We start from the raw sequence: 144,179 nt of genomic DNA, 5'->3' as shown, positions 1-144,179 counted from the left end.
CATCCTTTAAATTTTTGAATGCCATTCTTATCCATATCAAATCAAGCCAATATACCTCTGGCTGTAAAAAAACAGAGATAAAATGATCCAACAATTTAAAAAAAATCAACCAACTCTCATTATCTTGTTTCACCTTCTTATAAGGCTAATTTCCAATTTCTATATCCAAAAGGGGTAAGCCAATATTCCGCTTCCAGTCAATAACAATGTCATATCAGTCAAACAATTAGAGTCATCCAAGTCTTATTATCTCGCATCCCTTCTTATCCAAGGTAATCCTTAATTTTTAATATCCAAAAGGGGTGGATCAGTAATCCAGGTCATCAACACTGTCAAAATTAAGTTAGTATGCCTTTAAATGACCAGGCCTGAATCGAGCCTTCTTGCTAGGAAAGCGAAAATAAAAGTTATTTCAGCTGTTAAAGGTTAGTTAGTTATTTCTTTTCTATGCATACCATTTCAGCAGGGTGATCTTTAATCTTCCCTTATTTATCTTGTCTTATCTCTCACCTTTTCTTCCAGTCACCCTTATTACAAAAAAGAAAAAAATACTCCAGCAAGGGTTTCTTTAAATCCAGGTTCACTCTTTTCCCCTCTGGATGGCTACCAGCAAACGTAAATAATCGTAAAGTTATCTTTCCCTCCTTCCAACCTCTTGATTGCAGTTCTTTTTATAGCCTTTTAATGAACTGGTTACTCACAGTTTAAAGCTTTTTTTGCTGTCATGTTGTCGTATCTAGGCCGTGGGGGGGGGGGGGACCCAGCTATCCAAATCTGTCTTCTCCGAATCTTTTCCGAAGATGGTGTCCGGTATACGATATGATCCAGCATAGAGCAAAATCTGGGGGTTTCCTCTGCGACTGCCATCCCTAGAGATCCCCCAAGTTCAAGCTCTCAGCCTTCGTGTCTTCTTCTTAGACAATGAAGAGTCCCTCATTGCTGAGGTCCTCTGGAAACACATCTATTTAGCAGTTCCCCCCGGAGTCCTCCGAGGTTCCCTGCTACTGCACTGAGTGTTAACTCCACCCCCCCGGGTATGTGCTGATTTCAATATGTAAACTGGTTTAAAAGTGTGATCTAGGATCACTGAATAAATCTTATCCTATAGTTTTTTTCTCAGAATAAATAATACCCGTAATGACAAGTACTAGCCCCACAACTCCCAAATAAAACCCAAACAAGAAAGCAAGAAAGAGGTCTCTTTTAAAGTCTAACTAAAGCTTATTTAAATACCAGAACTCCAGAATGACAGTGTTTCAGATGTCGTAAGTCAGTTTAAAAACTCAAAGCACTGGAGAGAAAGCAAAGCACATGGCCAAACAGGTACACTTAGTCAGTGTCTCTTCGTGGGGATCACACTGCCAAGGGTAGCCATGTTTAACATTCAGTGGACTATGTGAGGCACAAACATGTTAGTCTGCAGCAGCAGGAAGAGGGCAGTACTGTATTGCTGTCATACCTTCAAGATCTAAACGTAAGATTGGTCTGAGTTGGCCTTCAAAAGGGATCACTTTATTCGCTCAATCTCTTGTTCTGATAGACAGATGTATTTCTCAAAACTGTAGTTCTAGGTAACAATCCTAGGGTACAGTCCTAACCGGATCTGTCAGAAGTAAGTCCTATTTTGTTCAATGGGGCTTACACTCAGGAAAGTGTGAATAGGATTGCAGCCCTAGTCATATCACTAATGCTAGAAGTAGCAGGATTGACAGGGGAATGTTTTCTGCTCCACTGGTCCTGAAACATTGGTCAAAATTGGTCACCTGAAATACATGGTGTCCAATGGATCAATTATGGCAACCACAGCTAGCCAGGTTAGTCATGCTACTCAAGTACCATCTTCAACACAAGACTAGTAAGGAATAAAACTAGATTTAAATGGATTACACACATGCATGCACACACTCTAAGCACCCCAAAATAGGCAAGACACCTTACAGAGTTAAGAGCAGTCCCTCACTGAATTCGGACCAGATGTTACCAGCATGCTCTACAATACAAGTAAAATGAGCACATGAGGGAAATAAAGTGTGTATGGGCCAGGCCAGGTGCAGTGGCTCATGGCAGAACTCAACACATGGCATGAAATTAGGAGGGAGGCACAGATACAGACATAGCAATAATTAGATTTAATTTTGGAGATAACAATAAGGTAACTTGGAAGGTGCATCAACAGATACGTACATAGAACCTTGTATCTTGGCACCCTAGCCTTACAATCCCTGGTACAACACAAGCTTTATACCAAGGACAGGTAACTTTAACCTTTGACAAACCTGACCCATTAGCCTACAATCCTAGTTTATCATCTGTATTTTCTAGCGCTATGCATGCTACATAATCTGGGGAACCACAGCCATCCCTCATATACAGTTCAAATTAGATAAGGACATGTACCTGACACTAAGCCTACTCTTGTTTACAAATTAAAATAGTGCCAACATATCTAAAACTATTTTTTCCAAGCATTTGTCTTGTATTCCTGTTATAACCATATACTGACCACCAGGGCTAGAAAAAAATATTCCAGATTCCTACTCTCTAGAATCAGATATTCAGGTATTGGTCCTGGGTAGAACTGACAGAATACCAACATGTTCAAGCACCTGCAATAGACTCATAATAAGCAACCAAATACTAGGGACTCCTGTCCTGCCAATGGTCATTGACATAATGGGGTTGGACAGCAATAACTGGTTATTTTATATGAAAAATAAAGCTGCTATGTGTGTCCTGGGGCTAATGAGACGAGCTGAATTTCAATATGAGGAAACTGGTTTAGATCAAGAGAGTACTGCAAACCTTTTGCATTATGTCATAATGTACATATGTTGAAACTTGCAAAGAAAAGTTTTGGGAATGTTACTGAGGGACCATGACAAATATCTAAGCTTGTATTTATTATCCCTCATTAGACTTGAAAGATGAAATGCTAATTAGGCCTTTTGGCTGCAGGAGAGCCAAGACGATGAAAAAATGATTCACAATGAAGTAATCCTCCAGTTTAAACAGAGGATATTATTTTAATTATGAATTAAAATTTGATTCACATGAGTCATTTTAAATGTTTTAAATGTTTTTGCATCAACCAAAAAAAAAAAAAAATGAAAGATTACAGGAAGCAATTTTACCTTTCTTAATGCTTCTCTGGATGGCAAAATTTCCATGAAAGCAGGCAGGGCAGAAGTTCAATAATGCAACACAGCATAATAAATAGAATTTTATTTTTTTTAAAATATATTAAAATAGATGCAAATGAAAATTTGAAATATAAATATTGTGGAAATTAAGTGGTATTAAGATAAATATTTTATTAATTAGATTAAATTAAAGTGGATGAAAAGGGAATTTGGAATATAATTATAGTGAAAATTAAAGTGGTAAATATATGAAATAAATTAGATGGAACTGCAATTTTGGAATATAAGTATTGTGTAAACTATAGTGGTATTAAGACAAATAAAAGGGTTATTTTATAAAAAAAGAAGGTAAATAAAATAAATTATAGATGTCAATTCATTTTGGAGAATTAAATCTGTATTTTGGGTTAATAAATATGTGGTGGATAAGCGAAGTATAATATTATTGTAATTGGAGATATTTGTTTTAAGATGTGATATTAGAAATTAAGAATCAGATATGAGATTGTATTTTAGAGTTTAGTTTAGTGGTAAGAAGAGTCTATAAGTAAAAATTTGAAGCCTTTTTTGATTGGATAGTTATGGAAAATGATGTATAACATGTTATAAGAGATATTGAAGGCAGTAATACCATTGTAATCGGATACTTCTTTTTTAGATGTCATATTAGAAATTAAGAATTAGATAAGAAAGATTTTATTTTAGAGACTAGTTTAGTGGTAAGAAGAGTGTATAAGTAAAAGTCTGAAGTGTTTTTTTATGATGGGATAGATAAGGTTAGAGGAAAAATATGGAATGTTAAAGTATTAACCAGTTGGGTTAAAGAATATGATAATTTTTGTATTGATTATTAATTTCGTTTGGATTAATGTTTGTTGTAATCGATGGCCACCACCCTCGTGTGTAACCTATGTAGTCCTAGCCCTAAGTCTATCCAATTTTCCTTACCTGTATCTGTAATAAATAAATAAAGCATTATAAAATAATAATAATAATAATAATAATAATAATAATGCAACACAGCAAGGACTTCACCAACACACCAAAGTTTGGAATACAAGGAGAGGAATCAGTTGTAGTGATCTGCATAGGTTATTTAGAGTGGGGGGGGGGGAATCCTCTAAGCCAGCAGTTCTCAAACATTTTAACACCACGACCCACCATCTGCTGCAGTGGTTGCATCGTGCCTCAAAATGCAAGTCTGCAAGACATTCTGGAGTGCGACATGGGCAATGATGTGGGTTATGCACTGGCACTACACAGAAGCCACAAGGCATTCTGGGGCATGATGTGGCCCACAGTACTCTGCAGCTTCCAGATCATGCCAGCCCTATGACCCACCAAAAATCAGGTTGTGACCCATTTGTGGGTTGCAACCCAGAGTTTGAGAACCGCAGTTCTAAACTCTGAGTCAACACAGAATTTGGGGGGTGGGGGTTAGAAATGTTCAAAAATAAAGAAAAGGGGGGGGCAATTCATCATACACCCATTTGCTGGGGTTTGGTCCATGGACTGTTTTGAGCCAGGGAAAGATAATCAGATGAAATATGGGGAAAGGGTGGATGTCATTAACATGTCAAAAAAAGCTTCATTACTGCAAAGTTTTCCAACCCCTAAGGAGGGGCTAACATCTGAATAAAGTTGGTGGAGGATTTTGGAGGCCTGAATCTATTGTCCCTTTGTTGGCCTAAACAGCCTTGTTTTGCCTCTAGTAGCAGGATGTCTAATTGCCTGTGCTATGCCTTACCTTACAGGTTCAGATAAGATCACTAAGGCCTCCTCAGTGGCCTTATTAAGGGAGTGCAGATCTCATTGGGTGACAACATGGTGGATGACACCAAAATGACTGTTCACCCCATGCAAGGCCCCCAGAGTCACCCACTCAGCTCTGTGCCACCTTCACGCCTTGTGTTATGCTGGCTGGGGCAGCGGCTGGCACAGGAAGCTGACCAGCATAGCACAAGGCATGCTGGGGTACTACCCAGCAAGGCAGCCAGCTGTGTTGCAACCCCTGATGTTTGGTGGCACAAAACCAAGCAGGCAGTTCTGGGGGCCTTTGTGGGAGGAGGGGCCGGAAGTGATGGAGCCAGCTGCCATGTGCACTGGGCAACACCAGACCGAGTGACACCACTGAGTAGTCTGGCAAAGTTTAGGAAATTTCCTGGGGATAGTTTCACAGGGTTTGTCATGCCAAGGTAGGAGAATGGCAGAAAGCAACAAAATGGGGTGGGGGAGATGATATGTCTGTTTGGGCTCTATGCATTCCTGGTACTAACTCCCATTTGTCTTGGGACAAAGTACAACTAGGATGCAAGGTAACAATCATAATGCAGGATACGTGCTCTACTACATATTACCACTGTTTTCACTACACATCAGTAATGGGATGTAAGTGGAGCAATCTGCTGTTTGCAAGCTTTTTTATCACTCCTACATACAAACACATACTTAAAGCAAACCATAGGATCCTACTGCTGTACAGCATTTGCCTTTGATTCAATTGCTCCCTCAGGGAGGAAAGCAAGCCCTACCACACAAAACATCAGTCTTACTTTGTTTTCTTGACTGAGGTAGAGTTACTACGATCCATTTCACCACTTCTAAGCATATAGCCAGCAGCTGTTTCTTCCCCTTGAATTATATTATTATGATGAATGGATCATTAATCTCACATACACAGTATCACAGACTCTGCTTGAGGTGAACAAATCTAGGGTCACAAATTATTCTGCTTGGCCCTGCTAGATATAGCATGCTTTTATTTGGAGCTGTGCATGCCCAGCTCAGGCAGCATGTATCAATTCCCAGACACACACTTATATATGTGGTTAAAATTTACATCACCCGCACTGTACGCATGACAAGATATATTTTCTTCAACATGGAGATAAATGACTATGTTGGGAAAAGTAACACTGAAGTGGCCCTCCGCTGACATGTTCACCACAAACATGGTACATTTGGGGCGGGTGCTTGGCTGTGTACAAAGTGGTACTATTAACTGGCTTGATGAAGTTTGATAATCTTGAGACTGATGATAAATGATTAATCTTCAGTGTGGCCAACAGAACTCTGCAGCTTTAAAAAAAAAATCTGTGTTTTCCTCTCTCTCGCGTCTGTTCTTACTGCAGGCTGGGAATGCTCTGCAGCAGCCTTCTCGCCCTATCGATAAGATTCACTTAGCCAAGGTGGAGGATGGGAGCAGCATGGAACTGTCCCAGCTCCTCAATGAGATCAGGGCAAACTATGAAACGCTCATCACCAGAAGTCAGATAGAGACCATCCTCGCAGCAGGGACCCAGGTAATGATTGCATATAGACAGACACCTACCTGAATAAGGAGACAATCCAATGTGTACTCAGTTCCTCTCTCAGCCTCTGTGAGGTACAGTATTTCCTTTTCAATGCAGCATTCTGTTGGGGAAGGGAATCAGGTTTTGTGTGTTTTTTTCCCCTCCTTCTCTGATACTGCAGTATATCTAGACTGATAAGCTAAAGGAAATTCTGTTGAGGTGTCTCAAAGACAGAACACTAAAGAAGTGCTGTGTCACCTTGCTTTCGATATTTGTCTGTTTCTAAACATAATGACAGATGTGATTTTTTTTTTTCTTCCAAATGCAATACTGCTCAGACTTCATTTTGAGCTAATTCTCTCAGGAGGGGAAACAAATTAGGCATAATTTATTGGTTGTGTAAAGAATCTATTTTTAAAACTGGGGATGACAGAACATATAAAACAATAGAATTTTGTAACATTTATGGTGTCCTCAGGAGTCGAAAATGGGTGTCCTAGTGTTCTGTTATGCTTTGCTTACCCGTTTCATATTTCATAAAGGTTACCTGGTCACCATGACATCATTACAAATACACACAGAAATAAATATTTCTGAATCATGACTAGATGACCGGTCTGACTATGATAATCAGCATAGATTCAAGCTGGATGGAAGCTGAGTTTATCATCCTGCTGTGCTTTGACAGTCTCTTTTCTGAATTAATTATCCTTTTATTCTCCTATGGCAGGATTGCCTCTACAATAAATGGATTCTATGATTGTTAAGCAATCTTGCAAATCACATCCAAATTTCTTGGGACAGGTTACAATGTCTCAATCACATCTTATGCTCATTTTTAGGCCTAAAGTAGTGCCTTGCTTAAATTGCAGGTGTCTTTCTTCACTGGATATCTTAGACATAAACATCATGGAGAGTTCAAAACTTAAAAGTTCCAAAATATGTTCAGGCCATTTCACAAGATCCAAGGTAACACTCACTTTTCTTCCACACCCAAACTGAAGCAATTCCAGCTAGGCATTTGCTTGAGATTGATCTTTTTTAAACTTAAAACACCCACCTTCATGACAATATGATATGCATTCTAGGACCCTGTGCCCATTTTGTGTTGAACAAGTAATGAATGACATCATGCTCCTGAACAGAGTAGCCACACATCCATTTGATAATAAAATCAATTTATTTTAAAATTAAAAATTACAGGAGAGAAAAACCTGTCAAAATACAAAATTCTTAGGGCTTTGAATACAGTCAAGGAATTTTGTGTAACAGACTACTCGCTCAGGACAGACAGAATTAAACGAAGAAAAAACAATATACATGCATATCTAGTTAAGGCTAAGCCCCAATTCTGACATAGTGCAAAGAGGGAATTTGCATATGCTGCCACCCCCCTTTCCTTCATGCAGAAGGATTTAAAACTTCCTTTTGCAGTTTGGTAAAACTGCAGTTTTCCATTACATTCAAATACAGGTAACTATGGTTTGCACAAACTGCAGTTAGTTAAGGAATCAAGATATCAAACAACAGTTTGTATAATGGAATTTGAGCATTGTAAAATAGTTATGACCATGTGACAAGTACAGGAGGGTTACAGATTAGCGGAGGAGCTGGCCTGTTATTTTAACATAATTGGCCAACAGGGTAGCAATGCAGACTCATTATATGCAAGCAAGCAAGAAAATGTTAAATCCCCTTTTCATACCAATTGGGATAAGAGCTGCATCTCCTCTGTTCCAAAGGATGGGCAATGTAACAATGAGAAGTACTAAATTCAATACAGGAGGTGCTTTCTTTCAGAAACCTAGGGTTTGTTCACATAACCCTAGGTTAAATTTTCAGTGACTCATTCATGTTCAACGGGGGCCAGCTTGCCCATGATGTTTACTTCAAGGCTCATGTGGAATGGCAACTTTGGGGAGAACAGGGAACTGATGAAAGGTGATCTGCAACCCGCATCTGCCCAACATTCCCCTCCAGACTGCAACCCACCAAGCTGCTTTGCTCAACTCTCCGAATCTCTTCCTTTGAGTTGAGAGCATGTGGGAAGAGGACTGGAATAGCCGCAGCCCATTTCTTCCTCCAGTGCTGCTGGGAAAAGTAGAGGGGCAAAGAGCTACCACTGCTGCCTCCACACCCACACTGAGCTACTTAGGAAAATAGCTGAATATAGGCAAGGAGAGGGAGGAGTGGAGCTCTGGAGTGGAGCTCTGGCACCACCTACTTCCTCTATCCCTACCCTATTGTGAATAGGAAAAGTGGAGCATGCTGGGAGCTCCAGGTAAGGGGGATGGGATTGCCACACCTCACCTTCTTCACCCAAGCAGGTCAGGAGGAGGAAGGCAAGGGGGGCAGCAGTGTGCATGGGGGCAACAGAATTGAGCAGCATCTGGCAGCACCCGGGTTTCAACGAGGCCTCTGTTCAGCTGACCTTCTCAATACTTTCTTGCAGCTAGAAGCAGCTACTAGTGAAAAAATGAACAAAGATGAAGAAGCACTAAAAGCAGCCAGAGCTGAGCTAAAAGAAGCTAGACGCCAATGGCATCACATGCAGATAGAAATTGACTCTCTCCATGCTGTGGTAAGTGCCATCAAGCAGATATGTCTATGCTGAAAATATACAGATGGTTAGCCAGGTCAGAGGGCCCAGCCAGCCATGTCAGCCCCTAACCCCTCAATACTGGTGGGCAGTGGTAGCGTCTTGTGTGCCAACAGGGGGCAGATGTGAGTGCCATGCAAGACCCAGTGCGGTGCTTTGCCCCAGGAGTCCCAGCAGAAGTCACACAAGGAGGAAAGACAACTGCTGACAAAGGGATACAGGCGCATCATAATATATTTCACATGGGGAAACATCCAGATCATCTGCCTATAACTGGGACAAATACTGCTTTCTTTTGCCCAGCCTTTAGTTTACAGGGGCATTGATTTCCTTGGAATACTTGTAGGATGCATGCTCCTATGCACATTTGACCATAATTTGTACATTTTTTAAGAAATTGCAATTAAAGCGCAGGCTGTCAGATACGTGAACAAGCATCTGAAAATGGCGCTCAAAGACAGACCTAGAACCAGTGGCATAGCTAGGATATTGAACACTTGGTGCAGGCAGCTCAAACTGAAGGATAGACTTGGCCTCTGCTTTGAGGTTCCCTGCCCCCAGTGGAAGCCAGGTCTACAATCTGCTTTGAGAGGCTCGTAAACCTGGCCTCCACCGGTCTACCAGTGGCTTTGAGTGAACAGTAGACCTGGTCTCCAACAGAGGATCTCAAGGTGGAAGCTAGGTCTACCTTTAGCTTCAAACAGCTGCTCAAAGTGAGCTGGCCTCTACCTCGAGATCCCCTGGTAGAGGCCAGATCTCAGTGGTGCATTTAACCCCGGGCAGACCAAGTGCACTTGTCCAGAGACATAACTTGGATGGAGCCTGAGGACCAGGTCCTCTGGGCACTATGCCATCGGAGCACATGACTTCCCCAGGCACTGGCCAGTCACTTCCACCCAGGTTATCCTGAAGGGCAAAGTACTGCTGTGGCTTTGCATGCACCCCATCTCTTTCCCTTTGAGCCTCCAAAGGGAAAAGGATGGTGTGCGCTTGAAGCCACAGCTGCGCCCCGCCCTCCAGGGAGAACCTGGCCAGAAGTTACTGCCTTGAGTGCAAGGCAGTTACCTCCAAGTTCACCCAGAGGCTGGGATGCCGCTACAGCTCTATGCGCATGACCTTGCCCTTTCCCTTCAAAGGCTGGGTGTTTCCAAAGGGAAAGGGACAAGCACAAGAGGCTGCAGCAGCAACTGCTCTGCCCTGGAATGTCTGGTGACAAGGGAAAACATTGACATAGTGGGCATAACGGAAACCTGGTGGAATGCAGAGAATCAGTGGAATACCGCAATCCCAGGCTATAAACTCTACAGGAGGGACAGGGGGAGCGGGTTGGAGGTGGGGTGTTAAGGAAGGGATAGAATGCAGCAAAGTAGAGATTGAAGGTGGGTCCGACTCCATAGAATCTCTATGAGTTAAATTACCAGGCCTGAGGAGCGATGTAATACTAGGGGCGTACAATTGTCCTCCAGACCAGAAACCAGAAGGGGATCCTGAAATGAGGAAACAGATCAGGGAGGTGACAAGGAGGGACAGGGTTGTAATCGTGGGGTACTTCAATTATCCTCGTATTGACTGGGTCAAATTGTGTTCTGGTCACAAAAAGGAGACCAGATTCCTTGACATGCTGTGCCTTAGAGCAGCTAGTCATGGAGCCTACCAGAGGACAGGTGACTCTGGATTTAATATTGTGCGGTACTCAGGACCTGGTTAGAGATGTCAATGTTACTGAGCCGTTAGGGAACAGCGATCATGCTGCGATTCGTTTCAACATGCACGTTGGGGGAAGAATACCGGGCAAATCTCTCACAAAAACCCTTGACTTCCGACGAGCGGACTTCCCTCAAATGAGGAGGCTGGTTAGAAGGAGGTTGAAAGGGAAGGTTAAAAGAGTCCAGTCTCTACAGAGAGCATGGAGGTTGCTCAAATCAACAGTGATAGAGGCCCAGCGGAAGTGTATACCGCAAAGGAAGAAGGGCTCCACTAAGTCCAGGAGGGTGCCCGCATGGCTAACCAGCCAAGTTAGAGAGGCCGTAAAGGGCAAGGAAGCTTCTTTCTGTAAATGGAAGTCTTGCCCTAACGAGGAGAACAAAAAGGAACATAAACTGTGGTAAGAAGGTGATACGGGAGACCAAGAGAGACTATGAGGAACACATGGCCAGCAGCATGAAGGGGAATAATAAAAGCTTCTTCAAATATGTTAGAAGCAGGAAACTCGCCAAGGAAGCAGTTGGCCCTCTGGATGGTGAGGGAGGGAAAGGGGAAATAAAAGGAGACTTAGAGATGGCAGAGAAATTGAATGAGTTCTTTGCATCTGTCTTCACAGCAGAAGACCTTAGGCAGATACCGCTGCCCGAACGGCCCCTCCTGACCAAGGAATTAAGTCAGATAGAGGTTAAAAGAGAAGACTGTGAGGGGTGCCCTGAAAAGGGGGGATCTCAGGGCGTCACCTGGCGGGGTGCCAAGGGTCGGCTGGATGGTCTCATGGGACCCCTGGGTGGGGTGTCCACCTCCCTGGGGTTCCTTGCAGGGGAAGCCTCAGACCAAACCGGGGGGGGGGTTCACGACACCCTTGTCCTCCTCCCTGGAGGCAGGACCTGAGGCCCTTGGTCTTCAGGCAGGGGCTCTAGCTCCAGCCTTCCCTCTCCAGAACTGCCTGTCATCACAGGCCTCCCTGCTTTTATCCTCCCCAGCCACACCCTCGGCTCCTCCCCTTCCTCCCTCTCTAGGCTTAAAGGGATCCTGACCCTGGCCTGCTTCCCTCCTCTTTGGTGGTTAATGGTGACCCGGCTGTGCTCACTGCTCAGGTCAGGTGAGCCCTGGGGGGACGGTCTCTCCCACCCAGCTGCCCTACGTCTTACCTGGTCAGCTGGAGAGGTGGTGGTGGCTCTATGGCCAGACATTTCTGCCCCTGGCCTGCAGCCAGGTAAGGCAAGGGTCGGACAAGGTCTTGACCGCTGACAAGACGTTTCAGATCTCATTGATAAATTAAAGATCAATAAGTCACCGGGCCCTGATGGCATCCACCCTAGATGCCAGAAGATTGCCAGAAGATTGGAGGATAGCAAATGTCACGCCTATCTTTAAAAAGGGAAACGGGGGACCTGGGAAACTATAGGCCGGTCAGCCTAACATCCATACCGGGTAAGATGGTGGAATGCCTCATCAAAGATAGGATCTCAAAACACACAGACGAACAGGCCTTGCTGAGGGAGAATCAGCATGGCTTCTGTAAGGGTAAGTCTTGCCTCACAAACCTTATAGAATTCTTTGAAAAGGTCAACAGGCATGTGGATGTGGGAGAACCCGTGGACATTATATATCTGGACTTTCAGAAGGCGTTCGACACGGTCCCTCACCAAAGACTACTGAAAAAACTCCACAGTCAGGGAATTAGAGGACAGGTCCTCTCATGGATTGAGAACCGGTTGGAGGCCAGGAAGCAGAGAGTGGGTGTCAATGGGCAATTTTCACAATGGAGAGAGGTGAAAAGCGGTGCGCCCCAAGGATCTGTCCTGGGACCGGTGCTTTTCAACCTCTTCATAAATGACCTGGAGACAGGGTTGAGCAGTGAGGTGGCAAAGTTTGCAGACGACACCAAACGTTTCCGAGTGGTGAAGACCAGAAGTGATTGTGAGGAGCTCCAGAAGGATCTCTCCAGACTGGCAGAATGGGCAGCAAAATGGCAGATGCGCTTCAATGTCAGTAAGTGTAAAGTCAAGCACATTGGGGCAAAAAATCAAAACTTTAGATTTAGGCTGATGGGTTCTGAGCTGTCTGTGACAGATCAGGAGAGAGATCTTGGGGTGGTGGTGGACAGGTCGATGAAAGTGTCGACCCAATGTGCGGCGGCAGTGAAGAAGGCCAATTCTATGCTTGGGATCATTAGGAAGGGTATTGAGAACAAAACGGCTAATATTATAATACCGTTGTACAAATCTATGGTAAGGCCACACCTGGAGTATTGTGTCCAGTTCTGGTCGCTGCATCTCAAAAAAGACATAGTGGAAATGGAAAAGGTGCAAAAGAGAGCGACTAAGATTATTACGGGGCTGGGGCACCTTCCTTATGAGGAAAGGCTGCGGCTTTTGGGCCTCTTCAGCCTAGAAAAGAGACGCCTGAGGGGGGACATGATTGAGACATACAAAATTATGCAGGGGGTGGACAGAGTGGATAGGGAGATGCTCTTTACACTCTCACTTAATACCAGAACCAGGGGACATCCACTAAAATTGAGTGTTGGGCGGGTTAGGACAGACAAAAGGAAATATTTCTTTACTCAGCGTGTGGTCGGTCTTTGGAACTCCTTGCCACAGGATGTGGTGCTAGCGTCTAGCCTAGACGCGTTTAAAAGGGGATTGGACAAGTTTCTGGAGGAAAAATCCATTATGGGGTACAAGCCATGATGTGTATGCGCAACCTCCAGATTTTAGAAATGGGTTATGTCAGAATGCCAGATGCAAGGGAAGGCACCAGGATGAGGTCTCTTGTTATCTGGTGTGCCCCCTGGGCATTTGGTGGGCCGCTGTGAGATACAGGAAGCTGGACTAGATGGGCCTATGGCCTGATCCAGTGGGGCTGTTCTTATGTTCTAGAGTTATTAAGGAATTGAAGAATGAAGTTGCTGATCTCTTGATTAAATATGCAACTTGTCCCTCAAAACGGCCACAGTGCCAGAGGATTGGAGGATAGCAAATATCACGCCAATCTTTAAAAAGGGAAAGATGGGTGACCCGGGAAACTATAGGCCAGCCAGCCTAACATCTATACAGGGTAAGATGGTGGAATGCTTCATCAAAGATAGAATCTCAAAACACATAGACGAACAGGCCTTGCTGAGGGAGAATCAGCATGGCTTCTGTAAGGGTAAGTCTTGCCTCACAAACCTTTTAGAATTCTTTGAAAAGGTCAACAGGGATGTGGATGCGGGAGAACCCGTGGACATCATATATCTGGACTTTCAGAAGGTGTTCGACATGGTCCCTCACCAAAGGCTACTGAAAAAACTCCACAGTCAGGGAATTAGAGGGCAGGTCCTCTCCTGGATTGAGACCTGGCTGAGGACCAGGAAACAAAGAGTGGGTGTCAATGGGCAATTTTCACAGTGGAGAGAGGTGAAAAGTGGTGTGCCCCAAGGTTCTGTCCAGGGACCGGTGTGCTTCAACCTCTTCATAAATGATCTGGAGACAGGGTTGAGCAGTGAGGTGGCAAAGTTTGCAGATGACATCAAACTTTTCCAAGTGGTGAAGACCAGAAGTGATTGTGAGGAGCTCCAGAAAGATCTCTCCAAACTGGCAAAATGGGCAGCAAAATGGGAGAGTTAGGACAGACAAAAGAAAATATTTCTTTACTCAGCGTGTGGTTGGTCTGTGGAACTCCTTGCCACAGGATGTGGTGACGGCATCTGGCCTGGATACCTTTAAAAGGGGACTAGACAAGTTTCTGGAGGAAAAATCCATTATGGGTTACAAGCCATGATGTGTATGTTCAACCTCCTGATTTTAGAAATGGGCTAAGTCAGATGCAAGGGAGGGCACCAGGATGCAGGTCTCTTGTTATCAGGTGTGCTCCCTGGGGCATTTGGTGGGGCCGCTGTGAGATACAGGAAGCTGGATTAGATGGGCCTATGGCCTGATCCAGTGGGGCTGTTCTTATTCCCTCTAGGAAAACCTTGTGTGTCACTGCCCCAGGCACCAGGGGAGTACTTTACAGCCCTGTACTTGACACACCCAGGGCGGAGTAATCCCCCAGGCTTGCTACACTACTGCCTACAAGTTGCCAAGAAACAAGGAATGGAATGTAGAGGTAGTGATGGAATTGGGGAAAGCATCTGGGAGGTCTTATGTAGACAAGTGATGTGAAGGAGAAAGTGGAGGTGGGCAGATAAAAACATGGCTGACTCCTTTTCAGGTGAAAAGGGAATTTCTATGGAAGGTTGTGCTGCTACAGTGAACTGTATGCCTGTTACGGTGGGGCCCTGGTATCCACGGGGGGTCTGTTCTTGGACCCCCTGCAGATACTGAAAATTGCGGATAAGGAAATTCATGATTTTTGGCCCCTTAGGCCCTCCAAAGGAGATGTGCCCAGTAGAGCAAAAAAAAAAAAAAAAAAAAACTACTTTCAGTTTTGGGTGAAAACCAGAAGTGACATTTTTATACCCTTAAGAGGCATAAAAGAGCTTTGCTGTGTGTCCTCCCCCCTTGGGTATCCTCTCCCTTTTAAGGATGGTCTCTATTCAAATCGGAAGCAGGTAACTTGCATTCCAGTTTTAATATTTAGAAGAACAAAGTAAAGTGGGGGCCCGTATCTGCAGATTATTATTAACAGATCGGGTTCATGTACCATCCATGCACACTACCCACTAGCAACCCCGCCATAGGCTCCACTCCCTTCGCCTCCGGCGGCGGCTCCAGCGGGTCCTCTGAGCTTAGCAGAGGCCGTGGATGTCTGTCCACAGCTTCTGCTGGATTCAGACTAAGTTTTAGAGTTCAAAACATGTGACTTTGGTTTCACAGAGAAACCAGAAGTGACTTTTTAATGCCTTTTAAGGCATTCTGCTGAATTCAGAGGACCCTGCTCCCCTTACCTCCAGAGGGGGCGTGCACAAGTGGCATGTGCAGTTGGTGGCCCACAGACCCGACACACAGATAACTGAATCTGTGGATACGGGCTCCGTGGATATGGGTGCTCCCCTGTACTTTGTTCTTCTAAATCAGGGGTGTCCAAACTTTTTTGGCAAGAGGGCCACATCATCTCTCTGACACTGTGTTAGGAGCTGGGGAAAAAATAATTAATTTACATTTAAAATTTAAATAAATTTACATAAATATAGTAGAGATGGAACTTATATGAATAATGGTCTCGTGATAGCTCAAGGCCTACAAAGGACCTTGTACAAAGCTAGGCCAGCCTTTTCTTTGCTGCCACTGCTGCTTCACAGATGTGAAACAGCAAGAGGCGGAGGGAGTCCTCAGCCCGCACAAGAAGTCATTCGGCCCTTGCACTGAGAGTAGTTGTACTGGCGCTGCACAGGCTCCAGAGGGCCAGAGGCTCATTGGAGACTGGGAGGGTCCCTGTGGGCAGGATTGGGGGTCCCCAAGGGCTGTAAATGGCCTCCAGGCCGGGGTTTGGGCACCCCTGTTCTAAATATTAAAGCTGGATTGCAAGTTATCTGCTCCTAATTTGAATAGGATCCACCATAAAGTATGTGACACATCAAAGGGAAGGGGACACAGTGTTGTTGGCAACCTTCAGTCTCGAAAGACTATGGTATCACGCTCTGAGTGGTGGTTCTGGAACAGTGTCTAGTATGGCTGAAAAGGCCAATTCGGGAGTGACAATCCCTTCCACACTGGGAGCAAGTGCAGTCTGTCCCTGGTCTGTCTCCCTGGCTATGGGCCTTCCTTCTTTGCCTCTTTGCCTCAGACTGTTGGCCAAGTGTCTCTTCAAACTGGGAAAGGCCATGCTGCACAGCCTGCCTCCAAGCGGGCCGCTCAGAGGCCAGGGTTTCCCACCTGTTGAGGTCCACTCCTACGGCCTTCAGATCCCTCTTGCAGATGTCCTTGTATCGCAGCTGTGGTCTACCTGTAGGGTGCTTTCCTTGCACGAGTTCTCCATAGAGGAGATCCTTTGGGATCCAGCCATCATCCATTCTCTCGACATGACCGAGCCAATGCAGGCGTCTTTGTTTCAGCAGTGCATACATGCTAGGGATTCCAGCACGTTCCAGGACTGTGTTGTTTGGAACTTTGTCCTGCCAGGTGATGCCGAGAATGCGTCAGAGGCAGCGCATGTGGAAAGCGTTCAGTTTCCTCTCCTGTTGTGAGCGAAGAGTCCATGACTCGCTACAATACAGAAGTGTACTCAGGATGCAAGCTCTGTAGACTTGCTGTGTACTGCAATGTAGACAAAGCTGTGATAAAGGAAGGAAAGAATGGGTATTGGTTATAATATGGTAATGCAGTGGTTCTCAAACGTTTCAGGCTCTATAGCCCTTTATACAGTGATGCCTCGCAAGACGAATGCCTTGCGCAACGAAAAACTCGCAAGACGAAAGCGTTTTGCTAATTTTTGGTGACTCGCAAGATGAATTTCTATGGCCATGCTTCGCAAGACGAATTCTTTTGCATTTTTTTTTGTTTTGGTTTGTTTTAAATCGCACAACCGTTAATACCCAGGATGCATTGAAGTTTTCTGCTTGAAATTTTTGAAATCCTCTGTACAGTATGTATGCCTTTAAAGAGCACTTAATAAACACTTTGTAAACCAAATCTGACTTTGTTCTGACTTTTTTTGCCCATAGGAACGCATTAATTAAATTTCAATGCATTCCTATGGGAAACCGCGCTTCGCAAGATGAAATTTTCGCAATACGAAACGACTTGCGGAACGAATTAATTTCATCTTGCGAGGCATCACTGTACTCCTAAATGGAGTCTAAGGGAGCCCCAGAACAAACAAGCAGATGACAACCACCTATGGTGTGGGTGCCACCCAGGGCTCCTAGGAGCACACTTTAAGAGATGTGGTAAAGTACCACAACTGGAAAAACTGGACTTTTAAAAGCTCTTAAAATGTGTGAGTGAAACTTATTACAGACAGTCAAATTATAATTCTTTCCCCTGCTGAATTTGTTTCCTCACTATAACAAGTTACTTGTCTTGTGGAAATTCCTGACTGAAGAGTTTCTCTGCCAACAAGGAAAGTTGGAACTTACAGTGTTGGACTGGAAGTCTGCACATCACTGGGAGTTCCCATGTAAGAACAGGTAGTATGTGTACTTCATTCTGGGGGGACGAGTGAAAGTAATCACAGAAATGATTATCATACAGATTGGGTAACATGAAGACAGACTATGTCATAAACCAAGGCAATTCATAAACCAAGGCAACCTAGGAAGAAATGGAAGTGAGGCCCTTAATCTGAATGTATCTGTAATAGAATTCTGCTGGATCTACAAGGAATGTATTCCTACCACTGCTTTGTTTGTCCTTGTCTTCAGGTAGTCTGTGAATGATAACAGTAGGAGGAATCAGACCACACCACAAAGCAGTGACCTCCCTCATGAACTATGCAGCAACCCTGTCTAAACCATATTTTATTATATCAAGAATTCAACCAACCAGGTCCAGTCACGCTCCCTGTGCTTTTGTATCTTTCCTCTGGCAATTATTCCTACCTTCTTCCTAGATGCCTGTTTCTTAGCTACCAGGTGTCTACCTGTGACTTACAGCTGCTTCCTTGTCCCTTAGGTTTTATGAGGAAAGGAAGTGAGAATGGTGGTCATGAAGAAATTGCAGTGGAAAAAGTAATGTAGATTGGAGAGAAGGTATTCAGGTATAGACTAAGTGCATGTATAGCATGCAGGGATAGACTAAGTGCAGACACTAAAATGCCTATAAATCTTCATTAATGTAACCATGTTTTACATTCTGAGCCCCAAATTGGGAAGTCCAAAATTTTACTATGCTTAGCAGAGGCTGTCAATTTAAAAGCCAACTGAGTTTTTTTGAATGTTTAATTTTTTTAAAGTTGGATATCCCTTGGGATTTTTAAGGGGGACTTAAAAACTTTGGGACTTTAACAATAACTTACTTTAACAGGAAAGGGGCCTAGAAAGTTCTCTGTGTACCACAGAACAGCGATACCAGACACAGCTAAAGCATTTGGAAACAGAGATTGAGGGTCTGGAAAAAGAATTACAGGAAGTGCGGCATGGCATTGAAAAACAGCTCCAGCAACACGAAGCATTAATTAACACTAAGGTTAGGCTTGAGCAAGAGATAGCGACGTACCGCAGTCTACTGGAGAAAGAAGAGAAAAGGTATGTGCATTAATTCTAAGTATTCACTACAGAACCAGTGTTCTTTGATTAATATTTATTATTATTAGGTTTATATACCAATTCTTAACTATATGCCTAATAAAGGTGTGTTGAATGTTGTACCAATTCTTAACCAAAGCTCTCATTGGCTACAATTGCAGCTAATCCAAGTGTTTGGACTTAGAAGTGAAGCAACATCTATCTACTTAATGATTACCTAGTTCATGTACTGACAACACAATCATATCATGTTATATTAAAGAAGGAAGGTATACTTTCTCTAACACAGAGATTGTCTTCATGGAGGAAAAGAAACCAATGTATGAAATGGCCCTGAACTGACTTTGTATGGATGGAAGATTCCTCTAAGCTCACATGGTCGCATTTCTATATGCTGGCATAGAGATTCCTCTACACCTGCATGAGCACATGCATGTGCTCACCACTGAACAGATGGACACGAGCTGTAGAAGTACAGACCCAACAATTTCATTATTATAGTTAGCATCAATCTGCACTTCCAAATAGATATGACCTTCCCACTATGTTCGTTTTGATCCTTTCAGAAGGATATATCCATCAATAGTTCCCTTTTGCATTCTTATGTCTTCTTTTTTCTTTCTAGGTTTTATTATTCTTCACACAAGGAAAGAGAAGATGAAAAGCCTACCACCAGCAGAATAGCCTTTTTTTTGCCTTCACGTGAGTTTTCCTAAGAGGTAGTAAAAGGATAGTGCACAATTTGATAAAGGAATCACAGAGGTTTTGGATAATCCACCACTAGAACTAAACACAAACTCTGCAGCATTGCCATTGGTGCCAATTACAGCTTCCCTGCCAGGGAAAAGGGTTAAATCCAATCACCTTCCCACCACTATTCTGATTCTTCTCTGTGGCTGCTTTTTAGGAAACAAAAGCCAAGCACACTAATGACTTACTTAAAGTAATGTGTTTGGCTCTTTCAACCACTTATATTTTCATAGGATGGCAAATGGTACTTGGTTCCACTGCTGTGGCAACCACATTGCACTGTCCCACCTGGAAAGGCCTCCTGAATGGTGGAGATGATTGATACAGTGCCCTACCAACAGGCAAGATGTGGCTGTACAGGTGCCTGACCCTTCAAAAGAGTCACAACTGGAGAAGGAAAGTGCAGAGCAATCAGGAGGCAGCAGCAACTGTCTCTCTTGATGTAGAACAGACAACTGTGGGGCAAGCCACCCACATCTGTGCACCGTTGATGTTTCTGTAGTCAGTGGTTGTACTTGCCAAAGGTTCCAATCTTACCCAACTTTCCAGTGCCAATGCAGCTGCAATGCAGCCCCAAAGTAAAGGAACAAATGTTCCTTTACTTTGAGGAGGTCTTCATGACTGAACCTCACCCCAGAGAATGCAGTGCATGTCCCTTTGGCATGGCTGCTTCACCACTGAAAAATTGGATATAACTGGGCCCAAAGAAAGAAAAGAAATTGAAAAGCTTTACCCTTAATGAAATTGAGGAGGAGCAACTGCTACTTCCCTTCCCTCTATTACAGTTTCTCAAGGTTTGTCCTCTGCTGTACCACTTCACATGGTCCACCTATTGAAAGTACCACCAGAAATAACTGGAGATGCCATCATTGCCAGTTACTTCTGGGTTGGGAAACCAGATGCAACGTGACAACCAGTAAGAGGCTCAGGGTGGATGGGAGGGCTTTTTTGAACACAGAAAAGCATGCTTTGGAGCTCTGCCTGCTGAGCCGAGCCTCCTTTGTTGCATCACATTCCTGGCCTTGCTGCTGGGCAGCAGGTGTCCAGGGGTCCTGCAAGTACCACCAGGCACCACCTCAAGTACCACTGGTGGTAACCATACCACTGGTTGAGAAACACTGCTCCTTTATCCTACGCAAAATGGTGGAGAGAGTGCTTTCCTCCATGCAGAGAAAAAAATAAACATACATAGTTCATTAGCTTTATAAATGGGAAAGTAAATGTGGGGGGGGGGGGATTTTGAACAAAAACATTGAAAAAACGTCCCAGGGGAATTCACAGTACACCTACCCCAAGGATGCATTAGGTTTACTATCCCACGGCAAACTGCACCTATTGTAAAGAGGAATTTTGAGATACAGCACTACCGAGCATCAACACTGTTCCTGAAGCACTACAGTGGAATCAAGACATCAGTCAGATCAGGCAGGTTGGTTAAATATCTGATAAGTTACAGAGGTGTACATTGTGCCTGTGTAGCTACAGCATTGATGACAGATCTGTAATTTTCTGACATACGATGTATAAAAGGCACCCACAGAAAATTAGAAATGTTGCTGTTTTGCAGTATAGGAAGGTCCCTGTTGTGAGGTAGTGAAAACCTTACGTTTGCATTTTTTTAAATTTATACAGCTAGTGAATTAAAGAGGCATGAGACTGAAAAAGTTGAAATACTGACAAAACAAGCGGTCCTAAATGGAGGTGTTGCAAAGGAGAGTGCAGAAGCTCATGGCACAATACAGTAAGTAAAATGGACCAAAGCAGAGCGCACAAAAGTTGTACAGCCACAGTCACTATGGCAGGTCCAACCTAGAATGTCATGGCGTCTAAGGCTGAAATTCCAAATTCTCATTTGACATGAAAGACAATCCATTACAGTCTACTTCTATACAAGCCTCAATGCACGAAACAGAAAATGAGTAAAAATACCATCACCATTAATGATGACTCAAATCTGTCTAATGTAGCCATGTCACATTGCCCAATGGTAGGTGAGCTGCTTCTGCTCTAAGGAGTTGTCTGATGATGAACAATGTACAAAATCCTGCCTGTGTCATTCTGAGAAACTGTAGATGGATACTCAGCATAGAAGCCCCACTGCAAAAATTCAGAACATACCACAATCAACTAACTTTTAAGATGGCAAAGTGGATTCATTTGGCTTTACTAACCCAGAAACTACAATCAGCATGTGCCTTCCAGAATCTAATTGTTTCAGTGACAAAGTGTTATAAAGGCATATAACATAGGCATTTAGCAAAATTAATTAATGCTTTAAAAAAACCAAAAAATAACGCAAAATACACAGTGCTTGAATAATACAGGGTCCTCAAGCAGTGCTGCTTAGATCAACAGAATCTCTTACAATTTCCCATGAACAAAGCTGTGAAGGCAAATCCTCAAGCTCAAGGATATCTGTTCCATTTGCAAAATATGAAACCCTAGGTCAGTCGTTCTCAAACTTTTTAGCCCAGGACCCACTTTTTAGAATGATAATCTGTCAGGACTCACCAGAAGTGAGGTCATTAACCTGGAAGTGACATCATCAACCAGCAAAACAATCCTAGGCTGCAATCCTATTCACACTTACCCAGAAGTAAGCCCCATTGACTACCATTGTTTAAAGCAGCCATTTTCAACCACTGTGCCGTGGCACACTAGTGTGCTGTGAGTGGTCCACAGGTGTGCCACAGGAATTTGGGGGAAGATCATTTATTAGTAGGGCCAATGGGGATGTGAGCCCCCCACTGGCAGCATGGTGTCAATTGTCAAAAACCTGATGGTGTGCCTTGAAAATGTTGGTGCCTTGTCAGTGTGCCACAAGATGAAAAAGCATCTACATTGCTTAAAAGTTTAAGCAATGGTTTAAAGCATATACATTGCAGCCTATTAAAAGTACAGATCTTCCCAAATGCAGTCACTTACCATGTTAGCATCAAGTCTAATATACTAAAAATAAAATATTGAAATGAATGGGGACCCACCTGAAATTGGCTCATGACCCAGATAGCAGGTCCTAACACACAGTTTGAGAAAGAGTGCCCTTGGTGATAAGTTTACAGGTGAGTAGGTTAGCGTGGTATAAAACCATTGCTGTCATGCTAGGACCATTTTAAAGTATAAGTAAAGAAATACAGGAAGACCACACCTTCCAAGCTCAGGATTGTATCCTACTCATGCAAGAAGCCTTGTCTGTGCAACAGGAAGGGCAAATTCACTGATCTCCCATTAGCTCTGCAGCCCCCTGCACCTCTCAAAAATTTGCTCTCAAGGATCAGAGGGTCTCTCAAGAATAAATATTTGGGGCACAGGGGACTGCAGTTTAAAGGGAAATAAGTGAAAGTCAACCCTCTCCTCTTTCCACAAATAGGGTTTTTGCAAATGGAAGGCAACTTCCCATATTTTTTGATGAATAATAGCTATATAAATCAGCCCTTAGCTGCCTAATCCTACCTAAATCACTGTATGGCAGCAGCACTGCTGTGGCTTCCATTGCATCCAGCAGAGGATTTTCAGTTGCTGGAGGCCTCCTTAGGGTAAGGAGACATTTGTCCCCTTGCCCTGGGATAAGCCCAGCAGCCACTATGGGGCAACTCGGACCTGCACCAGCTCAATAGCAGGTGCAAGTCCACGTTATTCTGTGAAGGCAGTTCAGGCTGCCACCACTGATCCCGCCCCTTCCTGGGCTTGATCCATCCTCCTCCATGCCCCATTCCCTGCACCTCTTCCCTGTTCAACCCCCTCCCCGCCTCCTCTAATTCCCTGACAGCTGTATAGTAGCCTCTGCTGGTGCAACTCCTTCACTTCTTAGGCTGGCAGGGGAGGGGGATAGAATTGGGGAATCAGTTGCCTAATGGGTTGCCAGGTGGTCAGCTTATGCAGTTTTTCATCCATTTCATAAAGCTTAGCTTGAAGACATTTATTAATAACTGTATATAATGTTTAACTTACTATTTCAGGACAGAAAAAGTGGATGAAGTAATTAAAGAATGGGAAGGATCTTTTTTTAAGGACAACCCTCGCTTAAGAAAAAAATCAGTTTCTTTGCGCTTTGATCTTCACCTAGCAGCAACAGATGAAGGCTGTTTACAGACTAAACAGAAAAGCCTGCCGGATGTTGAAGTGAGATTGGTTATGAGGCGCTCGTGCAGCATTCCATCCATCAAAACCTAAATCAGCATCAAAATAACCCAAAGATTATTCATGGATGGATTTCCGAAGTAAATGTTAGGATGGACTTAGATGGACTACATGACTGCCTACTGTCTGTCAAAACTAGGATAAAACATGTTTTCATCAAATATATATTCCTATAATCCAGTCATTCTTTTGAAGACACTGAAGAAATTAAGGGTGTCTAACCAAGAAAAAGAATTCTCATTAGATTATTATAAGCTTGTTGATAAATTTTATTTTTGCATTTGCTTCCTCCAAATATGATTTCTTTGGTTTTAGAATTTTCACAGATGCTTAACAACTTCAAATTTATTCTGCAGAACTAAATCTCTATATTTGAAAGGAATTATTCCAGCATAGGCTGATATAACCGACATTTGTACTACCCTCATAATTAATATACTGAATAACAAATATTTTTCTTCTAGCAAGTGCTTCATTATAAATGCTTCAGTTGGGCAGGCCTCAACCAATACAACAGCAAGTAGTTCCACCAAAGTCCATGTGCTATTTTACTTAATTGTCATAGCAAAAACTGAACACATAATCTTCTTTCAGGATTCGTTAATTGTTTTGCAATATCCAAATTCACACATGCACACACACTTCCAACAGCGATCTTGGCTTGTTGGCATTCTTCAGTCTCGGAAGACTATGGTATCGTGCTCTGAATAGTGTTCTGGAACAGAGTGTCCTCTCCAGTGTGCGAAGCCTGGGTAAAGTAGATATGGAGGATAGACTGTTACCCATGCAGCAAATCCCCCCTCTCCACGTCACTGAAATGGTCCAATGGAAAGGCAGAAGTCAATACAGTTGGTTCCAGCGGCATCGCAGGAGTTGCCAGAAAGTGACTGTGTTCAGCCATGAACTGCCTCAGGGACTCCGGCTCCGGATTTTGCCTTGAGGTTGACTCCTGAAGCCTTTTCCATAACTGGCTGTAGCCACAAGGCAGTGGAGGTTTGGGATCAGAGTTTTCCTTCTCTCAGATGAGCTGCCTTCCCAGGCTAACGAGTCCCATCTACCTGGTGGCTGTTTAGTCACCTCTTACGACAAGTACAGCCAAACTGAGGGCCTATTCTTATCCCCAGCCCCCAGGGGAAACAGAGAAGCCCCCAGTTTTCAACAGAGAAACACAGCAAATATTTCCTAAGACTGCTTTTAAATGCCAACTTAAGCCATAGCTTGTCACGTGTTGACATCTATACTTCCATGACATCCCACTAAATTAAAACCCAGATGGAACTGCAACCAAAGAAGTAATTACTTCAACAAGCAGATGGCTGAAATACTCATTCCTCAGTTCCTACTCACCAATATGGCTTGTTCCTGACTGGCTCAAGGTTTCCTCCAATAGGGCTCTACCTCCCATAGAGAGGTAACCTATTTGGTTCCTCTGGTGAGAATATCAAGGATGTTCTCTTCTTTATTTCTCCACCACCACCACCTAAAATATGAGAAAAGGCCCATAAGGAATATTTATGAGTTATCGATGATGTTGGTCACATAAAACAAATCTTTCAGTGCATTTCTTGCTGGCTCTTCACTTTGAATTACAGCAAGTACAAGATTTCCTTAAAAGAACAATTTGTTGTTGTTTTCCAAAATAATACCTTTCATGTATTTTTTAAATTTATTTATACTTTTCACCTCGGGGTGAATAACATTCTTTCCTTATTGATTTTGCAAATTCTTGCGAATTCATGCTTCTGAATGTTATATATTTCCTGTTTCCTTGAAGCCAATGGCAAATTTCTTGATTTCAATACATCTAGGGCTCTAGCTGCAATGTTATAGTTATTACAGTAACAGGGATAAAGATATTTTAAGTATAAAATATTATATGTTGCGTGTATTATGTGGTCTTTATTGTCTTGACTGCAATTATATCTGCTACACAGGCAGTCAAATCAAACTAAAAAGGGCTACAAATGGAAGTCATAAACCCCAACAGAAGATTCAAATGTATCTGTTACCTATGCTATCACTACAGTGAATGGAATGATAAATTACCTGACCCTTTAGTCTGAAATACTACAGATCGATTGTATTTTTCTACAAGCCAAGGTCCAAAGAATTGCACAACTAGTTCTGCATAAGTAAGCTTTAGATACATGTTTCTTAAACAACATTCCCTCAAGCTGAACAGCAAAGCACTTTTAAAACTGAGGGAAGTTCTAAAAGTTGCTTGTGATACTGCCTGGGGGCCTGCTGTTCTATGATGTAGAAAAATGCCAGTGGCCTTTGGCCATGACTAAAACAATTTTTTAAAACCTGATCACAGTCCATTTCTGCAACGTTTGCTTTATATAACAAAGGAACAACATCTTCTAATTCTTTAACTAGGACAGCATAGCTTTTCTTGAAAAGGCAGAATCATGAGAAATGTTGAAGACAGAAGCATGATTTCAACTTCCTGTGTTTGTAACAAGCATCCCAGAGATTCATTTAATTTCTGACAAAGCACAGGCACATCATATGTTCTTATTTCCATGGAAATTCAAGACAGCATTCAGCAAGAATGCCATACTTCAAACTCTTACCATTAGAATGCTGTAAAATTAATCCTGAAAATAGGCACCTAGGTGAAGAACAACTATGCCCTTATGAATGAAATAATCAGGTGTTTGTTTGTTTTTAACAAAGGGAAACCACAAATGGTCAGTACATCATGGAGAACCAGATTCAGTGTTTTGTTAGGTTCTCAGAAGCATGTAATAATTTTACTAGAATGTCAAGAGTTGCCTTATTATGTATGGCATGCATTTAAAAAAAGCAAGTATCATGCTGCATTTAATTCTATCAACATATAAAAGAAAGCATTTCTACTGCAGGTTTTTATTCTGTAACTCAAAATGGTATGCTAGCTAACTGTTAACATTTAATCTTAAACTCTACCCTGGTGACATTACTTTACATTCTGAATGTAAAACAGTCTTATTATGCTGCTTTTTCAATTTTTTGTTAGGGATTTATTTGTACTTTTTACAACACTTGAATTTCAAAAAGGAAATTTAAAAACTACTTTTGAGCATTAAAAATCATGAGGTTATGAATTTACCAAAGTAAATGATACCACTGTAATACAGAATAATAAAACTGAACCTGACAAATATAACCTCCTTTTTCTTCAGTTTTTCTCAAACACAGCATCAAAAGTGGCAAGCTAATGTCCCTACATGGAGGACCAGCAATTTGAGACCCTTGAGCCAAATTTATAAATCACCTGTTCAGCACACATACAATATTCTAAAAGCCATTGTATTAGAACTACTGTACTAACATGACTAAAACTAAGCACAGCTTATAAGAACATGCTTGTACATTCAGCAGAAAAAAACATTTGCAGATAAAAAGTTTGCAGTACTTAATGGAAATGATATAACAAGGGACAATTTTTTCACAGTTTTGACCACTAGTGTCAAGCTCAGCTTGTTGCCCCCCTAAAGCTTGTTGCCTGGTGCAACTGCTACCCCTTGCACCCCCTTAGCAATGCAACTGCTTATGAACAATCTTCAAGGGCAGCCTCATATACACCAAAGTGTAAAAACCAAATGCATGATCCTAATCTGAAACAAAGTTTTGCAGCCCACTTATGAGTGAAATCTGCTAAAACATCCTCCTGGTCACTATTGCCATTTCTGAATCAATGTCAAGGTCCAGGAGAACCTTCAACTGTGTATATAAACTTTTAAAAGAAATATAATCCCATCCTAAAAAGGCAGCACACACATTACTAGTCCTGCTAACCATCAACAACTCTGTATTATCAGAATTTGACTTCAATTTATGTGCTTCATCTAACCAAAAAAGCATTTGGGCACTTGTTCAAGGAACTGACTGTTGCTCTGATGAAAATGAAAGATAGAATTGGGTGTCCTTAACATATGAATCACACCATACCCCACAATTCCAGACATAACTTTGTGGTTTCATGAGCATATTTAAAGAATGGAGCCTTATGATACCCTACACAGGACAAACCCCAAGGAGAGGAACAACTGTCACCAAATACTACCTTGACTCAAGCCCTAACTTGCTAATTTTGTAGTTAATTATGATTCTTGAGTCATAATTACCTTTCAATAAAGCCATAATTAAGGGCAATAAGCATAGGGCTTCTGTTTACAAGTTTGGTTCTTTATCTCTATCCCTATTATTGACTTTGGTAGACCCACCTGGCCTGCTCGCTCACAGTCCAGAAAACAAGTGCTTAAGACAGCATGCTAGTTATTGCACAAACATTTCCTTAAGTGTTACACAAGCTTGGCCACCAATGGAATGAGGCAACCCAACCCAATCTTATTTTATCTCAAACAACAACAATCAAGATCCTTTCCTATGCCTAAATGCAAATGAATGCATATTATAATAAAACTACATAAAGAATAGCAAACCAGATTGAAACAAAAACATTGCTATTCAATGAACTGTGTACAACAGATTTGGCACACCATACAATATGTGAACATCCAAGAAAAACTGCTATACAAACCTGTTATTAAATTAAATATTTTCTCTAGTCATAACAAATCTCAAGCTTGTTTTCAGTTTTCCCTTTTACTCTCTTTACGTATGTCAAAAGAACAACAGTCTTATTTTCACCTAAATGCACAGCATACAAAGAAACCTCCAGGAAACTGTCACATTTTAATTGTCATGATAGGATTAAATTTTTAATCTGACTTCAAAGTGGTTAGGTCTGCATTTTAATACAATACATAGTGATTATTTTAAGGAGAAAAAAAAGAAAACACACATTGTGTGCTTCTCCAGACAACATATACTTATAAATTTTTATATATTGGATGGTGTAGCCCAAGTATTTTTTATAAAAATATATAAGTAGTCTGGTAAATTTCCTTTTACTTCAAGTTTAATCTTCATTGTTATGTCTAGCTAAACCCTACAAATTCGAAGAACAGTGTTTTTCAAAGCGTATTTACAGAGCAAACATATATGCTGGAAACAAAACAAGATACAGTGTGTCAGGGAAATCCCCCCCCCATCAGTTTCCAGGTGTAAGGATTTTTTGTTTGTTTGTTTATTATGAAGCAGCATTACTCACATGAGCTCCCACTGTTGTAGTCCACAGTACAATTCAGATTTACCAACCTCCAGTGCAGTAATTTTCAATCTTTTTCATCTCAGGGCACACTGACAAGGTACTAAAATGGTCAAGGCACACCATCAGTTTTTTGGCAATTGACAAGGCACACCACACTGCTGGTGGGGAGCTAACATCCCCCAATGGCTTTACTAATAAATGACTTTCCACCAAACTCCCACGGCACACCTACAGACCATTTGCGGCACACCAGTGTGCCATGGCACAGTGGTTGAAAACAGCTGCTCCAGAGGAAGCACCCCATAATTACTAGGGTATAAATGGTCCCATGGGCTAAATTTGGTAAAGGAGTCTGTAGCAACTGACCCATGCCCTTAATTCTGGTTTTTTAGGAGAAAAAACCCTGCGTAAGAGATCTTCCAGGGCTTTCCTCTTTACTTTTGGTTACAGCTTTTGATGACAATGCTCAACAATACTACCTCTGGATACATTAAGGCAATCCAATCAGGCGTCATGATCACATCCTATGGCCTATCCCGAGTTCAAAGAGAATTCAGAGAAAAGGGATAGGTGTGTGTGGGGGGGGGTATTATACCAATAAAATACTATTTTATCCTGGTTCCTTTACTCTTTTCCCCTCCATTCCCATTTATGTAGTCTGCTTTTGTCCTAAGACCAGGAAGCGTCAGATATTCTTAAGGGGCTGTTCTTATGTTCTTATATATCTGGTACAGTTCAAAACCGCTTCAACTACTGTAATTTGAAACAGTGGTCATTCAGCCTCTCAAAAACCCTTTCTGGCTATTCATGTCACATGCAAATACTGTTAAGTGTAGAAAAAAGATAAATATGCATATGGCGTTCAGCATAGGTTTTCTATTTGCATTATATACTAGCATAAGCATCATGTGAAAATATTGTGTTCCTTTTGTGAAAAGGAATACATATAACACTGTTTGGAACACTTAAAAACAAGTCAGTCACAAGATACTTTTACATGCAATAGGTAAAATGACTTCCACCAAAACCACATCATGGGGAAACTTGTCAATATCCCCACCTGCGCTGCAATGTTATTGAACTGAAAGGTCTGGATCAAAGGGATATTCAGCAGATATAACTCAACTGAAGAGCAAAAATAAAAATACAAAAACAAATTATAGCAGAAAGGGGCATTTCCCACTGGCTATAAGTAGGTAATATAGGTAAGTGTCTGTGCCTACATATTCTGGAAATAAATGTGTGGTGATGTTTGGTTTGACTGTTAAAAAAATAAAAAGGAAACTTGAACAAATTTTGAGAATAAAATGGTCAATATTTGTGAATAAAACAGCCAATATTATAATGCCACTGTATAAATCGATCGTAAGGTCACACCTGGAGTATTGGAGGAAAGGCTAAAATGTTTGGGACTCGTCAGTCTAGAAAAAAGGCATCTGAGCAGCGGGCGGGGACTGGACGATGACAGATGATTGAGACGCACAAAATTATGCAGGGGATGGATAGAGTAGATATAGAGGGATGTTCTTTTCCCTCTCACAAAACAACAGAACCAAGGGACATCCACTCAAATTGAGTGTCTGTGGAACTCCTTGCCACAGGATACAGTGATTGAGTGGATTGGGGGGTGCTCTTTTCCATCTCACACAACACCAGAGCCACTAAAATTGAGTGTCTGTGGAACTCCTTGCCACAGGATATGGCGATCGATAGAGTGAACAGGGAGATGTTCTTTTCCCTCTCACGCTGCACCAGAACCACTCAAATTGAGTGTCTGTGGAACTCCTTGCCACAAAATATGGTGATCAATAGAGTGAAGAGGAAGATGCTCTTTTCCTTCTCACACAACACCAGAACCACTCAAATTGAGTGTCTGTGGAACTCCTTACCAAGGGATATGGTAATCAATAGAGTGGATCTGGGGATGCTCTTTTCCTTCTCACACAACACCAGAACCAGGGGACATCCACGAAAACCAAGTGTCTGTGAATCTCTTTGCCACAAGATATGGTGATAGAGTGAATAAGGGGGGTGCTCTTTTCCCTCGCCCACAACACCAGAACCAGGGACATGTGCTAAAACTGAGTGTTGGGAGAGTTAGGACAGACAAAAGACAGTAGTTCTTTACCCAGAGTGTAGTTAATCTGTGGAACTCCTTGCCACAAGATGTGGTGATGGCATCTTAGATGCCTTTAAAAGGGGATTGCAGCTGCATGGAGGAAATGCCCATTACAAGCCACCTGGTGGGCCACTGTGGGATGCAGGAGGCTGGACTAGGTGGGACTCTGGTCCAGGCTGGCTGAGCCTTTGAACCAACCACTGGCTTTCACTGGGGAGAAACACCTGTACAGGGAGCCTGATAGGCATTCAAGGGGGGAAAGGCAGGAACTCCACACAGGTCACCCCAAGACGGTCACAAACAGGAGCACGTGCAGCCCGCGCTGCTTGATGGAACCAACACGAGGCGCGCGAGACAAACGGTTTTCCAGGCTCCAACCACACCCATCGTCTGTGTGACGTCATCTTGCGCGCACGGCTAGGGGCCTCCCCCCTCCCTTCAGCACCTCGAGCTTCACCTATCTCCGCTCTTTCAACCTGCGGGCTGGAAACGTAAACGTGCGTCGGAATCCAGCTCCGCAGATTCGCTACAATCCGACGGCGGCTGCCAAAAAAAAATAGCGCGAGAGCTGAGGGGAGAGGAAAACATCCAAAAGGTTTTCCGCCCGTCCAGATGAGGAGCTTGTGAGGAAGGTGTGTTTTTTTTTTGGTGTGTGTGGAACGTGCTGAAGCGGAAACGGAAGTGGTTGCCTCTCCCTCCTCTTCAGGACTCGCCGTTGGGTTAGAGACAAAGAAGCAAGGCCCGAGGCCCGGTTTGGAGTAGGTGAGTGTGCGGGGCCAGGTTTGTTGGCTCTCCCCCCGCCCCTGGCACCGTCCCTGTGGAGGGGAGGCCTGCTCCTTTGTCCGCTCTCCACAGGCGTGAGTGGGGGGATGGGGCACTGCTGCAGGCAAAGTCCCCCTCAAAGTGGCCCCCCAGATGCCCCAGGGAGCACCCAGGACCACAAGAGGCCTGCGTCCTGGGGCCCTCCCTTGCACCTGGTCTTCTGAGGCAGCCTCCTTCTCAAGCTAGGAGCCTGCACAGGCCCCTCATGGCTTGAGACCTGTGATGGGCTTTCCTCCACGCATCTGCCCCAGTCCCCCTTTAAAGACATCTAGGCCAGGTGCCATCACCATATCCTGTGGCAAGGAGTTCCACAGATGCTCAATTTGAGTGGCTCTGGTGTTGTGTGAGAGGAAAAGGGCACCCCCTATCCACTCTGTCAATCACCATATTCTGTGGCAAGGAGTTCCACGGACACTCAATTTGATTGGCTCTGGTGTTTGAGAGTGAAAAGAGCATCCCCCTATCCACTCTATCGATCACCATATCTTGTGGCAAGGAGTTCCACAGACACTCAATTTGAGTGGTTCTGGTGTTGTGTGAGAGGGAAAAGAGCATCCCCCTCTTCACTCTATCAATCGCCATATCCTGTGACAAGGAGTTCTACAGACACTCAATTTGAGTGAACGTCCCCTGGTTCTGATGTTGTGTGAGAGGGAAAAGAACTTCCCCCTATCAAATGTTGCCACACTTGCCAATTTTAAGCTTTTCACTACTTTCTGTTACAAACCTAAAAAAAATCTTACAGTAAAAAATGTCATTTAAAAAAATGGTTAAAAAAAAATCAGTATTCTGGTTCAAGATAATCTTGCCTTGTCATAAATTCATGGGGTCCTCAGGTAAGTCCCTGTTTTCAACCTCAGATTTCCTTATCTAATGTAGGAGTGTGGTAGTGGTTTAACAGGTGTCTTATTATTATAGGTTACCAGATACAAAGTGGGACAGAGTGCCTATACCTTTAACCAGTGGGTTTCAAACTTTGAGCTGTAGCTTCCTGGAAACCAGCCAAGGGAGCTGCAGAATCCTTGCAAAAAACCCACCATCCTATACAATTTGTAGGATTGTAGTACTAATAGGGAGCTGCAGACAATGACCCAGTAGGTCAAGGGAGCTGGAGCTGATGGTTGAAAAAGTTTGGAAACCACTGTTTTTAACCATTGTATAGAAGAGGGAATTTGGGAGATGCAGCTCAACACCTGCTAATTGGGTAAGAGGCACTTTTTCAAGTGGGTGCTCCTCTTTTTTTAGCAGGGGGAGAGTAACTGGCCCACCTCACCCCGGCAGTGTCTGTTCTAGTGGCTGTCTGCTGGTATTCTTTTGCATCTTTTTAGATTGTGAGCCCTTTTGGGACAGGGAGCCATTTAGTTATTTGGCTTTTCTCTGTAAACCGCTTTGTGAACTTTTAGTTGAAAAGCGGTATATAAATACTGGTAATAATAATAATAGTAATAATAATAATAACATGGAAGGGTTTAAAAAGCTGTACCTGCCAAAGTCCTCTTTCCAATACAGTGGTTAAAGGTATACGCCAGTGATATTCAAACTGGGGCATTGCGAAGCCCCAGCCTGAGGGCCCTGGCCTCTGCCCCCTTAAGGGGCAGGGGGAAGGCAGCGACACAGTCTCCAGGGTTGTTTTGCTAACAGGGCTGCAGGGACTGGGATGCGCTCACCAGTCCCTGCAGCAGCCTTCCCGGGGTGCGGGTAGCCCTGTGCGAGCATCTACAGGACTCCCCAGCATACAGAAAGTGAAAGTAAAGTGGAAGTGGAGGGTGATTGCTCCACTTTCACTTTCTGCAGGCTGGGGAGCCCTGCAGACACTCGCACAGGGCTCCCTGCAGCGAGCCCCCCCCTGAGCGAAGCAATCCTGGGGATTGCATCAATACCTTCCCCCCTCCCCTGCAAGCCCTCCCTGAGAGTTTGAAAACCGCAGGTATAGGCACTCTGTCCCACTTTGTATCTGGTAACCCTAACCATTCAGTATTTTTATATTGCCTTTCAATGAGCGAGAGTCTTATAGACTCAAGGTGGTTCAGACAGGCAGACTATCACCAAACTCCTTTTTAAAAAAAACAATGTTTTCAATGCCTGCCTAAATCTAATCAGAGAGGCTGTTCTATGTTCTAGGACAGGGTTGTCCAAAGCTTTTGGCAGGAGGGCCACATCATCTCTCTGACATTGTGTCGGGGGCCGGGGGGGGGGGAAGAATAAATTTACATTTAAAATTTGAATAAATTTGTATAAGTTTACATAAATGAATATATTAAAGATGAACTTATATGAATGAATGAAGGTCTTGCAATAGCTCAAGGCCTATAAAAGGCCTAGCACAAAGCAAGGCCAGCCTTTCCTTCGCTGCCGCTGCTGCTGCTGCATCACAGACGTGAAACAGAGATCATTGGAGGGAGCCCTCATCCCACAGCTCACGCAAGAGGTCAAACAGTTGCCCTCACACTGAAAGCAGTTGTGTCGAGCCAGTGCAGGCTCCAACAAATGTCCGGAGGGCCAGAGGCTCATTGGAGACTGGGGGCTCCCTGAGGGCCGTATTGGGAGTCCTCGAGGGCTGCAAGTGACCCCAGGGCCCCAGGGTTTGGACACCCCTGTTCTACGGCTATGCATCACAGTTCCAACAGTGCCAACTCTTGTCTACCTATTATGTGGCCTTTGCCAGGACCAAGTAAATGACCTCAGCAGTATGCTGGAGCAGCATTTTGTATGAGATGATGTGATTCTTAGGTCATTTGGCACCAAGGGCCCAATCCTATCCAATTTTTCAGTGCTGGTCAGTTGTGCCAGTGGAGTGTGCGCTGCATCCTGTGGTGGAGGGGCAGTCATGGAGCCTCCTCAAGGTATGGAAACATTTGTTTCCTTACCAGGGGGCTGCATTGTAGCTACACTGAAGCTGGAAAGTTGAATGGGATTAGGCCCCAAGGCTCTATAGGTCAAAGCCAGCATCTTTAAGTGAGCCTGGACAAACAGTGGAGATGGTAACAGATCAGTGTGACATGGTCTAGTCTGCTGGCCTTGGACAAAATTCTGGCACTCACATAATAAAACAACTGAAATCTCTGACCTTTGGACAGACCTTTACATATATACCTCATTTTTCCAGGAGCTCAAGATGGTTTACAGAGCTTAGTAAAATTGATACAGGTAAAAAATATTCAAGATATGAGTTTAAAAATATACACATTCAAAAGGAGAACTTAAAGAAATTTAATATTTATAACATACTTTTAAAAACCAGAGCAGTATATGATAGCAGTGTTTCAGTATAAACCCAAGGGTAGCAATAAGTAAAAACAGTATATAAGCTAAAAAATACTAGGCAGCAAAAATGCAGTATACAAATGCAGTATAAAAGAAACAAGCCAAATGAGGGCTGCCAAGGATATTCCACCCATACCCAACCCCAAAAGCTAAAGTAAACAAAATATTTTTAGGCATGTGTGGAACTCTCTACTGAGGGGGCAAATTTTAGACTTTTCAGTCATTAATTCCATAAAAGTGACACCACAACTGAGATGCCCTACACCAGAGGTTCTCAAACTGTGGGTCCAGGACCCACCAGTGTATCATGACCCAATTTTTGGTGGTTCATGAAACTGAGGGCAGATTAGGCTGCTTGCATCAAGGGTTAAACAAGCTGCTGGGGGGGGCACACTGCTGCCTAATCACCATTATAGCCACACCCCTTGGCATTTATAAATCAGCAGCTGTCTCTAGGGGTTGTCTAAAAAGTTTGAGAACCGCTGCACTACACCCTTAACTTCTACCCATGATGGAACTCTCAACTGCACCTTCTCCAGTGACCTAAGGAAGACTAAATAATATTAGATCCCAGTGTTCCTAAAAGGAGGTTATGGTGTACTGCAGTGATTTTCAACCTTTATCATCTCGCGGCACACTGGCAAGGCACTAAAATGGTCAAGGCACACCATCAGCTTTTTGACAATTGACAAGACGCACTGTGCTGTCAATGGGGACTCACATCCCCCAGTGGTCATATCGATAAATGACTCTCTCCCAAATTCCCGCAACATACCTGGGGACCATTCGCAGCACACCAGTGTGCCACAGCACAGTGGTTGAAAATGGCTGGTGTACTGAGAGAACTATTCTACTTCAGAATGCATGTTCAAATGCTTCCATGTGACAGACTTGTTGCACATAGATTGTTTCCCTTTGCTGTGCTAGCTTTTTATGTCTAGCAGCGGTATGTTGTACACTTCTGAGTTACCAAATCAGCTCCTAGGCTGCAGTTCTTTGCATACTTTCCTGAGAGTAAACCCCTCTGAAGACAATGGGAAGTACTTCTAATCTAAGTAAGACAAGTTTAGGATTGTGCTCTTAATTTGTTTCAAAGGTACTATTCCTGTATTGCTTCATATCAGGAATAGTTAGAAGACGTAGTTCTAATAGTCATAAAGTATGACCATTGTCATTAGGCTGTTTCAGGCATAACGCATGTTCTGGCGTTATATGAACAAGCCTTGAAGGCCTTCCAGGCTCTTGCACTATCTGTCTCTCTCCTCCCCTCATAGGTTGCCATTTTCTTTCCTGCCTTTTTGGTCGGTAGCAAACATAATTGTGTCCAAACTGGCAAACTAGGTTTGTATTGCCAGTTGGGCTGTAGAGTCTGCATCAGTAACAATTTTTGGCAGAGTTGGAGGTTTTATGTATTGACTTCACAGCTCTGTTTTTTATTATAGTTGGCATACCATTGCTGGCCCGATAATAACCCAAGAGCAGGGCTGTGAAGTTGATACATAAAACCTCTGACTTTGCCCTTACCCAGAATTGCTTCTGATTCCACAGCCCTACTTACTGCTTCTGGAAGCATATGCCAAAGAAAAGGAACTGGGGTCAAAATACACTCAGTGTTATTTTTTGCTGCTGTTGGCCTTTAGTTATGGATACTTTCTGAGTTCCTGAAAGCAGGAGATATAGATGAGGTGTATGCTCATTAAAAAAAAAAAAATAGCTTAACACATGAGGATTGTAAACGATGAGTTTTGTTTCTGGTTCCTCTCCAGTATGTCCATAAATAGGTAACAGTAGATGTTATAGGTGAATTGTATTGTGCCATGGTCTTATGCTTCAGAGAACTCCATTCATGCTATCTTTGCATTATTGTTTTTCAGATCTAATGTCATCTGGTTGATCGTTTAATCTACCAAAATGTCAAGTAAGTTCAAGCTGGGGGTGGGGTCCTGTTAAATTAAACGTGCTCTCCTATAAAATAGCACAAATTATTTGATGCCATGGCTTGGCACTAATGATGTCTGCTTTCTGTATAGTTCCAACTTTGAACTACAAATTCTAAATCTGGGAAGTAGAATGAGCAGTTGCTGTAACAGAGCCCTGTATAGGCATCAGAATAGTTAGGCTGTTACATTAGGCTTATGATCTCTGTGATTCCTCTGTCTCAGTAATACGAAACTCTTCTGGTCTCCTGGAGGCAGTTTATACTTGCCACAGGCAACTAGGTAGGTGGCTAATAATAAACCTGATGCTGAAAAAATTGACAAAACTACTTAGGCTGCAACCTACCTGGGAAGTAGATCTCATTGACTTCAGGATTACTTCTGAATAGACTTGTGTAGTATTGGGCTGCAAGTCTAAGAACTAAAAATTGATATTAATTTGACCAAGAGCAATTGATCTCTAATCCAGTTATCTCCAGTCTCCCATTCCTATTTTGATCACCTGACTTGCCCTTCCTATTATTATGATTTCTCCACAACCCCAGCTTCTCCACCAGTGTCAAGCCACTGTTTCTTTTTCCTTGCCAAGCCCAACTTGCAGTGTGACACCACTAATCACAATTTTACCTACCCTAGATTTTGCTATCTCATCCTTTTCTCTGGCTCCCATTGTGTTGGTACCTAATGAACCGCAACCTCCCACATGAGTCTGCCAGTGTACTAGGGTTGTGTTTGGAGACCCTTCTTTGGGTGTCTCTGCCTATGGAGGCTAGGTGGGTGACTCATCTATAGTGTCCGAATTTTAGAATGTCCTCCTGATGGCAACTTACCTCGCACCAACACTTACACCATATGGGCACCAGATGAAGATCTTTTAGCAACCTTTAAATATCTTACTTGAATGTGGCTTTATTTGCTGCTCTCATTTTATGCTTTTGCTGTTTGTTATTGTTGCTCTTGTTACATTTTATTGTTTTATATTTCCATTAACCATCCTGGGAACAGTAATGCTGAAAGGATGGGTAGAAATTCTAAAAAAAATACATTTCAACATTTAATTGCAGATATACAGCAGTCTTCTTGCATGGCTGGTGGCAAAAGCGTTAGACTTTGGTGTTAACTTGGTTTTCATATAGGGAGTCGCTTGTTTGAAAATTATGTTTTGAGTGAAATGTTTCCATTTCAAAGGGATGACATTTGACAGTATTTGGCATTTGACACTCTTTTCTGGGTGGGGGATGATACTCCTGTAATAGCATTTGAAACACTGTCTCAAGCTGTTGACTTTCCTTTTCTCTTGTTCATATTTTAATTTACTATGTATTTGCCCAGTCTCTAGCTTCTCTGTTATATCATTCTTTTAAGCTTCTTTTCCCCCTCTCTCTCTTTGACAGAAAGGCCATCATATGCCCCACCGCCTACCCCAGCCCCCACAACCGTAAGTATGCAGGGTTTTTTGGTTGTTAAACACAAATCCAGAAACCTTTTTATTTTAGTCACACAAAGAGGTTATAAGGAGCTCCAAATCAGACCAGTGATCTCTCTCGCAAGGTACTTGGTTCAACCCTGTCTCCATCCAGTACTCCCAACATCTGTCAGCTTGGCTTCTGGATTAATTTTAATTGGCCTGTTTCAGGAATTTGAACTTTTATGAATGCAGAGTTTATGTATTTTTTGTCTCTGTACTGTGTCTGTACTGTGAAAAAGCCAGAAAAACTAACTTCTGATTCTAACTCGCCATCCATGGACAATGCTAGACATAGTTTGTCACAGGATTCCAGATGAAGATGGCTCCACAAATTTTGTTGAACTGTTTGTGTGAGCCTATTTGATATATTTAGTTGTTTGGATCTGTTTGGAAGACGTTCATATTTGCAGTTTTTGAGGTTACATCCTTAGCTTGAATAAACTCGCTATCAGTCTCTAAAAACTTTAAATACTAAATATTTTTTAAACATTGCAAGTGCACGTTGCTGGAGACTAGAAGAAATGCAAGCTCTGGTCTTTCAAATACACAATGGTGAGAGCACCTGTATTAACAATAGGAAACATTTGTAGGGTTGTTTTCCATCTGTTCTTTTCTTTGTGAACCTCTTTTGCAAATAATTGCCACAACAATACACTTTCTCTACCATCACCACCCCCTGCAAATTATCTTTCTCACATTTATGGATAAATGTGACATGGTATTATGTAATGTTAAATTTTGTTTCCATTTTCATGTTGCAACTGACAGGTAAACCCTGTGCAAAGACTTTGGGGGACATCTGTAGTCCTTGAAATGGATATAGCAAGCTGAAAACAAAACAGAAGAGGACAACCGTAGAATTCAATTCTCGGCCCCAGGATTCCACCATTTATAGTTGGGCTTTTTGTTTTCCTGGCTGTCCTGTTTGCTATTTCTGGCAGCAAACTATATTTAATGTGCTGTCTCAGAGTAATTGCATATGTTTATGTTGCAGTTGTAGCTCATTAGTCCGCAAGGATTGTAGACGGGTAAAAAACTTACAAGGACAGAATTGCATATTAATTCTATAACAGAGAAATCTTTAAAAATTCCACATGATAAAATTTGTTTCTACTCTGTTAATTGCTTGCGTAAACAAGAATTAGATTGGGTTGTGGTTTGTAAATCTCAGAAGAGTTCAAAAGCAATAAATTACCCAGAGTGGGATAAGAGTGGGTTGGGTCCCCTTTCCTAGTAGCACTACCACATTTTCCTTTTGCCTTGTTACTTCACTGCTTTTGTTTCCAAAGACAGATAATTGTTTATGCAGTTGACCAAACTGCTACTATGATACAATGATAAACACACTATTTTTACCTTCTTACTGGATTGCAACCAATATAAATGTATCCCTATGCACTTTTGTGGTTACAGAATTCTCAAAGCTTTCTGTGGTTGTGCTCTCCATTGTATGGATCAAAAATAGAACTTCAGTACCTGAATTTGTTATTCATTTGTCTGAGCTTCATAGTCCTATAACACAGGGAAAGTTCTGGGACCAAAACCCCCATGGATGTTGAGGGTGGACTGTATGCAGAGCAGTACTTCCTCTGTGAGGGGGGCTACAGTGGTTGAATTCCCTCCTTGAAGCTGCAATATATTATAGTTGAAGACCACAAATTAGGGCCTTCTCATTCCACTGGGCATTCAAGTCTTTTAGCTGCCTTTTAGTCTTTAGCTTTAACATTTGGGGAGATGCCCTGCTGTATGGTGATATTTTCACCTGGATTTAACCATGTTATTCTCTGTGTCTTTGTAAACTGTCTTGAATGCTCATAAATGAGAGGAAAAGCTACAATTTTTTTTAACAATTCAATGCTGCCCACACAGTGCCTGTGTGATCCTTTGTAACCAGCACACATGTTTATAGGAGCACCTAGAGGAATTGAAAACCATTCGTATAAAGCAGCATTATGATATTAAATATTATGTAATACATTAAATGTTCTGCAGTGCTTCTCTGGGCTTGAACTGTATCGGTTTTTAATCTCATATAGCACAATACACTGCTGGAGCTAAATAAATATTGGAGTATATTGACTGTATAACACAAGTGCCTTATCCAAACATCAATATCCCTATATAAATAAGTTCAGTGTCCATATCAGTTCTAAGACTTTTTCATATGGAGTGTAAGTCAACCTAGAAGATGATTCAGTGCTTGGATTGGTTATTTTAGAAAGTGCCTTTGAAGCAGGCACACAATTTTCCTTTCACCTAAGGAGCACAGAAGTTATCCCATAACCAGCTGCCAACTAGAATAATGTACCTGTCTATACCTTCACTATTACCATACCATTGTACTATATTTTACTCACAGGGAAAACACAGGATAGTGTTGTGGCGCATGTGCTCTTGGTTGTGCTCACGTGTGCTTGGTTATGGCACGTGTGCTCTTAACTTCTGGCCTTTTACTGTTTGAGAGCAGAAAATGAAGACCTGTGAGAACCTGATCTTAAAATAATACAGAATGCACAACAAAATCGTATATATTGCATTGTTATACATTCAAGATAGTAGCAGTCTTTGAATGAGACAAATGTTTTACATTATACAAGGTGTGATATTTTAATGATACTGAGACTCACAGATGGGTTACTTTAGTAATGATATTTATTTAAGCTAGTAGGTGGTTGTGTTGTGGGTATGGAATTTTCAGTATAAGAAAGAAAATTGTACTGTATTACACACGGTCTGCCCTTTTTTTGTTTTCTCCTGGGTTTGCTGGTTTGAGCTGTTTTTGATGATCACTAGTGCCTGTGTTAAAACAAGATGGTGGGATAGAGGCTTCTATATGTGTGGTTTAGTGCAAGTGGGCCAAGCAGTAGATTAGCAGGAGGGACAAATTTGCCACTCAAAAGAAGCCCATCAAGGGCCTTATTCCATATCCTCCTTTTTCTGTTGACTGTCTCCCTCTACTACAATTGGCCACAGGCTTTGGTAGCTGTGAAAAACCTTATTTGTAGGAAGTGTCCCTACCCACTCTTTCAGATGGAAGACTGAGGAGAATCTTCTTCCAAAATAAGTCTGCTTGTGGGTACAGAGCAGACACTTCTGTTCTACAGGGGTAGTGGTGGTGGTTTGCATGGAGTGCAAACACACAGAAAAATTAGACTATACAAAGTCCAAGAGGTTCAACTAGAAAACAGGTAGACACGGTCATAAATTTTGCTGCAGGCCCCAGTAGAGGATACTCTATATTTAGCTCCCCCCTCATTAATACTGAACTCCCCCACTGCACATTTAAAAGAAATGGAGAAAGGGCTGGTACTATGGCATGCAGCGGCAGCCAATAACGAGTAAATGTCACAGCTTTGCTAAGAGTATCCTCTTAAGTTTGGAAATGGTTGTATCATTTGGAATAGGATAATGGCTCCACAGGTTGTTTGGAGACCCAGAAGGCCTAATTTTGAGAATTTCATGATTCAGTCCATTAAAGTTAAATAAATGTGGATACTTCCAAAACCTCAGTCTAGATGCCATTTTAGGATGCTGAAGGAAGTATGGAATAAGTAAGGGATAAAAGCTAATACTCATTATTATATAGAAGTTATCTTTGTTCTCTAACATGAATATATTGGATAAAAAATGTTACAATAAGTAAAGGTGTTGTTTATTCCCAGTGATGTAACCAGCTAAAGTTTCATTGATTACCAATTAAATATTGAAGGTATTGTACTATATTGGGAGGCAAGGGTAGCACTTGAGTTGCACAGACACTTAGGATATAGGTTAGCCGAAGAGAGTGACTTTTCCAAGCATCTGCAGTGAAATTATGGCAGTCGGGATTGGAGACAAACTCGCCCTTCAGCTATCACATTGCCCACACAGAGCAGAGTAGCACATAGATGAATAAAATATGCCTTTGAGTGACCCTTCGCAAACAGAATTTGCATTTCTGAAACAGTCTTCAGTTTACATTTGCAAACCACTTAATGTATCACAGATATTTCATGTGGCTACTTGAGCAATAAAATTGATCTTATTTGCTCAGAGTGATCTCAACTACAGCTAAAGACAGCTTGTTGGTGTTTGTTTTCTTCTTCTGTAAGAGAGTGCTGCTAAATTAAGTTTGAGCCTATGCATGTCTACTCAGAAGTCCCATTGAGTCCAGGCTCACACCCTGGAAAGTGTGTATAGGATTTAGCCTCTGTCCCTAATTTTGGGATACTGGGGAGATATTGCACCAATCAGTATAACTTTCAGAGTGGTAACTGTTTAGGCTGCAGCAGAAAAAACAAAGAGTCTGGTGGTACCTTAAAAACTAAACAGTTTATTTTAGCTTATAGCACCTAAGTGGTAGGGAAGGGGCAAAGAAGAAGTGGGGGGGGGGTGGTAACGGGAAGCATTCAATCCATTATAAGATGTGCAGGTATTAAAAACGGCATATGGATCTGGAGTCTCCAGTGCAAGGGTTTCCAGTGCAGTTGCAGTCCACAAGTTGGAAAATCTGGTGAAGAGGGCCTGTAGAAAGCAGAAGATCAGATTCATGAAGACTACTGTTACAATAACTAACACAAGGAGATTCAGGATCTGGTCACAGCTATCTAGCATATCTAGGAGACCAAGAACAGAAATAGAGAGCAAGGAGCTAGCACCAGGCATGAGGAAGACGGAGAGAAGACACTCAACCAGGTGGCCTGTTGTTCCAGAAATGTTGATGCCCCATAGAGTCATCAGTGTCCATCAGTCAGTTGAACAAGCCATTTACAGAGCTGTCCAGGCAGCCCTAGAAGCTAGTCATCTTCTGACAAAGCAGGTGGCTGTTGAAGCTGTGGTTCAGCTGTGGTTCAACCCCACCCTCAGGGCTACTGCATCAGTGGCAGAAAGTGCAAAGGGAAAAGTTTTCATATTTTCTCACTCCTGAGTACTGATTTGAATCTTCCATACCACTTTATTGCATCCTGAGTACTGTACTAGAATATGAATTCTGTTTTATGTACATGATATCTTAAAGCACTCAATATGTGTCCTGCCTGCTTTAGGTCCAAATCCTAATCAACTTTCACGCACTGGCATAGTGGTGCCAATGGGACATGTGCTTCATCCTGCAGTTGGGGGGCACTCACTGAGGCCTGCCCAAAGTAAAGGAATGTTTGTTCCCTTACTTCAGAGCTGCATTGCCCTTATGTCGCTGCTGGAAAGTGAGTTAGCATTACACCCTTAAACATATAAATTCAAGAAATGTTTTAAAAATCTAAATGTAGGCTCAGATTTTGATGTTTGAGACAGCTTGAATTTTTCCCTTGACATCTTAAAATCTCCAGGAGATTCACTTGAACAAATTGTTCAGCTATTTGGGTGCCAGTTTGTTTGGTAAATGGCATCTTCATGTAGAATGAATTTGTATGTCATTTGAGTCCTTGAATCATAAGGCATTCAAGAACCTTTAACTGTCAACTTTGATATAACATATTTTCAACTGAAGAATGCACATATAAAATGTTCCATAGCTATGAAAAGTGTCCAGGAACTGATCCATGTCAGCCCAGTCCCTGAGTGAAGTGGCTGCTTTATCCAAAAGTACTGGAAGGGAGCTGGGTAATAAATATGCTACAGTTGCTGGCAGAGAACAGGTGCTATAGGGAAGATGCCATCCCAACCATCATAGGGGCAGTCACTGATCAGTTTTAGCTATTGTGACACAGCAGTGGAGCCTTCCATGTGCCAACTAACTTAGGGTCCTATTTAGGCATGTGCTGAAGAGGGATTGCTGGCAGGGCAGCTGGGCTTCCAGAAAGCAGTTAGCCAAACACAAGGACCAGAAACAAAGAAAAAGAAACAGACACACTTGAGAGTCTCCTCCCCTTTCCAGTCTAAAACACCAGGAAGAATGGCCCTTCACCTCTGGACAGCAAACCAGAACTATTAGGAATCTAGTTGTAGCTCATGGATATTTCATACTGCAGGTTCCTCTGTAGAAGGGAGAACATCTTAATTTAAGCCTGACCTGTATAATTCCTTATTCTTTGGTTGGATTTACATTATTAAGATCAGTGCGTGAACTTTATCTGGCTCCTGAGGCACTTCTGTATAACCTTGTGGGCTTTTCTTAGGGCTCAATCCTATGATGCCCAGCGCTGGCAGTACATTTGCACTGCAGGTGCTGGGCGTCATGAAAGTGCTATAAAGCACTTTCCTGCCAGCAGTATACACGTACCACTGATGTTGAGGCAGCGCCAGTCAGCATTGGGCCTCTGCGCCAGGAGGATCCAGTGCTGGACCGGCCAGGGGTAGGTATTGCCACCAGTTGGCAGTGAGGCTTTTGGATGCAGGGGAGGCGAACAGGGGGTAGAACTGGGTGGAGGGAAGAGAAAATGGGGCCCAGGAGGGGGGCGGAGATGTCAGTAGACTCTGGAATCCTGGGGAATGAATCTAAGGGGTTCATATGGAATCCTATGCTCTCTCCCTGACTGGGAACCCCTACTTGGGCTTCCTTGGTAATGTGGCCATGGGTACAGCTTGAAGGAGACCCATTTGGGCCACAGCACCATTACGCAGGGTAAGGGAGCAAACCCTTCCCCCGAGGAATCTCCAGTGGCTGCCCCGGCCCCATTGGGTACAGTGGCAGCCATTTCAGCTCTGTTGTTGTCTGGGTGCTGGGGCAGCATAGGATTGGGCTGAAGCTCTCTGTATGTTAGAATCATAAACAGGTTTAGCTGTGTTTAATTTTACTTCCTGGGTTTCCTGGAAATTGTTGTTTTTTGATAATTGAGAGAATCTTTTGTAGAAATTTCTAGTCCTGTACACACTCACAGATAGGAAGGGGCACAACTCTGACACTTTGATCAGTTTAAAATATCCACTTGATATATTGGTATAATATCCTTGATATTCCAATATTCCCAGTGTTCGTTTTTGCAGTAAAGACATAATTATTGACACTTAAGCAACTTTTGGTGTTTGATGGCAAAAGATGGATTCATTGACACTAGGGGGCATTTTCCATCTTCTGTACATTGGAGAAAAGGAATGGACAGTTATACATGTAGGAATGGCTGATTCTCTCCCCCCCCCCCCCATTTAGATTGTTGGTCCTCTGGGGCAAGAAAGTCTGTTGATATTGGCCAGTACCACAATGTTGCCATGAGTTGTCCAGGTAGGGCACGATGTCAATTTATGATGTTTTAGCTGTAAGCAAGACTGAAGTAATCTTAAGCTGTCTAGGTGTCTAAGATTGTCTAGGTGTCTAGAATTATTTGTGTGTCCATGTATCTTTCTTACAAGCTTATCCTACCTTGACCCCAAAGAGCTCAAAGTGGAATATGTGGTCCATTCTTCCCCACTCTCATTCTGTCTTCACAGCAACTCTGTAAGGTTTGTTCAATTAAGAATGAGCGCCTGGCCCAAGGTCACCCAATGAGTTCCATGGCCAAGCAAAGATTTGAACCCGGTTCACCTTAGTCTAATGTGAACATGCTACCCATTGGACCACCCTGGCAGTCAAACGTTGGTGCCAAGAAATTTGAAACACTTTGCAGCTGTTAATCGGGGCCCAAAATATTGCTGCCAGCTTCTCAAAACTCAAGAATTTGCATTGTGGCCCAGAGAATACCTGAAAGGCTGTATATCCAAGTTGGTGTGGTTGTGAGATCATTGTCTTTTCACTCTGACCAGATTCCCGTTTTTGGTGAGAGCTAGACTTAGGCTAGAAACTTAGTCGTTAACAAAGAGAAGCAACCAGAAAGCATTGTTTATGTACATATGAATTGTGTTTGGGTACAGGATTGCTTTCATCCAAATAACTATCAGATCTAATTAGTAGGTGTGTATGATATGTTTGCTTGTGTGTGTCATGTTTTTATTTTATTTTTAATAGACCAGGTTCCTCAGAAAGTGGCTACAAAATGTTTAAATGTTAATCTCCCAGATAAAACGCTACCGCATTTGTGTTGGAAGATTTGAAATTGCAGTCATGCAGATTTTGGTAGTGATAAGGTTTTTAAGAGAAGAATTCCTCTTTCCTCGACAGGTTTCACTCAGGCTTAACTGTCCCTCTTGGGAGGGAGTCAGCTGCTGCTACACCTCATTTTGCTCGTTTAAACTTCTAGTTGCTTTTGCATGCTGTATTGCAAACCATTTTCATTTCTCTGTGTTCTCCTCGTTGGGACTCATTTCTCATTCGTGTTTTTGTCTCATTTGTTTCCATCAGCAAATGCCCAGCACACCGGGGTTTGTGGGATACAATCCATACAGCCATCTGGCCTACAACAACTACAGGCTGGGAGGGAACCCGGGCACCAACAGCCGGGCCACGGTAGGAGAATCAACTATTACGTCATCCGGCAAACAACAGGAAGTGACCAGAAATGGCTTTAGAGTTAGGTTCTTCTGAATCTTGGCTGCTACCACTTTTTTAAAAATATAAACATGAAAAATTAACTTGTTATTTCTTCCCCTTTCTCCCTGATCTTCCTCTTTTCACGGTGCAGGTGGAACTGTTAGTCTTTTTTTATAAATTGGAGCAAGATTTTGAGTGAGTTCATGTGCATGTTTGTCACTTGATGACTGGAATGTCAAGTGATAACTGCATGCATGAGGCAGTCACAGATCAGATATCATTGAGCGAGCTTTCATGACACCTCTCATGACTTCTGACTAGTCTTCCATAGACAGCTTACTCGTTCAGCTCCCTCATCAAGTGAGGAGGTATCAAGTGATATACATGCGTGTGTGTATTAGTCCTTGAAGTTTCATAAGAACTGCTCATTTTAAAGTAAGTGCTTTGACTTCTTCAGGGTTGCCTTATTGTGGCATCCATGTGATAAATTCATCAGATGGAAGAGGCAGTCTGAGAAGATATTTATTTAGACATAAAAACACACTGCCTGGAGTATGCTGAAAGGATGGAAACCTAAGAACAAATTTGGACCACAATGCAATTTTAAAAAAAATCCTGGAAAAATGCAGTTTTGGAAATATGGGAGATTCCATATGTTCTTAAAGATTGGTGTTTACCTCCATGTGAAATGACGTAAAAATAAAGAGATTTGAAGTTGGGAGAGGGGTCCTGCTCCATCTCAAAATTAATACATCTTTGGGATTTTTCCTATAACTACCTGTAGGCACTCTTTAATTATTCCAAGCTTCAGTGTCTTACTGAAAGCTAATTGGAGTATAACTTCCTTGTCTTACACATAAGAAATGGCTAGCTGCAAATTTGATCTACAGTATATCCAGTGAAATGGAATGTTACTTTCATAAATTTGTTTCACTGTAACCAATTAGTCTCTAGCACCATGACATGTTGCTGCTGAGGACTGCATTGCTAAAGCAGTGTGGGACCTACTTTCCCGTAATATTCCAATAATGTTTGGAATATGGGCGAGGGCAGTCGCATGATGCTTTCCCCATAAATCTTGTCCTTTCAGCTGAGCAACGTTTGCATGGGAAACAATTGCAACATCAACCCCACACATGTACTTTCTTTGTGCTTTCTTACTTAAGTGATGTGGGAAGAAGCCACAGGGAAGTGATTCCCATGCTAATGTAATGCTCCTATCAGGCATCATTCACACTGGATAGTCAGGCAAGGAAATACATAACTAAAGTTGCTGTGGTCTGAATCTAGCTTTTCATGTATGAGTGCGCAACCCTCAAGCCACTCCCATGAGGATTATCTGTTCCTCTCCTGATAACTGTTAGAAGCTAAAGTTCCCCAACAGGGCTGATAAATCTGTGTTGGTCAATTCCCATCCCCTCTCCAAATACCTATCATGGAAAGTTTATCCCCACCTGTCTGTCCATGAAGATTCAAGGAGGGAAGAGAGATCCTGACTCTGTGATGGGCTATGTCGAGTTGTCAGTTTTTGAGGTCACTTTCTTAAACCTTGTTCTTACTAAAGTGGCCTATCTGTACCTAGCTGTACTACTTCAGCCTGCTAGGCTTCATGGGAATGAACATTCCTTCAGACAGAAAAATTATCTGCACTGGTAAAAAGTCCTATCAGGTAGAAAGATTCTAAGCTAGTCTTTTCTATAGCATGCTAGTCTTTTCTGTAGCATGAAAAGGAAGGGTTTTTTTTTTTTCCAATAAGGAAGCATTCCATCATGTGACCCTTCAACTGCTGTCAAAGTAAAACCGTTTCAGCCCAGGTTTGCCACTTGAGTTGAAGCTTAATTCTCATGGCTGCTACAATATGTACAGACTCTGTGTTGGTGCTATTATATCACATGGCCATGCGTAGTTTGAGCAGGAGTGGCCATGTGATTTGAAACTGTCCTACAATACATAGGATTCTTCTCTCATTGTATCTGTAAGCTACATGGAAAGGATAGTGTCTCTAAACCTGTTCCCTTCCTAAAACAGCCAGTTGGTAAAACCATCTGCATTGCTTCTGATGCTTAAGATGTTTAAGGCCTGTTTTTAACAAACTGCGATTAAGCCCCGTTGAATAGTGGTACTTCAGAGTAGGTATGCATAGGATTGTGCTGTAAGGCTTCAATACACATTTTCATGTGAGTAAGTCCCATTGAATTTAATGGAGTTTACTTCTGAATAGAAAGGCATAGAATTGCACAGGAAATGCTAGAAGATAAACTTTGGTCAAGTTCATCCAGTGAAATAATGATTGATATGGGACTTGAATACATGCCTTCAAGGTCTGCACTGATAATTTGCTAAGCTACAGGGAGCCTTCTTTTGCTTCTCCATAGTTAGCTGAAAAGTAGAAGGCAGAAAATACCTCTGTATAAAGACAATCTGAGACACATAGATAGCAAAAGGATACCAACCCTATACACAGCTACAATAAATTTACACTTTGTAGTAAGGTTTTCTTGTAACTTGGCCGTATTTTATAGTAAGGATTTCTGATATTTAACGTCTAGTCAGGATTTCTAAGGTGTCCATAGTGCTTTATTTTCTCTCTAATTATTCTGTACAGTCTTGATTTAAATATTTATCCCTGAATACTTTTAAATATGAATTCAAAATCAGATTGAAATCAAAATTGGATTGAAACAGATATTTTGTCTCGCAGATTTCATTTTTCCTATGTCATGAGCCTTTTCAGCTTTCTCTCATGTATATTTCAATGTGTGGTTTATCTTTTAAAAGTTTCTATTGATTTATAAGCATTGAATTGGTTCACTGGATGTTTTCAGATCCATCTCTCTCTGTGTGTATATCTGTATGCATTTGCTAATGCATACATCCCATGTACATTGTTTATACTTCAGTGCAAGTAATGTATGCATTGATTGGTTTGTAGCATTTCATAAATATTGCTGTGAGAGAAGCCTTTTTTCTCCCTCCCTCTCTTTCTCTTGCCCCCTGTCTCTCTCTTAAAACAAAGTCCAAGTGCTTCTAGAATGCTAGAGATCTGATCTTGCAAAATATTCTTGCCACATGTTTTAAGGCTTTCCTCAGACTGCAAAGCCATTCTGCTGTGTGAGACTGACCTGATTTTTGTAGAACTGAAAATCCAGCCAGTGGTTTGCACATTTACACATTGATTCTAGTCATCATTGCCCCTTTTCAGCTGCAAGGACTGATGCGTACCTGGAAGCTTATACACACACAGACTGCCTGTTAATATTAGTGGAGGGATCAAATCACATGAGCCAAGAAATGCACATGTGGAGCTACTTCTTCCATTACAATTAGTGTGAATCCCTTGTGGAGTCCTGTATTCCCATCAGAGCTTCTGGGCACAATCCTACCAGGTCTACTCAGATGTAAGTCCTGTTTTGTTCAGTGGGGCTTACTCTCAGGAAAGTGTGGTTAGGATTGCAGCCTCTGTTGCTGTAGGTAGTCACCAGATGAGAATCACTGTCCAGTGGTATAATTCCATCTTCCAACATTGAGCACTCTCACTGTATTAAGTTCACCTGACTCTGGATCACAGTCGCTACCTGTAAATCTCATGGACTTCAGCCCTCTTATGTAGGCCTCGGCTCATTGCAATCCTCACAGCTACTTCTGCTGAAACCAACAGTGCATGTATAACAGAAAATGTGTTTAGGATTGAATTGCTTATCCTTCTGGCTTTTATAGTTAATTCAAATGAAGCATTAACACTTGTTTAAAAGAACAAATTGTATATTAAGTGCAAATACTGTTTGAAATGAGGCGTTCTTTGCAGAGAGAAAGGGACCGTGCAGCTGCCAATCAATAACTCCTATTTGTTTTAGTGTCTTTCTTTTTCTTTCCTATTGAGTGCAGGCAAGGTGCTTGGCGTTTTGTACAAACCTTTAAGGAAGACAAAGGTCCCTCCAGGAACTCTCAGTCTAATTTGGACATGGACAGTACAGTTCGGACTCATATGGTGTACAGGTTGAGGGAGCAAGCCTTGCACAGATCTTATTCTGACAAATATTCTGGGTTCCACCCACCCTCAGTCTGTCTTGATGGAATAAGTGTTATTTGAGAAGGCCTTGTGTGAAAGAATACCTATGCTTTGTCTTATTCTATTCTCTCTCCTTTTCTTAAAGATAACTCTCTTTAGTATTGAGGTTGCATTCACATTTGAACTGTCCTGCTGGTTTGCCCCTGAAACTACTACAAGAAGTATCTCTATTGCTATAACGTTTGTGCTTCCCCAGTAATTATTTTGGAGGAATCCAATCCAATTGGAGGAATCAAATATTGTAAGATTCAGAGTAATCACTGCTGTTCCTCTGGACAGTAACTGCCCAGAGAGCACTTATCAAATACAGCAGTGTTAGTACTCCCTTAGTTATTGCAGGGCAAGTGTGATATAGGCATGCCCATATCACAACATGAAGGCACCAAATTAGGAGTTAAATGTCCACAGAGCTGTGCAGATGGATGCTATAAAAGTGACACAGTTGGAACTGGTGTCACCACTGAGATACAACCAGCCATTAAAAAGGCAAGTGTGAATGTAGCCTCAGGTAGTCAGTGCAGGTAGAGTAACCGTTGCTCTCATTAGAAAGAGAGAATTGGAGCCATTTGATCCAGTTGGTGCTTGCACTGTTGGAAAAATTACCATCTTAAATCTCTATACTGCCAGACAAAATGATTTAAAAGTACAGATCAGAGTGCTTCATGGCATATCCCTGACTCAGGGTATTGGAATACACTCTGTTCTTATGAGAGCCAGTCATGTTACCTGCACCTGTGTCTGTCTTATCGGTATATGTCTCTTAGCAAGCTTCTGTTCTTGCATGTTTGAGAAAAGATAACCAGTGGATTTTATTTGATTCTTCTCTAGGCATCATCTGGCATTACAATCCCCAAACCCCCAAAGCCTCCAGATAAGCCACTCATGCCCTACATGAGGTACAGCAGGAAGGTGGGTACAAAGTGCTTGGTCTTAATTTCCATAAGCAATATTTAAGTGTGATCCCAGATTTTAATCTAGTTCCTGGTTGTTCTAAAGTGTATTCAAATTCAAGATCCAGCTCGAGTGTGTTGCATATTTGTTTTTTTCTTAAGGGAAGTTTTTAGGAATGCAGTTGTCTTCTCCTTTCACAGTGAAGGCTATAGTGAACTACCCAAAAGGAGGGGAAAAAAGTTTTCACCACTGAATGAAACGTGGCCACCGCACTGTCGGGGGAGAAAATGAAGACCTTTTTATTGAATATTTAGAAAATACTTAGAACTTGCTACCACTTCCTCTGCTGACAAGAATGCGCCTGATGACTTGTTGACAGAATTTTCTGGGTTAAAAGTACCTATTTGCTGTGGCAAAGCAGGATTGGTGCAACCACATAGCTGGACTTTGCAATAGTGGCAATAGGATCTACTTTGTTTTTTTAAAAGCTTTTTTTTTTAAAGTTCTCTTCCCCTTTTGCTTTAGGGAGAGGGAATGAGGGGCATAGTGCCACTCCTTTTTACATCTCCATTTTTTTCTTTTTAAATCCGGTGACTTTTTTTCTGATAAAGTGAGACACTAGGTCTTGTGGACAGTGCCTGATCCAGTCCAGTATGAAGGAGTGACTGAGCCAGGAGGAGAACTGTGTTACCTGCCTTTCTACCTCTGGTTTTTGTTCTTGGTTTTTGTTTTGTGTTTTTTTTTTAAAAAGACTGTCTCATCCAGCAACCTGTCTTAAGACAAAAGAGAAGAAACATGCAGGATTAAAGGGCAAGACTGGTGAAAAGGATGCTGTGCAACTGAGAATAAAACCAGGCAGTGATAAAACATACCTCTCTCTTCCTGCCCAGAGAAATAATCAAACAATGGACATAGCATAGCAAAAACTAATCACTGTCTTAAAGTAGCCTTGCTTTGTGGTGATAGCTCTCTGAAAGGACCAGAATCATGGTGGTGATATTAACAAAGATGTGTTTAATTTTATAAGTATTTAGTTAGCTGGAGCTTTACTACAGATGTTTTTATTAAGGTCTGGGACCAAGTGAAGGCGTCCAACCCCGACTTGAAGTTATGGGAAATTGGGAAGATCATTGGAGGGATGTGGCGAGACCTCACTGACGAGGAGAAGCAAGAGTACTTAAATGAATATGAAGCAGAAAAGGTACATGGAAGAAATCCTCCCTCTCTCACTCCCTTGACGCTGGAAGTCTCTCTCTCACACACAAAAATGCTAAACTAAAGACTGGTTCTGGAGGAGGTGATGCTAAAACAGGCTCACATACAAGAGAGTTATTGACAAAAGAGACTGAATCAACTCTTTGCTGTGGAAGGCCAGATCTCCTGGGAGTTTTAAAGAGAGTATGATAGAATCACGGTATCTTGGATGGCTTGAAAAGAGTCCACCCACATACAAAAAAAAAAGTCGTACAGTTAATCTGAATCAAGGTTGCGCAGCCCTCCCTTTCTCTGCCCCAACTGTAAACATTAATGCTCCTGGAAATGAGGTGCAATTAATCAGGCTCCCCTTTTCCAAGTCTTCCCAGCATCACACTCCCCTGCCGTTCAGTTTATACAGGCACATTCCAAAATGTTAGAATGCAACCCTACGCTGCCTCTGGTTGTGAGACCCTTGCAGAAGGGAGCAGCCGAATACAGTAAGCTGCCCTGAGAGATCTTCCCTTGCTTCATGTGATATTTTCCGTGTTTCCTGCGAGGATCTTGTAGTAAGAAGAATTTCCCAAAGAGTGCAGGAGGTGGTCTTGATTACAATTTTTAAAAAAATGTATCTGTCAAACTGTAGATAGAATACAACGAGTCAATGAAGGCCTACCATAATTCGCCTGCTTACCTTGCTTACATCAATGCGAAAAGCCGTGCAGAAGCTGCACTGGAGGAGGAAAGCCGGCAGCGGCAATCTCGTATGGAGAAGGGCGAGCCTTATATGAGCATCCAGCCAGCGGAAGATCCAGATGGTAAGCAGGAGTGTGAGGCATGAAAAAGCTTTTTGCCAATGAGGAATGGCAAGGTAGATGACTGGTGCAACTTCTTCCAAAGGGTTATTGGCAATGCAATTCTTTAGTGGGAGCTCTCTTGGCAGCTCTTCATCCCAAACCAATATCTCATCCTTCACCCAAAGCAGCTTGATAGTAGCTTGTCAGGAAGTGTTCGGTTCAGCTGGCATCTTTGAAAAGTATTAACTGGTCTCTCACTGTGACAGAGTTCTCTGGGTTAATGCGGGGTGGGGAAAGGCATTGGCTGATCAGAGATTTGTCATGGTCTCCTGGAAGTATGTACAGTACAAACAAAATGGCCCCACTTCCCTTTCCTTATGTTAAAGCCCATGAGTATTTTTAGAGGTTAGGCTCAAAGAGAATAAAAGAGGTCCATGCATAAAGCAAGGTCAAGCCAGAAATTCAGTCTGTGGGGAGAATCAGAGTCGTGGGTGAGGGCATTCAGTTTTGGTTTAAAACCCAGGGATTTTTGCAGGACCAGGTTGCTGGGTTTCTGGATCACGCCCCAACAGTTCAAGTGGTGGGATGCTGACCGCTTTAATTGTTTTGAACAGTTCAAAATGCTGGCTATGTATGTCGTTCCCACCCCACCCCAGAACACACTGTTCTGAGCACCTATTTTCTTCAAGAACATTTTCGTTTCCTCACATTGCAATGCCTTGAAGACCTTATTGAATATTTGGAATCTTGCTTTATATATTGTCTCATTATGTTGCATCTCCCCTGAGGAAAAGCAGTCATGCTTAAGTCGTAATAGTAGTAGCAGTAAACCCTGGGCAGGTTCAGACAAATCTGCCAGCCTATATGCACAAAGGCATACTGTAGTACACATGCTCACACTCTCATTCCCTGTGGGATACTTGTCAGTTTGGCCTAGGCTACCCCATATCAGGAATGAAAGATAAGTTTTGCCCTTGCTGCAACTGCTCCCCAGATCCAGCAGCTATTCACATACGAGGAACAAAATAAAGGTGTGCCATTAGTAACACAATTGGGGCAGCAGTTAAACTGCTCCCCCATCCCTGAAGACTCCACTTACCCCAGTCCATTCAGACCTAGCCCTGCTTCTATCTGCATGGCTGCATCTAAGCACAGATTGTATTTCTTGGGCTGTATAGAGTCTGATGGAATGTTGAGAGGAAGATTTTCTGTGTCTAAATAATGGTGTGCAATCACTCATGGGGTAAGTGTTGCATAAAAGATTGCACTGAGGGCTGAGGCTGAAACATACATGGCTTACCTAAAACCACCCACTGAGTTCTCATAGCTGTGAACCTGCAGACTTCCCAAATCATCGCTCATGCCCTTTGCTCCTATGCCATGCCAGTGCTTGAGCTTTATCAGTTGTAAGCCTTGTTTGAGATGATCCTTGCTTATTCACACTTGTGTAAATAATCTGTGAATAATCCAACAGGTTCTGCTTGTAGTTGTCACCTTTTATCCTGCAGGCTGTCACAGTCGATTTTAGTTACTTCTGGCTGTCCTCTTTCCCTTGAAAGAATGGTCTTTTCGGCACTTTTGTTTGAGGGGGGAATTGCCTGCAAGGATTTTGTATTAGATGAAAGGACACGCATGAATGCTCTGTGCCCCACCTTGTCTGCACTGGCAAGTTATTAGTCATACAAGGATATGATCGCTTTTTTCTCTGTAAGACTCTTCGTATTATTAAGTTGAAACCTGTGGGTAAGAAGTAAAATGCTTTTCTTCTGTGCCATACATAGCTATACACACTATACACTATACATACATAGGAGTATACATACTCCTATGGCAGAGCAGCTGTACTCACTGTGTGTGGTACAATAAGATAATCAAAACTGATTAGATTTTGCCCCGCCCCAATTCCAACTTGTGCCATATTGAATTCTTCACTCACCTTGTAAGTCAACAGCCTTGCTGTCTGCTCCCTAAAGGTAGGAGGTAGGCATCATCAGACAGGAGCACCTCTGCACCTAGAATATACTATCCCTTTCACACAAATTCCTCCTCAGTTCAGATCCAAATGAAGGACCTTTCTCCTCTTCTTTAGGGACCTTCCAGGCCATAGCTTTTTATCTGTGTGAGTTGTTACTCCCAAAATAAATGCATCCCTGCTTCATTCCATAGCCTGATCATTGATAAACATTGGAATCCCCACTTGATCCAGTAAGTATGCACAGAGGGCAGACTGCTATCCAGATCAGGTGTGCTTGATGGATGTCTGTCAAAGTATTAAGTGATCTCAATGTGTGCCATTTGTCTTGGCACAATTCTTTTGTGGGAGAGCTGAGTGGAGACGCAGGATCAGGCCCCCCTTGGGGAGAATCAAGTAGCAGATTCAAAGGTTCAGCTATTCTTGAGGCACTTTCCTGTATGTTCTGCCTGTTCACTTCCTGTAGCTACTGCCAGTAACACCCTCGGAAAGCCCTAATCCAACTCTAGGGTGCAGGCAGTGGCACTCTCTCCTCTTAGAAAAAAAAACACCCAACCCGAGTGCATGGAAGTGTGGCCATTTGCCCACTTGATCGGTGCAGAACAGCCACCTTCTGCTGCTACCTAGCCATGCAGCCAGGTAAGAGAGTGGGGGCAAGCACCAAATGTGCTTTGCTTGCTTTGGTGCAACATTTGATGCTTGCTTTAGGCAACCACATTTGGTGCTTGCCCCCATTTGGTGCTTGCAAGCCACATTTGGTGCTTGCTTTAGGCACCAAGATGTCTTATGCCACTACAGACAATCAGGTGGAAGTTGGAGTTTCCTGTCTGCACGAGAAAATAAAAGCTTTCTTTCCTCTTCCAGCTTCAGCCTATGGAGGGTTTGAATGGGAGTGGAGCCTCCCATGTTCCCTCAAACTGCCTCTCTATTTCAGGACCAATCTCCTGTTTCACTGGGCTCTTAACATCAAATCTGTTGTTGTAGTCTGAATTTTGGCCACATCTACCCTTTAAACACCAAGCCCCTTGTCTTAAGGCCTTTGCAAATTATAGGACATTTATTTATTTAGTGAATTTTTACCCTTCCTTTCTCCTGGTAGCAGAATCAAGATGGCTGACAATCATTTTAAAGCAATAAAAAAAACCAAGGGAAGAAAAGCAGAGTGGGTAGATAGCTAGCAAGTCCCTCCCAGTGGATCTGCACCAGTTAAGACACCAATCAGATTGTGACTGAGAGTCAGCATTCACCACCAAGGGCCATCCTACATTAAAGCTTCCTAAGGCCTCACCAAAAATTCTCCAAAGAGGGAGCAGTTCTTTACTAAGGAATGAGAGTTCCATAGATGAGGTGCCACCACTGTGAAGGCCCTATTCCTCACCACCACCACCTCTATCAATGGCAGCACAGCTAAAAGGATCCTCTCTGATGATCTCAGAGGTCAGGATCAATTATAAGGAAGAAGGTGGTCCCTTAGGTAATAATAATAATAACAGGTATTTATATACCGCCTTTCTTGGTCTTTATTCAAGACTTTATTCAAGGCGGTTTACATAGGCAGGCTTTATTAAATCCCTATTAAATAGGGATTTTTACAATTTCAAAGAAGGTTCTTTCTTTCAAGAACGACTACATTCAAGGTGTTTCATTCTGATCTGGCTTCACATTCTGGCCTCCATCCTCCCACGCTCAGAGCAGATGGAATTGCTCGGCTTCAGCTTGTCAGCTGCTCCAAGGTCGCACGGTGCCGATGGCCTCGAACTGGCGACCTTGTGGATGTTATCTTCAGGCAGACGGAGGCTCTACCCTCTAGACCAGACCTCCTGCCCAGGTACCCTGGTCCTGTCCCGACTTTTTACGATAATTATTGCACAGTCTTCCATTGTTGTACCAGACATCTGTGTTCGAAGTAGTTCTTCCTTTGCAGGGAAATGGTACCTTGCTGCAATTTGTATATTGGTGGGATGAGGTGGGGGATTGTTCTAGACCTGTGTTGTTTGCCAAGGCTCAGTCATCTATTTATATGACATACATTCTATCTTTCCTTCATAGTGTTTAATATGGGGGAGGAGATATTGGAAGACCCTTGAGAATGTGCAGAATGACTTTCCTTACCACAGCAAGCCCACACAGACCTGGGATTAGTGAGAAGGGCTTCTTGCTCTCCATCTCTCATTTTAGAAATTACGCAAAGGGTGGGACATTATATGGGTGGGTGAAAATTTTACCTCTAGGAAAGATTCAGGAGCACCCTGACCTACAGTCAGGAGTTTGTTACTTTTATTCATTATAGAATTCATTGACTGGAAGGGCTGGGTTAACTGTTTAGGGTGGTTCCTCTATGAAACCTATCCAAAGACAAAGTTTTATTTAGATTTGAGGCCAAACCCTTATCTGGCATTTATCCTTCCCACTTAAAAAGCACTTTAGAGATTTGCCTTTGGTAGTTGACTATCTGTGACATTCCTTTGTGTGTTTGACAGAATGAGCGGGTGTGACTTTGCAATCCAAACTAAGTAACTATTTTTGTAGGAAAGTATGACAGAGAAAAGGGCAAGGATTTGCTTTGCCTCTGCCAAAAAAACAAAATTGTGCAAGTTTCCTTTGGCAGTGACGTATGAAAATTTATTTGCAAAAAGGCTGCAATTCCAACTGTCCAAAAAACTCTTATGTTTTTTATTTTCCCCTCTGCACAGTACCATGTTTTTGTCAAGAATCTTTTTTTTTTTTTTGTATGTGCAGATAACATGCAAAGGTAGCACAATTTTCATTTAGCATAGAGCTAGACCAGGGGTGTCAAACTTGCTTCATACCGAGGGCTGAATGGCATTCATGATGCCTGCTGAGGGCCAGAAGTGATGTCGTTAGGCAGAAAGTGATGTCATTAAACAACTCATAACCAAAAATTAGCACTTTTTCTCACTTAGGAATTCATTAACTTCAAATGACAGAAGAGAAAACATGCAAATCTTTATCATATTTCAATATATGGGAGAGCCCAATTTTGTGGGGGCTGCCCTTTTAGCAGTAACTCTTCAGCGCTGCTCAGCAGCTGAAAGCCTGAGGGCTGGATAAAAAGCTTCCGCTGGCCGCATCTGGCCCCCAGGCCTTATGTTTGACAGCCCTGAGCTAGACTTTCCTGTAGGCTGCCCACTTTAGAAAAGTTGTAGTCCTATGCACACTCGCCTAATAGTAGGTCAGGTCAAGCATCAAGGGACTTGTTTTTAAATAAACATGCCCAGGATTACACTGTAATTGAAATGTACAGCGATGGCTTGCAAGATGAAATTAATTTGTTCCGCGAGTTGTTTCGTATTGCGAAGATTTTGTCTTGCGAAGCACGATTTAAAACAAACTAAAACCAACAAAAGAAAAATGCAAAAAAATTTGTCTGGTGAAGCACAGCCATAGAAAAATTCATCTTGCGAGTCACCAAAAAAATCGCAAAACGCTTTCGTCTTGCGAGTCTTTCGTTGCACGAGGCATTCGTCTTGCGAGGCATTACTGTAATTGTGTATCATCTGTGGCTTCTATTTAAGACAGAACAGCGTTTGTCTTTGTCCAATGGAACAGAAAACATTCAGTCTGGATATTAGTATAACATGGTGGTTAAATGGCTAGTGGTTAAACATGGTGCAAATCTCAACTCAGTCATGGATTGACTAGATAGTTTAGTCTTAAGGGAAGCCACTATTTGCTCTGCTTCCTCAACTCTCCTTTAATATGGGAATAGGTAATAATATTGGACTATCTTACCAGGCTGTTGTAAGGATATTGTGATAATAGATGTAAAGCTTTCAGTAATGCAAAGATTTCAGTATCCGCGGGTCCCTGAACCCATGGGTTGGACCCGCACGGACACGAGGCTGGGGAGGCCATGCACAGCCTCCCTGGCCCTCAGAACATCCTCTGGAGGCAAGGGGAGCACAACTTCCCTCACCCCCAGAGGATTCCATAGCCCTCAAAACCTACAGATGTCATTATCCATGGCTTTTCTAATCTGCAAGGTTTCCTGGAACGGAACCTCCACGCTTAAGGCAGGAGGACCACTATAGTCAGCAAATATTAAACATTGAAATTCGCAGTTGAAGAGCTAAAGAATGTAGGGAAAGTATCAAATAAAGATAAATTCTTGTTTAATTATAGTTTTATGATAAACATTATGAAGATCTATAATATTCCAGAATTTCTAAATTGAAATAATGGCCTTCCAAGGATTTTCTAGGGTTTCCAAGAGATGAAATTCCTTAGGTTGCCTTTAGTGGATCAAAATATGTGATTTTCTGTTTAAAAAGTGGCATTTTAAAAAAAATTTTAAAAAGAGTTTTTAAATTTTCCTTTACTTAAGACTGCAATCCTAAAGATAGCTGCTTGAGACAAAGACGCATTCAACTCCAAGGGATTTACTTTTGAATAAACATGCTTAGTATTATACTGTAACTGTGTCTTTTTTTTTTAAAGCAACCTGGTTTAAAGTGAATTTAATATAAACAGACATGCTTACTTAATGTAAACAAACATTACAAGTCTTAACTTATAATCCTTTAAAACTAAATCAGTAATGTTCTGTCAAACACATCTGCTTTTCTACCTAAAAGTCTGAACTGTGGAAGAAAATGCCACTTCTGGAATCAAGTGTTGTTATTATACAGTGCCCTTTACACACCTGGCACCTTGCAAGTACTGAAAAGACGTCCATGTCTCAGCGTGCTGAATAGCTGAAAACAACATAATTGTAGGGAAGTGGAAGCAGTGATAAAGTGAAGGAGAATTTCGTGTTCGTATACTTTAGCTTCCTTACAGTGTGGAGCAAGGACTGTCAGACGAATCCCTCCTCTGAAGAATGGGCTTAATGGAGTATCTTCTTCACTTGCTGCTGATGTTGGTGTTATTAATTTGTATAGTGCCATCTATATCCATGGTGTTTTACACAGAATAAAAAGATAGGTCTCAAGGAGCTCACAATCTAGAGCAGCCATTTTCAACCACTGTGCCGTGGCACACTGGTGTGCCACGAATGGTCCCCAGGTGTGCTGTGGGAGTTTGGTGGAGGGTCATTTATTAACAGGACTATTGGGGATATGAGCCCTCCACCAACAGCAAGGTGTGCCTTGTCAATTGTCCAAAAACTGATGGTGTGCCTTGACAATTTTAGCACCTTGTCAGTGTGCCATGGGATGAAAAAGGTTGAAAATCACTGGTCTAGAGATAGACACAAAAGCAGCAACAAGAAGGGAAGGGAATGAAGGTGGCGCAAGAAAGGGAAGAATCTGCCAGGGTTTTAGTTATATTTAGTTAAGAATCCGAGTGGGAGTGTCTTAGAGACTGATATAATGATAATAATAAATAACCTGGAAATTGAAATACAGTGCCTTTGGGGAAAGAAAATAACTACATAAGAACATAAGAACAGCCCCACTGGATCAGGCCATAGGCCCATCTAGTCCAGCTTCCTGTATCTCACAGCGGCCCAACAAATGCCCCAGGGAGCACCCCAGATAACAAGAGACCTCATCCTGGTGCCCTCCCTTGCATCTGGCATTCTGACATAACCCATTTCTAAAATCAGGAGGTTGCGCATACACATCATGGCTTGTACCCCGTAATGGATTTTTCCTCCAGAAACTTGTCCAATCCCCTTTTAAAGGCGTCTAGGCTAGACGCCAGCACCACATCCTGTGGCAAGGAGTTCCACAGACCGACCACACGCTGAGTAAAGAAATATTTTCTTTTATCTGTCCTAACCCGCCCAACACTCAATTTTAGTGGATGTCCCCTGGTTCTGGTATTATGTGAGAGTGTAAAGAGCATCTCCCTATCCACTCTGTCCATCCCCGGCATAATTTTGTATGTCTCAATCTACCACCAGTATGTCTCACTACCATCTGGTGGGCTGTAGCACTGATGATGATGACTGTTTAATTTTTGTGCAAATCATTAATATTTGGCACAATCATTAAAATTTGGGACAACCAAATAGTATGGACACCTTTGGAGAAAATTGCTTTGCTGTCCAGTAATTTCCAGCTCTTGTTTCTGGAAGGCCAAGTGCTTAGGCCTGGATCCTAACAGCAGCCTGGGCTTGCAGTAGCCCACTGGACTTTTTGACTTTTTAATTGAACAGATGATCTCCACCATAAAATATCATAAATAGCTTTTGGAAGTTCCCTCAGTTTCAATAGCAGTTTGCTTTATTATGGGGGAGGGGGAGAGATGCTGTTAGAGAAGAACAAGCCTCAAACTACCCAGGGCTTACATAACTGGTTTCATAGTTATATTGAGTCTTTAAGTAAAATGATCTTTCGTGTATTAGCCATGTGTACAGAGAGAGAAAAACAAAAATCCATTGATTTTACCATTTTCCCACAGGCAGGTTTCAAACATAACATAAAACCTTGGGTTATTTAGCCGAAACTTCGTTTTGCATTATGTTTGAACCCATGTCTACCCACAAAGTGTGGTTTGTTTGGGACTAAGAAACCAAAACCTGAAACAACGGTTTGAAGCTGGTTTTCAAACCCATAATTTGTGTCAAATGTGGTCTCATGTTAAGTCTGAACTCACAGACTGTTGATAAACCACCCTTAGGGCAATTGCTCCACCTCCACAGACTATTTCACCCTGAGCGTGGGCAGCTGAGTGAATCAATGGGAGACAATAGCAGACAAGCTATTCTAAACCAAGGTTTTTCTGTTATAGGTCTGAAAGCTCAAACCGTGGCTTGTATTTTTAATTATGGTTAGGCAAGACATGCTTTCATGTAAGGTCTAGGCCCCAGCTTTGTCTCTTAAGTAGATAATGTTCTATAGTGCAGTAGACATGGAGGCCTGTTAACCAAAGATTTGGGTTTATGCTTCTAGGTAGTTCAGTGGCTATATTTATAAATACATTTTTAAAGACTGCTTTGCTACCCATTGTGTGCATTGTGGCTAAGTCTGCAATCCTACGCTCACTTAACCAAATTTAACCTAGTGGGACTTGCTTCCAGGTAAACATACATAAGTTTGTACTGGAAGAGACTGAGCTACAAATCAAGATTTTCCTGCTGCAAAACTTGTGTCTGCCAAGAACTCACTAGGTCGCAATGCATGTGAAGTGCTTTGTGCCCTCTCAAAGCACAGTACAAGTGCTAAGTATTCTTATGATCAAAGTGGTTTACTATAAGTGGTTATTTAAAACTATAAGAACAATAATGAAAATACCCATAAGACCATACACTGTCAAGAAAGCCAGCAGTAGCAGCAGGAAACAACTGGCTTAAGCCAGGAAATAAAAACTCTGCCACGTGGAATCCATGCAAGCCCCTGAGGCAGGGAGTTCCATAGCCAAGGCATCACCAGCAAGAAGGCTGTGTCATATATCACTGCTAGCAACATTTCAGCTTGCAGTGGAACACAAACCAGAGCCTTGGTTGCAAACCATATGGGGTTCAAAACAGTAACTGAATGATACCTGAATTGCCAAATGGAAAGCTCAAGTTAAACCAACCTTCCCCCCCCCCGTCATTTACACAACTGTGTGTTGTTTGTTTATTCACAAGTTCCTGTGGATCTAAGTTTCCGTCTAAGTTTCACACTCAAAAACCAGGGGCCAAACAATTACCTTGAATTAAATCAATTTACTGTGGTTGCACTAGGGCTGTGATATCTGTCCATATGGATGCATGAAGCTGCCTTCTACTGAGTCAGACTGTTTGAACTCATTATCATCTACACTGCTTTCTGAGGCCTCAACCAGAGGTCTTTCCCATCACCTATCATTTTTCAAAAACCAGAGATGCCAAGGTGTGAACTGGTAACCTTCTGTGTGGAAAGTACATTCACTGCCCTGGAGGTGTGGCCCCGCCTCATACAGTTCGTTTAAACAACCATCCCAGTTCGTTATTCTGTGGAAACACAAGCAACCCATTGGCATAGTTTGAGGCACCAACTGAAAGTCTGTTCATTTCTTATCTCTGTAGGAGTGTTCAGAATTTACTCAAGGTTGCAGGACCATCAACTGAATACTGGCTTTTGAAGCCTGCTATTTCAGTATCGTAGCCAGAATGTTTCTCAGCCCTACCCCCTGCAGTGCCAAGGATCAAAGCTGGGACCTCCTGCTTACAAAAATGTAGTGAACTGTTCTGGAACCTGAGCTGTATATTCTGTGCCAGAAGAGGTCAAGAAAGTCCACATTTTGTAGTCACAGTTGAGCAATTTACCTGAGCGTTATTTATTTTAAGGTTGTAAGCGTAGTTTCCTTTTTCTTAATTCAGCTTCCAAGCCTCAGGGTTTCAGAGAACTTAATGTTTCTGGCAAAAGGATGAGAGTGGCAGAAAGAAACGGATGTTGAATTCAGGGTTTTGCAGCTAGTCTTCCCTGTGAAGTTCCGTAATGGTAGAAACATGCAAGTTACACTTTTGCAGTTTGATGCTATGTCTATCTTTATTTCAGATTATGACGATGGATTTTCTATGAAACACACAGCCACAGCCCGTTTTCAGAGAAACCACCGCTTAATAAGTGAAATCTTGAGTGAAAGTGTAGTCCCCGACGTCCGATCAGTGGTCACCACAGCCAGGATGCAAGTTCTCAAGCGCCAAGTCCAGTCCTTAATGGTTCATCAGGTAGAGCATGGCTTTCTGAAAACCGTAAATAAATGTAATGGGTTTGAGTGCAAGTGTGGATATGAGTGGGATTCTTCGTGCACTTTCCATGGGTTGTCTATTATGTAGTCTATTTTTGTTGTGCAGTACAGCTTTAGAATCAGGACATATTCCCACTATGTTTTGAAACTGGCTTGAAACTGATATCCTAAACCCCTGGAAGCTGTCATTTTGGAAAGATGCTGATAAACTCATTTGATAGTAAGTCATAGCCCTGTCACAGTTCTGAGATTTTCTCAGTTGCACGTTTCAACAGTTGAAACTGATTTGAAATCTGTTTGACACTAATCAGATGTTGGCATACCAGTAAGTTTAGAAAAGGCCAAAATGCTATCTAGTCCAAACCTCTGCTGTAAGGCAGGATTGTAGCTTCTGTACCCACCACGAGTCAGCTTTACTAACTTGAATCATAGAGTACCTCAAGCAGTGAACTGGTGAGCAATAGAAAGGTATTTACAGGGAAAGTTTTCCCAGAGTCCTCCATGGGGGAGAATTGCATCATTTTCCCACAGGGACCTACCCAAACTTGAGCAGCTCATTTTTTGGAAACGGTGTAATGTGCTTTTATTCATACTATACTGGCCTGTGGTGGCCAAGCTGATGACTGTTGGAAGCAAGAAGCAGGATCAGGTGGATCATTAGCTTGATCCAGCAGAGCTATTTTTAGGTTCTTGTAGAATAGGATAATTAGCATATTATTTCCTTTCCTACCTCCTTGGGAGGGACTGAGCAATTCACATAAATATCATGTCCAAGCATCAACAGAGCTACTGAAAAAGTTCAGAATCTATAAACCACCCAGAAATTATCAGGGGCCCTCTTTTCTCTTGTGAGGTGAGGAAGAAAATCAAACTTGAAACTTGCTTGGCCTTTTCTTAACCATTAACATTGAATTTGCATCTGTCCTGCTGAAATACTCCATAATATGAATCTGACTAATCTGAAAGAGCTGCATGAATACAAAAGCAATTCCTGCTAAGAAACGTGTGGGAAAGTAACAAACTTGGGAATGCCTGTTTGGACTCGTTGCTGTCCTGTCCAACTCCAGCCCTCATTTTAAAAGCCCTTCCAGCCCAATCCATGAGCTTTGCAGTCTTCTTTAGGAGTCCCTGCAGAAGGGAAGGGACACCATATGTACCTACGTGTATACATCTGCTTTTACTTAAGCATACACAACTGTCCCCTCCATTATTGCGGCATGGTACAACTTGGCAAGCAAGAGAACTTTCTGGGTGCATCAGAATTCCACAACAGCAAGAAATCAGTTACAGGCATAACTAGTTTTGGCAAAGCTTCTTTTCAATTGTTGTTGTGTTAAATTTATTCTTACTAACTAAAACAAAATGGAGGAAGTGGTGTGTTGTTTTTTTTCTTGAATGATTTGTTTTATTTTGTACTCTGTTCCACCCAACACACCCCTTCTCCAGACTAGTATCATTCATTGTAGATCTTGCCAGGAATAAACACTTCAGTGCTATTCCCCAGATCTGCAAGTAGTGGACTTCATTACAAACACAAGTGCATTCCAGTCAAGCAGCATTCGGCTATCCATATGTAGCATTCAACACTTTATGTGGTATCTCTTGGGAGGTCAAAAGGTGTGGACTAGCACTAAATATTCCAGTATGTTCTATGCTCTGTCACAGAGATGCAACTCTTGAACCACGTGAAACTGAGAGCTCCTTCTTACAAAGATGTTGCAATGTTTCATTAACATGTAACTGCCAAAGCCTACTTCTTTACTTGTGTGTTAATTTCCCTAGTTATTAAATATGCGAGCTAAATGTTCTCTTTTAAAATAGAATAGGAACTAAATGACACGTCTCTTGGAACTCCTCTTTGAACTAGTGCTGTATTTCATGTTCTTGGTTTATTCCAGCACTGTTAGACCCGCATTCAAAGATCCTGCTTCCCATTTTTGTAGATTTTATATTGTGCCATGAAAGCATCTTGTGCATTTCTCTGTAGATCTAAGGGGGCAGAGTAGACACATGTTAAAATGAAAATCTAACTAATTAATCCCTGCAAGGTGCCATTTATGGATTTATTTTACTATGTAAACCACTTTGTGAATTACTCTTGTTATAAAGAGCAGCATATTAGTATTCTTAATAACTAATAGCATATCAGTATTCTTAAGAATAATTAGTGTTCTTCATAATATTCTTAATAGTATTCTTAATAATTAGTATTCTTAATAACAATAATAAATACAGGCTATAGCCCATAAGTATTTTTAGGCTTCAGACATATGGAACTGATTGAGTTAGTTGACCAAGCTTTTAAAAAGCAGCTAATTTTCTTCATACTGTTACACCTGCTGGATCCTCTTAATCAAAATTTAACCCAATGACACTCAGACCAGCAAGTCCCTAGGACAGGGGATCTTTGCAGCACCGCAACCCACCTTGTCCTCTGCAGTGGGTTGCAACGCTCCTGGTAGTTCTGGAGGCCTGTCCTAGCTCAGTGACCCATTCCACAGTCCTCTGCAGATGAGAGGGCCCAAATTGCAACCCACTGTGCTCCCTGCACTTCAGGAATCACTGCTTTAGGGGGAAGAAACTTTCCCAAGTGCAGAGCAGCTGCTGAGGGTACCTGCATGCCTTTGTGTTTTAGATGCAGATGAAGCTAACATGGGGCACCCTTAGTTGATATGAAGACAGATTTGGAAGATATGAACTTTAACATTTAAGCATAGATATTTTTCTTTGAAGCACAAGTAAAATTCACAGTTTTACAGTTGTGAGCGAAGTTGTGTGGTTGGGGGCGTTCTGGGGGGTGGGGAGAGGCGGGTCTGTGGAGCAGAGCCCTGCAGGATCCAGGGCACTCGGGTAGGACTGCTCGCCCTACACGAGCGCATTCACTTCAGCGGCAACCAAACAGTCGCCGCTAAAGTGAGTAGTCCCATTGCAGGGCTGCTTCCTTTGCTTGGGGGGACAAACGTCCCCTTCTCCTGAGGAACCTCCCACGGTAACGTAGGAGGCTCTGGATCTGGCGGGAGCCCTTTGTGGAGCCACTGGGTCCCGCAGCTCCAGACAGCTCAGGATTGGGCTGCCCGTACCTTGTGTGTAAAGCATTCAATACGTGCCAAAAATAAACTTGACTTCCTTGCTGACATAGAGGATAACTACCCTACAAAACTCAACCAGTTTAATTGTCAGAGTTTCCCTCAAAATGAATATTTGGAATCATGGCAAAAGAAATGTAAGAAGGTGATACTGGACGCCAAGCGAGACTATGAGGAACGCATGGCCAGCAACATTAAGGGGAATAATAAAAGCTTCTTCAAATATGTTAGAAGCAGGAAACCCGCCAGAGAAGCGGTTGGCCCTCTGGATGGTGAGGGAGGGAAAGGGGAGATAAAAGGATACTTAGAGATGGCAGAGAAATTAAATGAGTTCTTTGCATCTGTCTTCACGGCAGAAGACCTCGGGCAGATACCGCTGCCTGAACGGCCCCTCCTGACCGAGGACTTAAGTCAGATAGAGGTTAAAAGAGAAGATGTTTCAGACCTCACTGATAAATTAAAGATCAATAAGTCACCGGGCCCTGATGGCATCCACCCAAGAGTTTTTAAGGAATTGAAGAATGAAGTTGCAGACCTCTTGACTAAGGTATGCAACTTGTCCCTCAAAACGGCCATGGTGCCAGAAGATTGGAGGATAGCAAATATCACGCCTATTTTTAAAAAGGGAAAGAGGGGGGACCCGGGAAACTATAGGCCGATCAGCCTAACATCCATACCGGGTAAGATGGTGGAATGCCTCATCAAAGATAGGATCTCAAAACACATAGACGAACAGGCCTTGCTGAGGGAGAGTCAGCATGGCTTCTGTAAGGGTAAGTCTTGCCTCACAAACCTTATAGAATTCTTTGAAAAGGTCAACAGGCATGTGGATGCGGGAGAACCCATGGACATTATATATCTGGACTTTCAGAAGGCGTTTGACATGGTCCCTCACCAAAGACTACTGAAAAAACTCCACAGTCAGGGAATTAGAGGACAGGTCCTCTCGTGGATTGAGAACTGGTTGGAGGCCAGGAAGCAGACAGTGGGTGTCAATGGGCAATTTTCACAATGGAGAGAGGTGAAAAGCGGTGTGCCCCAAGGATCTGTCCTGGGACCGGTGCTTTTCAACCTCTTCATAAATGACCTGGAGACAGGGTTGAGCAGTGAAGTGGCTAAGTTTGCAGACGACACCAAACTTTTCCGAGTGGTGAAGACCAGAAGTGATTGTGAGGAGCTCCAGAAGGATCTCTCCAGACTGGCAGAATGGGCAGCAAAATGGCAGATGCGCTTCAGTGTCAGTAAGTGTAAAGTCATGCACATTGGGGCAAAAAATCAAAACTTTAGATATAGGCTGATGGGTTCTGAGCTGTCTGTGACAGATCAGGAGAGAGATCTTGGGGTGGTGGTGGACAGGTCGATGAAAGTGTCGACCCAATGTGCGGCGGCAGTGAAGGCCAATTCTATGCTTGGGATCATTAAGAAGGGTATTGAGAACAAAACGGCTAGTATTATAATGCCGTTGTACAAATCTATGGTAAGGCCACACCTGGAGTATTGTGTCCAGTTCTGGTCGCCGCATCTCAAAAAAGACATAGTGGAAATGGAAAAGGTGCAAAAGAGAGCGACTAAGATGATTACGGGGCTGGGGCACCTTCCTTAGGAGGAAAGGCTGCGGTGTTTGGGCCTCTTCAGCCTAGAAAAGAGACGCCAGAGGGGGGACATGATTGAGACATACAAAATTATGCAGGGGATGGACAGAGTGGATAGGGAGATGCTCTTTACACTCTCACATAATACCAGAACCAGGGGACATCCACTCAAATTGAGTGTTGGGCGGGTTAGGACAGACAAAAGAAAATATTTCTTTACTCAGCGTGTGGTCGGTCTGTGGAACTCCTTGCCACAGGATGTGGTGATGGCATCTAGCCTAATCGCCTTTAAAAGGGGATTGGACAAGTTTCTGGAGGAAAAATCCATTATGGGGTACAAGCCATGATGTGTATGCGCAACCTCCTGATTTTAGAAATGGGTTATGTCAGAATGCCAGATGCAAGGGAGGGCACCAGGATGAGGTCTCTTGTTATCTGGTGTGCTCCTTGGGGCATTTGGTGGGCCGCTGTGAGATACAGGAAGCTGGACTAGATGGGCCTATGGCCTGATCCAGTGGGGCTGTTCTTATGTTCTTACCTTCTTATGATGCTATCAATTGAGCAACTTCTGTCTGTTTTGCAATTTCATAAATCCACAACTTGTAGAATTTCCTGAGAGTTAAGAGAGGTTCTGCCAGTTAATCAGCCATAAAATAGGTTTGTGTTGTGGAAATGTGACCTCTATCTTGTTTCGGACGTCATCTGCTTTTATTGCAAACTAGGAAAGCTACCCCAATATCTTCATCGCCCTCCCCCATTATAATAATATTTCACATGTTAATTAGATTTAACATGTGTTTATGACAAGTATTCATTTCATATTGTAACTGGAAATTATTTTTGTTCTTCCCAGAGAAAACTAGAAGCTGAGCTCCTGCAGATCGAAGAACGGCACCAGGATAAGAAGAGGAAATTCTTGGAGAGTACAGAATCCTTTAACAATGAGCTGAAGAGGGTATGGTTCAGCAAAACCTTTCTGTGTGTTGCCTGGAAACCAGTCTGTTTTTTCAGTCTTAAAGTGATTTGTATATATGGCTTAAAGTCTGGTCACTTAGAGCAGGGAATAGGGAGAGTTGGGTTGTTATCACAGGCTACGATAACGTCTTTTTGTTTTCTACAATTGGTCCCTCAAGTCCAGTGAGAGCTGGTACCTGACATTATTACCAATTGAACCTTCAACTTTACACATAAAGCCTTGTGCTTTACCAGTGATCTAAGATTAGTTCCTTTTGAAGGCAAGAACATTGAGGATTCTGGTATCTGTTATAGTAAAAATTGCATTTGCCTCCCAGTTGTACAGGTTGGGAAGGAACAGTGAGGAAAATACAGCCAGCTCAAGCAGTAATAGTTTTAAAGCACAATCAGTACAGAGTCAATAGTTAAAAAAGACAGAGTGCACTAGACATTTTCTCCCAAGTCTTAGTCCTCATTGTGATGGTAGAGCTATGTCTGGGCTATACCACTGCTGGTGGAGCTTGAATGTACCCTTGTAAATTTAATGGGCCAAAGATGGCTCATCCAGCATCATTGGATTGATCTTGGTCTGATCCCACAAGACAGTTTTTAAGCAAGTAATTCATCAACTTATTTTTAAGTTAGAAAGCAAAATTGCACACCTGGGGTCTTTTAACAGTCAAGGCATCACTAAACTGTTGTTTAGTGATACTTTGGCTATTTTAAGAGTCCCCAAGTGTGCCACCTTGCTTTGTAACTTAATAAACCATTGATTAATCATGGGGGTTCAACCCACTCTGCTGAACCCTGTCAGGTCATTAGAATTACTCCTGTGTTCCAAACTGAAGTCAACCACCTTACGAATGTGGGGCTGAGTTCCAAAGTACATGTCATGCCAGCTTTCCTCCTAGGGTATATTGCAGCTCTCTGTTGTGTGAGGAGGGTAATTGGATCAGGAAAGCAATGGGGGGGCAAAGGGTTAAAATATCCCATGGCAGAGCCCGCATTTTGATTGGGGCTCTATGGCTGCTGTTTAAAGGGAAAAAAAACAAGACCACCAGGACCAGCAGTATGTTTGATGCAATGTGTAGCTTTGCCCTGAAGCTGAGAATGTATTGCATAAAACCACCAGGTGAGTTTATGGCAGAGGCAAGATTTGAGCCCTGTTAGCAGAACAGCCTGAGCAGAGCTCTGAATCCAAAAGTGACACGGCTTTCTCCTGTCATCACTAGCTGTGCAGCCTGAAGGTCGAGGTGGACATGGAGAAAATAGCTGCAGAAATTGCCCAGGCCGAAGAACAGGCCCGCAAGCGGCAAGAGGAAAGGGAGAAAGAAGCTGCAGAGCAAGCAGAGCGCAGTCAGAACAGCACAAGCACTGAGGAGGAGCAAGTAGCCAGCAAGAGTGAGGAAAAGAAAGAAGAGGGAAGTATGCCCATGGAAACAGGTAACCGTTTGGCAAGACCAGCTCTCACCTTTTCTCAAAATAGCTACATAGTGAGTGAATGAGCAGGAGTCATGTGACTGGGGGCCCAGTCCTATCCAACTTTCCAGCACTGATGCAGCCATGCCAGAGGCATGTACTGCACCCTGAGGTCTGAGGGAGCAGTCACAGAGGTCAAGGAACATTTGTTGTCTTGGGGCTGTGTTAAAACTGCATTAGCACTGGAAATTTGGATTGGGCCCTAAGTTGAAGAAGGAAGAGTTTTCAGCTGCATCCATTTGGGAGCATTTGTTTCCTCTAAGCCAGTGGTTCTCAAACATTTTAGCACTGGGACCCACTTTTTAGAATGGCAATGTATTGGGACCCACCAGATGTGATGTCATTAACTTGGAAATGATGTCGTGGCCAGAAGTGACATCGTTAAACCCATTTCTGCCCAGCCCGCAGGTATACACATTTATAACACTCCATACGACAAAATCAGATTAAATTAATTGAGTAAGTAAATAAAAGTTTACAATAAGTATTTATTTATTTATTTAAAAATTTATTTAAAATAAAGAACTCTCCTAACCTTCCCAAGCAGTTGTTGATCTGTTTAAAAAAAATGCCCCAACATCCCAAAGGCTGCAATACTATCCATACGTACCCAGGAGTAAGTTCCATTGACTATCATTGTTAAAAGCATATGCATAGTAGCCTGTGAAAAGCACAGATCTGTAAAATTTCCCCAAATGCAGTCATGTACCATGGTAGCATCAAGTCTAATATGTTAAAATGAAATACACATTGAAATGAATGGGGACCCACCTGAAATTGGCTTGCAATCAATCAGTTTCAACAACCTTTAATGACATAGCATGGCTTGCAATCCACCTAGTGCAGGGGTCGGCAACCTTAAACACTCAAAGAGCCATTTGGACCCATTTTCTAGAGGGGAAAAAACCTCAGGAGCCACAAAACCCTTTTGACATCTAAAATGAAGATAACACTGCATATATAGTTTTTTTTTATCTTTATGCTCTTATAGGTACCATTTTTATAATGTAGCCCCCTCTTGTAGCTTTTAGTTAGTTTTGTCATACATTCTTATCTTGTGTTTTCAGACGCCTGGTCCTCTATGGTGTTTTGCCTGATTCCAAGGCCATTCTCTGCCTGGAGAATTATGCCCACTTTAAGCAAATTAGCTCACCTTGTTTCCCCCAACAAATGACCTTGGTTCTGTCCTACACTCCTGCTGGACCCCACCTCCAGGGTAGCTCACCTATTCAACCTGCAGAGGTCCTCTCTCCTGCCAGCAGCCTCCCACCACTACAGCAGACCCTTGGTCCTCAGCAGGTCTTAGGCACAGCAGCCACACACCAAACTCCAGTGTCTCCAGCAGTCCATTAGTCACAAAGTCAGTCAGAGTATCCAGGGCAGAGTCCAAAGTCAGTAAGCTAAGTCACAGTCCAAGGTCAGATTCCAAAGTCAGTCAGTCAAATCAGTCAGGGTATCCAAGTCAAAGTCAGTAAGCCCAGTCAATCTCCCCTCCAACCTGTACTCCTTCTCCAACCCACACCCCCCCTTCCTGCCTTGGGTGCTCCTTATATCCCTGAGGGCCCTATTGCCTTCAAGTGGCTGCAGCTGTGCAGCACACTCTGCTGGATGCCCAGGCCTTACCCTTAAAGGGACCACTGCTGACACCACATCTACCTCCTCACCAGATCTTCCAGGATTCCAATACATATGGTGGTTATGACATCTGCTTATCTTACATGGATACTAAAGAACTCCCCCCACCTTCCAGAGGCACCCTGCTGGAAGGAAAAAAGGACAGACTCCAGAGGTGGGGAAGACAGGAAGCCAGAGCTGGGGGGGCAGCCACAGGCCAGCTTCTGCCCTGCCTGCCCTCCCTCACTCAGGCTGCAACCCTCTCCACACTATCCTGGGAGTAAGCCCCATTGACTACAATGGGACTTCTGAGCAGACAAGTTGGTTGGAGCTCTCAGGTTGCAGTCCTCTCCACACTTTCCTGGGAGGAAGCCTCACTGACTACTTGTGAGTAGACCTGCATAGGAGGGGGCTGAGGCTGCAGCCCTCCACACCTTGCTGGGAGGAAGCCCCACTGACTACAGCGGGGCTTACTTGTGAGTAGACCTGCACAGGAGGGGGCTGAGGCTACAGCCCTCCACACCTTCCTGGGAGTAGCCCAGGGACTACATTGGGGCTTGCTCTCGAACAGACCTTTGCAGGCTCCCACTCACCCGTCCTTGCGCTTGGCCTTGAGCAGACTCCAAGGCTGCCATCCCAGGCACCCTTTCCTGGGAGTAAGCTTCATCCACTGTAATTGGGCTTACAACTGAGTAGACATACATAGGAGCTGGCTCCAAGGCTGCCATTCCAGGCACCCTTTCCTGGGAGTAAGCTTCATCCACTGTAATGGGGCTTACTACTGAGTAGACACACAGGATGTCTCCTCAGCTGTGGAGGAAAAGCCTCTCCTTGCACTGAGTGGGGACCTGCTCAGGGAAAGGCGGGCTGCAAGGGCTGGCAATGGCTGAGGAGGAGGGCGTCCTGCTGGAGAGTTGGGGAAGGGAAAAACAGGGAGCTGAAGCCTGCAGAGCAGGCAAAATTGAAAAGGGAAACCAATGTGGGGCAGGTGGGGGTGAAGGGAGAGGAGGGCAGTGAGCTAAGGGGGCGGAGGGAAGCAGCCTGCCCTCCCAACACAGGTGCCTCCTGTTACTCCCTTTGCCACTTTCACCGGGAGGAGCTGCAGCAAACAGCTGAAAGAGCCACATGCGGCTCTAGAACCGCAGGTTGCAGACCCCTGACTCAGCAGGAAGCCCTTCACAGCTTCCTTCTCTGCACTCTGTAGCTGAGAGGTGATGATGACATCATCACTGAGCTCTCTGGATAAGCCCCCATGCAGCCACATTAGGTACTCCATACACTGTGTGGGGGAGGTGACAGAGTCAGAGAGGACGCTTTTGGGAAAGTCACAGAAGTAATGGAGGGGAGATTAAACTGTGTCCATTGATACAGGTATAAGGAAGGCTGAATTTTCATGTGGATTTAAAATAACCAGGGTTGTGTGTCTCTAGTTTTAATATGTAATATAACTCAAATACTTATCTATGTATCTCTGTTCACAAGTAATGTGTTCGTGTTATTTGAATAATACCTCTTTAGTAACAAAAGAAAAGATTTACTTTAATAATTATAACTAGTGTATTGTGTGAGTCGAGAAAGAGACTAACAGTGCAATCCTGTGCATGTCTACTCAGAAGTAAGTTCAGTATGGCTTACTCCTGGGTAAATGTGTTTAGGATTGCTGCCTGCGGGTGAGCTTTAGAGAGTTCTCACCCCTAGTTAGTCATTCCAGTCTTTGTTTCAACTTGATGGAGCTGCTATGAAGCAAAATTCATTAGCAACTGGTTTAAGTGGGATTAATGTTTGTGGATCCTTTTCTCAAGCAGCAGAAAGTCATATCCCAGCCAAGAATTAATTATGTGAACATTTCCAGTGAAAGGCAGAATAACCAAACCTTATTTAGCCTGGCAATTTGCATTTTCTCATTGGATACATGTTCAGGGACTCCAGAAAAGACTATAGTGGGCCTGCCCCCATTTCTTTTGTTCACACAGGTAGGAAGGGGCCATAGCCAGGTGTTTGCACTGATTGAAGCAAAGTATGGGATGGGGAAAGACCTCCCACTATTTGTGCAAGCCTGGAAGGTTCTTACACCTCTCCAAGATGCTGCTTGTGCTCACAGCTTAATGAAGGGTGGGGTGTAACTAGACAGCATTGACGTCAAGTTGGCAACTGAAACAACCAGGAGTATATTGTAATGTCATTTTGTATATTGTAATGTCTCTTATCTTCTCCCAGCCCCTCCCCAACACATGCCCTAGGCCATATTAAAAACCAGCTGATCTGTTGATTCCTCTTTCATTCCCCCTCCCCAATTGTATCTGTCTTGCTTTGATCAGGAGCACTTGAGGACAGGAAGTCATTTTATTTTTGTATGAACAAATATTTTGTAAGACCCATAGATTTCTTTTCTAAATACTTTCTTTGTATGCATTCTCACTGCAGTAGTTACCCCATTCAAGTGTGTTCCTTTCTTACACTCATTGTAACTGTTGATTAGTTAGCAGCAGTGTTGTAGTAGCAGCAGTATCTGCTCATTTTTCTGCACACATTCTTGCCAACGACTCTCTGATCCTTCTGTCCTAGGCCTTAGCAGTGTCAGTTTAACTTCTTAAGCCTCAGAATACTGAAGTGCATTCCATGACTCTGCTAAGGTCCAGCCAATAGCATGAGAGAGAGAGAGAGAGAGAGAGAGAGAGGGGCTCGTATTAGTAAGTAAAGTCAGATTTTATGCAGTAAGTACTTAGGGATGTTTCAGCCTGCATTTGACTCAGATAAGATTGGATGGATGGTGTTGGCTGCTGGTCCTGAAAATTCGTGTTTGGTACTTTAATTTGACGCCTCTTTCGTGTCTCTGTGATAGGGGTGATTGCTGACCAAGTTGTCCACATGACTTCACTATCATATAGATAGCTACTATGTAGCCTAGGTTCTAGGAGTACAGTGCAAAACATTCTGGTGATTGCCATAAGAATTTTACAAAGGGTACATATTTTATGCATGAACAGCTTTCAGATCAGGATAGTGTTGCTTTATTTACCTTCTGTACAATGCCTTTCAGTATTTGAACAACTGTTTAGGCTGCTGTTGTGTCTGAAAAACTTTCTAATGGAATTCAAGTAACTTAATTGACAAAGAGAAATGTCTCCCTGACAGAGGAGCCTCCTGCAGAAGAAACAATTGAGAGCCAGCAGAACGGTGAAGGGACATCTACCCCAGAAGATAAGGAGAGCGGCCAAGAAGGAGTTGAAAGCATGGCGGAGGAAGGCACAAGCGACAGCAACACCGGTTCAGAAAGCAACAGTGCCATGGTTGAAGAACCCCTGGCTGATCCAGTAGCTCCAGAAGACAGTGAAAAGAAAGAATAACTGTGGAGTCTGTTCTTTTCCCTGTATCTCTCTTTTTTACATGTTTAACACAGTGCTGTTCTGAGGAGGGAAAGAGCGGTATGTAATTGCTCTTGGTAATGTTTTGTGTATTGGTCACCACAAAATGGATACTGAGCATTTTAACTTATTAAAACGAGTGTGATGCCTTGGCTCAAGATTTTCTGGGGTGGCTTCAGAGTGATCAGTTGGCACAAAAAAGGTCCCAGCTCACATTCCACAGCTTCCTAATCCATAGCAGCTGCATCACACATCTCTCATGGAAACAAGTTTATTTTTATGATAGGTTTTTTTAAAAAATAGAAATAACGATCTGATCCCCTTTTTCCAGGGAAGTGTTTTGGAGAACTGAAGAATTATCTAAATCTCTGTGAAAGCTCCTCTGTTCTCAGTTTTAGACTGGCAGCTGTGATTCTCGTGTCCTGTAAGAATGCAAGTTCCTTAATTTTCATTCTGCCACCTTCTTTATCATTTAGGGGTGTGCCTGGAACTGATAGTCCAAACTTCAGGTCCGTATCAGAAAATTAATTATCCAAGAAACCACATCTGTTGTGCTGAAGAATTTCCATTCTTCATTTTTCCTGAGAAACCAAGTTTCCTGCCACTGGATCCAAAACTGTAGCATTGAGAACAGGCAGCTTATCCAAAAAGCTTCTCAGTTGTCACCTTTTGTAAAATACCTTTTTTTAAAAAAGTTCATTGTTTTTGACCTTTTTAAAATAATGTCATTATACAGCTTAATTAGCAGAAAAGAGAAATTTCACAGAAAAGGTAGCTACGGATAAAGAACAACATCCGCAAGGTATACTTTTTCATTTTGCTCTTAGGATCTATTTCTTTTCAGGATCTGTAAAAGCAAAATTAGCTGCAGAGTTGGCTGTACTAGAGAGAGACATTCAGTATTTAAAAAGTAACATTTCACATTCCAGTTTTTTTACTGAGCTTTAAACTAAATGTCACTTAGCTTTAGCTTTAATCTAAATGTCACTCGGTGTCCCCCATTTGCCTTTATAAGGGAGCACCATTTCTTGTTCAAGCACATTTTTCTCTTTGCATCTTGAGGCTGTTGGGAGTCATATGGGATCCTCCTCTGAAGGGTTTTCCCCCCACTGAAACTCTTTGATCTTTTGTTGAATTGTTTGATGCAAAGGTGTGGTAAAACCCAATCCAAAGCATGTATTCAAAACGTGTCAGATCTTTCCTCTCCCAGATTATGCCACACTGCGAAAGCACTGTACAAACGATTTGTATGAAAACGAGTCTTTCAGATGCACCATCACAAAAGTTAGCCTTTTTTTTTTCTTTTAAAACACAAACCTGTCTGAGAATTCTGCTTCTGGGCTGCTGCCCTCCACAGGCATCTCCCCAAATAATTTAAAGTGAAGACAGCACTGGGTTATGTGAACATCCCCTTATCTGTTCTTGCGTTATGGTTTTGTATTTGGTTAATTTTTTTAACTTCTTTTGCCTACTTTAAATGGTTTTTTGAGTAATAAACTAGAATGTGTTTTAAGAAAATGAAAATGTTATAGTAGTCTGTTCTTGTCTCTTGAACTCAGTGGTTGAAAATCTCTGCTGTCCTACAGAAGGGCACTAGAACTGTTGAGAGTTTAAAAAAAAATACAGAATTTCTTCCAGCAGCAACTGTGGGCCCCAAATGGGGATATGTGTCACCATTTATATTTTAAAGATGCATCCAGCCAGTTCAGTGTTGCAGAGATGAGCATCATGATTATGGCTGAACCACAAGCTGCTCCTTTTATTTTGAGAACATGTTTAGCAATTTTGAAGGATGCCATCGTCTTTTTTGAAGATTTTTTTAATCAATACTTGTGAAAATGTTTGTATGCATTTACACAGCTCTCCCTTACTGTATCGCTGTTGGCTTTGTTTGCCCTCACTGATGTAATCAAGTAGCCCAATTGTCTTTTAAACATTAGAATGTTGTTCATTCACCAACTGGATTGCCTATGAAAGTAATCCAGAACTAGCTAGAAGGGAAAAAAATGGTATCAGCGTAGCTGCAGATTGGGGAAACAATGGTAGTAGACATATTTATTGAACTGTTTTTATTCTCAAAAGTTAACAGATTTCTGGGAAATGTTTCTGTCCAATCCCCCCTAAAATCAAAGCAGAAGAATATTCAGTACAGCCCTAAACACAATGCGAATCTGCAGAAATCTTCAATAGATTAATTGACATTGCAAGATTAAGATTGAATTTATGCACTAGTGGCTGCAAATGTGTGTGAAATTTGGCATGAAATTTGGGAAACAAGATTGGAGTGTAAGGGCTTTGAGTAGAAATGGTTGAAAGATACATAGAATGTAAGCCACAGGAAAGCATTCTCTATCTGCAAATTCTTTGTAAGCCTGTGTGCAGCCCAACAGTTGGATTCTGGGTGTACGCAGATCACATCTAGAAAACCTTCTAGAAATCTAGTTAAGAAGCTGTTACTCTTGCCCTTCCCCGTGTACCTACCATGGGAGTGAGCAAGTGCCTTCCTGTTCTTTCAGAGCAACAGTTTTGAAAACACAAGATTTTCCATAACATAAGTTATAACAGTCATAACTGCTCTATATTACTTCTCAGACCCTCTGAGTTAAGGTCAAGTGTTGCTTGTCTGTACCTTCTGAAAGCCTCAACTTCTAAAGTGGACATGTGGTCAATTGGCATTCCTGGTGATGGTTTTGTCACATGTAACATTCATGGGGCATAGGGTTTCTTTTCTTTTAGGAGCCTCTGGTCCACTGATTCACACACCTGTTCTTGGCAGCTGGGTGTGGAGTAAATGATTTTCTGTAACAACGCCTGCGGTAACTTTCTGCGCTTGTGTGTTCTTATGTGAAACCCCGGGAGGACTTGGCTCCTGCAGGTGGTTTAAATCCTTACTATCAAAACTTCATTAACCTTCTCTCCACCCAAGGCATAAATTGCCACGTTCCAGCATGGTTTTGTTTCATCTTGTCTTTCTCCAAAGTATATTGAAACGTCATTTTTCGTTTTGTTAAAAAATACAAAAAGGTTCATTTAAGACATAAATGAAGTGCTCTCGGGTAACGCCAGGCTCATCAAAAAATGTCAGATTGGGTGGAAGAAAATTAAGAACAAATGATAAAATTGCAACTAATTTGGGCCTGTTATATGGATTTCATTAATACAGCTTTGTTGGCATTCAACTGTTTCCCCCCCCCCCTTCATCAGAGCTGAAACCAGTTAGTTAAATTAACTCAGATCAAAGTACAGGTTCACATGGGAAAGTCTGCAAAGGGTTATGTGTCCCTTTGCAGACTGTGAGTGTGATGTAGATCAGATGCAGCAGAGTCTGTAATGTCAAGTCCGTAATTGTGTTTTTCATAACATTTTGTCTAGCCTTGTCTCCCCAAAGAAGAAACTGCAGGGGTGTGTTAAAAGGGCAGAAAATTCCTAAGCAATAATTCTTAGATTAAAAGTAAAACTATAATCGACTAATAATACAACTGTATTAGCAATGGGTCAAGGGAGAAAATAGGAGGGAGTCTCCACTACACTCCTGGTTCAAGTCTAACTTCTCCCAACTTCTTCCTTATGATCTGCATTGCAATTGAGAAAGTTTAACCAATAAAACTACCTGCTGATAATTACATAAACATCTGTCATTCAAAGAAGCCCGACTCAGAATTTAGATCTTAGCTGATGCATATAAACAATTCCAATCAATTTTTAAAATTCTGTGCATGTACTCAAGAAGGTATATTGTGTGTATAAAATATGAGTGTTTTCAAAGGACTTTGAAGTTAGTGGTTGTCCCTTTAAGAGAAGCTGTACATATGTATGAGAGGACAAAACTCAATCCTGAGCTGCCAAGTACCAGAGGAGCAGCGATCCCAAAATGGCTGCCGTTACATCCTATGCGCACCAGGCAGCCACCAGCAACTCCTGGGGGGGACACGACATTTGTTTCTTTCCCCTGGATAAGGTCGCAGGCCCCACAATGGGGCTACTCAAGTCTATGCTGGCTATTTTGCCAGCACAGAGTTGAAAGACCCTAAACTTTTTTTTTTTTTTAAACAGACTCGGGGCCCAATCCTATGCCTCCCAGCATAGGGGGGGGCTGCAATGGTGCCAAAATGGCTGCCGCTGCATCCAGCTGGGCTGGGAAGCACTACCAGGGCTACTAGGAGTAAGAGACTTCATGCTCCCTTACCACATGTAAACCCCAGGTGGCCCGGATGAGTTTCCTTGGATCTGCCTCTGCTTTTGAAGGGCACAGATTCAGGGAGACCTGTGTTGGGTCTCCTGGGCTGGGAGGGGGGTCAGTATATGGAGGTAGGACCCGCCGCCTTCTCTGTCCCCTCCCATCCACTCCCTCCCCCGCCACACCTTCCACTTGCCCCAGAACACCTCCCCCCACACCCTGTCTTACCTCTCCACCACCTAGCATTTTGTACAGACCGCTGGGTGGCAGATAGTCGCCTTCCACTGGCACTGGTCCAGCACGGGCTCGTGCTGGGCCCGCACTGGTGTTGGGCCGGCAGTAATGGTTCGCAATAGTGCATGCCGGTGGTGAGCTGGCATGCACTATTCAGGATTGGGCTGCCCCACAGTTCCCTGCAATTTTTGTACTGTTTTAGAGACATTCCTAAGAGCTTCCAGGAATGGCAAAATAGTATTTTGTACAATAGTACACAAAACAGATCTGTAGCAAGGCCAATTGCCAGGCAATAGTGCAGGATGCTGGGAAATAAGTCCAGGTGAAACCCAGGTTTCCTTAGCACAAAATGATGATGTTAAAAAGTAGTAACAGCTGGTGGCAGTGGTAGCAGCCACACCAACACAGCAGCCAGAGGAAGCAAGCAGAGGCCCCAGCAGGGCCTGCATTTCTGACTGCTCTGTTTTCAGGTGTTGATACAGCACTTCACCTCTTACCACCAATTAGCCCAACAAGGCCACGTCAGCCAAAGCAATGCCCTGTTTCCAGGAAAAGGGAATATACCTTGCCAGTGGTTGAGATGTGCAACTTTCAATGTTACACAGAACTCTTAATCCAGCCAAATGCAGAGGAGTTAAACCTCCAGGTATAAAGAGAACTAGTCTTGACTGGATGTTGCGAAAGCGCTCCATATTTGCATTCCAGACAGTCGCCTGGTTCCAAATGTTCAAACGATACGTAATAATCTTGCCAACAGGGTAATATCATCTGATAGCAAGAACAGAGAAACTCTCCCCCCCCCCCCCCATGTACATTTCAGTCTCTAAGAGGCAGACAGCTTAACGTAACCCCATAAGCCAGTTCTGGTTGTGAGAGGAAGGAACTGGAACCTGGGCTTTTTTAAAGGCTAGTTCACCATTTCCCAAACTGGGGGTTGCAGCCCCCTGTGCAATGGGCCTGACATTGCTCCTTTTTAGTGCAGCCATACCTTATTGGGACAGCCCAGAGGCCTCTTCCAGGTCACTCTGTATCAGCAACCCACTCTGTTGGCTTCTGCAGGTTCAGAACAGCCTGCAGAAGCAACCAGAAGTGACTTCCAGTTTGCGGATGCAACTTCCAGTTTGATCAGAAGTTGCTTCCAGTCACTTCTGTGGGCCAGTCTGAGGACTGCGGAAGCAAACAGAGTGAGCTGCCAACCCAGCATGACCTGGAAGAGGCTTCTGGTCCCTCCTAATAAGGTATGGCTGCACTAAAAGGTGCATAGCTTTGTGGCCCAGTGGAGAGGACAAGTTGGGTCACAGCGCTGAAAAGTTTGGGGACCACTGGGCTTGTCTTTAAATACTCAAATAGGAGAAGATGCAGTCCAAACAGGATCCTTCAACTACTTGCATTTACAGTCAATCCTCATTAACCATGTGGGTTACGTTCCTGGAAAACCTCACGGTAACTGAAAGCAAAGTTACAGAATCATTGATCCTATGGAGAAAAGGTGTTTGTTTTCCATGGACCTTCTCCACTATATGCTAAATGAACTTTAAGAACCTGAATCTTGTCTTGAATGGTGAGTGATGGTGCTCGGGGAGCAGGGGTTTGTGATGTTGTGAACATAGCAACCTTGACTGCCCCTGAAAGATCCAAGGCAGATATTCTTGCTACTTGATATTCTTGCTACTTGATATTCGGCTAGGGCAGGGGTCGGCAACCTGTGGCTCTAGAGCCGCATGTGGCTCTTTCAGCTGTCTGCTGCGGCTCCTCCCGGTGAAAGTGGCAAAGGGGGTAACAGGAGGCACCTGTGTTGGGAGGGCAGGCTGCTTCCCTCCGCCCCCTGAGCTCACTGCCCTCCTCTCCCTTCACCCCCACCTGCCCCGCATTGGTTTCCCTTTCCAATTTTGCCCGCTCTGCAGGCTTAAGCTCCCTGTTTTTCCCTTCCCCAACTCTCCAGCAGGATGCCCTCCCCTCAGCCCTTGCAGCCTTGAGCAGGTCCCCACTCAGTGCAAGGAGAGGCTTTTCCTCCACAGCTGAGGAGACATCCTGTGTGTCTACTCAGTAGTAAGTCCCATTACAGTGGATGAAGCTTACTCCCAGGAAAGGGTGCCTGGGATGGCAGCCTTGGAGCCTGCTCAAGGCCAAGCGCAAGGACAGGTGAGTGGGAGCCTGCGCAGGTCTGTTTGAGAACAAGCCCCAATGTAGTCCCTGGGCTACTCCCAGGAAGGTGTGGAGGGCTGCAGCCTCAGCCCCCTCCTGTGCAGGTCTACTCACAAGTAGACAGTGAGGCTTCCTCCCAGGAAAGTGTGGAGAGGACTGCAACCTGAGAGCTCCAACCAACTTGTCTGCTCAGAAGTCCCATTGTAGTCAATGGGGCTTACTCCCAGGATAGTGTGGAGAGGGTTGCAGCCTGAGTGAGGGAGGGCAGGCAGGGCAGAAGCTGGCCTGTGGCTGCCCCCCCACCTTCCCCCCCAGCTCTGGCTTCTTCTCTTCCCCACCTCTGGAGTGTGTGTCCTTTTTTCCTTCCAGCAGGGTGCCTCTGGAAGGTGGGGGGAGTTCTTTAGTTTCCATGTAAGATAAGCAGATGTCATAACCACCATATGTATTGGAATCCTGGAAGATCTAGTGAGGAGGTAGATGTGGTGTCAGCAGTGGCCCCTTTAAGGGTAAGGCCTGGGCATCCAGCAGAGTGTGCTGCACAGCTGCAGCCACTTGAAGGCAATAGGGCCCTCAGGGATATAAGGAGTACCTGAGGCAGGAAGGGGGGGGTGTGGTTTGGAGAAGGAGTGCAGGTTGGAGAGAAGACTGACTTGCCTTATTGACTTTGATACCCTGACTGATTTGACTGACTGACTTTGGAATCTGACCTTGGACTGTGACTTGGCTTACTGACTTTGGACTCTGCCCTGGATGCTCTGACTGACTTTGTGACTAATGGACTGCTGGAGACACTGGAGTTTGGTGTGTGGCTACTGTGCCCAAGACCTGCTGAGGACCAAGGGTCTGCTGTAGTGGTGGGAGGCTGCTGGCAGGAGAGAGGACCTCTGCAGGTTGAACAGGCGAGCTACCCTGGAGGTGAGGTCCAGCAGGAGTGCAGGGCAGAACAAGGGTCATTTGTTGGGGGAAAGAAGAGCTAATTTGCTTAAAGTGGGCATAGTTCTCCAGGCAGAGAATGGCCTTGGAATCAGGCAAAACACCATAGAGGACCAGGCGTCTGAAAACACAGGACAAGAATGTATGACAAAACTAACTAAAAGCTACAAGAGGGGGCTACATTATAAAAATGGTACCTATAAGAGCATAAAGGTAAAAAAAAAACTACATATGCAGTGTTATCTTCATTTTAGATGTCAAAAGGGTTTTGTGGCTCCTGAGGTTTTTTTCCCTCCAGAAAACGGGTCCAACTGGCTCTTTGAGTGTTTAAGGTTGCCGACCCCTGGGCTAGGGGATGGAAACTTCAAGCTTTAAGCTTGAGCTTTAAGAGGGGGGCTGGGCTTCCAGTGACTTTTCTGTACACCTGTCCCCTTCCTGTCTATAGTGATGGACCACTGATATCCTAAAATGGCATCCCTCCTCCCAGATACTTTCTTTGAATCACATGGACAAGCCCCTACTTCTAGCAACTTCTTCAACCCTGTTGTTGTCACTCAGAAGGATGTATAAAGTCTTTCTTCTTGTGGCTGTTAGATTTTTCTGTTACTGGGGATTTGAGGCACAAGGGCTGTGAATGGAGCCACAGGAGAGGAGGGCAGTGTGGAGGGGTTTGTGCTGAGATCTAGAGGCCTGGAAAGAGGGGCACTAAGGCCAGAGCTCTTCGCTTCAGGTACTCCTGGGCAACTGGCATGCGACGATAGACTGCCTCTGCAGCTGGAGGTTTTGTTGAGCTGTCTAAGGCTGCAGTCCAACTGCAGGTTCAACTGCAGCCAAACCCCCCTGCTTGTCTCTCTCAGACAAATCAGACCTCTTTCAAAACAAACTAAAACACAAATATTCACCAACTTTTGTTATATGGAACACTCGTCAACTGTAAGGGACTCTGCTTAGATTGAAATTATACTTTTGCTTCATGAATTCTATAAAAGGATCAGTGCTGATGGAAAGGGGAGTGTTTCTCTTTTGGTCTTCTCAGTTGGATCGCTCTTGCAAGTTTTATCAGTCACCTTCCATGTTTTCTTCAAAACAGGGCTGCCTCTGTCTTTGGGCTATAAGCATTTTGGCAGCTTTCAGACGAGTCCATACCAACTTTCCCTTTCCCCAATTCAACTTGGTAATCAACATACTTGAAAAGAATCTTTACTTTATTCAATGGCAATTTTATAGAAGTAATCATTGAAATGACACAGATTGGCTCTCACCAGAAGCTGATTCTGGGACACTTCTGTCAGATATGGGGAATGTACGTATGGGGTTGCTTACATCACCAGGAACTTGTCACAATTCCTTTAAGTTTTACTCCAAGGGGGAGGAAGTTGAGATACCACCAATACAGTATTTTATATAATTTTTGTCTGACCTTAACGCAGTATGAGTAAGACTGATGGTGATTATTTTCCAAACGTATCAGAAATAATATATCCAACAATTTTATCCCACTTCCTTTTGAAACTTACTCTTTACACAGATAACAACAAAACCTTATCTGAGACACAGAAGCTCTTTCTACCTCTTTGTGCTAAGGATTACAGACTCAGAGAGCTTGCAGCTCAGAGCATGATCCCCGAAACCCTGTTCCGTTTGTGCTCCTTGCTGAAAACACTGCAACCACAGTGGGGCAATTCCATTTAGAATAAAGTTAATCCAAATGTAAACACTTTGGATGATGTACAACTTCCATAAATCCAAGTCACTCCACATCTAATCTAAAGGAGCCGTCACCTCCTAATACAAATTTCTCTTTACAGATGAAGAAGACAACATTTGGAGAACAGGGCATTCTGAAATTTGTCCCATACTGTGAAACCCCCAAAAAACAGGGGTCATAGTTTTTAGTCTTTAATTTTTTTTGGTACTATATCAAGGAAGATGTACTATTAAGGCTGCAATCCTAACCACACTTTCTTGAGAGTAAGTCCCATTGAACAAAATAGGACTTACTTCTGAGTAGACCTGGTTAGGACTGTGCCCTTAGACATGTCAAGGGACTTCTGTGGGAATATTTACCCTGTGGGCAACTGTCTTTAAGTGGGAAGTGCAGTAATACTTCACTGTGTTTGGAATGTTCAAACCCCTTCTCCAAGATGGCTACAGCCACTCTTGCCTCTTTCAGGCCCAGGTAAATTTTAAGAACCTCCAGCTTTTTAGGAGCTAGACCAGTGCTTTTCAACCACTGGGCCATGGATGGTTGGGAGGTGTGCCACATGAGTTTGGGGGAAGGTCAATTATTAGTAGGGCAACTGGGGGATGTGAGCCCCCTGCCAGCAACATGGTGTGCCTTGTCAATTGTCCAAAATCTGATGGTGTGCCTTGAAAATTTTAGCACCTTGTCAGTGTGCCATAAGATGGAAAAGGTTAAAAATGGCTGCCATAACCATTTTCAGTCACTGTGCCATGACACACTGGTGTGCCGCAGGTGGTCTGCAGGTGTGCCAGGGGAGTTTGGGGGAGGATCATCTGTTAGTAGGGCCACTGGGGGATGCAAGCCCCTGCTGTCAGTGTGGTATGCCTTGTCCAGTGTCCAAAAACTGGTGGTGTACCTTGACAGTTTTTAGTGCCTTGTCAGTGTGTAGTGAAATGAAAAAGATTGAAAATTGCTGTCATACCATCTGCCTTAAGAAGGGTTAACTTCAGCTAAGCTAAGGTAGTGAGGAAAGGCACTTAGATCCTGCTCATTCTGTATGCTCAAAGGATCTCTGACAGAGGTACTATTTCTCCATCCAGCAGACTAGCATAGTGACATCAGTTCCTGCTAAGGTAAGGAGAAATTGATTCTCTTGGGCCTGAAGCCAGTGACACTCCTTTTCCAAGCAAAGACATTCTTTTGTGTGCAGAAAAAGGAAATTGCATCACACTTGGAAAGCAAGAATGAAGTGTGATGCTTGGGTTTTGTAAGTTTTGGAGCTGGGTACATGCTGCAACTCTTCCCTGGAACCAATAGCGTCTTGTGAGGAGTCGAAGATTCACATCCGTCAATGGTGTAACCACCTTGAGTGTGCACAGGTTTTATCCCCCCCCCCCCCCAAAAAAAAACCAAGTGCGGTTTTCATCAGGTCTGCAGTTCTCAGGGTGAATTTTTAATTAACGCTCATTAGTGGCAGAGACGGTATGTCTTGGTGGAGAGGGCGTGTACGCAGAGAAATAACACACTCTTTATTTTCCCACAATAGAAGTGGTGAAATGGAGGATCCTGAACCTCTGGAAATCTGCTAGAACAAAATTCTGAAGTGAGTGGTTAAGCCATTAGTCGCCAAACCCTCCGTATCACAAGATCAACCTGTCAGATGAGTCATGGCGGAGTTCGGGTTGATGGGCTGATGTTATCATAGCTGTGGTTAAAGACTGCTGTATGTAGACACAAGACGAAACCTCTTTAGGGCTGGCTTGGGACTTGTGTGCCTGTTCCACATTAAATTACCTGGCATTTTGCAGGACACACCTTAAATCGGATCAGCTTAAAGGTGTGTGTGAAATTCCTAATAAAATTTCTAAAACCTGAAGAATAAGTAAGGAATAGTACGTTCAGAATACATAAGGACCTAATATGAGGGCATGATTAGAGGACATATGATGCAACTGTCTTGCAGCTATGCAGAGCTAGGTCTGGTCAATGCCTATTTGGGAAACTGCCTGTGAACCTATGAATATAGCTGTGAGTTTCACCTTTGGCAAAAAGTTGGAATATAAATAAGGGCTCAATCCTAACCAACTTTCCAGCACTGACCTAGCGGCAATGCAGCCTCAAGGTGAGGTAACAAACATACCCTGACCTTGAGGAGGAGTTCTGTCTGTCTAAAGGACTTTTTCTTGTTTGCCCTAAATCTACTGAAAATCAGGTTCATTGGATTACCCCAACTTCAGATGTGATGGGAAAGGAGATGTTTGCCCACTTTATCCACACTAGCCATAATCTTATAAATGATTATCATGTCTGTCCCCACCCCATGGAAAGTGCTCTAATCCCCTGTTTTTAATCTTGTGGAGCAAGTAGAACTGTATACAGTAGACCCTCTCTTTCCAATGGTAATCTGTTCCGGAGACACCATTGTATTCTGCAAATGTTATGCTAACCCAATAATGCATTGTTTTCTGATAATTCATTCCAAGACCTCACAAAAGGTCTTGGAAGTTGACATTTCAGCCCCAGAACTAGTTATTTCCCTGTCTAAAAGTGATTTAAAAGGCACCTACTGTGCTCTTTAAGGGCCACAGTTATCAGTTCACATACTGTTGTAATTATAAAACACAAATTGCAAGGCTGTATCCTTCCCTCAAAAAACATAGCCACAATCTTTAAAACACTGCTACCAGCTGAGATGCTACTGAGAAGGCTTACATTTGTATCTGTGTTCACTCTGGCTATATCCTTCCCTCCAAACACACAGCCACTATGTTAGAAATGCTGCTGTTGGCCGAGATGCTACCACACACTTGTATTCACATCACTGATTAGCTTTTCTATCACCTACTGATGGCAGTCATAAGCCTTTAGTAAAATGAATAACTTATTGTACAGAGAACCTTGTTTTACACAGTATGGAGAGTTCATGGTACTGGCAAGTTTTATTCTCAATTCATTTCCCAACCATCCCTAGTACTGAATTTGAGTTTTTTGTTTCTTTGCAAGCTATTCCCCACAACCAAAAGATCTCTCTCCTAGTTAGTCACCACCAAGGATGGCCCAAGTCAGTCTACTTCTTGAACTCTCCCCAAATTCTGCCCACCCCAATTCTTGCCCATCCCAATCAGTGGCGGGCCGGGAGGGTGGCAGGAGGCAAATACCTCAAGCGCTGCGTCCGCACAACGTTGCAGACTGGTTGGAAAGCCTTGTGAGGTTTCTGACACCGTCTTAGTACTTCCAGTTTCCCAGAAGTACAGTTTAAGACCATGTGCGAAGCCTCACAAGGCTTTCCAAGTTACCTGTAACGTCACCCAAAGCTCCGTTGAACTGGGTAAGTATGGGGTGGTGTGAGGGCGGCATCACAAACTTTTGCCCCAGGGCATTTAGAGGGGCAGGTCTGTTACTGACCCCAATCCCATTACCCATCCCTGATCACCACCAACAGGCACCAGTGTGGGGCTTCATCACCTTTGCCCTGTTGCTGGAGCCTGCTGCTACATTTTAGAAAATGGTTCTGTACAAAGATTCCTGGGAGCAGAACCTCTCTCCTGCAATCTCTCCTTAAGGCCCTCCTCATCCTCCTCTTGCCTACCCAGAGAGTGAGCCAGGAAAAGAATAAGGAAGCCAGCTGGAGTGGCCAAGCAGGCAGCAAGCAAGATGAGGAGGTGGTTGTACAACCATGGGGAGGGCAGGACATCCCCAACCCACCGGCCACTTTCATCAGCCTGTTGCCGGAACCAAGGGGTTTAGCTGCCCTTATAGCTGGACTGCCTCCAGTCACCACCAGCTCAAATCCCAGTCACATATTTGCAAAACTGGGATTGTTTTGCCCCAGTGTATGTCTCATGTGGTGCTTTTATTGAACCTCATTTTTGCCATTTTGTCGCCCATTCAGCCAGTCTGAAGAGACCATTTTGCAAAACTCACCAATAAATTTTCACTTCTGAGTAGACATGCATAGGATTGTGCTGTAAATGTTACCTTTGGACTTTTAGTTGTTCTTCATAAAAACACCTGAGCTAAAAACAGATGATTAATTTCATTTAAAGTCAGAGCAGCAAGAACACTGTATACAAAGTACTAGAGAACTGATCAATAATCAAGAAGATAGGATCTTGTCATCGATCAAGATGAGAAGATAAACTATACTATAGTTAATTGACCAGTTATCGACACATTGAGACAAGAAAGCAAATGTTTTTGTAGCTTCCTGATCACCATTTATTAATGGTTGAAATAGTAAATCTCTACCCACAGTAAGCACGCTCAATGTATTTAAAATATCTGTATTTTAACACAAATGCTTTTTGCATCCTACTGCATTTTAAACTTAGAAAAAATGATAGTAACAATAATAAGTACATTTAATTGTCCTTCATGCTGCTGTCTTGCTGTCTTCATTATTTCATTTTGTATAAAGATGATGTCTCTCACTTCAGGAATACCTGGAGACCCTTGGACTCTTTGCAATAACAGTAGCTGCAAATGTTGCAAATTTGCAAACCTTTTGGATGATTCCTTACAGTCTCATTTGCAGCCTAGTTAAAAATTATGGATCTGGGAACACAAATGTCCGTATCACAACTAGTTCCGGGATTTTGCAGGACTGGCCAATCCATGAGGCCAACTGAGACAGTCAACGCAGATAGTAGATTAGCCAGAGGCATCCACCTCAATCCATGCACTTGCCACCACCACTGCCACTCTCAGGAGAGAAAAAGAAAAATGGAATATGAAGCGGGGAGGAGAGGGTGTTGGTGGCTCAGAGCCTAGGGGCTTACCGCCAGCGCGCACTGTCGCAAACAAGCCATAAAGCATGTTTATGAGCCCTTAGCGCCCTTAAGTGCTCTGCAGTTGCCTGAACCACCGGGCTGTGGAGAGTTAGGTGGGGGTGTGGGGGGAAGCAGGGAGAAGGCGTTCCGGGGTGGGGAGAGGGTAGGGAGGAGGCATGCCGGAGGAGGAAAAGGGGCAGGAAGGAAGCGGCACCAGTGGAGCTCAGCTCCACAGGATCCTGAGCTCCGTATCAAGCTGCACAGCTCAACACAGAAGCTCTTGATTCTGTGGCAGCCGAAGGGTTGCCGAAGAATCGAGTAGCCCCATTGCAAGGCTACTTCCCTTCTCCCAAGGAGCCACCGGCAGCTGCCCGGTTGTGCACAGGATGCCGTAGCAGCCGTTCCAGCACCGTGGCAGTCCTGGCAGAATGGGTAGCTCAGGATTGGTCTTCCTGACTTCCTGATTGGACTACACTTTGTATTCCACTTTGGCCCCCTCTTCCAATCAACAGAGTGAGAGGAGCAGAGACTAGTAAGGAGAGGTCAGCATTTGGCTCAGGTGCTGGGAAGTCTTGGGTCAGCCTTGGCACTCTGATCTGATAAAATCATTCTGAACATCACTGGGAGCTGCAAAGGAACTGCAGTTTTGAAATAGAATCACTAGCTGGCACTAGACACAGAAAGAATGAAGCTTCTCACTAACATGTGGACCTCTCATAAGTTTTGCTCCATCCCCCTCTAGTGGCGATCAATATAGCTAATGATTACTTATTTTTGGCATCTATAACAGGCCATGGCCTTGTTTGCTTGTCTAATAAATTATACACTTACAAGCTCAAGGATTGTCCATAAAGAGAATACCCACAAAGTATGTCACACCTTTAAAAGCATTTCAACTCCCCCTTCATGCCAATTTGTAATTCCAGATTACACTGCCCAAACATGCTTCTTGCATACCATGACATTCCCCAACATACATTTTCTATAGATCCACTGTATAGATTACATGGAAGGAATGTGTGTTTAGTTGGCAAACACAAACTTCAAATTGGAAGTCACTAAGACGTTTTCTCATTTTTTCAAAATTGCCCACAGCAGAGATTTGAACCGGGGCTTCCCCACTAACTAGTCCAACCACAACACCACAATAGCTCTCTCTAAAAAACATAAACGTTGCCTTGCTGGATCAGGCCACAAGGCCCATGTAGTCTGGTATGGTGCCTTTACTGGTATGGTCAACCAGTCACAAGCACTTAGCAAGATGGAGGTAGATCAGAGGTGTCCTGAGGACGGGTTTTACCCAGTGTGGCGCTTACCTTCAGCAGTTCAGCATTCCAGAAGTTTGAGCGGTGACTTAATGGCATATGGCCTTGCATTAAATGTGAAAAGCCTGCCTCCAGACCGCCTGTGTTCAGCTATCTTTGGCATGTTCTTGGACCAGTTACTTTGTGTTCTTGTGGGCGAATGGCAGGAACACAATTGTCGGCAAGAGCACAAGACAGCTGGGCCCAGAGTGGGCCGAAGATTGCTGAACAGAGGCTGAAGATGCCACCTGATACAGCCCGCACTAGCCTCATCCCAGTTATGACACCACTGATATAGACAGAGCCCATCTCTAGATAGATAGAGCTCAGTTGTGACACCACTGAGATGGAGCCCATCCAACCCTAGCATCTTGTAACCAGAAGTGTAGAAACAAACATGGTCCTGGGAAATCATGTTTGATCAGAACACAGAGAGGGGGAGAACTGCCCCAGGACTAGGCTTTCTGGTGCCTGAGGGGACATTCCAAATGCTGCCCACCTGATGATGCACCAGTCTCTCCTCCACACTTCCTCTTCTCCTCTGTTCATCCTCTTCCCTTTTCCAGTCCAAGGAGAGGGAGGAGCAGCATCAGCAGCAGTGGGTGGATGTAGGTGGTCATGCCCAGCCAACCTGCTCACTGAAGTGACAGCTTCAGGTGGCCTCGAGGATGGGCCAGCTCAGCCCTCCCAGAATGATACATGTGTAAGACCACTCAGTTCCCAGTAGGCTTGCAAGTTTTAAGATTTGGCTATCATGATGTCACCAGTTTCCCTAACTAGTGGAAAGGGATGACCTAGATACCTGTCTCCCCCCCCCCCCCGTCTTGGAGTAGGACAGATGGGAATGTGAGCAGGCACATCCCTGTCGCTGGTGGAAACTCTGACCCAAACAGAAGAGAAGGGGCTTATGGTGCTTTCAAAACAAAGGGACAAAAGCTACCTGCAATGATCCCAGCAGCTGAATGAACAGAAGCTACTGCTGGCTTAAATTTGCCCCCAATACGGGAAAACAGACAAAAGGGCACAGAAAAGCAGTGGGGACCCCAGAAAAGCACGGGGAGTCATTTCACATGCTATGGAGAAAGTGGCTCGAGTTTTCCTCCATCTCCCATAATTCTGAGTAAAACCATGAAGTTGATGGACATTGATTCAGAAGGGAGGAGTTAATCACACCACATATCATGTCTTTTTGACACCCGCCAAAGACTTCATTATGCTCCCAGACTTATACTTGGGAAAAATGTTTGCAGTATCTTGTTTTTTAGTGCGCGACCAACTGTCCTGATGACTTATATTGAAGGTCAGTTGGATGGCTTTAAAAGGGGAGGAGACAATTTTAGGGAGGCCTATCAATGGCTACTAATCATGCTAGCCAAGTGGAAATTCTCAGTTCTGAGGCCACTGAACATCACTTGCTGTTGCCTTAACACCTTGCTTCTGGATTCCCCAGAGGCCTTTGACTGGTCACTGTGCAAAACAAGGTGCGAAACTAATGGACCCACTAAGATTATGCAGGGATTTCCTGGTAGTGTGATGGCCTTCTTGTGACATCACACTCTGACATCATAGTACCTTGGTTCAACTATCATTTGGTCAGTTGCCCTCACTGGACCAGAAAGACTAGATCAAACCAGAAAGGCTTTCTTGGTTTACCCTAATTTCACATTTTTTATCTTTACTATTGTATTATAAAAAGGTTGGGGGCGCAATTCAAACCTTCAGCCAGTACAAGTCCCTTGTGCCGGCCCAGGTGTGTTGCAAACTGCAAACATGCAGGAAACCATGTTTGCACCTCCTTGAGAGATGGATAGGCCGGCATGAGGGTGTGTGCTGGCCTTCCATGCTGGTTCTGGACCAATGGAGGGTAAGTTTGTGCTGGTTGACAGCAGCTGGAACAGGGGGTTGAAGAGGGTGGCAGGAAGACACAATGGGGGCGTTTTGGGGTGGGGAGAGGGAAGGCCGGTGGGCGTGGTGGGCCTGGGAGGGGGGTAGGACCAGCCTTGGCAACTTAGACCAGATCCTAACCCCTGTCCAGCCAGCCCGGCGTTACACTGGGCTGCTCAGATTTGCATTAGCGATTTTGCTGACCCATGGGGTAGCTGGCACATGACACGGGTTAAGGGGATAAATATCCCCTTACTCCAAGTTGTGTCACATTCAGACTGCCTGTTCCAGCACAGGTTTGAATTAGGCTGTCCATTAGTGAGAGGGAGGGATGATGAGAGTATTAGGGCACAATCCTGTGAGCTTCAGCACCCAGCACTGAGGTCCAGCACTGGTGCTAGGAGTCATATACATGCCATAAAGTACGCTTACGGTACCTGGGGAGGATGGAGTGCCAGTGCTGTGTGGATGGCTGGATAGCACTCTTCCAGCACCAGCCAGTGGTAATTTCAGGGCAGGAGGAGGCAGGGAGTGGAAGTAACAAGGAGGAGGGAGGGCAGAGGGAGGGGAGTATTGGGCCCAGGAAGGAGGTAGAGATGGCGGCAGGCACTGCCACCATATACTATCTTCCCTCCTGACCCCGGCAGCCCAACATTGGTCTTCTCAGCTCTGTGCCCACTCAAATTTGACCACAGAGCTGAGGAGACCCATTGCCACTGACTGCTGTCTACCCTGGGTAAGGGAGCAAACAGTCCCTTTCCCCGAGAAGACCTCTGGTGGTATCCTGGCACCCACAGGATCCAGCAGTTGCCATTTTGGCACCACTGGAGCCGTGGGTGCCAGGAACCATAGGATCAAGCTGCCGGTGATCTTATTGGCTACTCCTGTCACATATTTGCAATGATCTTGGTTCTAATGATCAGGAGAGAGCAAAATCAAAGCCAGTACTTGAGTTTACAGGCAAAGTAAATGAAAAGAAAGTGTTTCTAACTCAACAGTCCCTGCACTAAGATCCACTTAGGACAGTGGTTCCCAAACCGTTGGGTCACGACCCACCAGAGGAACCAGAAGCAGGGCACTCCCCCTTAAGGGGAGTGGCCCAACTCTGATGGCAGTGACAGTGCTGCAGAGATTGCAGTGCTGCTGCCGCCAAGGGGCTTTTTTACTTGCTTTGGGGGCAGTGCTAGCCTCCAGTTGCAGCCCCTTCTGATCTCCTCCGCAACTTGTTTACAAAGCCCTTATCTCAATGGAAAGCTACTTTAGATAGCTTTAGCTAGGATGTAAAAGCTTTGGAATCAAGCTACAGAGATCAGAGGGGGTTGCAATCCTCCAGGATCCCGCAAAAGGAAAGCACTAATAATAATAATAACTAGGTATTTATATACCGCCTTTCTGGTCATTGGATTACTGCTCTGACTTTATTCAAGGCGGTTTACATAGGCAGGCATTTCTAAATCCCTCAAGGGGATCTTTACAATCATAGAGGTTCTCTCTTTCAAGAACCAACAACATTTCAGAATGGATCTTCCTGGTTTGGTCTCACTTCTGGCCTCCAGTTCTCCCACGCAGGCTGACAAGCAGCTCCATCTCTCACACGGAGGGCAGCCAAGACGCTTCTTGCTCACATCAAGAGCAGGTGGAATCACTCAGCTGGGCTTGTCAGCTGCTTCAAGATCTCGCCATTCTCAGCCGTTCAGGGAGCTGCCGGTGTCCTCGAACTGGCGAACTTCTGATTTTATCTGCAGGCTAACGGAGGCTCTACCCTCTAGACCAGAACTCCTGCCCAAGCACTGCCACTCAGCTATGTGAAAAAGCCCCTTGGCGGCGGCAGCGCTGCAATCTCTGCAGCACTGTTGCTGCACCCTTCCCCACCCATGCAAACTCTTACCTGGTTTCCAACTGCCCTGTAGGAGTTTGGGAACCACTGACTTAGAAGAAACTAGTACACCTCCTACGCTGGAGAGGCTGCCTGGCTCACACAGCTGAACCTCCTCTTTCCAACATGCTTGCAGAAACTCCTTGTCAGCCTTCCATTTTTACGAGGGTCTTGGGGATTGGGTTTCTGTGATTTCAGTCACTTTTCCTGTTGGGCAATGGAAAGGTGCTATCAGGTGTCCCTAACTGGAGCATGGCAGAGGAATCAAGACTTCAAAAGACAGCTGAACAATACACAGCTGAGCTGAGATCCTAAACGAGGTGCCCCCCCCCCAATGGTGGGTCAAGGGCTGGGACCAGAAATTAGGGTATGTCCCTCCAGATGGTTGCAAATATATTTATTTATCTTCCAAAATGAATTTCTTAGAGCTGCTGGGAGGATATCATGGAACTAGAACTGGAATTGGAACTTGTCACGTCTTCAGCTGTGGGTGATGGACAAGAGCCTTCTGAGGCAGTTAGGAGTGTTGGTCGTAGAAGTGGAGTCAGTTGGAATCAGTTGAGAGAGCAAAGCAGTCACTAGAAACAGAGACTTTCATTTGCTGATATTATCTTGTGATTTACTGTTAAGAATGTGAGTGAATGTTATGTTAGTTGTTAACAGGGAATTCAGAGAGGTTATTGTGAGGGACACTTCAGATTTTTGAAGAAATTATTAGAGCTGATGCAACTGATCAGTTCCACACAAAGCAAAAGTTGACTTTGTGATGACTTTAATACAACAAGAACGCTGCAGGCATTGTTACACAGACTGTACAACAGAACAGGAAACCAAAGGTTAACAAAGAGATTAGATATAGGAAAAGGATCAGCCAACAAGTCCTCACCAACTAAGAAAACAGGTTACAGGCAGTAAATTGTACTTTTTAAAACTATACCGTGGTGTATCTCTACTCACATACTGTCACTTCTCCCACAGAAATCTCAAGCTGTCTGCAATGAGCTCTGGCAAACCTCTTCAAACGGGGGGAATGGTCAACAAAAAGCCAAGGAGGTTCATTGTAAGTAAATACCGTGACTCACATTGGGGCAAGAAATCCAAGCTCTAACTGTGCACTGATAGGGTCCAAACTAGTGATGGCTACAGAAGAAGAATAATTTTGGGTCATGGGAGATAGATATCTCAATGACAATTCTGATCAGGTATGAGCGATGCTGTGAAGAAGGTACATTCCATGCTAGGGATTGATTAGGAGAAGAACTGACAACAAAACTGCCAGCATTGCAACACACTTAACAAATTGTGGGGCAGCCATATTTGGAATACTGTGTACTGTTCTGGTCACCACATCTCACAAAAGACCATTGTAGACTTTGTAACGATGCAGAAGGGGGCAAAAAAATAATAATAATAATCAGAGCACCCTGCCTCTGGGGAAACTAAGATGTTAGGGATCTCTTAATTTAGAAAAAAAAGGAGAACTTGCATGTAGGAGGAACAGGACTGAGGTCTTTAAAATTATACTTACTGTAAAGGACGATGAGGGGGCTCCCCAAGGGTCTGCAGGCTGACCCAGGGAAGCGTGGGTCCTGTCCTTATCTTTCCCTTTTTGGACATGCAGCTGAATGGGGAAAAGCCTTGTTGGAAAATATCTGCTGCCCCCCCCCCCCAGACTATCAGACGAGGCAGAGGGAGGCCATATGGCCAATCATATCACAATCACTCTCACAGCAGTGCCTGCAGAGTGAGGAAACCTGACAGTTCATTGTACTTCCCATAGCCAGGGTTCAAGCAGACCAAGGGTTAAAATTTAACCATTTTATTAAAAGTTTAAACAAGAGGAGTAAACAAAATAGATAAAGAACAAGGCAACTACATAAAAATGTGTGTTACAGATGGTTAATGGAAGGTTAATGGAAGGAGAGAGATCTTGGGGTGGTGGTGGACAAGTCAATGAAAGTGTCGACCCAATGTGCGGCGGCAGTGAAGAAGACCAATTCTATGCTTGGGATCATTAGGAAAGGTATTGAGAACAAAATGGCTAGTATTATAATGCCGTTGTACAAATCTATGGTAAGGCCACACCTGGAGTATTATGTCCAGTTCTGGTCACCACATCTCAAAAAAGACATAGTGGAAATGGAAAAGATGCAAAAGAGAGCGACTAAGATGATTATGGGGCTGGGGCACTTTCCTTATGAGGAAAGGCTACGGCGTTTGGGCCTCTTCAGCCTAGAAAAGAGACGCCTGAGGGGGGACATGATTGAGACATACAAAATTATGCAGGGGATGGACAGAGTGTATAGGGAGATGCTCTTTACACTCTCACATAATACCAGAACCAGGGGACATCCACTAAAATTGAGTGTTGGGCGGGTTAGGACAGACAAAAGAAAATATTTCTTTACTCAGCGTGTGGTCGGTCTGTGGAACTCATTGCCACAGGATGTGGTGCTGGCGTCTAGCCTAGACGCCTTTAAAAGGGGATTGGACAAGTTTCTGGAGGAAAAATCCATCCCGGGTTATAAGCCATGATGTGCATGTGCAACCTCCTGATTTTAGAAATGGGTTATGTCTGAATGCCAGATGCAAGGGAGGGCACCAGGATGAGGTCTCTTGTTATCTGGTGTGCTCCCTGGGGCATTTGGTGGGCCGCTGTGAGATACAGGAAGCTGGACTAGATGGGCCTATGGCCTGATCCAGTGGGGCTGTTCTAATGTTCTTATGGCTGCAGTTACTGCTAATGGCCAGCAGGAGGAGCTCCAGCTACTAATCAGCTTGCCTAATTCAGGAATGCTTTGTAAACCAGTGGAAAAACCAAAAAGAAGTGGAGACCCCAGGGAAACGCAGGCCTTCATCACATGTGCTGTGGAGAAAGGGGTTAGAGCAGAGTTTCTCAAACTGTGGATCTTGATCCACTTGGTGGGTTATGAAGTGATTGTTGGTGGGTCCCAAAGCTGCAACTGACAAGCAGCTAGCTGAGAAGGGAAGTGCATGGAGTCCTATGGAAAGTGAATGAGTCACACTTCGTGTTAACTCATAGTAGATGACCATGCCTTGGTCCACTGCAAAGGGCAGACTGAGAGGTATCCAATGACACCAGAATGATCCCAAACTGATGAATGCAGCCCCCCAAAAACAGCTGAGAAGGAAGTCCCTCCCTTCAAGCTGACAAATGTTGAGCCCTATGGAAAGACAAACTTAGTTACATTTTCACATTTACTCATGAGTAAGCAACCGTGCCTTGGCTCCTATTGAAGGTCAGGTAAGGGGAATGCAAGGCTACCTGAATGGTCCCAATCCTATGAACGTAGAGCTCAACAAGTGCTCTAGAAGGCAGCCCCCCATACATACAGTTAAAAAAAAAAAAAAAAGCTTCAACTGGTAAGACTTTTTTTCTTTTCTAGTCCTGTAAAGCTAGGTCGGTCCTGGGAATGTGTCATTTTAAAAAGTGGGTTCCAGTGCTGAAAGGTTTGGGAGCCACTGCTTTATTGGAAACGGTTGTTCTCTTTTTCTGATTCCTCTCCCCCCTCCCCCCAGTAGTGGAGTCTCATTTCCTCTCCTCATTCTGGAGCTTTTATGCTGTTCAGAGGGAAGCTTTGAATTTCAATTCAGCCCAAACAAAATCTAGCTTCCCAGCCCTCCTAATGCCTTATAAGGCATTAAAAAGTTACTTCTGGTTTCTCCGTGAAACCAGAAATGTATTCTGAGTTCTAGAGCTCAGTTTGTGGCCAGCAGAGGCCATGGACAGACATCTGCAGCCTCTGCTGAGCTCTGAAGCATCTCTGGAGAGGAGGGGAGCCAGGCTTCCCTCACCTCCAGAGGGTTCAGATCGCTGGGACGGGTGTTCACCCATGTCATGGGTGTTCACCACCCTTCCCCCCTAAGTACAGTTCAAGATTAACCAACATTGTCCTGTAAGTGGTGGGGGCATGCCCGCATTCACAAAGAACGGCACGGCGTCGGTATCAAGACCTCTGGTTCCTCAGTCAGCTCTGGGGTTGGCACATCTATGACAGAGGGACTCCCCATAGGTGCGCTGACATCTGGTGGCTCAGATAAGTCCAGAGAGGTCTCCGGTTCCTGCAGTATCACGTTTGGGCTGATGGCCTCTCCAGACTGTGGCAAGACCTGATGCTCTCCACCAGGGACTGGAATTGGTGTGGTGGGTGCTGAGTCAGCCAGGCGGCGACGCATCTGGCCCACATGATGGTGGAGGGTCTGGCCGTCCGGAATGGCCACCTCATATGAGACGGGGCCAGTGATTCTAATGATGGTTGCTGGGATCCACGCTGGACCATGCGCATAGTTCCGTACATACACTGGGTCATTTGAGCTGAACCCACGCACACCCTCTCATATCTCGGAGGTCAGTGGTCTTTCTGAAGTCCTGTCTGGGTGCAGCCGGTCAAGACGCATTGTCAGGCACCACCCCATAGGAAGTTTCGCTGGACAGCGGCCTGTGGCAGTGCATGGTGTGACTTGCTGGCTGCAAAGGAATGCTGCCAGCCGATGGTCCCACTCACCCTGAATGATGCAGGTGAGTGCTTCTCACCATGCGTTCAGCTTGACCATTCGTGGATGGATGGAGGGGAGCTGATGTCACATGGCAGATCAAATACCTGCCGATGAACTCCTTGAATTCTGCTGATGTGAACTGGGCAGCATTATCAGACACGATCATATCAGGTAGGCCATGGGTAGCAAAGATCTTGCGGAGAGCCTTGACGACTGCCCAGGATGTCATAGCTGCTACTGGGACAACTTCTAGCCATTTGGTGTAGGAGTCCACTAGAATGAAGAAATTTTGGCTGTGAAAGGGCCCTGCAAAGTCTATATGTAATCGGAACCACAGGGTGCAAGTGGACTCCCACTGTTGTACGGGTGCTCTAGGTGCTTCTGGCTGAGACTCCTGGCAGGTGTTGCATCAATTCACCCATCCTTCGATGGCCGCATCAATTCTGGGCCATCAGACGTAGCTCCTGGCCAGTGCCTTCATTCATACGATGCCTGGATGGTTTTCATGTATAGCTTCTAGGACCTGGTGATGGAGCTTAGTCGGAAAGACGACCCGGCTTTCCCAGAGGAGGCAAACCTTATGGGTTGAGAGTTTGTGCTGGCGGGAGACATATGCAGTGAACTCTGCGTCCATGCAGTCCGTAGGCCACCCCCTCCACACCCAGTTGAGAACACAGGAAACGATACTGTCCTTGGCTGAGTGTGAAGCCATGTCTGACGCATGGAGTGGCGGTTCTGGGAGCGATTCCAGGAGCATGATGCCATGTGCTGGAGCCAGATCGGGTCCATGAGTGGGCAGCAGAAGGCGACTGAGGGCATCTGCGTGGCCCATCGCTTTGTGAGGCCTGTAATTCAGGGAGTACTGATATGCTGCCAGGAATATGGACCAATGCAGGATGCAGGGAGACAGAATCTGTGGCATCTGTTTATCTGGGGCAAAAACACCCAGCAGAGGCTTATGGTCCGTCAATATCAAAAATCGTCGACCATAAAGATAGTCATGGAATTTTTGACACCCGCCACTATAGCCAGAGCCTCTTTGTCTATCTGTGCATAATTCCATTCAGCAGGAGACAAGGTGCGCAAATAATAGGCTACCGTAGCCTCTTCCATCTGGGAGTGTGTGGCTGAGGACTGCACCAATACTGTATGGAGAAGTGTCGCATGCAAGGACAAAAGGAAGTGACTCATCAAAGTGAGCTAGTACGGAGTTGGAAGTGAGTAAATTCTTTACCTCTCGGAAGGCAGCATCCTCTCGGCAGCTCCAGACCCAGGGGGTCCTCTTGTCCAGGAGGCAATGGAGTGGCTCTGCTAACACTGCCTTATGTGGCGAAAAGGAATAGTAAAAGTTCAGGAGTCCTAAAAATGCCAGTAGCTCCTGTTTGGAGGTTGGAGGTGGGGCATTCACGATAGCTTGAACCTTTTCTGGTGCAGGATGGATACAATTAGCATCGATGAGGTATCCCAGGAACTCAACTTTTGGGGTTCCCAAGATGCACTTCTCTTTCTTTACCTTAAGTCCAGCAGACTGGAAGCGGCAAAGGACCTCGCGAAGGTGAATGGCGAATTCTGAATCTGATGCCCCGGCAATCAGCACATCATCAAAGAAGGGAATGACCCCAGGAATTCCTTTGAGGAGAGTGTCCATGAGGTCCGGAAAAATTCTTGGTGCCACACAGATGCCAAACTGTAAGCGCCTGACCCTAAAGGCACCCCGGTGAGTAACTATCGTCTGTACCTCTGCTGTGTCATCATCCACTGGCAACTGCTGATAAGCCTGGGCTAAGTCCAATTTTCTGAAAACCTTGGAGCCTGCAAGGGAGGCAAGGAGATGGCTGATGACCGGCCCCAGGTATGCATGCTGCAGGAGAGCCTTGTTGATTGAACATTTGTAATCCGCGCACATCCTCACATCCCCATTAGGCTTGAGAGGGGTAACAATTGGAGTCTCCCAGAGTGTGTGCGGCACTGGCTCTAAGACCCCTTGAGCCACAAGGCAATCCAGTTCCTCATCTATTTTGGGCTTGAGTGCAAAGGGAACCTGCCATACTTTCATGCGGATGGGCGCGACGGCCAGATCTAGGTGCAGAGAGAACAAGCCAGTGCAACAGCCAAGGGTCCCCTCGAAGACCTGGGTGAACTCTTGGCAGACTGCATCAAAGTCTAATTTGCTGATACTCTGGGCTCCAGTCACCTGGATGCCCAGAGGATCAAACCACGGAAGGCCGAGGAGAGTGGTGCGATGTCCCTCAGTGACCATCAGATCCAGGAGCCCATCAAAGTGTTTATAACAAACCTGAAACTTACCCGCACCCCGAACAGGGACACGGTTACCCTGAAAATCCATAAGCAAAAGTCCAATCAGCTCCAGGCTGGGGCCCTTTCTAGGGCAAATGCGCCGAAAAGTCTCTGTAGAAATAATAGAGAGCGCTGATCTGGAGTCCACTTCCATTATGCAGGGAGAGCCTTGAATTTCTACTGTCACCTGTATCTTTTCCTTGGTTGGCAATCAGACACTCTGGATGGGGTGTACTGAAGTAGTGTAGATCTCTTCCTGGCTGACAGACCCCTGAAGAAATTTCTGGCTCTGAGCCTGAGAAGGCTTACTGCAACAAGTGCAGGCAATATGGCCCCTCTTTCTGCAGGCCCAACAAGTCACATCACGGAACAGGCAACTCTGACGTTCATGTGGTTCCCCACAGCTTGCACAAGGACCCTGGCTGGAGACATTGGAGGCCTGCCAGACCCTGGGTCTAGGTGCTTGTGGTTCCTGGCAATCATTGCATCTTGACATACCTTGATTAATTCGTAGCACCTCCCCTTCTTCCAAACGGTCTGCGACTGTGTCCTCATGGTGGACTGCCTCAGCTTTTCGAGTTGTGGCTGGGCTGCGAAAGGCACAAATCTCCCTTGCTGCGTCTTCTGCTTTTTCAAACACCAGTGCCTCATTGACAGCCTCTTGAAAGGTCAGCTCTTCCTTCGCAAAGAGCTTCCTCTGAATCCTTTCATCCTGGAGGCCGCATACAAACCAGTCGAGAAGCATTTCTTTCAGGTCTCGGAATTCACATCTTCGTGCAAGATGACGAAGCACGGACACATAAGCTGGAACAGACTCACTGGCAGCCTGATCTCACTTGTAGAAGGCATGGCAGCGTGCAATATGGGACGGCTGGGGCAAGAAGTGATTCTGCAGGAGGCCCACGATATCCTTATAACTGGTATCCCTTAATTCTGCTGGTGCCACAAGATTCTGGGCCATTTCAAAAGTGGCAGAGCCACAGATGCTGAGCAAGGTGGCCCACTTTAGGGCGGCATCTTTAACTGCGTTGGCCTCCAGGAAGAACTCAAGACATTCTGCGTAAGTGTCCCATAGCTCTGGGGACGCTGGATCAAATTCCCCAATGTGACCTTGGGTGGTCATGGTGGCAGCTCAACAGACGTATGGAAGCCGGTCTTCTTTCTTTGTCTGGGCGACAGTTCCCCAGTGGTGAATCAGCTCTAAGTGGATCAGCTCTTGTTTCTAGTGTTGTTCAGCATGGAGAAATAGGATCCCACCTTCGTCGCCAGTGTTATATAGTGGGTCCATGCAAATCAAGGAAGGCATAGTGATAACAGCTCAATACATTTATTCCATCTTCAGAACAGAACCTGGCAAAAAACAAGGCAAACCCCTGGCTTTTTATAGCCTTTAACTTCGCCCAGACTTCCCGTGATTGGTGCAACTGAAACCTTAACTAGAGGGCCAATCGGATGGTAGGATTTTGATCCATCACCCGATTGGCCAGCCATAAGTCTGGGCCAATCAGTTATGCAGGATTTTGATCCTGCATAACTTACATACATAACAACCACAATCTCACAAGAGATTGTGAAGAGCTCCAGAAGGATCTCTCCAAACTGGGAGATTGGGCAGCAAAATGACAGATGCGTTTCAATGTAAGTAAGTGTGAAGTCATGCATACTGGGGCAAAAAATCAAAACTTCACATATAGGCAAATGGGTTCTGAGCTGTTTAATACAGATCAGGAGAGAGATCTTAGGGTCCTTGTGGATAGCTCGATGAAAGTGTCGACCCAATGTGCGACGGCAGTGAAGAGGGCTAATTCCATGCTTGGGATCATTAGGAAAGGCGTTGAGAAAAAGAAAGCAAATATTGTAATGCCATTGTACAAATCAAAGGTAAGGCCACACGTGGAGTACTGCGTCCAGTTCTGGTCACCACATCTCAAAAAGAATATAGCGGAGATGGAAAAGGTGCAAAAGAGAGCAACCAAAATAATTACAGGGCTGGGGAACCTTCCCTATGAGGAAAGACTACAGCGTTTGGGCCTCTTTGGTCTAGAAAAGAGGTGCCTGAGGGGGGACATGATTGAGACATACAGAATTATACAGGGGATGGAGAGAGAGACGCTCTTTTCCCTCTCGCATAACACCAGAACCAGGGGACATCCACAAAAGTTGAGTGTTGGGAGAGTTAGAAAAGACAGAAGAAAATATTTCTTTTCCCAGCGTGTAATTAGTTTGTGGAAATCTTTGCCATAGGAAGTAATAGTAGTAGTAGTAGTAGTAGTAGTAGTAGTAGTAGTAGTAATAATAATACTTATAATTATAATAATTATAATAACTTAATTTTTATCCCGCCTTTCTCCCTGAAGGGACTCAAGGCGGCTTACAACAGATTAAAAACATAATTTAAAACAAATAAAAACATATTAACACATATCATAAAAAATAGCAGTCAGAATAAAAATAGGTAAAAAGAGCATAGAGCAGTAGCAAGTCATAAAAGAATGTCATAAAAGAATCAGGCCTGTACAAAATATTAAAAGATGTTAAAAAGATGTTAAAAAGGCCGAGAACTCAGAAGGCTTGTTTAAACAGAAGGGTCTTCAGGCCTCGCCGAAAGGTCTCAAGAGAGGGAGCCATTCTTAAGTCAAGGGGAAGGGAGTTCCATAGCATTGGTGCCACTACTGAGAAGGCCCTATTTCTTGCCGCCGCCCCACATACCTCCCTAGGCGGCGGCACTTGTAAAAAGGTGAAGTAGTGATGGCATCTTGCCTGGATGCCTTTAAGAGGGGATTGGACAAATTTCTGGAGGAAATGTTCATTACGGGTTACAAGTCATAGTAGGTATGTGCAAGCTCTTGGTTTTAGAGGCAGGCTGCCTCTGATTGCCAGATGCAGGGGAGGGCACCGGGACGCAGGTTGTGTCTGTTGTCTTGTGTGCTCCCTGGGGCATTTGGTGGGCCACTGTGAGATACAGGAAGCTGGACTAGATGGGCCTTTGGCCTGATCCTGCGGGGCTCTTCTTATGTTCTTATGTCCATGGTTTTGGTTATCCATGGGAGTTTCCAGTATCCCCATGAATAAGGGGGCACATCTGTAGTGTCTTTTTGGTCACTGAAATGTCACTCTTTGTGCAGGGGTTTCCTAGTAGTGTGACAGCCTTCTTGTGACATCACACTCTGACATCATAGTACCTTAGTTCAACTGTTAGTTGATCAGAACATTACCATCAGCGGACCAGACCAGACCAGACAAGAAAGTCTCTCTTGGTCTACCCTAATTTTGTATTTTGCATTTTTACTATTATAAAGAGATTGAGTTAATGAGAGGAAAAGGGACAGATGAAGAGAACATTAATGATCTTACTGGTTATTGTAGCATATTAGTAATGATGTTGGTTCTAATGATCAGGAGAGAGAAAATGCATTTGGCAGGTAGATCTCATTCTTTTCCTCCTGTCTATATGAACTGAAAGAAGATAACACATTGAAACATCTAAGACGGATTTCTTAATGGCTTCTACGTTTGAATCTCTGATACTGCAGGCAAACTTGGGAAGTTGTCTCTTGCCAGCCAGGGGAGAGTTATCTGAAAATGATGTTCAGGAACAGATTAAATGCTTCAAGGCAGCTGACCTTTTCCTTTGTGAGCATCTTCAGAATCCCAACAGGTGAGACGTGGCAGTGGCGAAAGAGGCTTCTCTTCTGTGCTGTGTTGGGCTCCCCACTCTCTTGAGCAGAAGATTCAATGCTAAATCTGCTCTCACAGTTTCCTTTGAAAGAGAGAGCACTGGAGATTTTGTGGCATTTCAAGTTCTGTTTTCTTTAACCACTAATCCTGAAAGGAAGATGAGGGGGTTTTTCTTCAGTAGTTTACTAGCAGAAGGGGTGATGGCTGTCTCAAATTTGTGGGAAGAGAGACTGGTCCAATGATATGATGGTAGCTGCTGGGTCTGCCACTGTCTGGACCACAAGGAATTGTACACCGGCCACAAGGTCAAGATTGGACAAAGGCTCACCAAGTCCCACTCCTTCCTTTGCTCTGAAGGTTGCTGAAAGCATCTTCTTTGCTGTAAATACTGGAAGCTGAAGTCAAAACCTCTTTCAACTGGCATTTTGTGTATGGAAAATAGATGTGAATCTGGTTGTTTCTTTCATCCCTGATTTATGATGGTTTTATTGTGTGCTTTTCTTTAAAAGGTTTATTTGTCTTGCTATCTAAGCTCCATTTATTTCCATGAGTGATATCACCACTGAGGTGCAGTAGGTATGAGTAGGGTATGCATGCAGAAAATACCCCTCAGGAGACCCCTGGCTGAGGTTGGCTAGGTGTTGGGGAGTCTGTAGGCTAGGGACTAATGCCTGAGAAGGTGGCAAAGTATGACTGAATGTGAGTGAAGAATGTATATCCTTATTGCATATTGAATATAGGCTTGTAATAAAATACTTTCTGTGTTTAACCTTTCTCTTTCTAGGGGGTTCACCATCTATTCAAGGTTGTCTTCCTTTTGGGTAAATGCAGTATGCATGTATGTATGGAGACAAAAAGCTCAAGATACAAGGTAGAAGACCCCCTGAAAGAAGAACTTGAGTAGCACCCCTGAGCACCCCTCAAGCTCAAGTAACTCCAGCAAGACACTTCCAACTGTGCTGCTCTCTCCCTCTCTGTTCTTTCCAACGTGACCAGAGATTTTATTTTTAATTGAGACCAGTCCTGGAGAATAGGAGGTCATCCACAGACATGAAGAAGCAGCAACCTTCTGCCATAAGATCTCAAGACTTCATTGCTGTTGCCTGAGTTTCATTTGTGTTCTGCTGCTGCTTTGCATGGGTGTTTGGATATGTTTGGCCCTCTCATTCTCCATGTTCCCTGGACTATGTGTCATCCTGAGGTGTTATCAGGCATTCCCTTGAAGTGTGCTGTCTCTCTTGGGAGTTTTGAAATGAAGAAGATAAAGCCCTTGTAGACTCAACACAAGATGAAAAAAGACCCAGAAGGCAGTCCAAAGAAGATGTTTTGCAAGGTGCTGGTTGAAACCTTCTGTGCAAGGAAATGCTTGAAACCCTTTGGCTCTGGGGCCACTTGTAGAGGTGAGTTGGAGTCTCCTATCAGGTAGTGGTGGTGGAGGAAGAGAAGGGGAAATTGCTGGGAAAGAAGGAGAGGATGATGACTATTGATTGTATGTTATAATCCACAGCAGTACCCTGTAGGAGAGTGATGAAAAATGCCTTGCTTAGATCCGAGTCTGTACCTACCACCCTGGGTGCAAGGATCATCACATACAAACAGAGGGGAAATATCTTTTACAAAGAGGCTGGGGAGCCGTTCATTATTTTTAGCTTTATACCTGGCCTCTCAATCAAAATTACCTTCATGGCAGCTTATAATAGAACAAAGCAAGCCAGGAACTTTTAGTCCTCAAACCAATGACATGCATTCTTTGGGGGGGGGGGGGGTCTGAGTGCAGCCTCTCAGGGGCCATTCTGAATATCTGCATAGCAATTAGGCATTGTCAGTGTGGAGGAAATAATGAACCAGGGTAGGAATGCTTCGTTGTGCAGGCAAGGAAACAGAACAGTTCAAGTCATGGGAAAAGACACAGAGGAAGCTAGTACCCCATAGAAAAGGAAGGGATGTTTCATTGCCTTGGCCTCTACACAGGCAGTTCAACAAGTAGTAGCAATAGTGGGGAAATGTGGGTTTTGAGAGGGGCAGGAGAATATCATTTAATTTCCCCACCCTGACCATCTAGGAATCCAACTTTGCTCCCTTTTCATCTGCACCAGGGAATCCTCAGCTATGGAAGCTCATCTAAACACTTCTTGGTGCTTGGAGCCCAAAGATCTCAACCAAGAGCAGCCTTCTTGCAGATGCGGTTTCATGATCCCCTGACTGCTGCTGGATGCACAAGCACCTGGATCACTGTCCCTCTTCACACAATGTACTCTTTTATCCTTCCGTCCAGCCAGCCAAAATAGAGCCTTCCCTCGAATGGGAACATAGCATGCACTCCTCTGACCAGCTCTAAGGATGCTCCTTCCTGTCCTCTCAAGACCTGAGGTTGACCGTAGCCAGGAAAACTCTCATCAGCACTGCGACAAATACTCCTGCTGGCCAGGTGGCATTGCATGCCCCAGACAAAGAAGGAAAGCGGCCATACGATGGCTTCCTCTTTGGAACATTCAGCACCCTACTGCAGGACTAGTTGGAGCAGGACCCAGTGACAGAACACCTTGTGGGAACTGACAAGGAGACGGTGTGGCAAATATGCCTTCCCTTTCAAGCAGGGATGGAGTAAGCCTCCCCAAGGAAAACTGTCCTTCAGCAGCACATCAACAGCAGAATCAGCCACTTTGATCCTCTGGGACTCTCTGTCTTGGCAGGTAAATGAAGGATGCAGGAACACCATCATGCAACATCTCTTGCCTTGTACTGCTGAGTGGCAGGAAGCACAATCTCCAGGTCCATGAAGAACAACTTGAATAGAGAAAGGAAGCTGAAGATTGCAAGACCTAAATGGAAATCCCTGGACACAGGTTATTAAGATATTCAAAGAGAAGGGTTCACCATCCAGTCTTCTGATAGTTTCTGGGATTGTGGAGGGGGCTGACCACCTTTAGCCTTTACTTACCACCATTATCTGGATCCTAACAGGCAGCTCTCTGCATGCCATTTACCCATCCAAGCCAACAGAAGGTTTTTCCCAGGACATCAAACATGCACAGGGAGGCCCTAAATGAAACTGCAACAGAAGTTAGGCTTAAGACTTCCCTTGCCTTCCACTGCAATCCTTATCTGGTTTGTCCTCAGGCCATATGATATTCATAGGGGCGAAAGATACCAATATGTAAAGACCAATGAAATAATCACAGTCATTATAATATACCCATCTAATAATAAACCCATCTAAGTGGGTTCAGATACCAACACCCCTAGTCACTGTCTCCCCAAATCCCAACTGTGCCATAGAACAAATATGGCCCTTTCTGAGAAGAATTCACAGCCAAAAGGCAAGTACAGAAGAAGCCATTACCATTTGCTCCGGGAACCCCAGCACAACCGTGACCCATCAAACCCAGCCTTATTCAGCTTCCTTCACTTGTCTGGTGACCCATCCTCCTAGCTCCTTTCCTAAATCAAAAGCATAGGTAACTCTTCAATTATCTTCTTTCCAAATGACATTTAGTAGTATTGGCAACCTTCAGTCTCGAAAGACTATGGTATCGCGCTCTGAAAGGTGGTTCTGGCACAGCGTCTAGTGTGGCTGAAAAGGCCAATCCGGGAGTGACAATCCCTTCCACACCGGGAGCAAGTGCAGTCTGTCCCTGGTCTGTCTCCCTGGCTATGGGCCTTCCTTCTTTGCCTCTTAGCCTCAGACTGTTGGCAAAGTGTCTCTTCAAACTGGGAAAGGCCATGCTGCACAGCCTGCCTCCAAGCGGGCCGCTCAGAGGCCAGGGTTTCCCACTTGTTGAGGTCGATCCCTAAGGCCTTCAGATCCCTCTTGCAGATGTCCTTGTATCGCAGCTGTGGTCTAGCTGTAGGGCGCTTTCCTTGCACGAGTTCTCCATAGAGGAGATCCTTTGGGATCTGGCCATCATCCATTCTCACGACATGACCAAGCCAACGCAGGAGTCTCTGTTTCAGCAGTGAATACATGCTAGGGATTCCAGCACGTTCCAGGATTGTGTTGTTTGGAACTTTGTCCTGCCAGGTGATGCCGAGGATGCGTCGGAGGCAGCGCATGTGGAAAGCGCTCAGTTTCCTCTCCTGTTGTGAGCGAAGAGTCCATGACTCGCTGCAGTACAGAAGTGTACTCAGGACGCAAGCTCTGTAGACCTGGATCTTGGTATGTTCCGTCAGCTTCTTGTTGGACCAGACTCTCTTTGTGAGTCTGGAAAACATGGTAGCTGCTTTACCGATGCGCTTGTTTAGCTCGGTATCGAGAGAAAGAGTGTCGGAGATCGTTGAGCCAAGGTACACAAAGTCATGGACAACCTCCAGTTCATGCTCAGAGATTGTAATGCAGGGAGGTGAGTCCACATCCTGAACCATGACCTGTGTTTTCTTCAGGCTGATTGTCAGTCCAAAATCTTGGCAGGCCTTGCTAAAACGATCCATGAGCTGCTGGAGATCTTTGGCAGAGTGGGTAGTGACAGCTGCATCGTCGGCAAAGAGGAAGTCACGCAGACATTTCAGCTGGACTTTGGATTTTGCTCTCAGTCTGGAGAGGTTGAAGAGCTTTCCGTCTGATCTGGTCCGGAGATAGATGCCTTCTGTTGCAGTTCCAAAGGCCTGCTTCAGCAGGACAGCGAAGAAAATCCCAAACAAGGTTGGTGCAAGAACACAGCCCTGCTTCACTCCGCTTCGGATGTCAAAAGGGTCTGATGTGGAGCCATCGAAGACAACAGTGCCCTTCATGTCCTTGTGAAAAGATCTGATGATGCTGAGGAGCCTGGGTGGACATCCAATCTTGGGGAGAATCTTGAAGAGGCCGTCTCTGCTGACCAGGTCGAAAGCCTTTGTGAGATCTATGAAGGCTATAAAGAGTGGCTGTCGTTGTTCCCTGCATTTCTCCTGCAGTTGTCTAAGGGAGAATACCATATCAGTGGTGGACCTGTTGGCTCGGAATCCACACTGCGATTCTGGATAGACGCTCTCTGCAAGTACCTGGAGCCTCTTTAGTACAACTCGGGCAAACAGCTTTCCTACAACGCTAAGGAGAGACATTACATATATATAATGATACTGATGAACAAGAAAGGAGGAGACATGAGCCAACATCCACAATCTGACTGCCATACCTCAGATCTCCCAGCTGGAGTAATACAAAGACTTTAAGTCTGCCAATTAGGAAGTAGGCAATGAAGAATTTTTTTTTTTAAACCAGGAAAGAATTGGAGTTCTCCCAGCCTGGATATGGTAAGTTCAGGCATTGTTCTTCCTCTGTCCAAGAAATCAGCTTCTCCCCAAAAGTAAGGGGGGGGGAAATAAAAAGAACATTGAATGAACTGGAGGACAACAAAGAAATAGGGGAAAATTCAGAAAGAGGTGGGAAAAGCAAAACAGAATACAATAACAGAAAAAGACAGATGGACAGAAAAAGACAGGGACAGGGCTCTGGAAATAAAAGCAGAAGAAAGAAAGAGGCCATGGCAAAACTTGCAAGAAAGAAAAGAAGAAAACATTGATTTGAGTGAAGTAGAAGGTGGGAAATTCAGGCAGGATGGAAGAAAGAAGGGAAGACAAAATAAAACAGAAAAGAGAGGCAGGTAGTGGGAAATGGAAGCTGTGTAAAGAAAAGGAAAGGACGCCAGAGAGAGGAGGTGGATAGATGGCAGGAAAGTAAGGGCCCAATCCTATCAGGCTTACTGCTGGCACTGGGTGTCATAAAAGTGCCGTAAGGCACTTCAATGCCGGTGGTGAGCTCTCAGTGCCGGGAAGATGCCTTGCGGGAGCACCGGGGGGGTAAGTATCTCCACCAAAGGAGCTATTATGTCAGGGAAAGGGGAGGTTGGGGGAAGGCAGGGAGGGGGTGGAACTGGGCAAGGGGTAGGCTAGAGGGAGGGTCAGGCCTGGGAGGGGGCAGGGACGGTGGCAAAGGCTGCCCTAGACAGAGCTGGTGCAGGGGCCACCTGGGCTTGATATAGGGTAAGGGATTATTTGTTTCCTTAACTGAGGAGACTCCAGTGACTGCCCCAGCCCAGCAGGATACAGCGTAGGCCATTTTGGTGCCACTGTACCTCGCACCACTGCTGGGGCATAGGATTGGGCTATAAGAGCACAATCTTATGTTTGTTGACTCAGAAGTAAGCCCGAGTGTCTTCAGTGGGGCTTACTTTCAGGAATCTGTGTGTAAGATTGCAGCCTAAGGTATTGATCATAAGAAAAATAGTCAAAAATATTGCTGTTTTATTTAACCTCCTGGCCCTTCTGAGGCTGCAAGGCTGTGGTCGAAATATTTCAGCAAAATAAACACATAACAAGAATAAAAGGAAGGCAGATGGTAGGCGATTGAAGCAGGATTGATACAAAACAATCTGTGGTCAACCTGAACCTTAACATGTGAGAAAGAATTAAAGAGAGGTGGCAGGAAGTTGAAATGGGACTGAAGAAGGAAAGGAGGAGAAGGAATAATAAAGTGCAGAGCAGTGGGAAGCAGAAACAAAATTGAAGAAGGAAAGGGGCAAAAAGAGAAGGAGGAGAGAAATAAGGAGTGGCCAAATTGAGCCTGATAATGAAAAAAAGAAGGGACAAAGGTGAGCTTAACAGGTAGGAAAGAAAAAAAAAATAAGACACAGGTAAGCACTATAGTCAGGTAATGAACTAAAGCCTAATAAAATAAGAAAGAAAAGAAGGAATAAAAGAGAGCTAGGCATGGACATACTAACCATATAATCAAGAAAGAATAAAGTCTTTTCAGTCTAGAAAAGAGGCGCCTGAGAGGGGACATGATTGAGACATACAAAATTATGCAGGGGGTGGATAGAATGGAAAGAGAGAGATGCTCTTTATTTATTATTTTTCACATTTTTATACCACCCTTCCTCCAAAGAGCTCAGGGTGGTGTACATAGCTGCTCCCCTCCTTCTTGTCCTCACAACAACCCTGTGAGGTAGGTGAGTCTGAGAGAAAGTAACTGGCCCAAGGTCACCCAGGAAGCTTTATGGCTGAGGGGGGGTTTGGACCTGGATCTGCCAGGCCTAAGTCCACCTCCTAAACCACTACACCACCCTGGCTCTCTCACAACACCAGAGCCCTCTCTTTTCCCTCTCACAACACCAGAACCAGGGACATCCAATAACATTCAGTGTTGGGAGAATTGGGACAGACAAAAGAAAATATTTCTTTACCCAGCATTAATTAGTCTGTGGAACTCCTTTCCACAGGAAGTAGTGATGGCATCTTGCTTAGATGCCTTTTAGAGGCAATTGGACAAATTTCTGGAGGAAAAGTCCATCATAGGTTACAAGTCATGATAGCTATGTGCAAGCTTCTGGTTTTAGACGTAGGCTACCTCAGAGTGTCAGATGCAGGGGGAGAGCACCAAGATGTAGGTTGTGTCTTGTGCACTCCCTGAGGCATTTGGTGAGCCACTGTGAGATACAGGAAGCTGGACTAGATGGGCCTTTGGTCTGATCCAGCTGGGCTCTTCTTATGTTCTTATGATCTTTTGTTAAAGTACAGCTCAGTGTAGCCAACTGAGCCTGAAAACATGAGGGGGGAGGAAAGGGGAGGAAAGGGGGTGATCTCAATGGTAAGAAGAAAAAGTAACATATAGGTATATCAGGTCAAACAGAGTCTGCTAATGTACAGGAAAAAAAGGGGGGAATAAGGGGCAGCACAGTTGGAAGCACAAGAAAGAAATAAAGAACACATAAGCTGTGGCAAATTGGAACTGCTAATGCAGAAAAGAAAAGGAGGAAGAAAAGGGAGCTTAGTGTGGCCAAACTGTTGATAATATAGGAAAGGAAAGGTGGAATAAGGAAGAATTCAGTGGGGAGGGAAAAAAGAATCATACGTAGGATAGGAATGGCCAAAGACAGCCTCATAATTTAAAAAAGAAATGAAGGAATAAAAGAGAGCCGAGTGTGTCCACACTGAGCCTGATCATGTCAGGCTAAAAAGGAGGAATCCGGGAGAGCTTATTGATGGGAAAGAAAAAATGGATAAGACACAGGTAAGTGGTGATCAGTTTTAGCCTGGTAATGTAAGAAAGAACGGAAGGAACAACAGAGACCTTCGTGTGCCCAAACTGAACCTGATAAAGTAGGAGAGAAACAAGGAATGAGGGAGAGCTCAATGGGAAAGGAATAAGATGCAGGTAAGTGGCCAAATGAGACAGATAATGCAAGACAGAAAAGAAAGAATAAGAGAGAGCAGTGGTTCTCAAACAGGTGGGTCACACGGCCCACTCAGGGTGACCAGATACAATGGAGGACAGAGTGCCTATACCTTTAACCATTGTACAGAAGAGGGAATTTTGGTAGGCGCAACTTTTTAAATTCTTCCTTGTTGAGCTGCACCTGCCAAAATTCTGCCTTCTATGCTGTGGTTAAAGGTATAGACACTCTGTCCTCCACTGTATCTGGTCATTCTGGGCCCACCAACCTGAGAAGCACTGTCCCTGGCCCTTTAAGGGGCAGGGGAGGGGGGAAGGTAGCAATGCAAACCCCACTTCCGGGTCATGATCACAAAACGGCAAGTGAGTTGCAATCACATTTTTTATTGTTTTGAGGTGCTAGGAGTCCTGCAATGGGCTCCCCAGAGCTCCCTGCACCCTCCAGAGTCTAGCACAGGAAGGGGAGTTTGAGAACCACTGAGATACAGCCAGGAGTAGTCAAATAGAGCCTCATGATGTAAGAAAAGAGAGGTAAGTGTGGCCAAATTGAGCCTAATTACATAGGAGAGGAAAAAAATTAATGAGAGAGAAAAGAAAAAGGTGGAAAGGTTCCACCAAAGGCTCAGCAGAAAAGGGGAAAAAATGAATCACACACAGGTGAGTAATGGCCAAATTGAGCCAGTTAAAATAAGAGAGAAAAGGCAGGAAAATACAGAGCCACATGTGGGCAAACCCAGTCTCATATGGTATGAGGGACACATAAGGTAAGATGGACTTCCTAAGCCTTATAAAGTATAAAGGGAAGAAAAGGAGGAATTAGGGAGGGCTCAGTTGGAAAGGAGGGGAAAGCAATAAGATACAGGAAAATGGTGGCAAACAGAGCTTGATGATGTAAGAAAGAACATAAAAGAGAGCTAATGGTGCAAAAATGGAGATTGACAACATAGGAAAAGCAAGGAGGAAGCAGGAAGGGCTCAGTGGTGGCAAAAAGAAAGAAGACATAAAATCTGGGGAAGTGGTGTCACAATTGACCCTAATAATGTAAGAAACAAGAAAGGAATAGCAATGAGCTAAGTGTGGATAAAAATACAGCCTGATAAGGTAGGTAAAAATGGAGTAATATTGGAGAGCTCAACAGGAAATACTGGAATAAGAGGTGGGTAACGCCAAAATGAACTTCATCGTGTAAGAAAAAAGAGGGAATAAAAGAAAGTTAAGTATGCCCCAAATGAGGGTGCAATCCTGCCCTTCACTTGGGGCTGGCGCAAGTCCCTTGTAGTGGCCCAGAACGTAAAGTGTGTTTGCCCCTCCTTGGGAGTAAGCTGGGCCGGCACATGGAGGTGCGCCGGCCTGCAGAGGCTGACACAAGCCTCTGCACCGGTTTCCTCGGCAAGCCTGGGCCAAAGCAAGGCTCTGGGGTGGGTGGGGAGGAGGCGGGAGGGAGGCATTCCTGGGCAGGGGAGGGTGGATGGTGGGCGGCCCCGGGGGTGGGTGGGGAGCAGGAGGCGGGGCTGGGATCCAGCACTTATGCTGGATCCCAACCCTTGTTCCCAAAGAGTTTGGAGCGGCTTCAAGCCGCTCTGCTCTCCTTGGACTTGTGCCACCTTAAGAGGTGGCACAAGTCCAAGGAGACCCATAGGGGCAAAGGCGCCTTACCCGGAGTTAAGGAGAAAAGTTACCCCTTGCTTCTGGCTGAGCCACTTTGGGCCCCTATCTTGCACTGGCTACAGCGCAAGCCTCTTGGCTTGCCTGTTCCAGTGCAGGGAAGGATTGCGCCCTGAATCTGATAATCTAGGAACAAAAGAAGAAGAGGAAGCTCGGTGGTAGGGAAGAAGAAAAAGGAATGAGACAGAGGTACTGTAAGTGGTACATGGTGGCCAAATAGAGTCTCATAATTCAAGACTGAAAACAAGGAATAAAAAAGAGCCACAAATTAAGCCTGATAATGAAAAGAAATAATTAAAGACAGCTAAATGTGTCAAAATAGAGCTGGCCAAATTAGGGAGGAAAAAATGTGGAAGAAAGATGTAAGGAAAAACAGAAAGAATAAAAAGGAGCTCAGAGTGGCCAAACCGAGCCTGATAATGTAAGAAGGATCTGGCAGCGCCAGTGCTTTGCATAAAGCGTTTTCCTACACCCAGAAAGTAAGCTGCGCTGGTGGGAAGGCATTGCATCCCACACAACAGCCACTAAGGGCACAATCCAGAGGTGCCCATGGGCTGGCACTAGTCCCTTGCGCTGGCCCAGGAGGGTCACAAACATGCCGTAAGGCACATTTGCGCCTCCTCGGGAGGAAACCGGGCCAGCGCTCAGAGGTGCGCCGGCCTGTGGAGGCTGACACAAGCCTCTGCACTGGCTTGCTCCAAGAGTCTTGTATCAGCTGAGCTGGGCCGACGCAAGGCTCTGGGGTGGGTGGGAGGGAGGCATTCCTGGGGGGAGAAAATGTGGGGGGAGGGCGCAGGGAGAGCAAGCAGTGGGTGGCCCCGGGAGCGGGCAGGTGGGGAGCGGGAGGTGGGACTGGGGTCCGGCAGTTATGCCAGATCCCAACCCCTGTTCCCAGGGAGAATGGAGCGGCTTGAAGCTGCTCCGTTCTCCTTGGACTTGTGCCACCTCAGGAGATGGCGCAAATCAGAGGAGTCCCATTGGGGCAAGGGTGCCTTACCCAGAGGTAAGGTGAAAAGTTTCCCCTTGCTTCTGGCTGAGCCGCCTTGGGCCCCTATCCTGTGCTGGATACAACGCAAGCTTCTTGGCTTGCCTGTTCCAGCGCAGGGTAGTCCTCAGGCAGGTAAGTGTTGCACTGGATGGCAGATGGGCAGGAGAGGGTGGCAAAACGGTGTTCCAGAGGCAGGGACAGGGTGTTTGGTGGAAGAGAGCATGAGAAGGAGCGGATCAGGCCCAGGACAGGATGGGGATGGTGGAGCAGGCCTCTGCTGCATTCTAACCCCCATCTTAGGCCTACTAGTGTTACATGGGGTTACTAGGTTCTGAGCTGGCTAAATAGCTGGCGCATATTCAAGTACCCCCATTGAGCAGGCTGGGGAGCTACACAGAATAAGGGTGCAAGTGCTCCCTTACCCCAAGGAGACCTCCTGCCTGCTCTAATCCAACTCTGGATATCACATGGGCCCAGCAGCCCCATTGCACCAGTGTTGGATGGATATGATTGGACTGTCAGGTAAGTAGTGGACAAGTTGAGCCTGATAAAGTAGGGGGGAAAGGAAGAATAAGAAAGAGAGCTCACTAACAGCCCAATCCTGAGCTGCCTGGAGCGCAGGACTGCTGCAGTGCCAAAATGGCGGCCGTGGCACCCAACGCGCCCCAGACAGCCGCCACTGTCTCCTCAGGAGAAGGGGACTTTCGTCCCCTTCCCCCAAGTAAGGGAAGTAGCCCTGCAGGAGAGTTTAATGAGAAAGAAAATGTAAATAAGGCATCGGTAAATGGTTGCAAACAGATCCTGATCACGTAAGACAGAAAAAGAAGAATAAAAAAGAATTAAGTGTGCATATGACAGCCCAATCCTATGCAGTGCTGGTGCAGCAGGGCCACCAGGCCCATGCTGTATCCTGCACTGCAACTGAGCAGGCAGGAGGTCTCCTAAGGGTAAAGGAACATTTGTTCCCTTACCCAATGTAGCGCCCCAGCCTGCTCAATGGGGCTACTTGGATCAGCACCACTGTTTTGCTGGCGCAGAACAAGTAGCTCCATTTAACACTGGCAGGACCAGGACGGGTTAGAATGTGGCAGCCGCCTGCTCCATCACCCCCAGCCCCCTCCTGAGCCTGTTTCGCTTCATTTTGTAAGCATGCCAACAGAATTCACACACACACACACACACATAAGCACACACCTGCATTCCCTAATCCAATTACAGTGCAATCCTGTCTTGTGCTGGAACAGGCAGGCCAGGAGGCCTGCGCTTTATCCAGCACAAGGTAGCATCCCAAAGTGGCTCAGCTGGAAGCAAGGGGAAACTCCTGGGTAAGCCACCGCAGCCCCCAATGAGTCTCCTTGGACTTAAATCACCTTCAGAGGTGGCATAAGTTCGAGGAGAGCAAAGTGGCTTGCAGCTGCTCTGTGCTGCTTGGGAATGGGGCTAGGATCCACCATATCTGCCGGGTCCCAGTCCCACCTTCCGTTGCTTGCCCACCTCCCCCGGAACCACCCTCCCCGTCCCAGAACACCTCCTGCCTCCTCCCTGTCTTCTCCCCGCCCCCCCCCCCCCACAGCCTTACATCAGCCAAGCTCAGCCAATGCAATGCTCCCCTGTGAAGTCGGCATGGAGGTTGGATTCAGCCTCCAGGAAGCTGCCCCCTCCCCGTGCTACTCAGACCCCCCCCCACTGCTCTCTGCCACAGGTGCGCTGCTGCCAGAAGAACTGGCACAGCCACCAGGTGGCCACAATAGGAGGAAGAGGAGGAGGGCTTCCTCTCCATCCAACCCCCTGTGCTGTCCAAGCTGGTGGTAGCACTGGAAGTCTCACAAATATTCTGTACCAGGCCAGCCTCACCGCCCCTCCTTGCTTGCCCACAGGACTTCCTTCCCTGGCTCGGGCTCCACCTCTGCCTCCAGCTCTCCCACCACTTGGAGCGCCACCTGGGAGCTCAGCTGCAGCGGCTCTTGGAAGTCGTGCACCTGCAATGGGTGCCTGCTGCATCACAGCTGCCATACTGGGGGCACAGGGGGGCTGGGAGGAAGCTTGTCACCCCCCCATCATGGCACCCGAGGCCAGTGGCCCCCTCGGCCACGGCCTCATGACTCTAGTGGCTCTGAGCCTAACATTGGAAAATGGAGGAGGAATGAGAGAGAGCTCCATGGCAAAGAGAGACAGGTAAGATATGACTATAAACAGCAGAAAGAAAAGAAGGAATACGAAAGAGCTAAGTGTGACCATATAGAGCGTGATAATGTAAGAAATAGAATAAGGAATACTAGAGAGCTCAGTGTGTCCAAATTGAGCCTGGTAATGTAGGGGGGAAAGGAATTGGACAGCATAGTGGGAAAGAAGAAAAAGGAATAAGTTACAGGTAAGTAATTACTAAACTGAACCTGCTAATGTATGAAAGGAAGGAAGACATTCAAGACAACTAAGCAGGGGCCAAATTGTGCCTGAGAATTTAAAAAAGGAATCACAGGTAAATAGTGGCCAAATTGAGTCTGATAACATTGAGAAGAAGTGTTGGAATAAGGGAGAGCTCAGTGATAATGAAGGGAAAGAAAGGAATAAGACACAGGTAAGTGTTGGCCCAACTGAGCTTGATAATGTCCAAATAAAGTATTAAGGAAAGCAAGGCTTGGCCCAATTCAGTCTGGTAACATAAGAAAGAATCCAAGAGAGCTAAGAGATGGCCCATCAAAACAAGTATGAAAAAGGAGAAGGGATAAATAACAGAGTGCTCAGTGGGAAAGGGAAAAATAAGGGAGAGCTAAGTGGTGGCCAAATGAAACATCATAATGTAAAAGAAGAGAAGGACTAAAAGAGACACCAGTGTGGAGAAATGAAGCCTTGCAACATAGGAAAAGAACATGGAATGAGGTAGAGCTCATAGATAAGAAAGACAATGAGGAATAAAAGACAGATACAGTGGCTAATTTGAGCCTGATAACGTGGGGGGAAATGTTGGTATGTGAGAGAGCTCAGTGGTAGGATAAGATATAGGTTAACAGTGGCCAAATTATGCCTGACAATGTCAGAAAGAAAAGAAGGAATGAAAGGGAACTAATTGTTGGGAGTGGGGAAAAAAAAAAGAGTAAGGAAGAAATAATTAGTGGCCAGGTGGAGTCTGGTAATTTAAAAAGAAAAGTAATAAAAGAGCGCTAGGACATGAGAAGGAAAAAAAAGGAATGAGATAGGTAAGTGGTGGCCAAATGAATCCTGATAAAGACAGAAAATAAGGAAGAAAATAGAGCCGTGTGTGCCAAATTGAGCCTGATAATGTAAGAAAGAAGAAAAATAATAAGAGAGCTTTGTGTTGAGCCTGATAATATGGGGGAGGGGGGAGGAAACAAAAAAGCTCCATAGTATAGAAAAAAATGAAAAAGTCCCATGTATTTTAGTGGCCAAATAAGGTAGCAAAGAGAACATGGAACAAAAGGGAGCTCAGTGTGGCCGAAGTGAGACTGATTTTAAATAAAAAGAAATGAGAGCTCAGTGGTGGGTAAAAAGCAATAGAACAGGGCTTTTCAAACTGGGGCGTCACGACACCCCAGGCTGTGAGCCCTGGCCAATTTCCCCTTAAGGGGTGGGGGCAGGGGGAAGGCAGCAACGCGATCCCCAGAATCATGTCGCTAAGGGGGCTGCAGGGACTAGCATTTACTTACCAGTCCCTGCAGCAGCCTCCCGGGGGTGTGGAGAGCCCTGTGCAAGGGTCTGCAGGGCTCCCCAGGTCTTGAAAAGTGAAAGTGCAGTGATCGCGCTCCATTTCTGGTTTTGTGGAAGTGGAATACAATCGCTGCACTCGCACTTTTCAAGACCCGAGGAGCCCTGGAGACACTCACACGGGGCTCCCTGCACCCCAGAAAGGCTGCCACAGGGACTGGTGAGTGCATCCCAGTCCCTACAGCTCCCTGAGCGATGTGATCCTGGGGATTGCGTCACTGCCTCCCCCCACCCCTTCAAGAACTTACTGCAGTTCAAGCTCTCCCTGAAAACTGCTGCAATAGAACATTGATAAGCTGTGGCCCAATTGAACGTGTTCATGTAAGAAAAAAAAAATGAAAGGAAACTCAGAATGGCCCAAAAGAGCCTGATATTATAAGAAGACATACAGCCCAATCCTATCCAATTTTCCAGAGCCACTGCAACTGTGCCAATGGAGCATGCACTGCATCTTGTGGTGGGGCAGCAGTCACAGAGGCCTCCTTAAGGTATGACAAAAATTGTTCCCTTACCTTGGGGCTGCATTTCGGCTGCACCGTTGCTGGAAAATTGGATAGGATTGGGCTCTTAGAGTCCAATCTTCTGATCGAGCAGCACCAGCGCTATCTGTGAAACGCTTTCCAACACCCAGAGAGGCCTGTGCCATCATGCAGGCACTGCATCCCACATAATGGTCGCTGAGGTAGGTTGTTGCGCTGGGAAGCTGATGGGCCTAGCAGCCCTACTGCTCCAGTGTTGGATAGAATTGGACTGTCACGTAAGTAGTGGACTGGACAATCACATAATGTTCAGCCTGATAAAGTGGGGGGGGGGGGAGAGGAGGAATAAGAGAGCTAAGTAGGAAAGAAAAAAGAACTAAGGCCCAAATCCTAACCAACATTCCTGCACTGACATAGCTGTGCCAGTGGGGCATGCATGGCTTCCTGCAATTGGAGGGCAGTCATGGAGGCCTCCTCCAGGTAAGGGAACGTTTGTTGAACGTTTGTTCCCTTACCTCAGAGCTGCGTTGCCCTTACCTCGGTGCTGGAAAGTTGGTTAGGATTACGCCCTAAGGATAGTAAATAGTGCCTCATAATATAAAAAAGAAATGAAGAAAAAGAAAGGGAGGAATAAAGTAGAGCTAAGTTTTGCCACATTGAGCCTGATAACATAAGGGGGGGAGAGAGTTGGGAAAAGGGAGAGCTTAGTGAGAAGGGAAAAATGAAATAAGACACAGGTAATAGTGGTCTACAAAATAAAACTAAATTTTTGGCATACAAGAACTTTCTGATTCTAGCAGTACTTTTTATGGTGAATTCAAATATGTAACTAGCTATCTCATCATGCAGGAATGTTTAGTGACACACAAGTTAAATCTGAAAAAAATTGCTTACTTACATACATTTATAACATTATTCATACTACCTAAAAAGTGGCAGTTGATGGTTTCTTCTGTATTTATCAACTGGTACATCTCTCTTAAGTGTTCAAAAATAGTCAGTATGCTGTAACTCCACTTTCCCTGGTACCTCTTTTCCATGATTGAGATGTCTTGGATGACATTGAGTACCATGTTTGTCACTGAGAGCACCAAGTGTCTCGGAAGAAATCCATATTAATCCCATATCTTTGAATGAGTGTGATGGACATCCTGTGGCAGGGAGTTCCAGAAGGTATCTGAATGATGGGTAGCCCAAACCTGAGCTATCCGGTGCGTGGGGCTGCAGCAGCGCCGAAAATGGCTGCCGCTGCATCCAAAGCACAAGCTGGGCAGTGCCAGCGGCTCTTCGGGAGAAGGAGAGTTTTGTCCCCTTCCCCTGGATAAGGTAACTACTTGATTCTATGGTGACCCAAGTGCATACACAATGAATGTCAGCTCACTACTGGCATAGGTTGCCAAAGCTAGTGACATGTGCATGTTGGGTCACACTGCAAAACTCGTCCATCTGCCACCTACCTGCCAGTCAGTCAGTCTGCCACCTGCTTGTATATACAGTACTAAAAAAAAAACTTGGTGAAAAATTACAAAACCAATTGTGACAAAATAGGTCAGATCTTTCAATATATCTATTATGAAAAGCTTCGTCAGAAAAATTCTGATTGTATATTTGGATTCAGCATGAAAAGGTATGTTAGAAACAACTTCATTGCTCCATGTGTGAAAAATCATGTTGACAACTAGTGGCCACGTAAAGCCTGATAATGTGAGAAAGAGGAGCAGGAATAAGGAAGCATTAAGTGATGGCCCACTGCAGCCTCATAATGTAAGGAAGAAAAGAGAACATGGTGTGGTGTTCTTGAGCCTGATGTTACAGGGGAAAAGGAAGAATAAGTGAGAGCTCAGTGGGAAAGGAAAAAAGCAGCAAGATACAGGTAAGTGGTGACTAGGTCCAGCCTGATAAAGCAAGACAAAAAAGATATAAATAGAGCCCCTTGTTGCCAGATTTAGCAGATTAGCCTGATGATGTACAAAAAAACAAAATAAAAGAGAGGTAAGTGTAGCAGTGTAGCAATGCTACTTGGGAAGCAGTCCGAGACCCTGGGATTCAAGGACTGCTTGGTGTGGCATAGAGGCCAGAGCAAAGAATAAAACGACAGACATGTATAGAAGTGAGATGCAGAAGGAAGGCTGCTGGGATTCAGCCTTCTCTGGCTTTTATTCCCTCTCAAACAATACACAACAGGCTGGGGTTTTCCAGTCTCTTATCTTGTTTACAATACTAAGCAATGAGTCAGAAGTCTGCAGCTTCTACTTAACGAGAACAAGGCAGAGGCTTCTAGATGTGTCCAGATGCCAACGCAGGTGTGCCTGCACTGTTGCCATGTCTCTAAAAGCTTAATGCTCTGTGCATTTTCCTACAGGTAAGTGTCACCAAATTCATCCTAACAACGGGACAAAAGTAGAAGGAATGAGGAAGAGCTCAATGTGAAAGGAGAAAAAAACAGAATAAGATACAGGAAAGTAGTGGTCAAATTGAGCTTGAGACTGTAAGAAAGAAAAGAGGGAATAAAACCGAGCCATGTGCAGTCAAAAGGAGGCTGATACTTTAAGAAAGAAAAGAATGTAAAAAAGAGAGCTAAGAGAGATAAATTGAGCCTGATAACTTGGGGTGCAGAGGAACATGGGAGAGTTCAGTGAGAAAGGAAAAAGTAAATAAGGCACAGGTAAGTGGTTGGAAACAGATCCTGCTCATGTTAAGACAGAAAAGGAAGAATAAAAAAGAACCAAGTTTGCATATTACAGACCAATCACAGCTGTACACATTTGGTCCTTGTTGCATATATGCAGCATTGGGCAGAAATGGCTTAAGCGTGTCCAAACTGACAGCTGAATCCTATGCAGCGCTGGTGCAGCCAGGCCCATGTTGTATCCAGTGCTGCAAATTGAGCAGGCTTGAGGTATCCTAAAGGTAAGGGAACATTTGTTTCCTTACCTGATATAGCGCCCTAGCCTGCTCAATAGGGCTACTTGGATCTGCACCCGCTACTTAGCGGGTGCAGAATCAAGTAGCCCCATTTAACACTGGCAGGCCCAGGAAGGGGGTTTACAATCCAGTGGAAGCCATTTGCCCCGCCTGGGCCTGATCCGTTGATCCCCCGTGGACACTGGTACGGTGTCCATTGGACAGCGCAGGCCTTTCCTCTGACACCGGTTTACTCACTGGGTGCTGAAAAGTGCTTTTCTGTACTTTTATAGACCCAGAGCTGGTGCTGCACCCACAGTGCAGGTACTCACAGCCCATAGGAGTGGACTCAATGCCTGATAACATAGGGAAATGGAGAGATGAGGGAAAGCTCAGTGGCAAAGAGACACAGGTAAGAAGTGGCCACAAACAGCAAAAAGAAAAGAAGGAATACAAAAGAGCTAAGTGTGGCCATACAGAGCTTGATAATGTAAAAAATTAAGTCAGGAATACTAGAGAGTTCAGTGTGTCCCAACTGAACCAGATAGTGTATGAATGGATAATGTAAAATGATTACATTATTGAGCCTGCTAATGTACGAAAGAAAATGGAGAAAGAAGAGAGCTCAGTGTGGCCAAATTAAATTCAAATTAAGGCCAAATATGAAGAGAGAAGGAGGAATAAGGAATGATGGTGGTGAAAAGGGAGGGAGAAAGGGAATAAAAGGGCTAAGTGGTAGAAAAGTGTGATCATGGAAGAGAGAGAGAGAATAAGAGAGAAATGGTGGGAAATGGAAAGGAATAAAACTGAGGTAAATATTTCGAAACTGTGGAAGGGGGGATGAGAGGCAGAACCACAAGGAAGGAAGGAAAGGGTATTGGAGGAAAACTGAGGCAGAGATCAGAAAAACAATAGAAAACTCAGATCTGTTTGTAATCTGAGGCAGAGACAGGCGAGTGAAATGGGGTGGAAGAGAAAGTGAAAACACTTTCAAACTTCATCTCCAAATCAACATTTTCAACTCTTTCCAAACAAAAAATGGAAGGTGGAAAAGAGAAGTCATAAACAAATACGGGACAAGAATAGAGCACTGTGAAACTGCTATCTGGTGTCCCATTTTTTGGGAGACAGAAGTGCTGGTTTTCATGGAGCCCTTGCTACAGTTATGGGGAGGGGTGTGTGTCTGTTTAGACTCTGGCACTTTTCTTAGACAGAGGCACACACAGCCAGGCCTGCAAGCCCTCCTAATTCTTGCCTTACGTGTCCCACTCCCCCTTGCCTGCAATACCACATTCTTATAGTGTTGCCACTGTTGCTCCAGCTGGAGGACATCAAGGATGACAGTCTGAGCAGTGACTGGCTGCTTCCCTCCTAATCTCCTTCTTGGAAAGGTCCACGCACAGGAGACAAGTGAGAGAAAATGTAGAGAATGTCTATGCAATCAACATCCACATAGATACATTGACTCATCTGGTTCAATTCAAGAAAAGCATGAGGGGATTATAGAAGTCCAGTCATTCACATTAGACCAGAAAACCGTTTGACGCATACCTGTATTTGAACAGACACTTTCAACATCATACAGTATTCTTCCTGAGTCTTTATTCCTGCAAAGACAACAGCTGTGACGTCACACAATCTTGTGGTTTCTCAAGTTGGCCGTCTATCAAACTTAACAGCTGTGTCACCGGATAAAATGGACAAATGTACTCTGGATAAAAATGGAAATTCTTTATTAAATCTTAATAAAAATAGTGATTTTTAAAAAATTGCTTGTTGTCTTATGAGATGGTTCCTACCTTTGCATCCCAGAACACTAAATAACCTCTCCAGTGCAAGTATGTTAACAGATCACTCAAAAGAGATGAACGGTTCTCATTCTGTATAATATGGCCTTTTCAAAAGTTCTCTGCCCAGGCACAGGACAAGTTGTCATGAGAATTGACTTAACCCAGCTGCAGGGAGGAGAACTGCATGAACTTGCTTTGCTTGGAAGATGTGATTGACTCTTCCTACCTCGTCCCATGGGGCTATTAATCCCAGAAAGCTTTGCTGACAGAGGTATGGCATGAGATCCAGAGCAAATGATATTAAACTCTGCTTCCTGCCTTGAAAGCGATTATTGAAAGGAAAGTTTTTTGAAGTGTGGAGTACATTGAGTCACCATCCCCCCCCCCCCCACACACACACCCTTTCAAGTAGCCTACTGTGCAACCCTCTTGATGTTGATGTATTCCATTTTCTCAAATCCGGGCATTCTGATTTTTCATATTATATAAATGTCTAGTAAATATGCAAGCTAAGTGTTGGGTCAAGGGAAGGCTTAAGCACGGCCTCAGCTGTTTTCCACCTCTCTCACACACACCTGCAAGTATGTATTTTTGCAGCAAAGACATGGGCTGTTGGGTCCTTTGTTTTTCCTTCCTGCCACATGGTAGATGTTTTAGGGCGCAATCCAAACCCGTCAATGTGCCTGTGCAGGCCCAGGAGTGTCGTGAATGTGTTGTAAAGCACGTTTGCACCTCTGGGAGAGTCAGCTCAGCCAGCACATGGATGTGCACTGGCTTGTGAAGGCTGCATCCAGCCTCTGCACCAACAGACCCAGGTAAGGTTGCACCAGCTGAGGGTAACCAGCGCAGGGCATTGGGGAAGTTGGGGGGGGGAGGGTGGCTGGGTGGGCATTAGACAGGGCAGCTTGGATCTGCACCAGTGAAACTGCTGGTGCAGATTTGAGTAGCCCTATTGGGGTGGCTGCTGCATGACATGGTGTAAGGGGAAGTAAATCCCTTTGCTCCAAGTTGTGTGGCAGTCGCTTCCTACCCTGCACTGGATACAGCACAGGCCAGCTAACCTTCCTGTTCCAGCGCAGGATATGATTGGGCTGCCCATTAATTAATTATTTGAAGATATTTATACTTTGCTTTTCCTGTGAGGTGCCCAACACAGGTTACTGTATCAATGAATTATTGATTGATTTTTCTGTGTAAACTGCTTCGTGAACTTTGTTAACAAGTAGCATATAAATCTTATTATTATTAATAATAATCATCTCTGTGATACCTGTTTATCAAGCTGAACACAGTGGTAGCCAAAAGGCAGCACAACCACTGGCTGTGCGTGAAATTCCCAGAGAGCAACAGAGTCCCAAGGGTGCTTCACCCTCAGCAACTCCCAGTTATTTTCCTTCTTCTTTGTCTTTGCCCAAACACAAACTGCTACACACATCCAAATCTACTTCTAGCCACCTTGCTCACTCTCTCACTGATGGGTGTTTCATCCCAAAGGCTAGGGAGAGAAATTCACAGATGCAGACATTTTCAACTACTGTGCCATGACACATTGGTGTGCCGTGAATGGTCTCCAGGTATGCTGCAGGAATTTGGGAGAGGGTTATTTATTAGTAGGGCCATTGAGGGATGTGAGTCACCCTCCAACAGTGTGGCATGCCTTGTCAATTGACAAAAAACCGATAGTGTGCCTGGAACATTTGAGTGCCTTCCCAATGTGCCATGGGATGAAAAAGGTTGAAAATCACTTAAGGACTATTACAGTCCTTTGGTTTAGTTCCTTTAGTAATCTATCAAGTTTTCCAGGCTGATATACCAGTTTATGCTGCTCAAGAAGCCAAACTCATAAGTTATAACAAGTTGTTTCCCAGGTTCTAACATAAAAGCATCAAAAAAAATTCCCAAGTACTAAACGAAAGAGAAAGAACAATGACTCAAGGGCGAAACACAAGTTTTGCATCCATAAAGTTCCATGTTCAGTTCCTGGGATTCAGTTAAAAGGACATCACATAGCTTGGTTAGGAAAATGCTTTTTCTGCAGAGTGTGTAAACTATACTGAGTTATTTGTTCAGACAGATTGACTCAGTTTCAGCCATTTCTGCCCAACATTATATATACACAACAGGGATCTAATGTATTCACCTGTGGGCTGGGCAGAAATGGGTTAAGCAAGCTCTATGTGATTTTGAGATCCCTCCAATTCTCTTTCTCCCCTCTACAAAAAAGCGGTCTCTTTCTGTTGCATGACCTCCACTCACCTTCCAATAAGGAATGGCTCTTCCACCTTGTTTAAAAAACAAGGGTACCTGTATTCATCAGTCAAATGTCTGAAAGTGCGTACTTACTGCAGGAAGGACTTGACCACTCAGGACGCAAACATAGTGAGGTGCAATGGAAGCAAGCATCTGGAAAACCTTCAGTTTGTCACATGAAAAATATAGAATCCAGCCCTGTGATCTAATACAACTGAATTCAATTTTCACACATTTGCAAAAAACAGAGACTCCACACAAAAAAGGAGCTAAATAAAAATCACAGAGGTCACTTGTTTTCTGTTTTTGACCTTCCTCTGTCCCCTAAGGAGGTTTCTGTAATGGGTCAGTATCTTGAAGGTTTCTGTAATGGGTCAGTATCTTGAAGGATCTGAACAGCCCTTGTAGCTGAATGGGGGCAGACCCACAACCTGTATGCACCTCCCACAAAAATGGCTGGCTCCACCTTCTTTTGCTTTGCCCCACCTACCTCAGTTTCTTTAATGGCAAGGAAGGAAGCAACTGCAAAATGTGCATGATTTTTTTTCTTTTACCTCTTTCCTCCAGCAGTGCTGGAGGAAATGGTGGGCTGCCACTGTTACGAACCTCATTCCACTCAAGCTCACCCTTAAGATGAAAGTGGAGGCCACACCTTGTCAGTTCATGGTTCCTTCCCAACTCGCCAGTCAAAATGGTCGCTTTAGTCAACCTCATTGTTGGACCGGCTCTACTATTGAGTCATCTCAGCATTTTTGCTTCGTCAACATTGTTGCCGCTGTTGTTGATTCTCTCCTTCTTCTCCAACTGACTGGTTAAAAAAGGACATGACTCTGAGCCAGTTCATTGGACCATGAAACCCACCTGATTCCCCAGAGCAGGAAAGTTAACAGGCTGAGGGGACCCACACACATTCCCAAGCATCCTAGATGTCATTTAAAAATGAAGGGGGGGAAAACCCTTTCAAATCTGACCACTCATCTCAAGCATCAGGTGCATAGGCAAGGATCACCTGCCCCCGCCCCACCTGGAGTGGTGTAGAAACCAATCTCCTGGAGTGAGTATGCAGGGAAAGTACCCAAATGCATGTGTTACTTTTATAGTTTCTTATCATCTTGCCTCAATTTTTATGCTCACATTTGCCCCATCCCTTCCATCTAGCTATCCCTTTGATGCTTCTTGATTCCAAAATACTCTGGTTTATTTTTTAGGGGAAGGCTTCTATTTCTACACATCCCCTTTTTGTAATAGGGGAGGGAGCTGGCTGCCCAGTCTTTCCAGACCACCCACCTCTCCCACCATCAGACTTGGGGGAGGGCAAATTTTGGGGAAGATGTGGCAAATTTTCCCAGCCACATAAAGTAAAATGACCCTTTTCTGTCTGGATCTCCACAGGTCTTGGATGATGACAGTGGTAACTACCATCCCAGTTTAACCCCAGTTCAAGGAGGAAATGGGGGCAGCAGGAAGTGAGTGCCAGTTGCAAGGCATTGAACCCTGTGCCTTGCCCTTTCACCACATTCATTTAATACCACAGTAGCAATCAGGAGAAGACAGCACAGATATGGAAACCACTACCGTTAACCACGTTTCAGCATACTTTTTTGTAATCATAAAATCAGTTTGATCTGATTTGAACTGTTGGGTTCCATTCTGTGCATTAATTTTGCATTGTTTTCTGTCAGTGGCACTCTGTTATTATTAATTATTAACAGTATTTATATACCGCTTTTCAACTAAAAGTTCACAAAGCGGTTTACAGAGAAAAAATCAAATAACTAAATGGCTCCCTGTCCCAAAAGGGTTTCACAATCTAAAAAGATGCAAAAAGAATACCAGCAGACAGCCACTAAAACAGACACTGCTGGCGTGAGATGGGCCAGTTACTCTCCCCCTGCTAAAAAAAGGAGCACCCACTTGAAAAAGTGCCTCTTACCCAATTAGCAGGGGTTAATTAGCACTCTAGCCCACCACTCTCCTCTTCTTCATCCTTCTGCTCCATCCTCCTCTGACTTTTCCAATCCAGGGACCAGGGTGAGGAAGCAGAAGTGAGGGTGGCTGGTGGAAATGAGAGAGCCCCAGCCAATCTGCTGCTTGTGACAACTGCCAAAGTCAAACTCCCAGGTGGACCTGTTTGCACGTCTACACGCCATACACAGGCAAACTGGTTTTGTGTCTGGCCTAGGGAAAGGTGTTATAGTGAAGACGGAGCAGGAGAACAGACTCTGCCATCATGAACTACATATATTTGCTCTTCCACTCTCAGTGCCCAAAAACATGTGCAGAGTTCAGCCTCCCCCCCTACTGAGTAAACGCAGCCTGCTGTTTCAGAATGATTCAGATTCTACACCGAACAACTGTGTGTGCTGCCAGTGGTGGTGCAGATGGCTTTCTCCCCACCCCTTTGAGGGATTTTACTTTGAAGCCACAGCTGCACTCAGATCATGAAAATATAAAGTGCGGTATTAAACACTCAAATCTGCATCTGGGGAATCTGAGTTTTTGTCTTTTAAAAGCCAGTCAGGATGCAAATACACAGTTAATTGGGAGTAAACCCTGTTGCACACAATGGGATTTACTTCTGAATTGACACACGTAGGATTGCACCAGAGTGAATGAGCAATGCCTGATAATGCTACAGAAACCAGAGATGGGGCTAATTGTTTTTTTTTTTGTTACTGCTGTGCATTTCCCTTTGCCTCTCCCTGTAACTCCCCCAATTAAAACAAAATATGTCAAATAAGCACAGACATGCAAAAGTGCAGACCACTGTTCAGACTGCAGAATTTTTCCTTGATGCTGAATTTGAATTAGAGCTTTCGATCCATTTATTTATTTACAAGCACAATGTAGATGCGCCCCTGATTAAAGCCAGTTGTGAGATCAAAACGGAGCCACATGGTCTACCATAACGTGCCAACCAACCCCATTCTGATCTCTCCTTACTGTTTCTTGCTCTCATCTTCCCCTCTGCTTTCATTCTGAGTGACAGCAGCTCTTTGACCTTCTCCCAGCCCTTAGAAGTGGTTTCTTTTTTTGTAGGACAGTGGGGTTTTGTCTGCTGCAAAGACAGCTTGCAGATTCGATCCCATTTGTGTTGCCAAGAGGGCCTCTGTCTGTGGTAAAAAGGTTATGTGGATGAACTGAATTCTCATGTACCTGACAGTGAACTTTGTGAGCCTTTGCATGAACTCTGGGCTTTTTAGTTAGATCACTCAAACACCAGAAATTGGTGTGTTGCCAGCAAAATGACTCTTTATTAAAGTCAAGCAGCTTTTACCATTGTGTGTTGCTATGCTTTAGCAGTGCTGCTATTAGGCTATTGACTTGGTGGCCTGCCTGTCACCCTGGTCACTCTGCTACCTTCTGTCAAGGTGACACTGTCCCATGTAGCAGGCACTCAAGTCTTGACAAGGGCAATAAATAAATAATTTTTTTTAAAAAAGTGTGTGTTAATAAAAAATAAGAAGTCTTGACAAGGGGACATTTTGTTCCCTTCCCTCCAGTGTTTTGAGCAGGCCCTAGTGCTAGACCTGCACAAATGGAGAGCTGAAATTAGATCTGGGCAAGCCAAGTTCAGGTTCCATAGGGGTCTGTCCCTGCCCTACCAGGTATTGAACCCAGCACCTTCTCAACACACAAAGCAGAAACTCTATCACAGAGCCCCTCCCGCTTTCATTTTTGCCACAGACCAATAAGGCTTGCATAAGGCCTCCTATTTAAATTCTTCGCTGAGGTGAAATTTAGCCAGGAACTTCTTGTTTCACCGAGAGACTTTTTGGGCAAGTTGGTCAGCCCAGAAGTGACTGATCTGTTTCTCCAGCTTGTTTTCTTTCAAGTGGACAGGTGGCAAAAATTTGCCTTCAGTCATTTTGGGAGGCTATGCCCCATAACAGACGGACACACACACACACACACATGCCAGTTTTCAAAGGCTTGTGACACCACCAGAGCCTGCCTCAGAAATCTCAGGGCTTTCAAAACATCCATACTGGCAACACCACTAGTCCTTAGCCATGCTAGCAGCGCTCTCCAGTCCTGCCTGAACGTGGGGTGAGGCTCAAAACTCCCATGCTGGAAGGCCCTGGTAATAACTTGAGGGACAGCCAAAGGACCCCATTAACGTGAGGACATTTGCATCAAGTCTAGCCCTTTCTTCCTACAGTGAGCAGCTCAGGGCAGAGTTTTCCCTCTCTCCATGTTTTCATTGCAACAGTTTTGTGTAGGGTAGTTTAGGTTGAGAGCAAAAGACTGAATGAAGGTCACCCAGGAAGCTTCTTGGCTGAGGAAAGATCTTGAGCTTTCTTAGTCAAAAGTTCAAACACCCCACACTCTTTGCTCTCAAAGAAGCAGGAGATGCTAGAGCAGGAGTGGCTAGCCTTTCAACTTGAGGGCTGCTGGACCGTTAGCAGTTGTGTAGAAGAGGGAACTTCAGCAGGTTCAGCTTGTCCTCTCACAGATGATGAGATGATGATCCCCCTTCTACACAGTTGTTAAAGATTCAGGCAGTGGCGGTCCTGGCAATTTTTCCACCTGGAGCCACCCCCTCACTTGCTGCCCCCAGACCCAGAAGTAATTGCAATGGCATCATTGACCCTGCAATTACTTCTGGTGCTCCAACTTCTCTTTCCCCTCTTTTGAAAAAAAGGGGGGAGGGAGCAGGCGGCCCCTTCTTCAAAGGAGCTCACACACTGCTACGTGGCACGAAAGGCTCCATCAGAGCTACTTCACAGTGCTGGAAGCGGCACTGAGAAGGTGAACCTTGCCCACCTCCTGGAAGTGGTGCTCACCTTCTGGGCACTGCTTCCAGCAGCACAAAAAAGCTCAGGTGGACCCCTTTGCGCCACTTAGCAGTGGCTCAAAAGCCTCTATCGAAGCTCAAAGCAGTGCATGCCTCCTCCAAAATTAGAAGAGGTGTGCGCCACTTCTGGCCGACTCCCCAGCCATCTGAGGGCCACCCTGTTCTCCTCCCTTTTCTTTAAAAGAGAGGAGAGGAAGTGCAGCTCACCACTGATCTGAAGGGAGGAAAAAGAAAGAAATAGGAGGAGAACAGGGCAACCCTCAGAATGGCACGGAACCACACCAACAGTGGCTGTGCTCCTGCATCCACTGTTGGCATGGTTCCTAACTGTGACAAAACCAGTGGCAGAAGGAGTGGGACATGGCACCACCCCCCAAGTGCTCAAGCACCCGGGAACCTGGACGTTTGCCCCCATTGCTCCCCCTGGGTACACCACTGGGTCCAGGAGCCCCAAAGTTGAAAGGTTGGCCACCCCTGTGCTAAAGAATGAACCCAGTCTTAAAATAGACTGCACAATCCTATGCATTTTTACGCAGTAGTAAGTCCCACTGTGGTCAATGAGGCTTACTCCCAGGAAAGTGTGCATAGGATTGCAGCCTGAATTTTTAAAGGTACAGTCTCCTTCACTACTAATAATACTTAGCATTTATATAGCACTTTCTGTGCGTACAAAGTGCTTCACATACACTGCCTTGGTGGTGTCCTTACAACAATCCTGTAAAGTTCATTATCCCCATATGGCAGCTGAAGCTGAGAAGTAGCAGTTTGGCTAAGTCCCCCTCAAGGGAATTCCCAGCAGAGGCAGAATCAAACTATGGACTTCCTGATATCCAGCACCACCTTTAGCCACTGTGCTATGCCACCACCCACTGGCATAGCTAGAGGGTACCAAGTTTTGCAGGAAGCCTCCCCGCAGCGTGCAAGTGGCCTCTCCCCCTCCCCTTGGGAGCCATTTGGGCGGGGGGGGGGCGCAAAACAGAGGCAAATGGCTCCCAAGGGGAGGGGCTGCTTGAACGCTGCAGGGAGACTCCCTACAAAACTTAGTGCCCTTCCCACCTCTGGCTACGCCAGTGCTACCACCACCACTAGGACTAAAATCATAATCGACAGGAATGTGGTGCATTGGACGATGCACCAAACAATCACAGTTAGTTTTCCAAGTAGTGAATCTACAGCTCATGATTTTAAATGCAAGCTCACAGGGTGGAAAATGCAAGGCAATGATGCGTGGCAGAGCTGCTAGGCAAAACGAGAGGCTGAGCCTTTTCTTTATATACCTCACACTGCAGGAACAAAAGACAGGTTGTGGTTTGGTTTTGTTCCATCTCGCAGCCATGAACAGGAGAGCAATTTGCATAGCTTGTCAGCTTTAAACAAGGCTCATGATTTACCAACAGCTACCAGCAGCATCCATACAAAGAAACCAAGCCCCTTGCTTAAACCTGTTTCACTGTCATCCTCATGACTTCTTCCAGGGGTCCTGGAAATTACAGCAGTGGCACAGCCACTAACTGGTGAAACTGCTCTTCATCCCCCACCCCACAAGTGGGTACAGAGGCAGTGGCAACATACAGGAGGGAAATGGTGGCTCACACACATTTGGGAGGACAGAATTTGTACACCAATTCAGGCGGCACTTGGGCTCAGACCCTGCCTGGGAATGTAAAACTTGAAGGGTATGACTTGTTCAAAAGCAACAGATGCAGTAGAAAGGCAGGGGGAGTTGCTATGATATCCAGGGGGATCTGTTCCAGGACCCTCTACGGATACTGAATTCTATGGATAATGATATCTAGGGGGGGAACGCTAGCAAACTGGAAGTGCCTTCTAGTTGCATCTTGGAGGCCTTCTGAGGCCCTCCAGCTGCAGGCTTGGCACCCACAGATACTGGGTGCCAAGCCTGTAAATAAGGAGGGTCCACTGTATAAAGAATGTATACATCTACACACAAATCCAAGAATCTGAGCATGGAAAACTGGCTAAAAGCATCTGGAGAATAAAAGGAATAAGAGCAATACAATCATGAAAGTCCACTAAAATCTACTCAAGCTGTTGACCTGGTCACGTCATGGATGATGGTTTCCTAAAAGATTGACAGGTTTTCCAAGAGGAAAGCCATAGTGCTGACAGGGGCCTTCAGCTGTCCTGATGTCAGCTGGAAGTCTAACCAGGCTAAGAATGGGAAATCCAGTAAATTCTTGACTTTCCTTGCTGACAACTTTCTCCCTCAGAAGGTGGAGAAAGAAATGAGGAGATCAGTTACCCTGGTCTTAAACCTTACCAACAGGGGAGAACTGGTTAAGGAAATGAAAATGGCAAGGACTTTGGGCAAAAGCAATCATGTCATTTTGGAATTCTCAATATTGAGGGGGGGGAAAAGCTACGCAGAGTCAGGTGCCAAGAACAACAAAATAGGGGTTTTTGGTTATGTCCAAAAGAAGAGGACGGTCAAGGAAGTGGTAGGCCTGTTGCATGGAGAAGATGGGGAAGTGGTAACAAATGATGGAAAGAAGGCAGAGCAGCTCATTTCTTATTTTGCATGTCTTCTCCCACAAAGGAAAGGAGGCCCCAAGCTGCGCTAATGTGCGTGGGGGGGGGGGGGGAATCACAGCTAGGTAAAGAAGTAAAAGATAATAAAGAGATGGTAAGGAAATACCTAGATACTTTAAACTTTTGACTTTAGGGTTACAGAACTGTTAGCAATTATGTAGAAGAAGGAATTTCATCTGAGAAATGACAAGCTGCACCTGCTGAAGTTCCCTCCTCTACACAATGATTAAAGGTCCAGGAGTCCTAAAGTTGAAAGGTGGTCCACCCCTGCTTTAAATGAATGCAAGTCTCCAGGACCAGAAGAACCACACCCCCAGTTACTGAAGGAGCTTGAGGGTGTGATATTGGAGCCACTGTCTTTCATTTTTGAGAATTCGTAGAGTTTGAGTTGGGTACTGGAGGGCTGGAGGTGAGCAAATTTGGTCTCTGTCTTTAAAAAGGGGGGAAGGGGATCCTGGAAACCTTAGACAGGTTAGCTTGACATCATTACCCAGGAAGATCTTGGCACAGGAAGCAAAATACCTGTGAGCACATAGAAATAATGGGATTGTTTTTAGGAGCCAGCATGGTTTGTCAAGAGCAAGTCATGCCAGATTCTTCTTCTTTTTTAATAGACTAGATTGTGGGAATGCCATGGACATAGTGTAGCTAGATTTCAGCAAAGCATTTGACAAAGTCTCCCATGATAACCTTGTAGATAGGTGTGGGCAACATTGTGCTACTGTTAAGTAGGTTCAAAGCTGATGGGACAGCTGTTCCCAGTTGGTGTTAATAAATGGCTACATATTACCATGTTGGAAGGTGGGATCAGGATTCAAAACTACCTTGACAGGTTTGATCACAGAGCCCAAGCGTACAAGATGAAATTCAGTTGTGTCAAATGTAAGGTCCTGCAAACAGGGACAAAAAACCAGAGACACAAGTACAGAATGGGGAGACTTGGCTTGATATCAACATGTATGAAAAAGATCTGGGTGTCTTAATACACCACATGAGCCAGCAGTGTAATGTAGCTGCCAGAAAAGCAAATGCCATATTAGGCTGCATGAACAAAGGCATACTGTCCCGATAGCAAGAAGTACTAGTTACATTTCAGAACAATAGTTCAGAATAATAGTTTCAGATTTACATTTCACAATAATAGTTACTATTCTGAACTAGTCCAACCACCTTCATTTAGAACACTGAACCCAGATTATAAGAAAAGCATATATAAATTAGAGTAGGTACAGAAGAGGTCAACAAAGATGGTGAAGGTTCTGGAAACCAAGTCCAGTGGGGAATGATTAAAAGAACTTGGTATGTTTAGCCTGAAGACTAGGGAGATGTATAATAGCCACCTTCATTTATCTGTAGGACTATAACACAGAAGAAGGGCCTACTCTCTGTGGTTCCTAAAGAAAGAATTAGAACCAGTGGGTTGAAACTACAGGGAAAAAATTTTGGTTAGCTATGAGGGAGATTTTTCTGACTGGGAGAGCTGTCCAGCACTGGTACAGTCTGACTTGTGGAGCAGTAGGCTCTCCCTCCTTGGAGTTTTTCAAGCAGAGCCTGGAGGGACACCTGTCAGGAATGTTGTAGCCGTTGCTTCAACAGGGGGGTTAGACTAGATGACCTCCTATATCCTTTACAACTATCTTCTTTTGGTTCTCTGTGATTAAACCATTTCTGCCCAACATTGTTTGTATACAACAGGGACCAAATGGGTACAACTGTGGGCTGGGCAAAAATGGGCTAAGTTAATGTCTAGTTTAACTGTTGGCATCATCATGCAGCAGTCTTCCTGCTAGGCATTCCATCTGCTTGGCCAGACAGCATTCTTCTAGTGTACAGCTCTCATGGTTCTTTAGTTGGGATGATTATTCTGTGGCAAAGATAAGACTTCAACACAACTCCATCCCAACGTTTTATCCACTGGACCATACTGACGATTTCTCAGTCTAAACATACCTTGCAAAGTCACTGTAGGTGTAAATGAATTCAGAATGGTAATACCCAGCTATGCACTATGGTATGCCCTCAGAATGATTGATAACAATGTGTACAGTATCGTGCTTGCGAGCTAGAAATTTTTACAACTTCCTGCTCTGACATGCTGGGTGTAGAAGTGATGCTTGCCTTCCTGGAAGTGGTTTAAATAATTGCTTAAGAAATCACTAGACGAAGATAGATAGCACACCTGCTTCTGCAAGATATGGCTATGTGGTTAAGGAGAAAAGCAGCGACACAGGCCAAGCTGCTAAACCATTGAATGAATCTTTAAATATGTGTGGCAGATAAGGAAAAGGGCAAGTGCTGCCACAGTGGTGCAGAGATGCTACATCACCAATGCAAATCTTTGTATGGCATTTGGAGGTGGGTTGGTAAAATCACACACACATGTGCATATGAGACACTATAGTTGTGTTTTTCATAAGGATGCAGAACTAAATGCAACTGTTACACCCTAGCAGTAGTTAATCTTCTCTTGCTTACAAGGGGACAGATTTTGTGGCGGGGGATTCTTAATGACTGGGTGGAAATTCTGCAAAACAACATCATTGTTTCCCCCTATTGTAAGACGTTCCAGGGTCAGTCCAGTTGTGAGCAGACAACTAGAATCCTGGTGTTTGAGGAATGGCTCATCCTCTATGCAGAGCCAGGCCTAGGAGCTGCAGGACCCAACTGGAAATATTTTTTGTGGGGCCCCATGTTCACAGTCAAGGTCTGTAGAACCTTAGAGATACAAATAAAATTTATTATCGACTTTATGTCTCTATGGTAGAATGGAAAGCAATCAAAATGTGCACTTAAAAAGTGCAAGTGAGTTAAAGGAACAAATGGATATAAGCACATTTTAATATAAAATTGCATACATGGAAGCCTACAAGTAAACAAACAAAATGTGTGAATTACCTTTCAAAAGTAAATCGTAACAAAACCACTTGTTGTCGTGACTGCGAAATGATTTAGTTAAAATATTGGCTTTATTTTTTGTTTAGAAAAAAAATTCAAAATGTAAGTAAAAGAAATAATTGGGGGGGGATGTTCTAGAATTAACTAATGCATTTTGTAATTCAAGTATGGTAAAAAAAAATTCAAAATTTAAACATTATAAACAAACAATGTTGACTTTTTAAGAATTCAGAAGAAAATTTAAATTGTTGCTGTTCTCTATAAAACCTGCAATGTGGTGTTAGGTGTTCGTTGCAATGCTTTGTGTGTATTTGATGATATTAGATCACCCTAGTGTGTGTGTGTGGGGGGGAGGATCTCAGCTGCAGGGATCAATGGGAGCAATTGGTCCAATTGGCTTAAAGCCGGCCCTGTCTACATTGAGCAGAGGGGAGTAGGTAAGCACCCAGACAGTGACAGCAGCATCAATTTTAAAAAAGAAGCCGTCTCTGCCGGCTCTCCCCCCTCCCCCCATAAATCGACTTCTTGGAAGCCAGCAACCAAATTCGCTCTGCTCTGTCTCTTCTCTGGTTACCTGCAAACTGTTTCTTTTGCCCATCCCCCCCTCTCTCTCTCCTTCCCCCTCCCCCTGCACACACCCACACACAGACTGTCAGACTGTCAAACAGAATGTGAGACATGCAACTATGGGAAACTGTATTCTGGTGTATTCTGGCAAGCCCCTTCAGCCAGCAGACTACCCAAAAGCATTGGCAGGTCATTTTGCACGCCCAAGGATGCTGCTTTCAACAATATCATACCGTTATGTGGGGTTTGTGAAGTCTCAGCAGTATGTAATTTTTGCAAATAAATTCATATTGAATTTATTCAATAAATTCAAAATGAATTTAGTAGAGGGATGCAAAGGTGGTGGATCTCGGCAGTAAAGGCCTATCCCCGATTTTCCACCCCACCCCACGCCTCCCCCTTCCTCACCTCCAACACAGACCAGCAAGTGCTTTGCAAAACAGAAGAGCTTCATTATTCCTCTGGGATTTGCTTTGGGGATGAAAGCAGGCCCTCTGTTAGGAATTTAATCAGGGAATTCAAAGTTTCTTTGGGGCCCCTTCCCTTCTCCTCTACTCATTCTGTTCTTGCCCACTACAGTTTTATGCCATGAGCTGTAGCCTGTAAGGTCAGAAATGGTATGGAAGATGAGAGAGGGGTGGTGTGGAGTGCTCTGTTAATTTTCTGCATTTAAAGCCTTATGCTCTTATCCTCCCTCCACAATACAAAACAGAAATAAAAGAGGATCAGAAATAAAAAAAAACCTCCAAGACCCCCATTTTGACCCCGGATCTAGGTAAGATATACCCCCCCTCCCAGGCATCCTCATCTCATGGGTCCTGGATGAAAGTACCGACCTGAGGGGTGGAGAACAATGAAGACATGAGCATTTCTTCTTCACTGCCAAGTTTAGCATGTGGACTTTGCACACCTGCTTCAGGAACCCCACTTGATGAATATGTCAGATTTAGTCCAGACTTTCCTGATGTGACACAAGCACACCACAGGCCTGCCATTTGTGGCACCCGGCACACAAGATGAAGTCTTCAGTTCTGTTTAAAGCACTGCCCCAGAAAAAAAAAAGGTTGTATTTTGTGGTCCATTGTTCATATCCAGAAAGGCGATACTTATCTTTAGATGCGAAAACAACTTGAAAATCTCAACTAGCACAACAAAATGAAATCTGTATTAAAACAAAGCAAAAATATGAGACAAAACAAGAAGGAAGAAGTAGAAGCTCTTAGAAATTCCAGATGTCAGACTAGGAAACCTGATCATTTAGCTCTCATTCTGTGTATAGAGATACATTTATTTAAAGCAATGAAAACAGCTGATTTGATTTTTTCCCCCCAAACTCAAGTGACGTATTCTGTACCTTGTTATCACACCTGCTTAGGAACATGTAGGGATTGGCCTACATGTGTACCCAGAGCCAGTGCCAGGGTGTTTTGCACCCTAGGCAAGGCTAACTACTTGCACCCACTCCCAAAATTGCCAACTTCAATTTTCAAATTATTAAATAAATTAATCTGTATAAAACTATACCCCTTGAAGGTCAGTTCTGCACTCCCCTGAGGTCTACGCCATAGGCAGCTGCCTAGTTGGCCTAGTTATAGCACCGGCTCTGTGTGTACCCCATCACACGTACAGATGTGTTATAGTTGTGGTTCACTTAGGGAGAATTTGTATTGGGGAGGGGGGGAGAGTCCAAAGGGTTTGAATCACAATACACAGTTCATTAAGTTTCACAATAACAGGAAGGGGAATCAAAAACAATGCAATGCAAGAGGCAAAACGATAATGACAAATTGAGAAGCAGATATACAAGTCTGTGTGTGTGTGTTGTTTAACCTAAAGAACTATCCTAAAAAGTGGAGGGGAGGAGAAAGGGAAGAGGGAGGAAGCAAGGATGCACTTGGTCTCTGTGGAGGAAGGAGGAGGGAAGAAAAGGAGGGGTAGAGATCAAGCTGAGTGGAGAATGTTATGGTTATTAAGTGGTTTACCCAGGACGTCAAGTGGTATTTTAGGAGAAGTGAACTCTGGAGCAAGCAAAAGAGAGACAAGAAATGGGATGTGAGGCACAAAGAAACAAAGATACCAAGGCTTGAGAGTGCGTCAATGGCTCACTGCAGGCAAGGAGTTTGGAAGTAGAGAAGAACAGGAGCAGGCTGGGTCTAGAGTAACTTGCTATTATTCATCTGTTATGGGGGAACTTACTATCCACTACAAGGACTCTTAACAACCTCTGTGCCTGTGAGGGGGCAGGGCTAGTTTTCCCTCCCAAACAGATAAAGCCATAAATGGTTTGTTCGTGGCAAACAAACCTTATATGTTCTGAAGTGTCAGTTAAGATTGGTGTTCTAAAAAGCATGAAAGTTAGAACTGCTGTTCTAAAAAGCCTGGAGGCTGATTCTCCAGGTTCTCCCTTATATGCAGTGGCATCACTAGGAGGGTGCAGGGGGTGCGGGCCGCAGTGGGTGACGAGCACAGGGAGGTGACACGCACGGGGGGTGAAACACTAAAATCACAGTGGTTAGGAGTAACCCCATCATATTATATACCGTTGGATGTGGAATTCTGAGCAGAATGCAATGCAAAAAACCAGAGTGAAATATCTCCTTTCTATCAAAAGTTATGGCCAAAAAAACAGAGAACAAAAATGCATGGATCCCTATGGAAAGTGAAAGTGAGCCGTATCGTGCGTTTACTCATGAGGAGGTAAACGTGCCTTAGTCCATCAGAAAGGGCAGACTGAGAGGAATCTAATGGCACCAGAATGGTCCCAATCCAATGAATGCAGCCCCAAAAAACACCTGAGAAGGAAGTCCCTCCCTCCAAACAGATGAATGTATTGAGCCCTATGGAAAGTGAAACTAAGCCTCATGGTTGTGTTTGCTCACGAGTAAGTAAACATTCCTTGGCTGGTGTGGAAGATCAGGTGAAGGAGAGTGCAAGGCTACCAGAATGGTCCTGATCCTATGCACCTGGAGCTAAACAAGTGCCCCCCCCCCCCCCACTAAAAAGGATCAAAACAGAGGCTTCAGCTGATAAGGTGAATCTTTTTGAGACTTGCAAAGCCAGGTGGATCCTGACAGTGATCTGGTTTAAACAGAAGTTCTTAAATTGAACTGGGCACTGGGTAGGACTGAAAACCTTACTGATTTTGGAAGGGGGGTGTTATTGCAGGGAGGCTACAGAGTAGATTCACTTGGTGGAACAGGGCTGGCTTCTGCTTATTTAATTATTTGTTTTGCTTTAATTATTTATACTTATTTGTTTTAATTTACCTGATGATGTCACTTCCACCATGACATCACTTCTGGTGGGTCTTGGACAGATTGTCATTCTAAAAAGTGGGTCCCAGCGCTAAAAGTTTGAGAAATGCTGCAATAAGGTGTTAGTAAGTTGACACCCTGGGGAGGGGGGTGTGACACCACTAGTGACCAAAATCACAAAAATCACAATTTGGAAGAATAATACCATCATGTTAAATACCAATCAATGCACAATTTCATGCAGAATGTGTTCTATCTTTGTTCTATCAAAAGGTTTAGCCAAAAAAAACCAGTGGGGGCGGGGCGATGGTACATCGCCACGCCCACCACCTGGGGTGTTGCCCCACCCACTGCATGGGGGGGGCGACGTGCTGGCATCCCGCACCGGGTGACGTGAACCCTAGTGACACCACTGCTTATATGTGTTGAAAAATGAAAGGAGGAAAACTCGAAACCCAAAAGGGAAGAAAAGGAGGTAAAAGACAATACAGTGAAAGGAGGGAGATAGTTTAGAAGTGAGCTTCTTAACCAATGAAGCATCAGAGGGTCCATGGATGGTCTTCAAGGGGTCCATAAACCAGGCACAAAAAAAAAAAAAAAGATTTTTTTTGTCAGTTTCCTTCCTGTTCCTTCCTTTGAAAATTGTCTTTGTGGAAAAAAAAAAAAAATTCTTTCAAACGTCAAATCATGTTATGGTTTCACTCCAATATTGTTATTATGCGTTGTTTCACTCCAAAGAAGTGTGGGCAGTGGCGTCACTAGGGGGTGTGGGCCTCACTGGGTGTTGCACATGGGGGGGGTTCCACCACTGGCCAAAATTTTTAAAATTTTGGTACTTTTGAATAATACCATCCTGTTATATATCGTTTGATGTGTAATTTCATGCAGAATGTAATGAAACAAACCGTGTTGAAATACCGTGAGTCTATCAAAAGTTATAGCCCAAAATCCAGTGGGGTGGGCGAAATGGTGCATCACCATGTCCACTGCCTTGCCCCGCCCACTGCATGGAAGGAGGTCCGTCATGGGAGTGACACACTGGACTCTCACACCGAGTGATGCTCACCAAGAAAATACGACCAAGCTTATTTATCCTTTGTTTTACTTTCATCGCCAAAACAACAGTGCTTCTTGTGTGGCAAACTACTTGCCAATGGAAGCAGGAAGCCAAGATAGCTGAAGGGGCACCTTGCATCTCTCTATCCTGAAAATACAATGGAGAAGGTGGATCTTTTTTGTGAGAAGAAAGTTCGATTAGCTAAGGCTGAAACTTACCAAACCTTGGATTTGCCTCCTCACAAAAGCTGTGGCTTGAAACTTCCTACAGAGTTGCTTATTGCATTGCCGAGCCGAAGGAGCTGCACGTGACTGGAGAGACTCCGATGAAGTCATATGCCCTGGAAATGGTGACTTGGAGCAGAGAAAGGCAGTGCCTCTGTCAGATGATGTCATCCACTCAGGAACTGCTGACATGCTTCTAATATTGGAGGAACTGGCAGTGATGCCTTCAGTGGTGTCACTAGGGTTTGCAGGAGGCCAGCACAATCACCCTTATGCTGGACCACCTCCCATGCAGTGGACGGGGCTACATCCTAAGTGGTGGACGTAGTAATGCACCGCTGCCCTGCCTGCTGGTTTTTTGGCTATAACTTTTGATAGAATAGAGATATGTCGGCATGGTTTGTTTCATTGCATTCCTCATGAAATTACACATCAAACGATATATAACATGATGGTATTATTCAAAAATACCTGGGAAGGAATGTGAGGTAAGGCGTCGGGCAAATGCCCTCTCAAAACCACACTTTCCATGAAGCTGCTTAACCCTACCAGGGAAGCTTGTATTGTGTCATGTCCATATTGTACAGTTAATCCTCCTCCCTCACATGCCTCTACCCCAATCCAGTTTGTCTCACCTCCTCCCACTGCTGCTTTTTTAAAAAAAAAAATGCCAGCAGATACCATCACAGATGTTCTGGAAAACATATTGTTTGGCCCTTGGTTCCAAAAGCAGAACTGGAAGTGGCATTACAATATTGTTTCCAAGCAGGGGGAAGCCACTTCAAGCTACCTTGACAGCATCTGTGGAGGAGAGAACTTTGGGGGCTTATGGTGTGTTTGAATTAACTTGTCTGTTGAGAAATGTACAAGTTGAGCAGGCACTAGAGGGGTAATAGAGGCAAGCACACAGGCAGGCAGTGCAGAGCTCAAAGCAATGTGAACACTTTAATACCTCAGAGTAATTCCTTCCCCACTATCTCA

The 144,179-nt window shown here is 44.4% G+C and overlaps 3 protein-coding genes across 4 annotated transcripts in view; all 3 read left to right on the top strand.

Annotated features, from left to right (window-relative positions):
- Positions 1–6,346: 6,346 nt before the first annotated feature.
- On the top strand, positions 6,347–23,772 carry KRT222 (keratin 222). The gene is made up of 6 exons (XM_066629120.1): positions 6,347–6,442; positions 8,886–9,014; positions 18,629–18,849; positions 19,475–19,551; positions 21,232–21,340; positions 23,559–23,772. Exons 1-6 carry the CDS (start codon positions 6,347–6,349, stop codon positions 23,770–23,772), a joined length of 846 nt encoding a protein of 281 aa, XP_066485217.1.
- Positions 23,773–31,622: 7,850 nt separating this feature from the next.
- On the top strand, positions 31,623–77,929 carry SMARCE1 (SWI/SNF related, matrix associated, actin dependent regulator of chromatin, subfamily e, member 1). Of its 2 annotated transcripts, none has more exons than XM_066628810.1 (11): positions 31,623–31,721; positions 36,920–36,963; positions 38,377–38,420; positions 46,642–46,809; positions 51,668–51,748; positions 52,800–52,931; positions 53,571–53,742; positions 64,123–64,295; positions 69,847–69,948; positions 71,180–71,390; positions 76,176–77,929. In XM_066628810.1, the coding sequence occupies exons 2-11, from the start codon at positions 36,957–36,959 to the stop codon at positions 76,385–76,387; spliced, it is 1,302 nt and encodes a 433-aa protein (XP_066484907.1). In that variant the 5' UTR covers positions 31,623–31,721; positions 36,920–36,956; the 3' UTR covers positions 76,388–77,929. The 2 variants fall into 2 exon arrangements, with proteins under 2 accessions (XP_066484907.1, XP_066484908.1); XM_066628811.1 differs by having other exon boundaries at positions 31,624–31,721; positions 46,642–46,746.
- Positions 77,930–142,924: 64,995 nt separating this feature from the next.
- CCR7 (C-C motif chemokine receptor 7) overlaps positions 142,925–144,179 on the top strand; it is an 11,993-nt gene continuing 10,738 nt past the window's right edge. Inside the window, exon 1 of the mRNA XM_066629254.1 lies at positions 142,925–142,934. Within this exon, the coding sequence (XP_066485351.1) occupies positions 142,925–142,934 (10 nt within the window). The remainder of the gene's footprint in view (positions 142,935–144,179) is intronic.

The sequence above is a fragment of the Tiliqua scincoides genome, chromosome 5 (genome assembly GCF_035046505.1).
Source record: "Tiliqua scincoides isolate rTilSci1 chromosome 5, rTilSci1.hap2, whole genome shotgun sequence".
Classification (NCBI taxonomy): domain Eukaryota; kingdom Metazoa; phylum Chordata; class Lepidosauria; order Squamata; family Scincidae; genus Tiliqua; species Tiliqua scincoides.
The sequence above is the reverse complement of the archived record's forward strand: the minus strand, read 5'-3'. Positions and strand labels throughout refer to the sequence as shown.

Bases quoted from the DNA above. Each gene is read 5' to 3' on its own strand.
- KRT222 (XM_066629120.1), top strand. From the start codon at position 6,347: ATGGAACTGTCCCAGCTCCTCAATGAGATCAGGGCAAACTATGAAACG. The intron at 19,552-21,231 runs GTGAGTTTTCCT...AAATTTATACAG, and splicing joins AGCCTTTTTTTTGCCTTCAC to CTAGTGAATTAAAGAGGCAT. The intron at 21,341-23,558 runs GTAAGTAAAATG...TTACTATTTCAG, and splicing joins GAAGCTCATGGCACAATACA to GACAGAAAAAGTGGATGAAG.
- SMARCE1 (XM_066628810.1), top strand. The intron at 46,810-51,667 runs GTTAGGTTCTTC...ATTCTTCTCTAG, and splicing joins TGACCAGAAATGGCTTTAGA to GCATCATCTGGCATTACAAT. The intron at 69,949-71,179 runs GTATGGTTCAGC...TGTCATCACTAG, and splicing joins TTAACAATGAGCTGAAGAGG to CTGTGCAGCCTGAAGGTCGA.